Source organism: Pygocentrus nattereri, chromosome 17, assembly GCF_015220715.1.
Source record: "Pygocentrus nattereri isolate fPygNat1 chromosome 17, fPygNat1.pri, whole genome shotgun sequence".
Classification (NCBI taxonomy): Eukaryota; Metazoa; Chordata; class Actinopteri; order Characiformes; family Serrasalmidae; genus Pygocentrus; species Pygocentrus nattereri.
In genome coordinates, this window is record NC_051227.1 from 15,187,219 (window position 1) to 15,290,881 (window position 103,663).

The window sequence follows — 103,663 nt, forward strand, 5'->3', positions numbered from 1 at the left end:
TGCAAGCTGTAAGGAGCCTGAAAATCGATTACATTTATTCATTTATTCTGTTTTTTTACTCATTTGTATTTGCACAAATTCTGTTTATTCATTTCATGTTTACATCTGCAGTGGACTGTTCCAAACCCCCCCCACCCAGGATCCCTGGTGGTCAAAGACCCCTGGCAGTAGCGGCCCCTGAGCATTGGCCCCTGGCATCAAAGGCAAGCAAGCAAAGTTTATTTATATAACAGTTTTTACAACAAGTAAAAGCTACAAAGCAGCTTTCCAAGCCAGTCAGTCAGGAATCCTTCCCTGGACTTGATTTGTGAATGAAGGAGTTGAATCGAAGATTAGACTCACTGAATTGTCGAAAAGTTCAATGGTTTGAGAAGAATCGGTTCAGTAAACTGAATCGAACTTGCAGCCCGCACTTCGTTCATGACGTTTGAGGATCAGCGGCGATTCTCACCCACCAAATTTGTCCAATCGTAGGCCGAGTTTAGCTTTGTACGAGCGCTTCCTCCCAGCTGATTGGATGAGTCGAGTGAGTATGGGCGTGACTATGAGACGAGAGGTTTTAAATGCGGAGACTCGAGCGCTGAAGGACAGTTTTGATTTGGAAAGAAAACCGTTGGAGAGGAGATTCCAAACCGACTCTTGGTCGCAGCAAAGGCTCAAAAACTGGATTCTCACGGAAAATAACGATAAACGGGGTGAGATGTCTGATCTTTCCAGTGTTTAGTAATCGTTTGGGTGGCCTGACTGAGCTTTCTGACAACTTTTTTTTTCTTTTTTACTTGAACGACATCGCAGAACTGTGAATAGACGTTAACGTTAGACCTGTTTAGCTCACAGGTAGTTAGCGGAGTAAATTAGCTGTTTTTGGCTGTTTAACATTGATTCTGAGCTTAAACTTAAGACGAGTCCGAAATTTACTTCCTCTTCACCAGTATTTTTTTCGAATTTTCCCAGTCCACCTTAAAAGGTGCAGCAGTTGAGTTCTGGTACCTGAGTCTGAGAAGGTAGCTGCAGCACCATTTAAGGTGGAACGGGAAAATTTAAACACGATGCTGCCTAGTTTAACTCAACAAGTATTTTCAGTGTCTCGTTTGCTCTGAAAGAGTATTTTTGCTCTTTCCTCTTATTGTGTGCTGTTAAATGTTCTGTTTTGACATCACCCTAAAGGACTGCATTGGGTTTAAAGCTAAAGTTAAGCCCCATTGACTATCAGTTATGTGGAAATGTCTCAGTTGTTTATAGGACTGTGTGTTTTAGCTGAAGGTAGAGCTGATATAACTGTTTTGCTGTATTTAGGACAGTGTTGTTGTTTTCTTGACTGTGTTTGGTTTATAAAACTAAAATTATTTAGTTGGTTGGTAATTTTGTATTTATATTACAGCACTTTTCTGAGACACCTGGTGAAAGCTAGCCAGCTACATATATCACTCAGAAATGCATTGTAAGCTATATTTGTATTATAATAGTATATTAAGTGCACTATATGAAGCTATATTTGTGGTATATGTAGCATTTCTGCAACAAAAGTGCCCAACACTACATACCTTGCCCCCCTTTTTTTACCTGTCGTACATCCCACCTGTAATTCTTCAAGGGCTCTTGAGTAAAGGGACAGGTCCTATATAGAACCATTGCATGCTTAAATTCTCTTATGCATGATGAAATGGTTCTTCAGATTCAAGAGTCAAGTTTTTGACAATATAAGAACCCTTTTTGGTGCTACATAGAACCATAAACATGTTCCCTGTCAATCTGCAGAGCCAGCATGCAAATGGTTCTCTCTAGAACTACTACCTTTAATAAAGAACTGCTCTGCACATTTTGGCGTCAGCTCCTCAGTCCATTTTAACATCGTGAATGTCTTGAAAATGAGCGGATGAGTTAAATCAGGTGTGTCTGAGCAGTGAAAAATGCAGAGTTGGGGATTTAATCCAGGATTTAGAAACACTACTATAAGGATTTAGACTGCATAATGGCTGACGATGGGCTAACGGAGTGTAATGCACCGTGAATTATAATTTTTGTAATCCCCATAACCTCCTAAGTGAGCAAACGTCAAAGTATAGGCTCCTCTAGCATTGCTTGGGTTTACCACTTGGGTTGGGTGATATGGCAGTAATATTACTGCAATACATCGACGTTTTTATGATGCACAGCACACATCACGATATTCAGTTTCTCTGAGATTTAATGAGGTGGAACAGATGAAATGGAACCTGTAGTGTCAGATATAAAAAATATCGTAAATAATCTGCAGCTGCAATGATTTTTGCTGTGTGTTACGAACTAAGCTGCACAAATTCAGTTAAACAGGCCTAATCTTTCTCACTCTGTAATGAAACATGTAGCTGGTGTTCAAGTACTGACGATGTCCATAGTAGGCTCAGAAAAGTGTATTGTGACATAATTTATCGTGATAATGACAAAATATTATTTTGCCCACCCATAGTGACAACTCTTATACACTTTCATTGTTGACCAATGTAGTCAGTCAAGTCCGTTTACTTGCCTACATGAAACAAACTTTTATGGGGCAAGTGGAGTTTCTCTTCACTATTTTGTTGCCCCTTTTTCACAGCTCACAATCTTTATATTGGAGGCTTAAAAAGGAGAAATAAAAACTTCATTTACTGTGTGTTACAGAATCAATCAAAGCAATTCTAATGGGCCGATTAGGGGCATTTTCATTAAGACTGAACTTCTGCATCTGTGCTGTTCAGTGTAGGAGTCTTGTGCTGCCACCTTGGTGACCTTGCTGCTGAATCGGACTCCAGCTACTGCCCTGTGGTTCAGTCACCCAGCTGAACTCGGACACAGATCTCGATCCATTTTAAAATGGTGCAAAACAAGAACACGGACGTCACTGGATTCCATCGCTCTTATAAGGTTAGTGCCTCAAGGCTCCAGTTCATGTCAGAGGAACTGATTGAATAGATGAGATAAATATTGTCTAATCTTTTATCCTCCGTTACCTCTTCCAGGTTGAAAACCCTTTTGAGAAAGATGAATTTGCCAAAAGGGAATCACATGTGCGGGAAGCGCCGTTTGATTTGGATCACCCCTCGAGACCTGGTGAGGTGTGACTAGGTGATGTTGCAGGGAAAGACGATGATGCGTTATGCTTATTGTGATATGCTATATGGTGGTACTTTTTTCATGAGTATTTCATGAGTATTGTCAGCACTTGCAGAACAGTGGTTAATAGCCTGGTTTTCAGAGAGCCCCCCCCCCCCCCCCCCCCCCCCCCCCAAAAGGTTGGGAACCAGGACTGTTTTGAACCAGATTGTCAAGTTAAAACCAGGAGCTATAAATAAAATCACTGTCTAGTGTTTAGAATTTTTAGCTTGGTTAACCTAAAAAGGAATATTTTTGGTTTGTCTTGTTCTTTCTATGTGGCTTCTTATGGTTTCTCAGCACTTACACCTGCTGAGAGGGGTGTAAATATTTAGTAATGACTAAACTCAACATTAAAACTAGTTCGTGTGTTGCAAATTGTTCTGCTTTTATTACTGAATAAACCTGAACTTGGGAAACACTTGCATTACAACTAGTCTGGTTGAACTTGAGCGCAACTGGGCACGGCACAGTGAGCCGGTGTGGCTGGGCACGGCACAGTGAGCCGGTGCGGCTGGGCACGGCACAGTGAGCCGGTGCCCTAAACAACTGCATAACATCAGATTTGGGCCAATTAGTGCCCGTAAGCAACAGAAACCAGTGTATAGTAAATGCCCAAACTACAGATTAGCTGATGAGCTCCTCACTCTCACAACTACAGACTTTACATGCTACAAGGTATTTAAATAACTTATCATGAATTAATATTTTATTTATATTAAATGTCATGATATTTTTAAGATTAAAAAACACTAAGCCTAGGGTTCAGCAGGGCTATGTGGCACTGGTGTTTTGCTAGTGCATGTCCTGAAATCATGCACGTCATTTATGTTTTCAAGTATTGTGATGCTACACTGTGTTTGTGCCAAATTGTTCACCCTTATTTACTTAGTGTTCAGTTACACTGTCAGTCTTCAGCAGCTGCCCTACAGTAACCTATCCATTATCTTTATCAGTGTTGTGCAGAGTTCAGTGTTATTAAACTGGTGGACTTGGCACTTTCTGCTTTTTCTCTTTTAGATTTTCCACCGTCTTCAGTAGCTCAGACTTTTCACTCACTCCTGTTTTTCAGACATGCCGTCCAGCGAGCCCATCGACATCCCAAACGCTAAGAGGAGGAACAAGAAGAAAAAAAGATGCAGAGCTACGGACAGCTTCACTGGCCGCTTTGAAGGCAAGCTGCCTCTTCACTTCTCTGGGTTCTCAATTTAAAGGCCTTTAGTCATCACATCGTTTCATTCTGGACAGCTGTTAGACAACCAGCAGGGTCTGATTACTCCTTTTCTGCACGGTCATGCAAAAAATCTTGATTTAAAACAAAATCTCTAATTTAATGTACGTTAAAGTTAAGAGCATTTTGCCTTCTTTTGTAAAGTTACTGTTCTAGAGTTATGTTTTCTTATGAGAAACGTGTCTGTCACAAATCAGACCATGTGATGTCCATGTGTTCAGTTCCATCTTTTATCAGAGTTTGATAGTTAATGCAAATAGAATTAAATTACTTCACCCTGTTGTCAAATGTCCTTGTCACCATCAAATCATTTTAGAAGGGAGTTTTCTGATTGTACGACATGTTAATAAAACTTTTCTGTGAAATGTTTACAGATGTTTACAGACTGCAGGATGAGGTTCTTGGAGAAGGAGCCTATGCAGTTGTGCAGACGTGCATCAACCTGATCACAAATAAAGAATATGCCGTGAAGGTGAGCTCTGTTAACATTGAGGTTAAACATACTTAAAAAATGCAACTTCATGTGCTCAGCTGTATTTGTGGAGGTTTTGCAAGGACAGCTGTACAGTCATTGATACTTATCCCAGCTTGCATCAGAGTGCTACAGTTTTGTAAACGTTTCCTCAGAAACTGAAGTTAGTATAAAGCGAGAACCTTTGGTGATATTGGGTAATTGGGCCTGTGCTGTGGCGTATATGGAGTCAAACTCTTTCAAAGTTGTGCTTAAAAGAAAATAGCCATATGAGATCACTTCTGGCTGCATAAACATCCCTGAGGCCTGTTACATAACTGTGTAGGTGGAGTCGGTGAAGGGACACATCACTTGTGTTAATATGCAGCATTTAGTTGTTTTTGGTTTGTTTTTGCTATGATGGTTGCTCAGCATCTGTGAAGCGGTCAGTTCTGTGTGTTTCCCTGTTCTGAAACAGCTCCCGGCTCTGCCTCCACTGTCAAAACCCCACAGTGCCTGCTCAGCAGAGAAACTTCCTTTTTCAGTTGTTGACAATTTGTAGAGGACAGGCTGGTCAGAAAACAGGGCTTTGCTGTGTCCCTTCACTCAGTCCGTTTGCCTGTTGGTCTTCCAGTTTGGCTGACCAAGATTGTCATAGTGCCAGGACTTTGACTTTAATACAGAATACCATAGAGTTTAGTACCCTAATGATGAAAACAGTGCTGTGATGAATATTAACATACAGTACTAACAGTATTTTATTGGATTAAGCACAGAAAAAAAAATCGCTAAAGCTGATTTTTGAAGATTAGTCATTTTAATAAAGTATTAGAAGTATATTTTAGCTAATTAATTGCCCTTTATATAATTGCAATTAATAGTTTTATTTGAAAGACAATTAAGTTATATTGGAGTACATGTTGGATGTGGCAAAATTGGCTGATTAGGTAGCTTATTTAACAAGCTGTTGATTTATAGTGGCTCCCTCACACAGTTCAAGCTCAAGTAAACAAACATCACTTACCACTGCCATCTAGTGGTGTTGTAACATTATTAAGAAGCTCCATTTTTCCTGCTGTTTTTTTTTTTTTTTTTTTTTTTTTTTTTTTTTTTTTTTTTTTTTTTTTTTTTTTTTAGATGCATAAATAACTTTCACACTTGAGACGTGAACTTGTCACAATCCAAATTGAAATGTGCTGAAAATATCTTTACACCGCTGTGTGCTTCAACTTGAAACAGAGGTTGGGACAGGATGTGCTGGTTTCCAGGCTGAACACAAAGGGAAATGGTGAGAGCGGGACAGAAGCTATGTGCAGGGCGGGTAACCTGCTGTTTCATAGTGAATATTATGTAACTTCTTTCCAAATGTGGTGTGATAACTAAGTGCTCAGTGTTCCTGCAGACTGGCTACATTATAAAATATCAACTCTTTGCTGACTTTCAGTGCTTTCCTGAAATGTCAGCTGCTACAGAGACATGTGCTCAGTGTGTCAACAGTGTTTTGTTTGGTGACGTCTGTGTCAGAGGTCAGGGCCAGGTAGATGGGCAGTGAAACGAGTCGACAGAGGCAGCTGAACTGGCTTGCCAGAGCCTCTGTGAATTGATTGTTGATGTGTGCACAATTTGTTTATTGTTTTGTTGAGTTGCATCTTTTGTCATGGGAAAGTAATAAAATTCCACTGAGTACACAATGTATGAATGAGTGCTTAAAATGTCTCTGTTAAAATGTCTCTTAGCCACCCTAAGTAGGTTTAAATCCCTTGTGGGGAAATGGTAACCACCACTGGACTTTGTGATAATAAGGCATTGAAATATCCATAGTTGCGCTAGCAGACGTTTACATTATGATTTTCAGGCTATTTATGAAGTATCACTGCTATATAAAGATTTTATACATTTTAGCCATGTGAAGTCCTTTTTCTTTCATTGAGCTATTCTGGGGCTCTACATGGTGTGCTATTGTTCAGTCAAGCCCATTTTAGTGAGTAACAAGAGACTCAATAAATCAATGTAATCAATAGTGATGGTCCTACTTCACATATTATAATGTCAATATGATAAAAATGGGTGACCATTTTTCGAGGCTTCATCCCAGAATGCTTGCTCTGCATGAAGTGGCCGCCTGCTTTGAAACCGCTCCTTCTAAAGCAGAGTAAAGGGCCGTTTACGTAATTAATTATGCAAATATTCATGTTTCTGCCTCATTTTCTCTTGGCCCAGATTTTTTTGGTCCATGCTAGGTCTCTCTCTCTGTCTCTCTCTGTCTCTCTCTGTCTCTCTCTGTCTCTCTCTGTCTCTCTCTGTCTCTCTCTGTCTCTCTCTGTCTGTCACTCTCTCTCTCTCTCTGCTCATGTGCTGTCTGGACTGTCCTGCCAAGACATTCACCAGCCTAAGAAAGTAACCTGGTTAAACAAATAAGCAAAGTTCCAGTAGAGTGTAAGCAAAGGGCAGCAGACATCCGGAGGGCTTTAAACTGTTCAGAATGAAGGCAAAGAATCTGAGTGTCACTGTGGTGTCTTGTGGTGGAGGGTGCTGGCTGACAGCCCCCATGTCTTTGTGCTAACATGCTGACTCAGTGGTCTGCAGGGTTACGGGTGGCTGGTGGCACAGTGTCTGTGTACTAATCCCCTGCTTACATTGTGCACACACTGGGCCGGCCACAATACGGGGGTCTGTCTCGCCCAACACAGCATGCACACGTAGAACTATGAAGGGCAGAATGCTGGAGGGATAACCATGGCAGTGTTTTAGACAGGCTGTACTGGACACTGGGTGTAATGACCCTTTCAAATGCGGAAACAAGGTCGTGCTTGTGCTCAAAATATAGATATTTCTGACCCTGAACAGAGGCAGCGTGTTCTGGCCCTCAATGGGAGAACTAGACGTTGAGCTTTGGTTCATGTTGAGTTAATTGTGCGTATGTTTGTGTTCCAGATTATTGAGAAAAGGCTGGGGCATAGCCGGAGCCGTGTTTTTAGAGAAGTGGAGATGCTTTATCAGTGCCAGGGTCACAGGTATGACATGTGACCCACACAAGGTTTTAGATTTGAATTGTTTTTGTAAAATTCCCAAAAAACATGCATATAACAATTTTTCACCTCGGAAACCAGTGGAGAAATGTGCAGTGTAACGAGGCAGAACTTGTCCTTTTCACAGAAACATCCTGGAGCTGGTCGAGTTCTTTGAAGAAGATGAGAAGTTTTATTTGGTGTTTGAGAAACTGAGAGGAGGTTGGTAGACTGTATTTACGTATTAGTGCCTGACATTTTTCTGACTGTTTACCCCCCCCATTATGTTCAGGGGGTGTTGAACATAATGTTGGCACATTATGTTCAGGGGTCAATCCTCCAACCAATCTTCTGGCCATCTTGGCCAAAATAAATCAGGTCTGAATCTTGATGTATAAAAACATTGCAATTTAAATTGCAGTCGCAATATTACTTGAAAAAAATCAGTTAGATTTTTTTTCAGCCCTAGTGCTCCCCTAGTTTAGTATGTTTTCAGTAGTTTTCTTGTTAATGTTAAACTTTGTGTTCTGTGTGGGTAGGTTCTGTGTTGACTCACATCCACAGAAGACAGCACTTTAGCGAACAGGAGGCCAGCATTGTGGTGCAAGAAATCGCCAGTGCTCTGGACTTCCTACACAGCAAAGGTGAACCGGGCTTGTCCTTCTTTTCACAACATACAAGCCCATTCCCTCTACACTTGTGCCGCATGTGTTCGAGATCTGTGTCTGTCCGCCTCCAAATGTGGTTTGAGTGATTTGATCATAAACACAGTGCATCACAGAAAATGTTTACACCTGGCTGTTCATGCAGTCAGGTGAAAACCAAACATGATCGGATCACCAAAAAAGGCTTGTTAATGCAAGATGTAAACAGGTACTTGAGTTTTGAGACGGTTCAGAAATACAACTTCTGCTCTTTATTCAAACCTAGTCATGGGCTAAATCATTGTTAATTGCGCCATTAAAATGGAAGTTGGTTTTAGGCTTCTGTGTCTGGAAAACCAGCCATTAAAGATATGCATGTCTGTTGGACAACATTCATAAAGAAGCGTGGGGTTAATACACAAGTTTTCTAACAAATTTTCTAAATTGGAAGTGGCTAGAGGAAGGGGAGGATGGGTGGAAACCTGGGATTGAGCCAAAGTGTATCTTTTTTAACTCCTTAAAGACTCTAAAATGTAAAAAAAAAATGTGTTCCCTGTAGGAATGGCCCACCGGGATCTGAAGCCAGAGAACATTCTCTGTGAACATTCTGACAGGGTGAGTGTCTCTTGGCTCATGAGGACATTGGACCAGAGTATTGATGACAATACAAACAGTGCTTGTGCTAATCCATGCTGTAGTTATACAGACCTTTCCAAAACTAAAGGTTTCCCTGGTGGGTCTTCCTTGAAGCAGATTTGACACTAAATATTGTCTTGTCTGCAGATTTCTCCAGTGAAAATCTGTGATTTTGACCTGGGCAGTGGAATCAAGCTGAACAGTGACAGCTCCCCCATCTCCACTCCTGAACTCCTGACTCCGGTGAGTGCAACAGACTTCCAGTCTCAAAGACGGCACAACTCTGCAGAAAGGGTTTTGGCTTTTGTGTGGAGTCATTTTATTTATTTATTTTTAAAACATATTTTCAGTGACATAGCAGGGGTGTGCATATTGTAATAGCTGTTATTTAAGAAAATACTTTAAGTGCCCCACTTCAGTCTTATCTACCCTGCCCCTGAAGCTGTATCTTTATGATGGATTTACTGCACTGTTTCTATGCAGTTCAGGAACAAAACAAGGATAAGAGTTTTTATTGAGATGTAAACCCGTGGAGATGAACATTTAATAAGCTTCTTTTAACTTGAAAGAGTTTATATCAGTAGAATCTCCAAGACTGTAATTTTTACCTAAGAAATGTATTCAAAACACCTGCTATTCCTCCAAGATGCAGGGAAGTTAGTCCTTGCAACTGTTAGATGAGACTACTCTAAAGCATTACTGTCTCCCTAAATCTGCTCTGACTAGTTCAGAATGCAGCGGCTAGCATATGCGAATCACCCGTTGTGCGTCATTTTCTCCTGCTTTTAATTGTGGTGCTATTGTGTTTTATCTTTCCAATATTCTACTTGTATTCTTGTGTAAAGCACTTGTGTTGTGTAGCTAAAGTGAAAAGAGCTACAAACAGTGTTATTTATTACACTGGTGAGAAATGACTAAGGAAGTTGCAGTATAGAGCATGAAACATTGTATGAATTAAGTGAAGGAAGAGGAGTTTTTCTTTGTGCGCTGAACACAAGTTCTCAGTTAGATCCCCAAAATGTTCCTTCAATTTTCTGGACTTTCCAGAAAGGACTAAAAACAGGCTTCCTGGAGGCCTGTGGGTTTGTAAATGCAGAACCCTCCCTATATTACATCATTAAGGTTGTGCCTCATAGCAACCGCAAGCTCATTGGTCATGGCTGTGGGGATGGAGCTTGGCTGTGTTTTGCGAGTGGAAGCACATGACCTACTTTTTGAAATCTTGTGCCTCTTAAACATCTGTTGATGGAGTCTGTGCTCATTCACGCACAGTTCATGACTTGGTTAGTCATGACAAGTGTTGGCTTTCTGAAATGTAGTTTCATGTGAAAATTAGTCCCATACAGCCTCTTTCCTTAAATTCCCCCTTATCCCTTCTGTTTTCTTGCATGCCTCTGGTTTTGGTTGATTGAAGTAGGACCTCAAAGTCCCTGGTTTGTGACGAACCCTGAGCACCTCCCTTTTCAGGAACAAGCAACTGGGAAGTGGATGATATTTATGAAAGCCAATAATGTGTTTTCCTTATCTGCCACAGTATTGGATGATATTTAAGTTAGTATTAGAAAAATATGTTTCATTACCTTTACTGAGTGCTGCTAATCTATGCTGAAAGAATGTCTTACAAACCCTTATGAGCCTGATTTGTTCTGGATTGGTCTCTTAAAATTACACCAAAGGAACACAGTATTGTAAACTTTGATATAAACCGCCTTCCCAGAAAGGAAACACATTGCAGCTCCTAGCAAGTGACTTATGTTGCAGTTAACATATGTCCTGGTTCAGGTCCTGGGTGTAATCTATAAAATGCACAATGAAGAAATTCCACTGAATTTATTTATTTATTTATTTATTTATTATAAATTCTGCATGATTCAGTGTTTGAGATGATTGCTTTGTGGACACTTGGATTTCTTTACAGCGGTGGTGATGGGAACCAGGGGTCAATGTGAATACAACACAAATAGACATTTTATTTACAATCCAAAGCCACCAGTGAACCTACATGTTTTCTAAGCTTTTAGGTCATGTTGATGATGGGGAAAATAGTCAGATATCTGAAAAGAAAAAAGTTTATTTTGCCTCACAATACCCTGTGTACCTCTGACATAAATGGGTTTAAAAGCCAATGTTTTGGGCCAAAAGCTTCTCGGATCTATCATAAAACAGTGTCTCAACACATGCTAACAATTCATGTGCTAACATTGAGGCAGCTTTTAAAGGCAGATGTCTGGTTCCTATTACCACCACTGTGTACAGTTCTAAGTTTCTCCACATAGAACCATTTCACATTTCCATTTCATTAAATGACTGTTTACATCCTAAATGTTTAAATATGGAGAAATTATTACATTTTGTGAAATTAAAAAAAAGCCATCCAGTATAATGTTGTCATTGATTGTTTTTCTCGTGTACATTTCAGTAAGACTGAAAATCAGCATCAAAAGTGGGACGGCAAAACCAGCTAACAGGTGTTTATATACCACTGAGCACTAGAGCAGGGCAGGACTCACTTCTCCTGATTTAGGGTTACAGCTAAGAGGACCTGTAGCTCTTCAGAATTAAATGGTTTTATCTGCACCCTTTGCGTTCTGTACAGAGTAAAGCTCTTGCAGGTGACTGCGCTGCATATGTTGTTGTTTGTAAGCCACAGGGAGCAGAAGGAGGGAGGTGCAGACGGACGTCAGAGGCAGCGCTGTCTGAAGCGGCTAAACCCCCCCCTCCCGCTCAGATGGAGGTTATGTAAGCGCTCAGTCATGCAGAAAAGAAATCCAGCTGGCTGCTGAGCTTTCAGTTTGATCACTGCGACGTGCAGTGATTCATTCATTTCCATCCACTTCGTCTGCTTACAGGAGCATGTCAACACTGAAATGCTGGTGTTGCTGAATGAGTGCTAGTTTGAACTAGCTTAAACTGACCTAATGGCTAATCGACCGCGTGCTAGCTTTCATCCTGTTAATGTTCCCCATATCGCTGTTATTTGGACATGTTCAGTGCAGCTGGGGCTTCTATGGGGAATCTGAGTAAGAAGGTTGAACTCCAACCCAACTCCTGCCAGTGCCACAGCCATATCTGGACAGGAGCCTAAGAAGCAGAAGTGGACAATCAGACAGTCATGGTTGTCTGATAAGCCATATAAGGGGCAGGTATTATGGTAAAAATAGAAGATCAGGAGGCTTGAAGTCGTACCCCCCCCCCCGATGTGGCATTATTACTATTGTCTGTTCCAATAGGGCCTAATAAATACAGAACCAAAAAAAAGGTGAAAAATCATTTGTAAACGCACTTGTTTACATCCCACAGCAATGTTGAAGCAGTCTCTAGCTTGAGATTTCCCCAGGTTAAATTATTTTCAGATTGTGCATCTTGAAGAAGGGGGGGGGTCCTTTGTGTAGAACTACAACTGCTATGGGGTGGCTTTTTGGGGAGGAGTTGTTGTTGCGGTTGGATTTATGTATGTATTTTTTTTATTTATTTTTTTTAATTTAGTATCTACTTGTGATTTTTCTGACCCAGGATTCTGATTGTAGTTTAAATAGTTATTTTCTCTTACTTTCTATAAGTATACAGTTATTTTGTGTAGCTTTTATAAGCTCCAGTGCCTCACTGCCAGTTCACAAGTTCTTATTAGGTTGAAGTTTCCCAGTTAAGACTTGTTAGGGCAACGATAAAGTAAGACTTAAAGTTGCTGCTACTGTGATTTGAAAATTGCGTTCTTACAAAATTTTGATAGTGATTAATTGTTCAGCCCTATACAGTGTTTTTGTGCTGGTCAGGGGGAGTTTGTGTCGCAGGTGTGGTGCGATTTTGTTTCTATAATTAGCAGCTGCTTTCTTTAGCATTGTATTCCCAGACCTGACCTCTGTCTCTGTCCTTTTCGCACCTAATGCCACATTTTTGCCACAGCAACAGACCTAATGCCACATTTTACGTTTTGCCACAGCAACAAGCTGGTCAGGCAAATACCATGAAGTCACAGTCCAACTCTAATGGACTAAAGTGAGCTGTGCTCATCCCTGTTCTCCTTGAACATTGTCTGGAGGAACACTTGGACCATTCTGGAAGGTCAGTCTGTTATCTGAGACTGTTCTAATATCAGCACTTGGTGCACAGCCTGATCCAGGGAGGTGGATTCTGCTGATAAGCAATGTGTTGATCACTTTTTCTCTCTGCAGAGAGTTTCTACACAGCCCACTGCAAATAGCCTTGCTGATGCGGTTGTGTAATATACAGAAAGTCTTTTTGTCAGGCCACTGCTGAGTTACACCATCACTGAAAGTGGGTCTGCCTGTGCCCCTGGCCTGCTGAACTGCTGACCTGCTTGTTCTGTGCCTACTGGCTGTTTTTCCATTGCTTTAAAGAATTAATGCAGTGCTCTGATTTGAACGGATGAATGTGTGCATGGTTATGTAACCTTTTCTGCTAGGGTTGGGAGTTGTTTATCTCCTCAGAGGCTCAAATCCTATTCCCCTGTGCAGCAGGAGCCGCAACCTTTTAGCCTAGTTTCCACATGATACAGGCAGCAACTCATGGGTTCTGCTGGAACAGTTGGCTGCTGACATGTCTCTGTGGCTGAACCGGATCAGGCAGCCCAGCTTAGGCAGGAACAAAGAACAGAACAATGCCTCTGTGTAGACCTGACGTGAGGGATGGCAGGGTGGAGTGCAGAGTGAGGACTGGTAAAGGTGTAAACATGCATTGTAATATTTTGCAGAAGGTGCAACTACAACTGTAACGATATCTAGATGTTATTCATTTTAACAGGTTCTTATAATATTAAATCCATGCACTTATTTTATAACCAAAACACAACTGTTGGACTATTTTCAAGCCTAATCCAACAAAAGCTTGATGCATTGTATTTATTGTCTGATTTCACTACAGCATGAAGTATTATGTATACTGCCTGTATTGCACTGCACTACATCTTGGTTATTGAGTTTTTAATCAAATTGAATTGAAGCAGATTTCATGACTCATGGAATGGTTTCCTAAAGAATAGTAATCAAATCAAACCGTTCTGAGCTCGGAGATGTGTGTAGCAGTATAAACTACTGTTCAAAAGTTGGAATCGGTTTTCAATTAAATTAAACCGGTTTAATTGCAGGAAAATGCATACAATGATTCTACCCAAGTTTTAAATAAGTAGTAGGATGCAATGTGTGCTTCAGATGTGTGCAGAAATATTTAAATACATGTTTGTGCAAAAGTTTGGGTGCCTTTGGTCAAATGACATGCTTGTTTGATTTTCTTAGTGAAAATAAGTTAACACTTCCTCTAAAATATATACAGAAATTTCATGTTTGTGTTCTCTGAGGAATTTATTTATTTTTTGGTGAACGTTTTACATACTTTAAACATGTGATTTGGCCAGGGATGTTCAAACTCTTGGTAATGAATGTGTAGCTTCAAGAATGAAGTTATAACGGAAATAATTTCCAGAATGCCTCCAGAATCTTAAGGACGAAAACCTGACAAATTACTGTAAACACAGCATTACAGTATTTGATTATACATTTAATCTTTCTCACACTCTAAATGCTGAAATATTGAGTAGGGCATGTAAATTAATGATTATTGTAAAGTGTTTCCAAACGTTTGGACAAAAGTATATCATCGCTGTTGCTCAAAGCTTGTAGTTATTTATTTATTTTTTTTAACATCATTCGAAAATTCCTGTTACTCTTTGCATTGGTAAAATTTCAGAGATTATCCAAAATGACATTTTCTCCTGTAAAGTTAGTTTTGGCAATGCAAGGTTTTGTTTTGGAACAGTGACTGTATGCTTGCCAGAGACTACGGCATGAGATTATTTATATATATATATATATATATATATATATATATATATATATATATATATATATATATATATATATATATATATATATATATATATATATACTTTTTTTTTTTTTTTAAATATCTGTTCTATTTATTCATTTCATTTTAAATGGGATTCTCTGCTCAGCATGCTCTTTTATAAGGGCTTTACTTCATTAAGAACATAATGTGGTAATGTGAGCTGGCCAGTCATGGGCTGGAGGTGTGGGAAGCAGCCCTGTGACTGGAAGGTCACTGGTTTGATCCCCTTGGCTTGACCGTCCATGACTGAAGTGCCCTTGAGCAAGACACCTAATCGTCAATCCCCAGGTGCTGTGGATAGGGCTGCCCACTGCTCTGGCCAAGTGTGCTCACTGCCCCCTAGTGTGTGTGTTCACTAGTGTGCATGTATGTGGGTGTTTCACTACATGGATGGGTTAAATGCAGAGGTCTAATTTCAGTGTGCAAAAACAGTGACATGGCTGTAAATTCTTTCTATTCTATGATGAATATCCTGCTGCTGGCCTTGATGTCGATTTTGAAAATGAGTTTGAAGATACGGTGATGTATATTTTTACTTTGTGTAAACAAATGTATCCTCATGCCCCAGTCCTGTTACCTTGATGTGGCAGATAAGGCACCATTTGATAAACCTTGACACATAAAGTCTGAAGTTTCCTGCGAAGAGTTGAGCAAACATGTTTATCCTTGAGCGTGTGAAATGCTGGAGTTTTGATGAGCAGGTTCAGGGCTGGAAAAAAGGTTTTGGGGATTTGAAGAGCCACAAAGTCATCAGTCGTCAGAGGTTTGGCAGCTTTTTAAAGCTGGCAGTTGAATTGGGTTTGTTATTGTGGGCGAAACATTGCAGGTTATTTGACTGTGAACTGGTCTCAGCTGGAGTTTTAACAACCAGGAGGCTGTCGACAATGATAATAGACCATGAAATGACAGTGTGAAGATTCAGTGTGTGGCCCAACCACCTGGAGCTGCCCTCTTTACTCAGTGCCCTGGATTTGGTTTAGATTGTATTTAAGCACCACTGTGCTCTAGGGTGGGTGATAAGTGTTATCATGATAAATTACGTTAGAATATCTTATCAGTAGTGTTCTAGAAGGACTGACGATAAGATCTAAACAGCTGCGTGTACAATTTAGGGGGGAAAAAAAACAATTACAGAGCTTGTAAACAACCACTGTGAAGTAACAGGTAACTGATTGTATGTCCACCCATTAGCTCATTAATTTATTGATTTACTTTTTTTACTTTTTTTATCTTTGTTTGGTCTGTCTGTTTGTGTTGCAGCATTGTTGTTTTGCTGGTGAAGCTTTTCATTTCCAGTTTGTTCAGAAAACTCAGGGTGCTTTCACACCTATCTTGCTTGTTCTGGAACTTCAGGCTTTTCACTTTGGTCAAAGTCAAAATAGCAGGTGTGAAAGTTAAGTTAACTGCCCCCTCAGACTCAAAATTTGTCCTGACCTAAGGAGGCAGTTTCAGCCCAGCTCAAACTGAACTGTGGCTTGGTTCATTTGCACTTTTTTTGGGTGATTTGAATGTTCAGACAGATTCTAATGATGGATTATAATGGCTATAGTCAGCCATTAAACAATGAAAGAACAGCAAGAACCAAGAGAGATGTAAAAAAACTGAGAGAGGGAGAATAGAAATACTTAATTTAATGTGTAATTTGGTCCAACAACAAAATTAAGTTGATGTTAAATGCATAAACTTGTACCTTACTTTCTGAGAGGATGAAGGAGAATATTTTCTCCATTCAAACGGAAAAGGCTGCCCGCTGAACTGACATGCCAGTGTCAGGTGCTCCTCTTCAAACCAATCAGTCTTGACTGTAGGGAGACAGCCCATGTAGGAAATGACGCAGGACGTACATCATGAAAAGTTCTTTAGTGCATTTGCTAAACTGTAATGTGAAGCCAATACAAACTGGAACAAAATTGTACAGCAAAATGTGATCTGTGGCTTTCAGGTTTCAAAATGCCCTGAAAATACAATCATGACGCATTTATATCATGAAACTTTCAACTAGTATGATGTGATGCATATATATTTTTTCCTATATTGTCCATCTTTAGTGGTCCTGTGGCTTCTTGGGGTGCTAATTTTAGTTACTGGTTTTGACTGCTCTTATTTGTCATTTCTGCAGTGTGGTTCAGCGGAGTACATGGCTCCTGAGGTGGTGGAGGCCTTCAGTGAGGAAGCCAGCATCTATGACAAGCGCTGTGACCTGTGGAGCCTCGGGGTCATCCTCTACATCTTGCTCAGTGGATATCCGCCCTTTGTGGGTCGCTGCGGGACAGACTGTGGCTGGGACTGGGGAGAGCCGTGCCATGCCTGCCAGGTGTGTGCATGTTGCTGGTGGTGTTGGTGATATATACTCACTGGCCACTTTATTAGGTACAAGTAGTAAAAGGTTGGACCCCCTTTTGCCTTCAGAACTGCCTTAATTCTTGGTGTCATACAGAGATTTTGGTTGGTTATTTGAGTAACTGCTGCCTTTCTATCATCTAGAACCAGTCTGCCCATTCTTCTCTGACCTCTCACATCAACAAGGCATTTTCGTCCACACAACTGCCGCTCACTGGATATTTCCTCTTTTTCTGACCATTCTCTGTAAACCCTAGAGATGGTTGTGTGTGAAAATCCCAGTAGATCAGCAGTTTCTGAAATACTCAGACCAGCCCGTCTGGCACCAACAACCACGTCACGTTCAAAGTCACTTAAATCCCCTTTCTTCCCCGTTCTGATGCTCGGTCTGCACTTCAGCAAGTTGTCTTGACCACCTCTACGTGCCTAAATGCATTGAGTTGCGGCCATGTGATTGACTGACTAGCTATTTGTATTAACAAGCAATTGAACAAGTGTACCTAATAAAGTGGTCAGTAAGTGTATAGTACTATGCCAATGTCTATTTTTCTCTACAGCTATTTGTCTGGGCATTAAGTGTGGTTTGGCCAGTAAAACACTACATAACATTAGAATACATACAAATCACAACTACAGTAAAATGTATCAAGGTGTTTTCAGCAACGTTATTGTGTTAGAACAGCACAGGTTTGGTTCCTGTGTTCTCGCTGCTCTCCAGCAGTCACAGATTTGTTCAGTTCCGTCAGCAGTACCTGATTTCATTTAATGAAGGATTAATTAGATAAACCAGGATCAACTGGTTTTGAATGGTAGCTGAAAACACCGGACCTCCTCAAGGAGAGCTCAGGCGAAGCTAACACACTGAAATGTGTTGTCTTAATGGATAGTTTGTTTATTCTAATGCCAAACAACTAAATGTTTAATGCCTGTATAAATGCTTTTAAATATTTTCACAGACTGCCTAAAATGTTTGCATACTACTGTATAAATAAAAAAAATAAATAGAATCACTGGGGTAGGGCTGGGCAATTTCATGACAAGGTCATATTATAGATGTCTGAGTGTCATGGATGTTACTAGCACTTGTTTCATTAGAGAGAGCATAGTGCATCATGTTTATCTAGATTTAGTGCAGAAAAGTGTGAGACTTTGAGCACAAATGATTTTTTATTTATAGTGCTAGTGTTTTTGGCTGTTCTGGCAAATCGTGACATTTTTGTGTATCATAATTTCTGGAAGTATCAGTGTCGTGGTGGATGATATGACAAACAATGGCAACATTTATTTGTGTAGCACTTTTTACAACTAGTGTTGTCTCAAAGCAGCTTTATGGAAAAGCAGTTTATGAAGGATTAAAAGAATAAAAAGAAAGTAAAAGAAAATTTAAAAAGGACCCCCCACCGATACAGATGTCACCCATTCCTACTCTCTAGTTCTTGGCACAGTGTACCGATCATAAAGAGCCTACCAACACTCGGGTGCTGAATACTGGATCAGTACCTGAACCCTCAGAGAAACTTTCAAAGCCGTAATCTGAAATTAGTCTTGTGCTTGTTTGTGTACCCCTCAAAAAACCAAAAGCGCTGAATTTGAAGTACATAAATGTTTACCCATTTGAGGTTATGGACACGAGCCCAAAGACCATGTGCCAATGTCACTGTCGAACTGTGGTAATAAAACATTTAAAGTATTGTTATACAAAGTGTTTGCATTCTACAAAGAGGCTGTGTGCTGGTGGAAGTTTTCTGCAGAGCCTTAACTGTTGTATTTTCATGGTCTGCACAGAACATGCTGTTTGAGAGCATTCAGGAGGGAAAGTACGAGTTTCCAGAGAAAGACTGGGCGCACATCTCCCCGGCTGCCAAAGACCTCATCTCCAAGCTACTTGTGCGGGATGCCAAAAACCGCCTGAGTGCCGCTCAGGTGCTGCAGCACCCGTGGGTGCAGGGGGTACGTCTGCTTCAGTACCAGTTTTAAAGATACTGAATTTGCTTAATGTTCCCGTGCCCAGGACTAGACCTAATCACTGTATGGGAACCAGTTTCTAATACTAGAAGTTTATTGCGCAATGGCACTTTTTAAAAAATTGATTTTACATTATTAGTTCTTGTTAATTGCTGAAGTGGCATTTTAAACTGATTGCTTTTGGTAATTTCTGTTTTTCTCCTTCCACTAGTGTGCTCCAAACATGGTGACAACATCTATACTCAATCAGAGGTGAGTTCATGTCCTGTTATTTCATACTTTATTGTTTATTAGAGATGCACAATTACAAAGTAGTGCAAGAGTACTGCATCTTGAATTTAACATGGACGAGAACTACTAGATTATGCAAATAAGATCAGACTAGAGGTGTTCATTAACTTTTTTTTTTTTTTTTTTTGCTGCTCACTTTCACATTTGGATGAAGTTCTACTGGGAATTTTGCTAAATAATCTGTTGACTAAGCTGCTGTACTAACCCTCTTTTTTGCTTTCTTTCTCTCTCACAGAGGGGGTCGAGCTCAGGACCTGACTGTGTTCGCCAGCCGTGCGGTGGCGGTGAACAGGCAGTTGGCGGAGCAGGAAGAAAGCGCAGAGCAGCTGCAGCAGCTCCACTTGGAGAACGGCGATGGTTTTTCTCCGTCTCCACTGCTCCTCCACGGCAGCCTGAGCTCCATCATGCCGCTCTCGCCCCTCACCAGGTCACGCCTGGCCCAGCGCCGGCGCGCCAGCAGCCCAAACCACGGGGCGGTGTGCGCGGCTGAACTACGGCAACTGCTCGCCCCGCTGGTGGTGGTGGGAGACTGCGCGTGACCACCACACATACATATGTGCTGAAAGTGATGCACTGAACGTAGTTAATTCAAACGTGTGCACTATTACATCAGCACAAATTATTGCCAAAGTAAATAATATTTGTCAATTTAATTACATAAATAAGTATCTGAACTCTTTTTATTATATAGATGTTTATTCTTGTAATAATATATCTGCTGCATCAACACCTTTCTTGCCAAAAAGTAAACTAAGACACGATTTTTGATGCAATATATTTTATCAATGTTTCAATGTACATGTTTGAATTCAGTAAATTCAGCGTATCACTTTTTACAGTGTCTGCCCTTTTAGACCCTCCAGCTGGACTGTGCCATTAAAGCCCCCAGACTTTTGGGGCAATCAAAGCACTTTGGAGGAGCCCAGATACCTGTAGCACTTACACAGGGAAAAAAAAGCATTAAAACCCTCAAATCACCCCAGAGACATGTACTGTGATGAGGGGGCTACAGAAATGACTGTTCGACAATGTTAGTTTCTGCTTGGCTGTAAAAGACAAAAAAAGACTCTGGACAAAAGCTGAGAAACCAAAGGACGTCATGTAGTGCTGCCTCCTCATGGACCCTACTGTGAAGACGAGTATTTGTTCAGTGCATCAGGAGATAAAAACCTTTTGCTTTTGCCTTTCTGTACTCATAGGGATCTGCTCAGCACACCTGTGTACTTGCGCAACCTTTGAGACTCGTGTCTTTTCTTGTCCTTTCTTAGAAGGGGCTGTTGGTTAATGCAGGGTAGATTTTGGTGCTGAGGCCTGGAGGTTTTGGTTGTCCAACAGATTGCATACAACAAGAGAGCACAAGAGGCTCAGAAAAATATATATATTTATTTTTTATTCCATTTTTTCAGAGAACACGAGCCACTACTCTTAAACATCCGTGCTGGGAAATGATGCATTTTCCCTTTTTGCCTCTCTCCCTGACAGACTCAAGGGCTTTCTTTGTCTTTAAGCGGACAGAGGCACATCGGCGCCTTGTAGCCAATTACTAGAATGTTGATTGAGTCCCAGGTGTTTTTCTTTTTTGTTTTCCAGGTCATTTAGACTCTTCTTTCAGTCTCAATCACTGATTAAGGTCATTGTGATGCCTTCAGCTGTTCAAACACAGGTACATTGACCAATTGGCACAGAAGCAACCACCCACCACCCCCACCACCCCCAAAGATAGAGGAGGAAAATAATTTTCTGCTTTTTCTGGCAGCAGTATGTTGAAATGTGACATTCTCAAAATAGTGATGCATTTTCTAAAAATAGTGACGTCATAAAAATTATTTATTTTCAGATAATGATGCATTTTCTGAAAATAGTGACTTTTCTCAATTTTGACTTGTCAAAAAGTTATTTGAAGGAAGTCATTTATTATTATTATTATTATTATTATTATTATTATTATTATTATTATTATTATAAAATAATTCATTTCACAGTATTAGTATTTTGTGAATATATTTTGAGATTCTTTCCCTCCTCTTCCTCTCTGTGATGAGGTCAGTCTGTTTGCTGTTGCACAGCAGGCAGAATGAGCCCATGTCACTACTTTAAGGGAAGGTCCCCCCAAAATCAAATTTGTAGCGTTTTCTCCACCTTTACCCTTAATGCATCTCAGCCAAGACCTGTTTGGTGTCTGAAGCTTTCCTCTTTACTTTTGCACTAGAGCTGGCAGTAGGCAGTGCTAACATAGCTGCAAGTTCTGCAAAACTGCCATTTGAAATCTTGTGTTGGCCTCAGTTCAAAACTGAAGAAGCAGACTTCAGACACTAAATGAGTCGTGGCTGATGGACCACGTTTTGGGTTTTGGGGCAGAGGATTTGATGTTTGATTGCATTTATTCCCTTAATAAAGGGCACTAGTACAGTGCTAACAGTGCGACATGTCTAACCCCTGACATACGAGTCTAATTCAAAAGCCAAAGCCTGTTTATATAGAAGCCCATGCTTCTGTTATAAAACTGAAAAAAGGCGAACGGGCATCCTCTTTATTTTCTGTTTTTAAATGGTTCGGTTTATTGAGCCTGTGGATGTGGACGAACGTAGGAGTGGGAGTTTTTATCACTTCTGTTTTTATCAGAAAGACTTTTCAGCTGCTCCTGTTACTCTGCACGGTTGAGACGTCTGGATGTTTTAACGTTTGAAGCATTTTTTTTTTATTTTATATATTTCCTCATCTTGTTCGATGATTTGTGAAAGGCATTGTGAACGGAAGTGTGCGTGAGTGACCCCCAGCTGACCGGTGTAGCATTTTAGAGCCGAACGGTCCGAACTCACTGCAGCTCCTGCTAAGCCGTGATCTCTCAGCAGACGTTTCCTTTGTCGTTGTCTTATAGTAAGACTCTCTTAATTATGCGTCAGTGGATCTCCTCGCAGTGTCCTTGAGGAGCTTCCTGTTTTGTTTTTCTTTTCTTTTTTTTTGTTTTTAATGATAGAATTGTTCCTCTCATTTTGAAGAATTGAACTTGTTCATGCTCTGTCAAACACCTTGGTAGCCACACTTGTTTTAGGGACCATTTTTTTCCTTTATTTTGTCTTTCCATGTTGATTTTTGGTTTATTTTTTTAGGCTGTACCATCATTTTTGGAGTTGTGAAGCCCCAAAATAAAGAGCATGAAAACTTACAAAGATGAACTGTTTGGAATTTTTTTTAAGTACCTTTTTTGTTCCTCAAATTGCGGACAGTCTGTTTGAAATGTAGTGCATCACTAACAGAACAGCCTCAGTAGATTCTGCTTCAGCTTTTACCCAAAACTTACTCATCAGCTTCTGTACTAGTTCTGCTCTTTTGGAGGAATTGGAATAAATCATTTCAAATGCTGCGCATGTGTTGGTTCACCTGATCTATTTGTACCAACCTTACACTGTAGTTGGTTACACACACCTCTAAGCAAAACTATTAGGATATTAATGCATTAAGTTAAATAATGTAGTGGATTATATTTTCTTTTATTGGAAAATCTATGTTCAAAATTCAGTCTAGTCTGGGACTGGGCTTAATTCCTGTCTAGGAATCTGGCCCATAGATATAAAACACACGTGTGTGTGTGTGTGACCGAAAAGCACTCATACAGAACTGCACCTGTCAGTCAGAGCCAATGTTCCCTCTGCTGGTGAAACATCAGCACTGCAGGTTCTGAGTATGTGCTGTGTAAATCAGATCAGTGTTTTTCAGGGTTCCAGCACCAACACATCTGACAAGCCTCTGCAGTTCATTCCCGAGAGCTTCATGAGGTTAAAATGGAGACGAAGCTGACTGGCATGGCTTTTTAATCTGATGCTGTGCTGAGGCCTCTGAGCAGAACGTCCTGCTCTATCGGTGTAAACCAGCTGTGATTCATGTAAAAATAAATTAACAGCACTTTTACTTACTGTATATATGTGAATTTCGACTTATCTCACAAAAGTGAGTACACCCCTCGCATTTCTGCAAATATTTTATTCTATCTTTTGATGGGACGACACTATAGAAATTAAACTTGGATATAACTTAAAGTAGACAGTGTGCAGCTTGTGTAGCAGTGCAGATTTACTGTCCTCTGAAAAGAACTTAATACACAGATATTAATGTCTAAAAGCTGGCAGCACAAGTGAGTCCACCTCACAGTGAACATGTCCACACTGTGCCTAATTGTGTCGTTGTCCCTCCCTGGTGTCATGTGACTCGTTAGAGTTACAAGGTTCCAGGTGTGAATGGGGAGCAGGGCTGTTAAATTTTGTATTTTGGGTACAATTCGCTCATATTCAACACGGCACCTCATGGTAAAGAACTCTCTGAGGATGTGAAAAATAGAATTGTTGCTCGCCACAAAATTGGCATAGGCTATAAGAAGACCGCTAACACCCTGAAACTGAGCTATAGCACAGCAGCCAAGGTCATACAGCAGTTTTCCAGGACAGGTTCCCCTCGGAACAGGCCTCACCAGGGTCGACCAGAGAAGTTGAGTCCACGTGTTCAGTGTCATATCCAGAGGTTGGCTTCAAAAAACAGATACATGAGTGCTGCCAGCATTGCTGCAGAGGTTGAAGAAGTGGGAGGTCAGCCTGTCAGTGCTCAGACCATACGCCGCACAATGCATCAACGTGGTCTGCATGGCCATCATCACAGAAGGAAGCCTCTTCTGAAGAAAGCCCACAAACAGTTTGCTGAAGACAAGCAGTCCAAGAACATGGATTACTGGAACCATGTCCTGTGGTCTGATGAGACCAAGATGAACTTGTTTGTCTCAGATGGTGTCCAGGATGTGTGGTGGTGCCCTGGTGAGGAGTACCAAGACAACAAGTCTCTTGCCTGCAGTCAAGCATGGTGGTGGTAGCATAATGGTCTGTCTGGGGCTGCATGAGTGCTGCCGGCACTGGGGAGCTGCGGTTCATTGAGGGACACATGAATTCCAACATGCACTGTGACATTCTGAAGCAGAGCATGATCCCTTCCCTTTAAAAACTGCGCCACATGGCAGTTTTCCAACACTATACAAGCTGTACACTGACTACTTTAAATTATAGTGCAGTATAGTAAAATAATTTTGCTTAATAAAATTACTAAAATGGCTAGAACTAAGAGAAATAATTTTAAATTGAACCTAAAGCAATCTCTACAGGAGAAACATTAGATTTATTGACTAGATTTAAGATAATTCTACTTGAGAAGATGGCATTTTTTGCAGCGCACCACTTTAATATGAGCACAAAACCCCTGATTGTGTCTGATTTGATGTGAAAATGACATTTACAAGTTCTTGTTAAAGGTGAGGGCCGCCTCTTTAATACAAAAGCAAAACCAAGGAATAGAAATCCGCACAAAGCGATCAGTCCAGGACTGAAGGGGAAGAAGGCTTTGTAACTGTAATGTTGAGTGAAGTAAATAAGAATTCTTAAAGAACAAATATATGAAAGATCTTTAACTAATTGACTACACAACAAAGTAATATAATCAAACCTACATCAAAAATGATCTTTTCTCACTCCTGAGAAGACGGAGAACAAACTACAACCAGATATATTTTTAAAAATGTCAAAAAAAAAGAGGACGTCGCTCTGTTTACTACACCTGAGTTGATTTGCCTTCTTTAAGCTTAATACATCAGTTAAGTTCCACATTATGCACATTTTAGACAGTCCCTTAAAGGGGAGCTCCACCAATTTGTTCAAATGTCTCCATAATTAAGTGGTTAAGATGTAAACAGAGTCATTCAGAGTGGTTTGGTGTGAAATGCTCTGTTCTAGATAAACTTACAGAGCCAGAACTGTTCACAGTGGTGGTGATAGGAACCAGACGTCCGCATGGTTATGAATTCACTCAGATGTTGTTTTATGATCTTTATGATTTTGGCCTAAAAGGCATGTTTAAACCCATTTACTGTGGAGGGATACATGCAGGGCGTTTTGAGGCAAAATAGTCCCCAAAGGAATTGTGTTATTTCAGATTTATTACAATTTTCCCATCATCAACATTCCATATAAACTCAGAAGACTCGTGTAGGTTCTCTGGTGGTTCTGGATGGTAAATAAAATGGCTATATTTGTGTTGTAGTCATGGTGACACCTGGTTCCTATCACCACCACTGTAAAGAGATCTGAACCATTTCACACCAAACCCCTCTGGATGATCCTGTTTCACTTACTATTATAACACTTATTTTTTAATTAGTGGAATTCCTCTTTAACCCCTCACAAAAAGATCTTCAGCAATACAATAAGACAGTAGATGAATTCTATAGAGCTGTTTAATGCTTCTATAATCATTTAGACTAATTTAACAACCACATAGGAGCAGCAGATTTCTCTAAACTTTCTCAGTTAACCAGGTTTATCAGCTGAATCTCATCATCAGAAACAGGAAGACACAGAAATGTTGAAGTTAATTACTATGACAAGCATTTTACAATTAAAAAAAACATCAGCCACTTGTTTTTCTGAACAGAGTCGTGCCTGTTCAGAGCGGGTCAGCTGGTGGTCCAGGCGACGGTCAGCTCAGTGTATTCTGCAGGTGAATTTCAGTGCTGCGACCATCAAGAACATGAGAAAAACTCCAGTCTTGCACAGCAGATACCACATCAGCGAGTTCTGCAGGTTCCCTGAACGAAACGAAACAAAAGCCAAATCAGGTCACTTGAAACAATACAGTGAGCTCAAAGAAGAGCTGGACGATCCTCTGACCTACATACATAGTATACATATTTAATTTAATATTTAAATATATGATATTATATCACTGCTGTAGGAAGAAAACCTCATATCTCCAAAATGGTAACTTTACAAGAAAAGGAAAAAACTTACTTTACTTTTAATGTAAGTCAATGGAACCAGAATTTTTCACAAGTCATTTTGGGCTGTTTCTTTTACACTCTCAGAAATAAAGGAAGTAAACTCTGGGTCAGTGCCCCTCTTGTCACTGAGGTGGGACCGTCAAGGGTACATCTCAGAACCTTTAGTCAGGGAACATAACTGAGCCATAATCCACTGAAATTATATGTTCTAAGTTGTATTGACTCCACACACCCCGTCTCGTCAACCAGAATCTCCGAGTGAGGACTTCAGTCTCTGATGTGTCTTTGAAGTGCAAATCCAAGACAAGTCTCAGGTTTCTGAGATGTGAGTCTGAGTCAAGTCTTGAGGTTCTGAGTCGACTCTCAAGTCTGTGAGGTGTGAGTCTCAGTCTAATCTTGAGTCTCTGACCTGTGAGTCCTAGTCGATTCTCAAGTCTCTGAGGTGCGAGTCTGAGTTGATTCTCAAGTCTCTAAGGTGTGAGTCTGAGTTGATTCTCAAGTCTCTGAGGTGTGAGTCTGAGTTGATTCTCAAGTCTCTGAGGTGTGAGTCTGAGTTGATTCTCAAGTCTCTGAGGTGTGAGTCTGAGTTGATTCTCAAGTCTCTGAGGTGTGAGTCTCAGTCTAGTCTTGAGTCTTTGAGCTGTTTATAATTTACTCTGTAGTTCATGTAAACCCAGTGTGGTTCATTTGCTCATATGCTTTTCTGAACAACTCATTATTACAAGCCACCCATCCTGCTAACTACTTTTCGTCTCCTCAGTTTCTGTGAACATCTGTTCTATTATGACGCAAATGCTCATGTGCAGAACATCCTTAAACTTTCTAATTGGGAATGTAGCTCATGATGGATTTTGAGGCATGTTTTGCATCATGGTCCTGTTGTACCAGCCAGTCTCATTTCAGTGTCAGTTTATTGACTGTAACATTTCCTTTGAGAATTTGCTGATAATTAGTGAAATCCGTTTTTCCACCGTCCTGTACAATGTTTCCTGTGTCACTGGCCGGGACAGAACCTCAAAGCATAACAGATCCACTGCCATGCTTTACGGTTGCCAAGGTGTTCCTTTCATCAAATGCTGCTCCTTTTTCTCCAAATGTACCTCTGGTGACTGTGGCCTGAAGAGGTCCTTGACTGTTATAGGTTTTGCTTTGCCTTTCTGGGCAGTGTACAAGCAGTTTTACCTGAGAGTTTTCTTGCCTTGACTTCCACGGTTCTCCTTAACTGCCATTTCTTAAAGATAGTGGAAATGGAACCACTTTGAATCCTGTTTATGTTCTTCCTCTGATTTGTAGGTATCAATTAGATCCATTTTCAGATCCTCAGCCAGCTGTTTTACTCTGCTGTGGAACTGTCACACGCCAAATCAGCTCAAATGCCTTTTTTTTCTTTTAAAATTGCATGAGATTTTTATTTTGGCCACAAAATGAGTTAATTGTTCTTAAATGTTATTCTAATTGACAATATTCAGTACAGGGGAGCCAATCAGAACAGAGCTCATTTACATATATTAGTCATAAAGGCACAGTAACAAAAACAGCCTGTTCAGTTCTGTGGGATTAAGAGAGGTTTGAAAATCATTGTTTAAAACTAATTATCACTGCTTTTGGTTCATAAAATAACACAAGGGTAATAAATGGACCAGAGTGGGAAAAATAAAAGTTCAAAGGTAAATAAACTGCTACATTGCTGGCTTTTTGGTTTCAAAATTGCCTGAGATTTTTTATTCTGGCCACAAACTGAGTTAATCTTACTTAAATGTTATTCTAATTGACAACAATATTCCAAAATCTGTGCAGTTTTTTCTTGCACTTTTTTTTCCTGCAAGTGCAAATTTCCAAATCAGTGCAACTGAATAACCACTTTCAAATCAATGCACCAATCCGCTAGAATGAATGCTGTGAATGAAAGTGAGGTGAATCATGCTCACATGGAGAGGGGGGATCGTGGGTCGGCTGCATGGCTATGGTGTCGACCTCTGAGGGGATGGGACAGGCTGTAGAGACAGAGAGCAGACTGTGAGTGAAGACGAAGCTGAGGGTCAGAGAACCTGGACTACAACTTAAGGTCTTTTCTACTTTTCCATCATGACTGAAAAATCAGTCCCAACATTCAGTGCTTCAGTGTGGTGAAGGTGCTGTTTCAATAGAGGAATCTGATGTAAAGTTTTTTAGTCCATACACTTCATATGTGGACACTAAGCTGCAAAAACAGCTTGATTTGAATTCATTCTATTCATGATGTCACTAAAACCATCACATTTACATACATCTACCCCTTCAGCTTATAGCAGTTCAGCCCCACCCACTCACACTGAAGTTATAAGCGTGTTTCAGTCTTGGAAGTCACAGGACAGGGCAGCCAATCAGAAAAGAACTCATTCACATATTTCAGTCTTAAAGGCACAGTAACAAAAATAGCCTGTTTCATTCTAAGGGATTAAGAGTGGGTTTGAAAATAATCATTTAAAACTAGTTATGACTGTTTTTGGTACATAAAATCACACAAGGGTAATAAATGAATCTCAGTGGGAAAAATAAAAATGCAAAGGAAAATGTAAGATATGAGCCCTTTAATACCTGTAGGGCTACTGAACTGACCACAAGTGGGAGCCAAATAATTCCTGAACACTACTGTTTAAACATTTGGAACCACCACTTATAAATAAATGCTGTTAATTCATTTGACAATTAGTTAAACAGAGTGAAATACCCTAAACTGAACAATATGGTGTTTCAATCAATAATTTCAATATACACCAATCAGACCACCACAACGTCAGTGTTACTGCAGTACTGAGAATGACCCACCACCCAAACAGTACCTGCTCTGTGAGGGTCCATGGGGGTCCTGACCACTGAAGAACAGGGTAAAAGGGGGTAACAAAGTATCAGAGAAACAGATGGACTACAGTCTGTAACTGTAGAACTACAAAGTGCAGCTATACAGTAAGTGGAGCTGATAAAATGGACCATGAGTGTAGAAACAAGGAGGTGGTCATAATGTTATGCCTGATTGGTGTATTCTATTATTATTACTGAATAATAATCTTTAGTATGTAACAAGCCTCAGATTTTAAGGGGATAAGTGATGTTATACTGTAACTATATATTTAAAATATTTTTTGACAAATTATTTGCCTGAGATTTGATCGCTGGTTTTAAAATGTGAGTCATTCTGAATGTGTTTGTTAATTTTACTAGAACTTCATTTTCAGTGTTTTATAGTTTAGTTTTCTCAGTCATTTCAGAATATTCAGCCGTTTCTGTTCATAATTTCATTTAATTTTTTTTGTAGATTCCTGCTAACAGCTAGGCTGTTGCTACATGCTTGTTATGGTGTTCCAGGTGGTTACTAGGCTGTTGCTAGATGTTTGTTATTGTATCTTTGTTAGTTGTATTTGGGTGTTGCTCTGTTTTTGCTATGATATAGCTGGTGTTAGTTTGGATGATACTACATGCTTGCTATGGTGTTCCAGGTGGTTGCCAGGGGATTTCCATGCATTTGTAATGCTACTACAGGTTGTTGCAAAGCTTTTGCTAATTGTTATTCTGAGTGGTTTCCATGTGGTAACTAAGTTGCAGATATTTTCTATAGTGTTGGTAGGTAACTGTTGTGAGGAGGTTGTTATATGGTTGCTATGGTGTGCCAGGTGTTTGCTAGAGTGTTCTTAAGATGTTGATATAGTGCTCCAGGTGGTTGCTAGGATGTTGCTAGAAGATTGGTATTGTATCTCTGCTAGTTGTCTTTGGGTGTTGCTATGTGTTTGCTATGGTACAGCAGGTGTTATCTTGGGTGTTGCTACATGGTTGCTATGGTGTTGCAGGTGGTTAGTGGGGTGTTGCTAGATGGTTGTTATTGTATCTCTGCTAGTTGTCTTTGGGTGTTGCTATGTATTTGCCATGTTATAGAAGGTGTCATCTTGGGTTCCACATGGTTGCCATGGTGTTCAATAGTGTTGCTAGGTGATGTGTATACAGTGTTCTGGATAGAGATAGGGTGTTGCTAAGTAGTTTCTATGGTATCCCAAGTGATTTCTAGGGTGTTGCTAGTGTACTGCTAGCATGGGATTTATAAACCTTTGGCCACAAAGTTCCATTGTTCATTCACATGGGAATAAAAATCTGACTTTAAATGGTTGTTAGGTGGAAACTGTGTACGTCAAATCAAAAAGCTGTATTGGAGCTTTAAGTGCAGATGGTCTGGTGTTGATATCTTAAAAACTGCAGAACGAGTTATCAAACAAGAGTCTGGCAGAAAAATAAAAACAAGACGTTAAACTGGACACCAACAGTGTTCAGTAACTAATCATTATCAGTTCTATTGTTTCAAAGCTTCAGTTAAATCTTAATCTTTTAAACCTCTAAGTATTCACCTGTGATGGTTAAGGAGTAAATACCAGTGGAGTTTGGTGGGAAAGTCCGGCACGTGTACTGGCCAGAGTCTGTTTCCATGGTTTTATCAATATGCAGCTGAAGGGGGATGTTGGTAGAGTTTCTAGTCATATTTCCATCTTTCAGAATCTGCAAGTTGTACTTCATAGACGGGCAACCAAAACTGCAGATCAGCGTGAAGCTCTTCCCCAAACACACGATTCCATCTGGACTGTGCGTAATTGAGACTGTCGGACTGCAGTCATCTACAAAAAGAAAAAATAAACAGCCATGAGAGAAAGGTGTGCAGACTAATTGAACAATTCATAGGAGATACTGAATTATTCATAGTAGATACTGAATAATTCATAGAGGCTATTGAATAATTCATAGTAGGCAATAATTTATAGTAGTTACTGAATAATTAATAGAAACTATTAAATAATTCATAGGAACAAGTTATTGAACAATTAATATAAAGTACTGAATAATTTATTGTAGTTACTGAGGAATTCATAGAAGTTATTGAATAATTCATAGTAGATACTGAATAATTCATAGAGGCTATTGAATTCATAGTAGACACTAATTTATAGAAGTTACTGATAAATTAATAGAAGGTATTGAATAATTCATATGAACAAGATACTGAACAATTAATATAAAGTACTGAATAATTTATAGTAGTTACTGAATAATTCATAGAAGTTATTGAATAATTAATTGTAGATACTGAATAATTCATAGTAGGCACTAATGTATAGTAGTTGCTGAATAATAAATAAAAGGTATTGAATAATTCATAGGAACAAGTTACTGAACAATTCATATAAAGTACTGAATAATTTATAGTAGTTACTGAATAATTCATAGTTGATACTGAATAATTCATAGAAGCTATTGAATAATTCATAGTAGGCACTAATTTATAGTAGTTACTGAATAATTAATAGGTTTTGAATAATTCATGAAAACAAGTTACTGAACATTTAATATAAAGTATTGAATAATGCATAGAAGTTACTGAATAATTCATAGTAGTTCCTAAATAAGTTATAGAAGTTACTGAATAATCCACAGTAGATACTTTATAACACACAGTAGATAGTAGTAGGTAGCAGCTGAATAAAAATTCCTAATAAGAATATCTAAGTAATATGTGTACAGTTTACAGAGTTAGCTGCTCACTTCACACTCACCTGTCGCGTCGCTAACAGACTGGAGAAGCAGGAGAAACATCAAAAAGAACATGTTTACGCTTAATTCTTCTTCTGGAGAACAAGCTTCGGAAGCACACCTGAAACCTCAGAGCAAACACAGGATGTGACCAGCCGCCACTTTGTGTATTCTATCTGGTGATGGCCAATGAGATAACTCTGACCAATAAAAAAATCCTTGCTTCCTCAAGTAGCATAAAAAAGCATCATCTGCAAAACTGCATCCCAGTGTCTTTCACCGCCTGTTTCTGTTCTGGGTCGTTTCTCCATTAACAGCACATGGAGGATTTACTCTCTTATCCTCTCATTTACAGCATTTAGCAGATGCTCTTATCCAGAGCGACTTACAAGAAGTGCTTTGTCTATCTAGAGCACCTACTACCTACTACCAGTAGGTTAGAGAGAAAGACAGTCCTGAGCTCAGATACTGCTAGAAACAAAAGTCACTGTAGATACCGAGAGACAAGGAACAGAGTTGAACACAGAACTCTGTGCAATACAATACACTACAATACAATACAATATAATACAATACAATACACTACAATACAGTAAACTACAATACACAGTGCAATACAATAAAATATAAGTGGAGCACAATGTCTTGCAAACAATACTTCATTCAATGCTCATTTAAGTGCTGTGTAAAGAGATGTGTCTTCAGTTTGTGTTTGAAGGCTATGAGAGACTCTGCTGTTTGGACAGCCAGTGGGAGTTCATTCCACCACTTGGGTGCCAGTACAGAGAACATCCTTGACGCTTGTCTTCCACGCCCCTTGAAGGATGGCAGGTCAATCCAAGCTGTACTCGAAGCTCGAAGGGCTCGTGGTACAGTTCAAGATTTCACCATTGCCATCAAGTAGGGGCTGGTGCATTTTTGGCTTTGTAGGCAAGCATTAGGGTTTTAAATCTGATGCATGCAGCTACAGGAAGCCAGTGAAGGGAGCGCAGCAGTGGGGTGACATGGCTGAACTTGGGCAGGTTGAAGATGAGCCGTGCTGCCGCATTCTGGATGAGTTGCAGAGGCTTGATGGCCTGCATGGGAAGACCAGCCAAGAGCGAGTTGCAGTAGTCAAGCCTTGAGATGACAAGAGACTGCACTAGCACCTGGGCAGCCTCTCGGGTGAGGAAGGGTCGGATCCTTCGGATGTTGTATAGGAGATACCTGCATGACCAAGTTAGGTTCATGATGTGAGTCGAGAATGATAACTGGCCATCCAGACTCACACCAAGACTTCTTGCCTCTACAGATGGAACAATCAGAGAGCTCTCGAATGAGATGGCAAGATCATGATGAGGACCTGTAGTTGCAGGGATGAATATCAGCTCAGTCTTGCTAGGACTGAGCTTCAGGTGGTGAGCTGCCATCCATGAAGAGATGTCAGACAGCCATGCCAAGATGTGACTGGAAACCTGTGTGTCAGAGGGTGAGAAAGAAAGCATTAGGTAAGTGTCATCAGCATAACAGTGAAAAGAGAAGCCATGAGAAGATATTACATCACCAAGTGAGCTAGTGTAAAGAGAAAAGAGAAGAGGACCCAGCACCGAGCCTTGTGGTACACCAGTAGAGAGCGTGCACGGAGAGGATGTGAACCCTCTCCATGTTACCTGATAAAAGCGATCCTCCAGATAGGACTTGAACCACTTCCACGCATAGCCAGTGATCTCCAAAACTTCACTTCCATTATTTCTGAACACAGCATCAATGTGAAATGTTTCCATAATACACTGCAGGTCCTCAATGGAAACTGCTCCTCACTTGTTAAAAAGATCTTAGTATTGATGAGTTACACACAGATCAGGCATAACATTGTGACCACCTCCTCGTTTCTACGCTCACTGTCCATTTTATCAGCTCCACTTACTGTATAGCTGCACTTTGTAGTTCTACAGTTACAGACTGTAGTCCATCTGTTTCTCTGATACTTTGTTACCCCCTTTTACCCTGTTCTTCAGTGGTCAGGACCCCCATGGACCCTCACAGAGCAGGTACTATTTGGGTGGTGGATCATTCTCAGCACTGCAGTAACACTGACATGGTGTGTTAGTGTGTGTTGTGCTGGTCTGAGTAGATCAGACACAGCAGTGCTGCTGAGTTTTTAAACACTGTGTCCACTCACTATCCACTCTATTAGACACTACTACTTTGTCGGTCCACCTTGTAGATGTAAAGTCAGAGACAACAGCTCATCTCCTGCTCGTGTTGGTCATCTTCTAGTCCGTCATCAGTGGTCACAGGACGCTGCCCACAGGACATTTCTCAAAATAAGAAAGCATCTTAAAATATTAAGACAGTATATCACAATAATGGCTTCTCAAAAATGGCATAACAAAGCCCTTCCGGATGAGCAAATAATTATTCAGTATTTTTAACATGGAATAGTTTATTTTTATACGGTATATAATTCAAGAGGAATCCAGCCTTTATGATGGTCTGAGAGCTGAACTGGAAGTCCCGCTTTTCCCTGTTTACTCTGTTTACGCCGCGATTGAATCCAGGAGCGCATTTGGCGTAGCAGCTCGCGCAGAACAGAACTGAATTTTATGACCCGTCGCGATTCTCTAAAGCGAACTACGCACACTTTCCAACTTAAACACGCGAAATGAAGGCGGCCGTGCGGCGGCGGCGCAGGGGGAACTGGACCCGAGCGAGGAGGCTTAAAGAGACATCAGCGAGAAGGAAAAGGAGAGGAAAAAAATGAAAACGGCTTCCAGAAATTGGCGCTGAAGAATGATAAAACGACCAAAATGGGACTGGCAGCTCACACAATCTAGGTAAAAAGGGTCTAATCTTTATCGAACCGCCGCCGTCCCGCCGGTTTGTGGAGCATTTTGTGGAGATAATTTGCATCGATCTCGACTTGCTCGGATTAAGGAGTTGCCCGGGCGACGGCTAGGCTAACGGCAGCATTAGCCTTCAGCTAACTCGTAAACGAGCTGTTTATTTGTTTGTTTTGTCCGTTTCCTTGTGTGTTTTCGAGCGAAAACTAACCTTACAATTCGTCCTCTTTTCTCTTCAGTCTGAACACAAGCGCAGACAGGCCAAATCTGAACACCCTCAACTAGTTTAGCCGAGATAGCTAAGCTACGATTAGCCGCCGATTAATTTAGTTATTGGCGTTATTTCAGACTCAAGGGAGCCTCGTCTGCATAAACACGTTAAAGCTGTTAGAAACAGTGACGGTCTGTGTTAGGAATCCGTTAGTAAGTCAATGAAATTGGCTCCGTTTAAGACTCGTTACGCTAAGCTAAGCGTTCATTTTACCCCGAGTTTAGTAGCATAGCTTAGCTAAGCCAGCGGTTAGCTCGCAAAATCACCCTTTAAATCGCCGTTTATGCTTCACCTTGGAGCCTTAGTAGCACGAATTAGTCTAAAAAGGACGATGGCGGATCAACACAGTCGCTTTTGTTAACAGCCGTGGACCGAAATCAGCGCAGTTTAGTTGCTAGTATAATTTGTGTTCGCCAGCTTCTTGTTCGAATTTCACCGTTCCACCTTAAATGGCGCGGCAGTTACATTGAATCGCCTGAACAATTCAATGTAACTGCCGCGCCATTTAAGGTGGAACGGTGAAATTCGAACAAGAAGCTGGCGAATAGGAAGCCAACTTCAGCCTCGTCATTTTCTCCTCGTCAAGTTTTCCCTTGTGCCGCTCAACGTGACGTTTTTATTAGAAACTCTTCCAACCTTTGCCTACTTTTAGAGCATTATCGCTGAAGGATAACCCGAGTGTGGACTGGCAGAGCTGAATATGGCTGTTATGAAAAATTAGGTTCTTAAAAATACCGCAACAAGGCCTTAAACCAGCTTAGCTGTAGCCGAGCTTCGTTGCGTGAGCTTGTACGTTTAAGAAAATGTTTAATGACCATTTAGACGTAAATAAACTAATATTCAGAGGAGGTGGTCTGCTGTTGATCAGATCCAGGGGAGAGAACAACAGCTCCTGAGCTCCTTATTTGTCCAACATTAAATATATAATCTTATTTTAAGATAGAATGACTGAGATTAGCAAAGCCAGGACTGGGCTGCTGTCTTTTTATACTTTGTTCTAAGACAAAGTTTGAATCATGTTCACATGTACAGTTTCATAAGTGTTTTATAAGTGTGTTCGTGCCTGTCTGCTTTTGAAAGGCCTTCATATGTTATTGTGGTTTGCTGTGGTAATATTTATAGAGTCTCTTACCGTTTTTAGGCTTTTGGGCACCAGCAGTGGTTCAGGATAACTAGAATAGTTGCATTTTAAAATGTTATGTTTTGAACATGAAGGCAAGGATAAGTTGGTTGCCGTTCATCTGCATATAAGTTTTTTGTTGTTGTTTTTGTGTATGGCACAGCATGGCTTCGCTTGCTTTTTATAAGCATTAATATCCAGACAGCCCTTTAAATTGGTGAATTCAGCTCATTTAAAGGGCCGCTCTGGCCAAAATGACATACCATTGCTGCATATGCTGTAAACATGCCCAATCGCCTTCTGGTGCCACAATAGTCCGAAGGGATGCCCAGTCTAAATCGCTGGTCTTCTTCACAGACTGTCAAATTCAGCCATTGATCTAGAACAGGTTCTTTTAAGTAAAGTTCAGTGAGGTCCAGTTAAAGAAAATATTCTCAAGCAAAGATCAGAACATCATATTGTCTATCTTGCATTATGATTGTGACATGTACTGTTTACTGAAGTAGCTGAGTAGGAATATCAACATCTTATACAGTCAACAACTGGATATAAAATCAAATAAAGTACAATGTTTCATATTTCAACAACATTTAGTGTCGGTTTTCTCTTTTTAGAGCAAGACATGTGAAATAATCTGGCTCACTTTCTTTTCTGACTGCTGTTTCTCGCCTTGTCCCTCCACTGTGTGGCGTCACTCACTCAAGTCTCAGTGCGCATCATGATGCACAGATCTGATTGGCTGAGTAGCGTCACATGATATGATATTTACAACGCATGTGATTGGTCTGTGAGATTCCCAGGCTGCTGAAATGACTAGAAATGAAACAGCGATTAAATAGGACCACCACTCAAACTGAAATTATTCTATATTGTTTATCGGTTATGGCTTCAGGTCCGTATAGGACAGTATCTGGGATCAGACTTGGATTGCAGTCTGCCTATTAGTGACCTCTGATATAGACTGTCAGGGATATAATGTGGACTTTCTAAGAACCTCCAATGAGGCCAGCTTTGGCAGACTTTGCTCATGGGCTTACCCCTAAATTCATAGAGAAATACATGTGATGACAAAAATGAAACGAGGAGTTTGAAAAAATATATAAATAAAATTGCAGTATTTTTAGATAAACGAATAATGTCATACAAAGTAAGTAATGCACGATTCTTGTGCAGATGTGCATGCATTGATACCATTTTTTTTACAGACCGTAGTGTGAGTGATTGTGTTTTTTTTTTTTTTTTTTTTTTTTTTTTTTAAGTACTGATTGCAAGTCTGATACCATGATGAATAATTTCCTTAGAATTAAGTAGTTATTAGTGTAAATGAGTGGAAAGGAACCTTAACAGTTAAATCATTCAGATCCAGCTGATTTTAAAGGAAGTGCATTAGCTAGCTCAGCAACATTAGTTGACTTGGATCGAGTAGCGCAGCTGTGGAGAAGAGCGGGCAGAAAATTGCTTCTATAAAGCTGTAAGGAAAGTACATTTCATGGTTTTGATCCTTTGGTCTTTTCAGCAGCAGCCTTTGTAGCACAGCGCCAGCAGGAATCCCATCCAAGAAGCTCACGTTGCATCTTCTTGGTGGCTGGTTGAGCTGTAGTTGAATGTCCTCTGAAATCAGACATACACTGTGTGGTTTTAGAAATCTTGTTATTTGGTCAACTGTGCTGTACAAAAACACTGTCCATGCTGAGTGAAATGCAGGCTGTACAGACGGCTCTATCTATGGGCAATTTGAAATAAAGGTGTTTCATTCAAAAGCTGTGCACCCGAGTACTGAGCAACCATGCTGAGAAACAAAGCTATAGCAGTGCTGCTAATATTGTACACTGAAATATACACAGTAGGACTGCATGGTCTCTCTACAGCCTTGTTGACTAAGACGATTTGGGAAAAAAAATCAACATTTTATTGTTCATTCCTCACTATTATATTCAGTGAAACAGAGTATAGTCGACATAATACTGGCTTTCTTGCCTCCATTTCGCTAGCCTACGCATCGCCCATATTAGGGAAGTGGATGTGATTTGTGTTTGAGTGATTAAAATGGGCCAAGTGTATGTCTGGTGGGACTTTGCCAGGGTGGAATGTTTAAAGTGAGTGGCGGCTTTGCGTTCGACCTACACAGAGTCACTAACACTGTGAGCAGAGCCTCTTTCATTACTAGCTCGAGTCGTTTGTTCACTGGTATCGGATGATGATATCGATGCCTTTTAATGATGGGGCTGATCGATTTGTGGAAAATATCTAGTTGCAAAATTTGACCCCTGAACATAGTATATCAAACTGGCAATAAGTTGTGCTTGTGATGTCACAACACATGGAGGTTTGGTTGCCTTTGATTGGTCTAACTCATCTACAGGCAGTCCACTGAACACTTATTAGGTTCAATTTCCCTTCGTAAAACTTGAAACAATGTTTTTGCCAATGTAAACACTTAAAGTTGATTCTTCAAGGGTTCTTTAGAAAGGAAAATGGTTCTATGTAGAACCATAAAGACTCAGCAACCGTTTGCATGTATAAAAAGTTGGTGAAATGGGTTCTCAGATTGATGGAGAAAGTGTTGTGTGTGTGGTTCTATGTAGGACCTTTTTGAAGTGAGTTCTCTACAGGGCCAAAATATCCTTCTGTTTTTATAGGCTTGACCTCAACAAACAACAAAGTAACAAGATCACAACCCTTTTTGTTGCTATCCAGAACCATATACAGCACATTCTCCAATCTGAAGAACCATTTTGCCATGCAAAGAATTTATTATGCATGCAAAATTGTTCTGAGTGTTCATGTTTGTATATAGAATGACTCTTTACTAAAGAACCGTCTTTTTAAGAACGTTGAACTATATTTTTTCAGAGTGTGGGCTGTAATTAAGGAAAAAAATGCAGCTCTTTTGATTTGAAAATTGTCTTAAATTGCGATTTTAATATAAAAACGTTTAATCTTTCAGATTTCATGAGGCTGCATACGAGTAAATAAACACGTTATCGGGCCAATACTGGTACTGATATTGGGTATCAATGCATCCCTAATGAAGACTCCTTGTTTGTCTTCACTCTATCAAGACTGCTTTGTCACCTCATTATAAAGAGTTGACCACAAAATTTAACCGAGAAGGCACTGTTGTTGTGAACGATACGCTGACAAGCAAAAACATTAATGTAAACGATGTATGGCAGGCAGCGCACTTTTGTAATTAAACACAGTCCTAGATCTTAAAGATTTTAAACTCCCTGGAAGTAGGTGGCCCTGCGATGAACTGGTAACCTGTCCAGGGTGTTTCCTGCCTTCCGTCCATTGACCGCTGGGATAGGCTCCAGCTCCCTCAGGTGACCCAGAAGGATTAGTGGCTTAGAAAATGTGTGTTTATGTGCAAGCCGGTGAATTTCACACCCTTCATTCAATTTACATGACCTTAAACACTCTGTACTCTGTACATCAGTCAGGCATAACATTATGACCACGTCCTTGTTTCTGTGCTCATTGTCCATCTTATCAGCTCCACTTACTGTATAGCTGCACTTTGTAGTTCTACAGTTGCAGACTGTAGTCCATCTGTTTCTCTGATATTTTGTTACCCTGTTCTTCAGTGGTCAGGACCCCCATGGACCCTCACAGAGCAGGTGCTATTAGGGTGGTGGATCATTCTCACTGCAGTAACACTGACGTGGTGTGTTAGTGTGTGTTGTGCTGGTACGAGTGGATCAGACACAGCAGTGCTGCTGGAGTTTTGAAACACTGGATAAAAAAATGGGCAAGGAGCGTAGAAACAAGGACGTGCTCATAACGTTTTCTGGCGTTTTTGGATGACGTATAGTAGTTTCATCTGCTGCCATTTCTGCTGAACAGAGGGGCGTGAAGGATACTCCAGTAGCGTCTTCAAAAATGGTCAGAATGTCTGAATATCTCGACAGTATTCGAAAAATACTTCTGAAATAGGCTTGGATGACATAGCGGTCCAGAATTGCAGCCCAAGTGGGCCGCAGCCTAGCCTAGCTTTTGGAATGCAGCTTTAAACTAGGCAAGTGAGATTTTCCAGTATAAAGACTAAGAATAGCCATTTATGATGTATCTTAAAGGTGGGAAGAACATCTGAGAAAACTAGAAGAACCCTGGGGCAGATGCGTACATGATGTAGTTGTTTGATGTATTTGCATAATGCTTGCTGGGTATTGTAGTGAGAGAACAATGACGGGTAAAAATTGCACGTAACCGTGAACTGTGTCAAATCGATGAGGCTGAGGGATGCAGTGCTCCAGAATGATAACACAAGTAACGTTAAACGCTAAATGAATGGGGCGCCCTGGAACAGCCACATATGAGCGCAAGCTGTCCATGCCCAATGCTGAGCATGGGGCTCCATCCAGTACCTTTGGAACAAGTTGGAGTGTCCAGAACTGACCATCCAACGTCAGTACATGAAATCATTTCTGCTCAATCAGATCCTCACAGCAGTGTTCCAATATCTAGTGTAAAGCATTCCCAGAAGAGTAGAGGCTGTACCGAAACAAGCTCCCTATTAATAGCCTTGATTTCAGAAGAAATGCTGGATAAGCAGGAATTTACAAACTTCTGGACATGTAGTTTATGACCTCTTGATCCTTTGTCCTCTGGCTGTTAAGCACTCAAGTGCCTTTGTTATTTCCTCACAAGCACCACTGTAATAAAAATAGCCTGCATTTTGATGGGCCCTAATACCGTGAAGCTGACAGCAGAGTTCATTTTCTGCTAGTGAGGAGTGATTTGGCCTCGATGGGAGATTATCACTGGCTAATATTGAAGATGGTGCCGACCATTGATTTGTCATCATAATTGTGTCAGCAGTGCCCAAGATCTATAGCCCAGTTGGTCCCAGTTGAGGTTGGTCCTGTTCCAAATCCTTATTGGGCCAGTTTTAAAAGTGGGCAAGGTATTTGTAATTGATTTAATAAGAAGACTTACACTGCCTGTAATTGTCCTTATTCAGGAGAAGTAAGGCAGACAGTTTTGGTTCTAGCGTTCTGTTCTTGCATGTAGGAGCAGCTTGTTGGCTTCTCAAGAGGTTGAGTACGGAGGCTGTTATAGTCTTGCAGCTGTTAGACCTCAATTCTATGCAATTCTACACGATTTCACCCAGTTATATCACTGAACACACTGACTGCAGTTCAGCTTCAGGTCAAGCACTATATACACTGAACGTCAGCTCAGCAGCTCAGAAACGGAGGTGCCAGGTGTCGAGTTCAAGCTAATAGTTAGGTTTAACAGACTGAGCTCTCAATTAAATTTTGAGTATTATATTTCAGGAATTCATTTAATATTTTACATGTATTTTGATCGTTGAAGTTTTTGCGTGTTTTGAGTGAACAATAGCCCGTTTGGGTTATAGCACATTTTTAATTTTTACAATTTTTAAAAAGATGGTTGGAAGGCAGGATGGACCCTGGACAAACACACACACACTCACTCACACCTAGGGGCAATTTAGCATGTCCATTTGATCTGACTGCATGTCTTTAGACTGTGGGAGGAAACCGGAGAACCCAGAGGAAACCCACACAGAAAGGACTCTGGTCACCCGGTCGTGGGAATTGAACCCAGGCCCTTCTTGCTGTGAGGCGACAGCGCTGCCCACTTCACCACCACCGAATTGGTCCAAATTCAAGAAAGAATTGTGTGCAGATACTGATATGATGCTGATATCACTGTGCACCCCTAACAAAAACGAACAGTAAGGGAATGAAACAGAACAAGACTGTCTGATTTAATTAAAATAAGCAATAGTAACTCTGTAAGACATGGTATGGCAGCCTTTTTAAGCACAGTGTGTCAGCATTTGGAGAGAATGGATTTATTAATTGATTTGATTAAGACTTTTACCAAGTCTGTAATTGTCCTTATTCAGGAGAAGTAAGGCAGACCGTTTTGGTTCTAGTGTTCTGTTCTTGCATGTAGGAGCATCTTGTTGGCTTCTCAAGAGGTTCAGTAAGGAGGCTGATATAATCTTGCAGATGATTTCGAACAGCAGGATTAAAAGTGGAGCTGGAAAAGTGAATCGGTCTGGGTCAGTGTTATGTATCAGTGTTACACAATATTGGTTTTCAGTTTTTGTCGTGTTGAAGTAATTCTGTCCTGATTTGCTGAGTATTTTAGCTTTTGGATGCAAAGCTTGTAGTACACGCTAACTAGGGATGCGTCGATATCAGGGCCAGTGCTAATGTTCGATGCTTTCTGTGTACATTTCTATTGATGCCCGATACAGATCTGTTAGTAAAATGTAGAAACTGACTTGAATCACCCGAATTAGCATTACGGAGAAATAAAAATGTACTTGTAGAGTGATAGAAGTGCAGTGAAGCGGAGTATCCAGGCTATAAAGCCAGTCAATTAAACTGGCTGTTGTGATTAAAATGCCCAGCATCACCTAAGACCCAAGTGTCAGACACAAGGGCTGACACAGTCTTATCCGGCCCGCAGAAGTATTTTAATTTTCTATTAATTTACATTGCGCTGCACTACAGTTCCCAGCATGCACTGCAATGAAATGTGCCCTCTGACTCTCCAGCCCCAGCAGCAGTCTATGGGACAGCAGTTCCACCTCAGTTCTATGCATTTCCACATCAGTCATATCACCCAACACACTAGCTTAATTTCAGCTGCAGTTCAACCAGTACAAACACCAAATGTCAGCTAAGCAGCTCAGAAACTGAGCCCAATTGAGCTTGCAGCAAAGAAAAGATGCCAGGTGTTTAGTTCAAGCCAATAGGTTTAAAAAGCTGAACACCTGCTTGCTTATTTTGAATAAACAATGGCCAGTTTGGGTTAAAGCACAACATTAATTGAAATTGAAATAAAAACATTTTCTTTGGCCCAAAGATTTGTTGAGATTTTTTAATATGGCCCATTGAGTGGTTGAGTTGATCACCCCTGACTAGGGCCAAAAGTAAGCTTTTTTTTTTTTTTTTTTAATTATTCTTTTTATTTATTTATTTGTGTTTATTTATCAAAATCACAGAGTGCAATTTTCAAATCGGAAGAGCTACATTTTTTTTAATCATAGTCTTACAGTCTATTTTCAACTAAGCTCATAAAAAGGATGATTCTTTAAGGGTTCTTTAGTAAATATAGAACCATTAACACCTCAAAGAACGCTTTGCACAATTAAATGATTCCTCGCATCATCAAAGCGTTCTTCAGACTGATGGAGAATGTCTGAATGACTGAAGTCTCTGTGCAGTACCTGAAGTCTGTGGTGTACAGTCATGGCCAAAGGTTTTGAGACTGATACAAATATTAATTTTTACAAAGTCTACTGCTTCAGTTTTTATAATGGCAATTTGCATATACTCCAGAATGTTATAAAGAGTGATCAGCTTAACAGCAATTAATTGCAAAGTCAATATTTGCCTAGAAAATGAACTTTATCCCCCAAAACACATTTCAACTTCATTGCAGCCCTGCCTTAAAAGGACCAGCTAACATCGTTTCAGTGATTGCTCCATTAACACAGGTGTGGGTGTTGATGAGGACAGGGCTGGAGATCAGTCTGTTATGATTAAGTAAGAATGACACCACTGGACACTTTAAAAGGAGGCTGGTGCTTGGCATCATTGCTTCTCTTCTGTTAACCATGGTTATCTCTAAAGAAACACGTGCAGTCATCATTGCACTGCACAAAAATGGCCTAACAGGGAAGAGTATCGCAGCTAGAAAGATTGCACCTCAGTCAACAATCTATCGCATCATCAAGAACTTCAAGGAGAGAGGTTCCTTTGTTGCCCAAAAGGCTCCAGGGCGCCCAAGAAAGACCAGCAAGTGCCAGGACCGTCTCTTAAAAGTGTTTCAGCTATGGGATCGGGCTACCAGCAGTGCAGAGCTTGCTCAAGAATGGCAGCAGGCAGGTGTGAGTGCATCTGCACGCACTGTGAGGCGGAGACTCTTGGAGCAAGGCCTGGTCTCAAGGAGCCACATTTACATGCAGCTTAATAACCCGTTAATAATAATCCGACTAATAGCTCACTCAGAACAGAATACATCTAAGTACACATTTCACTCGGAATAGTCTGTGAGGCCATTCGGAATACAGTTTTATCCGATTGAACGAAGTGGGCAATCCTGTTGTCGCCTGTATCTGATTACATTCCCTATCGGAAAGTTTAAGTCTGTTCTGCTTGTGCGTCACTTCATAGGGAGAGTTTATATCGTTCAGCATGGTGGAGCAGAAACTGGTCTGCAGAGGAGACAAAGTTTATGCTCTGATCTTTAAAAGATGGCGGTGGGATGGACGTCCAGCTTATGTCTCAGAACACGATGTCTTCCTCTCGGCCTTCGTTAATAAGGACGTGTGAAGGACGTTTTCCTGAGTCTGACATTATTTTAAAGTAATTAAAAACACAAGCACTGCTCACTGCTGCTCATCTCACTCTGACTGGACTTGCATGATGCTGGTTGTCATCGTAATGTCTACACTAAGTTGTTCTCCACATGTGCGTCATTTTGGCTTTGGCATGTGGTGAGCATTTTCCATCAGATTGTTGAGTAGAGTGAGAATAAACACACAATGTTGATCTATAATTGTGCTGTGTTCAATTGGATTGGCAAAAATCTTTGAATGTAAACACAGACCGTGATAAATAATATGGTTCTGCTCGCTTGGATTCCCATCGTCATCTAGATTCAGACTTGTGATGACAATTCTGCTGAGACCAGATGACTTCAGACAGCCTACTCAACCTCTGTTGTTAACATGATAAGCAGTTGTTCAGTGTTTGTGCTGCTGGATTCTGTAATTTGCTCATAAAAGCTTATTGTGATCTAATTGTGTTGTGTTGGTGAGATCACATTGCCATAATCTCTCACCCCTAATATTCTCAAGTCATCCAGAATACCGACACACACAGAAATGTCCCTAATTATGTGCTGCTGTTCAGTTATTGGACTTGAAAATCTCCTGTAGAAGAGAACAACGAGGAGGCAAACAAGTCGAGGCACAACTTGCAGGGCACAATGCTATAATTAATGACTCCTGAGGTTTTTCTGTTGAAGCTGCTGTTACTGTGAGTCGTGCTTGTTTTGGGCTTGTTTATATTTCAGAACTCAAAATACACTACATCATTTGTGGTGGGGAAGAGCAAATCGAACCACATTCTGTTAGAAATTGAGCCTAAAATAATGCACAATTGCTTGTATTGCAACATAATGTAAATTTAATGATTTCAGCATCATATCAGTGAGTACGTTTACATGCACTTATTAATCTGATAACTGCAGAAAATCAGATTTTGTCAGTAATGTGATCAATGTGTTTACATGCACTTAAGTAATCAGAAACTCCAGGTCTATGTGAGTTGGAGTGTAATTAGATTTCTGCTTTACAACCAGCCAATAAACGCACGGAAGACGCGACGTAAATGTAACATAAAACTCAAACTTCATGCCACAGCTTTTTTTTTATATAACATTGTCACTTTATTAACACGCATCGTCTGGAAGATGAAAAATATTTAAATCCTTCATTTTATCGAGCATGTATTTGGTTTCAGTGTCACTCCAAAAGTTTTTTGCTGCGTCACGCGATTTCCAGTACCACAGTGTTTTCGCACAATGCACAGTGTTTTCGGTTTTATGGAGACGTGGATGACGAGCTCCACTCCAGACTCAGCCATTCAGCTTGATGGCCTGTTGTGCTTCCGTGCGCACAGAGACGCTGAGCTATGTGGTAAGGCTCGGGATGGAGGCCTGTGTGTTTACATCAACACTGAATACTGTAAAAATGCGGTGCTGGTCTCCAGTCACTGCTCACCGCTGGTGGAGTTTGCGATTGTCAGAGCCAGGCCATTTTATTTGCCTAGAGAGCTGAGTTCGCTGTATATAATAGCGGTGTATATAGCTCCCAGTGCTAATGCTAATACCGCACTGAACTAGCTGTACAGCGCCATCAACGACCTCCAGAACACACCCCAGACTGACTGTTTATTGTTGCCAGTGATTTCAACCATGTCAATCAGAAGTCAGTACTCCCCAAATTTCAACAGTATGTGGACTTTGCAATCCGTGGGGCTAACGAGCTGGATCTTGTTTACACAAACATCCCCGGCGCGTATGGTATGGAGATGTTCAGAGTAGCAGCAACTACTGGTGACTCCATCAACCTGGAAGAGTACACAGAATCAGTGACTGGCTACATCAGATGATGTTACGGTCTCCAAACCCGTCACAATTCACCCCAACCAGAAATCATGGATGACTGCAGAGGTGCGCATGCTGCTGAGAACCCATGACCAGGCTTTCAAGTCGAGGGACAAAGCAAGCCTCAGGATGGCAAGAGCCAAGCTCTCCCGGTCCATCAAAGAGGCTAAGCATGCCTACTCAAAGAAAATCCATGATCATTTTCAAAACTGACTGACACACGGCACCTCCAAGGCACCTCCACCTGCTTGTGACAGTGATGCCTCCCTTCCAGATATGCTTAACAACTTCTATGCTCGGTTTGAGGCACAGAACGGCACGACGGTGAGGAAAACCACACCTCCTCCAAGTGAAGAGGTACTGTGTCTGTCCACTGCTGATGTGCGGAGAACTCTACACGGAGTCAACCCACGAAAATGTTCTCATGGACATATTAAACATCTATCTGAGCACTGCAGTCGTTCCAATGTGCTTCAAGTCCACCATCATCATCCTTGTGCCGAAGAAGCCTCCAGTGTCCTGGCTCGTTGACTACCGTCCCGTTGCACTCACTTCCATCATCATGAAGTGCTCCAAGAGGCTTGTCATGAGGCACATTAAAGGCCAGCTTCCTCCTTCACTGGACCCACTGCAATTTGCATATCACCCCAACCGCTCAACAGAGGACGCCATCTCCACCACACTCCACCTGGCTCTCACCCACCTAGACAATAAAGACACCTACATCAGAATGCTGTTCATAGACTTCAGTTCAACATTCAACACAATCAATCCTCAGCAGCTTACTGGTAAACTGAGCCTGCTCGGCCTGAACACTTCCCTCTGTAACTGGATCCTGGATTTCCTATCTGAGAGACCTCATTTATTCAGGATGGGAAATAACATCTCCAGCATCACCACACTGAGCACCGGTGCCCCTCAGGGCTGTGTGCGCTGTCCACTGCTGTTCACTCTACTGACTCACGACTGTACTGCAAATTACAGCTCAAATCACATCAAGCTTGCTGAAGTCACGACTGTGGTGGTTCTGATCAGCAAGAAAGACGTGTCAGCATATAGAGAGGAGGTGCAGCGGCTAACGGACTGTTGCGGAGCCAACAACCTGTCTCTGAATGTACGTAAAACTAAGGAGATAGTTGTTGACTTCCGAAGAGTGTGAGGTGACCACCCCTCCACTGAACATCACTGACTCTGCTATGGAAATCGTCAGGAGTTCCTCGGTGTCCATCACGGAGAACCTCACCTGGTCCCTCAACACCAACTCCATAGCCAACAGAGCCCAGCAATGCCTCTAATTCCTACAGAGGCTGAAGAAGGCTCATCTCCCCCCTCCCATCCTCACCATGTTCTACTGTGGAGAGCATCCTGAGCAGCTGCATCATCGCCTGGTTTGGGAATTGCACCGCCTCAGACCGCAAGATCCTACAGCATATAGTGAGGACAGCTGAGTAGATCATCGGGGTCTCTCTCTCCTCCATCATGGACATCTACACCACACGTTGTATCTGGAAAGCCACTAGCATTGTGGACGACCCCACCCATCCCTCACATGGACTTTTTTCACTGCTGCCGTCTGGCAGAAGGTACCGGAGCATCTGTGCCACCACTGCCAGACTCTGCAACAGCTTTATTCCCCTAGCAATCAGGTTTTTAAACTCACAAGGACTGAGCTACACCCCCCCCCCACACACACACAGACACACACACACACAGACACAAACCCACACACACAACTCTTTTGATGCTGTACTTGCACTATCTGGAACATTGCTGCTACACTGTGTTTACACTGTTCTACTCAGGTTTTTGTACCTCAGTAACTGCTGTTTATGTCTGTCATCTGACTGCGTGACTCACAGATCACAGCACGTTAATATCTCTGCACCTTATTCCACTACCTCACGTCTAGAATGAGTGCTGTGTCGGTGCAGCACTGTCCTGTCTGTTTACTGTGTCTAATGTCTGTTTAATTTATTATATTTATTGTTTCTAGTTTAATTTTTTGTTTGCACACCATGTCTGCACGTACACACTTTGTACTGTTTGTTCCTTGTTGCACCGTGTTGCTCCTGGAGGAACGTAACTTCACTCCACTGTGTACTTGTACATAGATGGAATGACAATAAAAGCCACTTGACTAATTTAATGTACAGTAATGTGCATAAGTCTGATTAAAATGAATGCAAATGCTAATACTGAAACAATACTATTGCATTAATATTACTTTAATTTATTCTGATTTTGGTGTTTTTCAGAGCAAATAAACATTCACTGCCCAGAAAAACAGATCTTTGTATTCTCAGGTGGCTCAAACTTTTGCACAAATAAATATGTTAAACAAAATGTCTTTCTTTATAAATCTGACTGTGGCCTTTGACCTCAACGCTGGTGAACGAGCCTCCAGCGGCCCCAGAGCGCTCCTTTTTTCTACAGCCAGGCTGTAGCGGCTCTCAGCCAGCACAGGCAGCCGTCCCTCTTCACACGACCTCCAGCCTCATCCAGAGCTGCAGAGAGGTGTATTTTTAGAGCTGAAACTCAAACACTAGATAACACTTCCTGTGCGGAGAAAATCTCTGGTTTCATGTCCCTCAAATCCCACCCTCTCCAGTAAATTGTCTCCATTGGAGGACCCAGTTAGCTGTGCATACAGTATGCAAACTCTCCTGGTCAGATTATACATTTTGTTGATTTGTTGAACGTTTTTTTCCCCAGCAGTGGTTGTTGTTGCTCTCTGTAGAGGATGCTAACGTTGTATTTACAGTGTTGAGACCGTTAATGTGTGAGAGTCACTCAAAGAAAAGTTTAGAGCAGCTTCATTGTGCTAATTTATTAAAGGGAAGACTAATAATAAACAGAGCAAAAGTAAAAAAATTTTTATATATATATATATATATATATATATATATGTGTGTGTGTGTGTGTGTGTGTGTGTGTGTGTGTGTGTGTGTGTGTGTGTAACTTTTTGGCCATTTCATTTTTTCACTTTGTCAGATATGTCGAAATATTTTATTTATGCATTTCATCACAAGTGCATATGGTTGAGTTGAGCTCCAGTACGGTTTTCACTCAAAGCTTGGTACTGGGATCAGATTGGGCTTGAACAGAAAGTTCTTGTCCTGCGTTTGGACCAAAATTACAGGTCTGATTAAAGCTGTACTACATGTTGCTGGGCTGCTTATACAGTTTCTATTGCTACGTTCACATTACCAGGCTGTAGTGGCACAAATCTGAATTTCTGGCCTAATGTGACTCAGATCTGATGTTTTTAGGGCTGTGTGGACACAGATCTGATCTTTTCAAATCTGACCTCAGTCACTTTCATATGTGGTCCTAGATCAGATACATATCTGATTCGTGGCCATGTGACCTTAATGTGACCCTCAGATCTAAATTCTTCTACTTCGCTTGCCATCATTCAGTGTTACCATGGCAGCAACGCCAAACAGTTGCTAAAGCCTGTAAACGGTGGAAAAGCAGCTTGTCTCACCTTTTTCTCCTTCATTTGGCTTTAATAATGAAGCTGAGAGCTGATCAGAGTTAATGATCTTCTCAGCGAAGCTCCTTCTGCTTGTTAGTTTGTGTTGATGATGCAGTGATTGTCACGTGACGATACCGAGTAGGATGAGCTCATGAGTCATTTCAGGACACCGGTTCATCACGTTAATGCCCGATTTGAATCACTGACCTAAACGAGTGTGAACTGTCATGTCAGAGAGATCTCTGATTTGAGTATTGAGACTTGTAATGTTGAGTGTATCTTAAGTTGCTGCTGTTGATGTCATCATTGTCAGGTTCACTTTATTTGATAATGTTTGATTCAGGCAGTTTTTCAGTATTTTAGAAGTGCTAATACATATTATTCAAATCATGACGGTTTATAATAAGTGGCATAAGCCACGTTTACGTGCAGTCTAAAAATCTGTTAATAATCCAATTAATAGCTCAATCGGAATAGTCTAGTCTGATTGAGGCCATTCCAAATACAGTTTGTATCCGATTGAACGAGGTGGCTAATCCTGTAAATAATCAGTTACATAGAAGAATAATATCTGTGTAAACGTCTGTATCTGAGTACATTCCCTATTGGAAAGTTTAAGTCCGTCCTGCATGTGTGTCACTTCATTGTGAAGGTTTATAACGTCTAGCTTGGGTGTCTCATGACGTCTTCCTCTCAGCCTTCTTTTAATAAATACATGTGAAGGATGTTTTCCTGAGTCTGACATCATTTTAAAGCAGTTAGAAAAATAAGCACTGCTCACTGCTGCTCATCTCACTCTGACTGGACCTCACATGATGCTGGTTGTCATGGTGATGTCTACTCTAAGTGGTTCTCTACGCATGTGCGTAACTTGTAGTGAGCATGTAAACAGATTTCCATTAGATTGTTGAGCAGAGTGAGAATAAACACCTCAGTCTTAATCTATAATCAGAATGTCTTAAATCACATTGGCAGAAATCTTTGCATGTAAACACAGCCATTGTCATGTTGCTTCTAATGGCCACACAGCATAACATTGGCCAATTGTTCAGTCACCGATGGCTTAAGACACAGCTGGCAGTAGAGCTCATCTCTGAACCCAAACAGCGCCTGGAGTAACAACTCTGAAATGCATGATTTTTAGTGAAGTACTTTAATATACAGTCACTCTAGATGATTGGCTGGGGTTTTGATTTACAGCTGGCACTTAAAGCCTGCAGGAGCTTTTTGTGAATAAATAGCAATTACTGTGTCTTGCTGCTGTGTCACCTTTGCTGATGAAATAATTCCTCACTGTCATGTTTGAATAAAAATTTGTGTTGAGCTTGTAGCTCTAACTGTGTCATTTCAGAGAGTGATTTGTTTCTCCTCCTTGCAGACGTTCTCCAGAGTGCTGAATGTTTCTCGTGAGCACAGACTGGCGGCGTACGACTCGAGGTTCAAGGAATGTCTGACGCAGTTCTGCAGAATCACCTGGAGGGAGCGATGAGGATGCAGCCCGTCGCCAGGTCGCGTCTCGGATCCCATAGCTAGGATCGTAACGTGGAGAAGGGGTGACATGTTTGGAAACATGCTGCGTTGAATTCAGATCAAGAAGAATGCGAAACCTGCGAAAGCCGCCACTTTAAACTGGATGTTTGTTTTTCGGAAGACTGCAGTTACCGATGCGTTGGTGATTAAAAGCCATTGTAGATACCTCCACACACATTTGGCCATAATCTGAGGAAACCGCACCTCTTCTAACTCCCTGCTTTCCTCTCCTCCATCCCACTTCCCCCCCTCCCCCCGTACCCCTGTTGCACTTTGTTTTGGTGGCTCTGTGTTTTTTATGGCAGCGGAGTAACCGTGGAGAGGCCGGGGTATCACAAGCTTATGGATTTTGATAAGAGAGGTGGAGGAGGGGGGAAAGGGGAGGTGGAGGAAGGGAAGAGAATGTCCAAGACTGCAAGTAGGGCAGGTCATGGGGGCCGCAGCTCCGCCACCAATTCGGGGGTTCTCATGGTCGGCCCCAACTTCCGAGTGGGGAAGAAGATCGGCTGTGGGAATTTCGGCGAACTTCGGCTCGGCAAGAACCTTTATACCAACGAATACGTGGCCATAAAACTGGTGAGTGTTCAAGACGCACTGTTTTGTGTTGTAATTGCATGCTGATGTTTTACCCGTTCTCTGCCTCAGCACATCTGATCCCATGATGATCAACTAAAGCCTTGGGTTCACTACACGACTTTTAAAGTGTGAACAGGTTATGAAAACACTGGGAGACTCACGCTCTCAGGCTGTTATTGGCAGATATTTTTGAACGACTGAAATATTGGGGATCACACACTACTTGACTTTTAATCTGTTGCTGGACCACATGGAGCTCACTGAACTTGCGCAAACTCACATGAACTCACACAAATTCTTGTGTTCTCCTGTTACTAGGAGATGCAAATAAAATATATCCTTTTTTTTTTCTTTTCTTCCTTATTGAATTTCTGTTTCTAAGTACTGACAAAGTATGATGCGTTTGAATGTGTGTCTAAACCAATATACATTGATCACCAACACCATGTCAGTGTTACTGCAATGCTGAGAATGATCCACCACCCAAATAGTACCTGCTCTGTGGTACCTCCATGGGGGTCCTGACCACTGAAGAACAGGGTAAAAGGGGGTAACAGAGTATCAGAGAAACAGATGGACTACAGTCTGTAACTGTAGAACTACAAAGTGCAGCTATACAGTAAGTGGAGCTGATAAAATGGACCATGAGTGTAGAAACAAGGAGGTGGTCATAATGTTATGCTTGGTGTGTATGTTTTTAAATGTACATAAACTCGATTGTGCCTTAAACTCAGCTTATTAAAGTTTTGTGCTCTGTTTTCATTGGTTGTTACAGGAATCTGTTTAGATCGAGTCGTGGATCATTTTGTGCTAGATTACACTGTCGGGTTGAAAAAAATCAGACGGTTGATAAACTCTGATTGGTCTGAAAACGGCAAAAATCTGAGTATACGTTCCTCACAGATCGACTCCACTCTCTCTCCAGCTGTCGACTCTGACTGACCCAAAAATCCGCAGACTAGAGCCAGACTCGTCCAGACTGAGAATTGGGGCTAAAATCAGGATGAAATCGGTTACATATCTGATTCGTGGTCATGTGACCTTGATGTGATGTTCAGATCGGAATTCATGTGTACTGCGCGTGCCCATCATTCAGCGTTACAGTGGCAGCAGCACTGAACAGAAGTTAAAGCCTGTAAACAGTGGCAAAGCAGCTCATCTCACTTTTCGTCTGGCTCTAATAATGAAGCTGAGAGCTGATCAGAGTTAATGATCTTAGCAAAGCTTGTTCTGCTCGTTAGTTTGTGCTGATGTAATGATTCAGTCACGTGACGTTACTGAGTAGGATGAGCTCATGAGGGTCATTTCAGGACACCGATTCATCACATTAATGACAAATTTGAATCACTGACCTAAACGAGTGTGAACCATCATGTCAGAGAGATCGGATTTGAGCAAAAAATCTGATTTGAGCAGCAAGATTTGTGATGTGAAGGTAGTCCTAGATAAACCAATCCATATTTTTCTAGGCAAGTCAATATGCAAACTAGACATGACGTTTTTTGAGAAAATCTTCTGCATTGCTGTTTGGAAAATTTGATGGTTTAAATAAAGGAATTGTAGTTCTACATTAACACTCATACATGCCAAATAAAAATCAGTGCTGAATTGGTTACAGAATGAAATCCACCGGATTCGCCCCGATACTGACACCAATTATCAGATAGATGCTGCCTTTGGTTCATGCAGACCTTATGGTAATGTTTTACTAGAGATCCTTTTAGTGGAGATGCACTCTTCAGAGCTCATGCCTGAGATGGGCTTGAAGCTTAAGAGTGTCAAGTTGCTTTGCTTCTCACTTGGAACGTCCTGTGATCTTTGTGGTTGGTTTTATTTATTTATCTCTCTTTGTTGGAGCGTGTGTGTGTTTGTTTTTTTTCCGTTCTGCTCTTCCACTTGGCAGGATCATAGATCTGCTGCTGGTGTCACTGATGACTCAGCCCATGAGGATCCGTACAGTGTGGTAGTGTAGAGATTCACAGAATTCGTAATTTGGTTATACTATACGGTGATTTATCGATTCTGTCCAGCAAAAATGAGGCGTGTCTGAAAATCAGCTTTATGTTAATATACCAGGGCATATTTTGGTTTGTCCATCTGAATTTTCATGACCAAATCATGAGGCAAATTATTCAGTAACTGCATTAAATAAATGCAACTTACTATTTTATTTATATGCGTTTTTTCTTTTTTTTTAAAGTTCCCCTCAAATTAACAGAACATGTTTTATGATCTCACACGTTGCTATACGCTTACAATTTACTGCTGAAAGCCAAAAATCTCAGACGCTCTTTGTGTTTTTTTATATTAGTAATGTTTACAGAGCAGATCACTGAAGAGACGCCGTCTGTTTATAGTTTATAGCCCAGGTTTGGGGAAAAACGGCTCGACTTTCATAGAAAAACAAACTGAGTTCAGCTTCTTTTATTATAAGGGTTTAAAATGACATCACCATCTATTTGACTGGGGAGAAGAGTTACAGCCTCACACGACGCCCAGCTTCTGAATGTAGCTCATAAAAGATGAAAGTTATGAAGAACATTACGAAGTGTGTTTTGGAACCACCGGTGGCTCCAAGGAGTTTTAAGAGGTTAATGTTTACGTTTTCAATTGATTCAGCATTATAGAAATAGAATATTTTACAATAATGTTCTTGCTAGGAGCAGAGATTTGACTCTTAGACTGTAAAACAGTCTTATCATTTATTTTATAAGTCTTTTACATTAACTTGTAGCCTGCGCCCAGTTTTAAAGTGAGTTCCGTGATTTTCAAGTGTTTTGGGCCTAATTCAGTCTTTAAGATGTAGTCAGAATCATTTACAGTGGCTTGATGTGAAATGGTGCATTGTAGTTCCTTTTTAGAAGCTCTTAACGCTCTGAATCACCACCACTGTGAACAGGTCTGACTCTGTAAGTTTCTCTAGAACAGTGTTTCACACCAAACACCTCTGAACGACTCTGTTTACATCTTAACCATTTAATCATGCAGAAATCTTGGAAAAACTGTGGATGTTTTCTTTTTTTTATTTCGTCTTTATTGAATTCCTGTTTCCAAATACTGGCAAAGTATGACACATTTGAATGTCTGTCTGGACCGATATACACTGGTCAGGCATAACGTTATGACCACCTCCTTGTTTCTACGCTCCTTGTCCATTTTATCAGCTCCACTTACTGTATAGCTGCACTTTGTAGTTCTACAGTTACAGACTGTAGTCCATCTGTTTCTCTGATACTTTGTTACCCTCTTTTACCCTGTTCTTCAGTGGTCAGTACACCCATGGACCCTCACAGAGCAAGTACTGTTTGGGTGGTGGATCATTCTCAGCACTGCAGTAACACTGATGTGGTGGTGGTGTGTTAGTGTGTGTTGTGCTGGTATGAGTGGATTAGACAAAGCAGTGCTGCTGGAGTTTTTAAACACTGTGTCCACTCACTGTCCACTCTATTAGACACTCCCACCTTGTCTGTCTACCTTGTAGATGTAAAGCCAGAGACGGTAGCTCATCTGCTGCTGCACAGTTTGTGTTGGTCATCCTCTAGTCCTTCATCAGTGGTCACAGGACGCTGCCCACAGGACGCTGTTGGCTGGATATTTTTGTTTGGTGGACTATTCTCAGTCTAGCACCGACGCTGAGGTTTAAAAACTCCAGCAGCACTGCTGTGTCTGTAACTGTAGAACTACAAAGTGCACCTATACAGTAAGTGGAGCTGATCAAATGGACAATGAGCGTGGAAATGAAGAGGTGGTCATAATGTTATGCCTGACCGGTGTTTATGCATGCTCCTTGGTCACTATCAGAAACCCTTGGCTCCACCTTGCTGGTGTACAATTACAGATGGTATCTATTGAAGCACAGTTTGTTAGCCATCTTCTAGCCCAGGGGTTGGCAACCCGTATGTTAAGAAGAGCCATTTTGTCAAGTTTCAACAAAAATCTGGCCACCTTGGGAGCCACAACATGTAATGCCCATTTTATTGAAGTAACGTTTTGCCCTCTTGGCTTTAAAAATGTCTCAATATGTGCTGATCTGCTAGTATAGACTAAAAATATAATATAAACGAAAATACAGACTTAGTTTGCTCTGCATTAATTTTCAGCTCGGCTATAGCCGCATTTCTCGCATCTCCGGCAGGAAACTTTTCCACAAAAGTAGAACAGTTTCTTGCAAAATGTTTCTTGTTTGAAATTCTTCTGTTCCACCTTAAATGGTGCCTGTGGTGCCAGAATGGAACTAAGTTTGTGTCTAACTGTTGCACCATTTAAGGTGGAATGGGACAATTCGAATGTGAAGCTGGCAAAAGAAAAGTGTCTTCAGCTTCACGACATTTTAGTGTTTGTCAGTTTCTCATTGCAGATCAAACGTATCAGGAAACCAGCTGGAGTGACTATAAACACAAATACGTCCATTTGCCTCCAAATTATCCATGTTCGTCTTAAATCTCTCTTTGCCTTTTTGTAGCCACTAGCTGGGTGAGATTGTTGTCTGTGTTGCTATGACCAGCAGTCTGCGCTGATCTTCAGGGTTAAAGGGGGAATCAGCAGTTCTACATTAAATGGTCTTAAATGCTGGAGTTACTGTTAAACTGTGTTGAATGATCAGCAGAGCTTTATTTTACTGTAAAGGAGGATTATTTTATTATTACCTGCTGATCTGATTCTGCTGCGGAGCCACAACAAGCCAGTAAAAGAGCCGCATGTTGCCGACCCCTGGGCTGGCCCTTTATCAGTGGTAAGTGGTTTTGAACGCAGAGCCGTTGTTCTCATTGCTAAAATTACCAACACCTGGTCCACTGTGAGCTTCCAGTGACACATACTGCAAAAAAAAAATGTCACCGCTGCATATTTTCATTTTTTTTAAGGACTGTAGTGAATATTCAGATCTCCAGTATTTTACAATCACATTGTTAAATAATCAAGTAATTCAACTTAATTGCCACTTAATTGCACTTAATTAATTGCCACTTAATTGGGTGGAAAATTTGAAGCAGCTGAGGCTTTAGAGCTGTGATTTGGGAGCGTTTTTATACGTTATGTTTTTCCCTCCAATCCCATCCACCACAGGAGCCGATCAAATCCAGAGCACCACAGCTGCATCTCGAGTACAGGTTCTACAAGCAATTGGGGAATTCAGGTTAGTTGTTGTTTGTTGTTGTTGTTATTATTGTTGTACTTATGTAATATTGCTCTTTATTGCTCTTCTTTGATTCTTTCTTGTGATAAAGCTACACATGATGCCCTTTGCCTGGGGAATTGCCCAAGTTCATGTAGCACAAATACTTCTGACCCTTTTCCTGCTGTACTGATACACATCCTCTCAGCAGCGTTCAGTCAGAGTGTAGCATGACGACTCTTCCCACACACGTTTTGATAAGATACTTGAGAGATTAGCCTGCTCTCATCTAGCTGAGGCTGACAGAAATGTGCGGTGGTGTTTCCTTGAGCAGCCAAAAATGAAAGTCAGCTGTCAGATTAACTGACTTGTCCAACTAATGAAGGACAAGTATAGCCAAAAACCTGCAAACATTAGTGACTTTCATGTTTTTTAGGGCTCGTTGTTGGCTTATCTAAGTGGTTCCCAGACTTGGCAGCCAAGCGTCAGGTTTTGCTTGCCGAAAATGAGAGTATAATTAAGGTAATTAAGATTTTGTGTAGGTGTATATGCCACTGATTATTATTAATCTAGGATTAGGGTGTTGCATGTAAATGCAATGTTATAAGGCAATATAATTTTTCAACAAATTTTAGTGTCAGTTTGTTTTAAAAGGGGGATTCCATAGATTGCTCTGCATATTAAAATTTTCTTTTGTAAACATAGTTACTAAGGTTTACAGGTTTTGCAGTTAACCAATTACAATTATGGCCAATAAACACTGAAGTATTAAGCAAACCCACATAAAACAAGTAACTGAAAAACTAACTAAATAAATAAGTAGGTAAAAATAAATCATTTTTAAAAGCAAACAAAATAAATAATTAAAAGCAAAAACCAACGGTAACACTTTACTGTAGCGTGCTGTTCATAAGGCTACATGATGCCTACATAAGGTTATTACAACTGACATAACTCTGCATAATTGTTTTATAATTGCATGTTCCAATGGGCGTCATTCACTATAAAGGTTACGTTTACCTATTTTGATCATAGTCAGCTAAAGTAGCCTTTATTACAGATGACACCTGTTGTAATAAGCATTTATAAGCAGTTATGTAGGGTTATGTCAGTTATGACAACCTTATATGGGTGTCATGTAGCCTTATGACCAGCACCCTACAGTAAAGTTTTGCCAAAACAGCAATATAAAAATAACAGTAGGTAGACTAGATACAGTACAGCTAGACTGGGCATTTTAAAATAGTTAAGATGTAAAGTCAGAGTGATTTTGGGCTGAAACATATTTTTAAAGGCCCTTATATGGGGAGAGGTACTTGCTTGGCATTTTAAAGCAAAAATAATTAATTTTCATTTTATTAAAAGAATTTACTGCTATTTTACCACCATCAACACACAAAACTGTTTAGATAGTAAGTAAAATGTCTATATTAGTGTTGTAGCCATGGTGAGCCCTGGTTGCTATCACCACCACTGTAAAGACATCTGAGTCTCTACAATCAACCATTTCACACCAAACCACGCTGAAAGACTGTTTCAACCACTGAATTATGTAGAAATTTTCAGAATTAACAGAAGAAAAAGAGGATGCCACGACGCCAACCAAACACCACAAAATGGTTGTTGACAGCCTTAAACTTGGGTTGCTAAGGGCAATGGTTAATTTTGGGCTCTAGTTTTGTGGCGGGGGTTTGGAGCTGATCATCTCCAGTCACACTCCAAAGCAGCACCTCACCTACTCAGCTTTCTAGAGATGTCATATCAAAACTAGATCATTTATAGAAATAGGCATGATGCCCCCTTTGTGTCTGCTGCTGCTGTGAATAATACATATGATTATTTTGTGTGTGTATATATGTATGTATGTATATTGGGGGTTAGGTGTCTTGTTCAAGGACACCTCAGTCATGTGCTTTCGGCACTGGGTATCGAACCGGCAACCTTCCGGTCACAGGGCCAGTTCCCTAACCTCCAGCCCACGACTACCCACCATTCAAATTTTAATTAGTATTTCAGATTGTTTGGGGATATTTTTGATATTCATACAGTCAGCGCTCCAAATGTGGATGCTTTCTAGCACAGTTAGCTGCTCTTTGATGTGTATATGGTAGAGAAGTAAGCTGCTAGTTTAGCTGCTTGGCTACCGTAGACATTTTTTGCTTCCAAGTGGGTGTGCAAATGCTTTCATTGCATATTGATGATGTTATTATATAACTGATTAGGGAGATTTTATAGTTCTGTGTGTTCTTTTGATTTCCAAGTTGAAAATCAATGGTTTCATAACAGCGTTGCCTGATATTTACTTGATGCAGTGCTCACTGCAGTCATTTTCTATGTATTTAGTAAATGTGTTTAAAATTATAATATTTTTGAATATTTGATAATGTTTTGTTATAATTTTGCTGTGAAAAAATAGGCAGAACAAATATCAGAATTTGTTTGTTCATGAAGTGGACAGACACTGGCATGGTGCAGGATGTTTTCCGCTTTGGAAAGGTGAGAGGAGAACAGCGTGTTTCTCCACCTCTTTTCGGGAGCTGAAACAGTACAAGTGCTTTCACTCACAGATGGGATCTACGAGGAGTTTGAGCTGATTTGGAGAAACAGCTCCACACAAGACAAAGCACAAACGGGATAAACGTCTAAGCACAAATAGGATCCAGTTATTTGCTCCCAGCAGAATGAACGAGTGGTGACGCTGGACTAGTGTTCATTTTGTTAAAGTGAAACTGGTGTGAAGAGCTTCATCTCTTAATTCAGAAGCTGAAACTTTGAGTGCTTCCAAATACGACTCGTCTGTGGCCGTTTTAGCTGCTCCCGGAGATTCTGATCCTTTTGTGTGTCAGTTGCTGGCACAGGGCCAATTCATCGGCTTGGTTAGATGTAGATTGAACTTCGTTATTGCGTAATATAAGTACAGGACAACGAAATGCAGTTAGGATCTGCCAGACATGCAAGTAGTAGCATTGTGCAAAAAAAAGAACAAAGTGTAAGTGTAATATTATCTATATGTAATAATTACAGGAAATATAAACAAGTTAAAGAACAATCTGTTTTAATATGATATTGTCATGTTGACAGCAGAGACGGTTGCGATTGGTCAGGGTTCAAGTCAGCAGTGAAAGTTCACAAAAACATTGTCACATTTTGCCATCTGAAAAATCACGTTTTTGTGCGAGAAGGGATTAGTTGTACACATGCTTGAATTAATATGTCGTCTGAATAAATCGCATGGACAAGTCGTGCCCGGCACGTAAAGACCGTTACCCAGCACCATAGCCATCTTTATGACCTTCCCTCTTATTCTCTTTTAAAGAAAGAAAACCAATATTGCTTACAGTCCATGATATTTAAGTGGTACGTGTTAAATTTGCAGCGACCATTAGGCCCGTTATTTATTACCCACCCCTAATTCTGTAACTGCTGCACCATTTAAGGTGGAATGGGAAACGTAGCTGGCTAGCTACTGAGATATCAGCAAACTACTAGTGGCTTTCGTGACCGTTATGAAGAAAAGGACCATAATACATTGAAACAGCATTAAACTAAGATAATACAATGGTTATTGTAATTATTAGTTAGTTTTTTTTTTTTTCCTGTAACCCTCCGTTTGGAGGCTCATGTAGCCCTAACACTTCGCCCTACCCCTCTATCTCAACAAGAATCAGGACACCCCACCCCTAGACGTGAACATGCAAAACGGAGGGGTATGGCTAAGTGATGGGAACAAGGTGTGAAATGGGATGGGGCCTTGGATTTGTGCAGTAGATTATTTCCACACTGCTGATATAATATCAACTCTCATAACAAGATAGCTAGAACATATGAGTGTTTCATTTAGTTTTTCATTGCAAGCAGTTCTTTGATATTTCAAAGGAGATTCATTACAGAATTTGGTAGGATTCATCAACTCCAGTATCCAGTCTAGCGTTTTCTGACCCGATGCTGATCCTGGTTATCGTCTGTAGTTGATGTTCGTTAATATGCCAGTAGCTTTTCATTCATATCAGACGGGAGCAGTTCTCTCCTTTCAGACTCTGCTGTGAGGTGTAACTGTGTGAGGCAGTCTGCAGATTTTTGTCCTCCTTCTTTTTTCTGTTGCGTGACTTGCTGTGTGAGTGAGAGCGCCAAAGAGGAGGAGAGTGAGAGGTGGCTTAGGAACGAAGGCGTTCAGTCCGAGACCAGATGTCTGCAGATTGTCTCTTAGCCAATGCGCTGAGTCTCTGTCACACTGCCTCTTCTTTTTATAAATACCTCAGCAGAGCAGGGACTGCAGGGTTCAATCGCCACACACCCTGCCGTTTTAACCTTTTTTTGTTTGAATATCTGCATTTGAAAAAATATATATTTCAAAATCCCAGATAGGAGGGGAAAAAAAAAAAATAAATAAATATATATAAATATATATATATATATATATATATATATATATATATATATATATATATATATATATATATATATATATATATATATATATATATATATATATATAAAAAATCAGTCACTGTTTTTGAAGATTGAACATTTCTGTTGTTTTTCAGTTTTTGACAGTTTGAAAAGGTCCTGTTGCCCTTTACATTGTCTGACCCAAAGAAATGGCCCAGAATGACTTCTGGATCCATTGACTTACATCCTTCTGTAAAGTTCTCTTTTTGGAGATACAAGGTTTTGTTCTGACAACAGCGATATATAAATGACATTTTATGGTGATTTTCTGGTTAATGGATCAGAGAACACACTATGGCATTTTTCTGCAAAAGTGAGAAGTATTTTGCATATTTACTGAGTGTAACATATTGGAAAACATAAAACAATACCTTTGCACGGGTCACATTTTGTGTATTTTTTTCAATGTGTTAAATTGAGTTAATAAACTTTTGTGTTAGAGGATTTGTTCACTTGGAAAATTAACAAAACGTCTAATTTGACCAATAGCGCACAAACTTTTGCTGTGAGCGTATATACAGTACTGTGCAAAAGCCACAGAGAGCGCTTCATTTATTTGATTTCTAGTTAAGTTATTTAATTTTCAGCATCTGGAACAAAACAAAGAAGAAAACACATGGAAAATGACACAGGAGCCACAATAACCAGATTTTTCAGTATTTAGTTTGTCCACTCTTTTTTTTTTTTTTTTTTTTTTAACAACCTCCATTCTTCTCAGGAGCCTCACTTTCAGCTCCTCAATGAATCTGCAGACACAGCTCCAATGCTCAGTCTTAGAAGCTGGTTGATCATTTTCTGAAGGAATTGAACACATTCAGTGGTGTTGAGGTCTGGACTTTGGGGTGGTCAGTCCATCGTCCAGCTTCTTTGTTTGTTGTGTCCGTCTCCTTTTCTCAGTGAGGTTCTTCTTGATCAGCTGCACGTCCTTTGAGACCCACAGCGCTGAGTGCTCTTCTCACAGTGGAAGGATGGTCAGAAACACCTGTGGATGTTTTCAGATCTGAAGCAGCTTGATTTTTTTTTTTTTTTCTTTTTTTCTTTATCTTTTAATCATTTTGAGCTGTTTTCCTTTACCTTTCCTCTTCTTTGTGCAAGTCTAAACTGTAATATCTGAAAAATGAATAACTTGTACTAAATTACCATAATGGCTAGAAGTGAATTGGACCGTGTTCTCTGACACACCACTAACCATTAATGACACACCATTAACCAAGAAACTTAATGCCCATGTATAATAATAAACCCAATCTCTGTGTTCTCAGAGGGCGTTCCTCAGGTCTACTATTTTGGCCCGTGTGGTAAATATAATGCCATGGTGCTGGAACTGTTAGGGCCCAGTTTGGAGGACCTGTTTGACCTGTGTGACAGAACCTTCTCCCTCAAGACCGTCCTCATGATCGCCATCCAGCTGGTGAGACTGAACTCCATCATAGGAGGGAAGACCAAAGGAAATATATGGCTGTGAAATATTATAGTGTGATGCTGTTTCATATTACTGTGAGTTTCCATGAATCTCGTGTTCAGACGGGGGCTCAAAAGTTAGACAGTTTCAGTGAGCTTGTTGCTACGTCAGAGTAACAAGCTCCGGCCCACTTGCTGCACAGCCGGCAGTTCGTTCTCCAGCCCCTTACACTAAATTCGCAAACTGTCGCCACCACTAACTTGCTTTTTTTGGTCGGCTGCTGTGACAGAAGAACAGCTAGACAACCTGGAATCGTCCAGAAATGAACCCAATGCCATTCACCAAACGTGTCGTCTGATCTTCAGAGTCTGACCAAATCAGACTGAGCCATAAAACCACTGCTGTATCAAGTTCAGCTCAGTTCGGTCAGTTTTTTTTTGGCGAATGGTACTGGGTTCATTTCTGGCTGATTCCAGGTTGTTTAGCTGTTCTTCTGTCACAGCTGCCGACTGAAAAGCTGCTCAGTGGTGACGACAGTTTGGGAATTTAGTGTCGTCTCATCTTCATCTGACCAAATCGGCTGTCGGTCAGATGTGATCTTAAAAGCATCCGATTTCTGTTCGTGGCAAAGTAAGAAGTAAAAACGTTCAAATGGCTTGAGCGTCTCCTACAGCTGTCAAAGTCGTTGCTTAGCAACGGCGTCTCAGCAGAGTGATGCGCTGTTTGTAGAAAAGAAACGTGATGTTATGGCAAAATATCAGCACGGTTAGAGCTTGCATGGCTGGAACTGACTGTTATATAAGTTATAATATATGATATGAAGTGTTATAAAATGTGTAATTTTATGTTTAACCTTTTAAGAGGCAGTTTTAGTTAGTGTTTTTCCTACCTGATGATGTTATTAATAATCATCCTATTTAATGGGGTAAATGGTACATCAGTTTAAAGTATTACGTTTTTTCTTTTCCATTCACAGATTACGCGGATGGAATACGTACACACCAGAAGTTTGATCTACAGGGACGTCAAGCCCGAGAACTTTCTGGTGGGCCGGCCAGGCAGCAAGAGGCAGCACACCATCCACATCATCGACTTTGGGCTGGCCAAAGAGTACATTGACCCCGAGACCAAAAAACACATCCCGTACCGGGAACACAAGAGCCTGACTGGAACAGCACGCTACATGAGCATCAACACTCACCTAGGGAAAGGTATGATGCAGCACCGCATTTAGCTTGTGGTGTCCATTCTTATAGGATTCGTGTTTTGGCTTATGGTTAGCCAAATTATTAAAAAGAGCATTAAGGGCAAATTATTGGCTAACAAGTCAAAAATGAGAAACGTTTCAAATTGCCTTGGCACAGGAAACCACATCCTGACAAATATTCTTAAACAGGAATTCCAGATTTTTTTTTTACTTTGTGTGTAATTCAGTGGATGGCATGTAAACAAAAACTTTCGAAGTGATTTGATGTGAAATGGAAAACTTGGGAAACTTGGGCTTCGTTTTCACAGCAGGTAAAAACAGCAAAGCCTTACTCAGTTTTCTTGTTGGCTCACAACAACCTGCATGTACCTCTTCACCATGAATGGATTAGAAAAATACATTTTAGGTCCAAATCTTCTCAAAGTTATCAAACAATTTTTCAGACATCAGGCAGTGAATTCATAACTGTGTCATGTCAACTTTCTGTGAACCAGCTTTTAGAGACATTAAACCCATCAGACATCTGTTTCCTGTCACCATCACTCTGAACGACTGTGATTTGGTAAGCTTGTCTAGAGTGGGGCAGTTCACATCAAACCACTGAATGACTTTGTTTACATCCTACTGATTCAGTTAAGCAAAAAAAAAAAATCAGTGGAATTTGCATACATTCCTGTATGTTAGAGCTGCAGGGTGATATTTGTTTTGGTGCAGAGGAAGTGAAGTCATTATGGTTTTTTACATTGCTAAACATTGTATCAATGGTTATGTCTTTATTGTCCTTACTGAAAAATCTCATGTCTTAAATTTCGCCCACACGTTTAGCGAATTCTGTGGTTTGACACAACTTTCATGGGAGCCCTCAGTATGCAGCCTACACGTCTTCACTGAAATGCATTTTTATATGTTTCTTTTCTCTCTTCTTGTATAGAGCAGAGCAGGCGGGATGATTTGGAGGCTCTGGGTCACATGTTCATGTATTTCCTACGAGGCAGCCTGCCCTGGCAGGGCCTGAAGGTACAGTATGGAAAAGAGAAAACTTCACTGCTGTTGCTGAAAACTAATACAAATCACAGTCTAATACACAGGATGTAAGGCTGCCGTCACATGGTGCAACTAGTTGCGTGTAGTTAGTTTTAATTAAAAAACAAAGTTGTGTGCAATACATTTTGATTACTCCACTGCAAATTAGCGCTTTTAGTTTTCCAGTACGTTGTATCGGAAAACTAAATATATGTATTATTTAGATCCCAAATGAATCTGAGCTCTCTGTAAAAATAGAGGGTAAGAGCAAGAAAGGGGAAACTAAATCTAAGGGAATCACATTAACTGCTGGATAACAGAAGAATACATGGTGGCACAAGCAGACGTTTAAACAGCTGTTAGCGTTAGCTGGCTTGGTACTGCTGCTTGTTACAGAAGCAGCTCGTTTTATGAACCCAGGGTTTTTTGTTACTATGGTTCCAGAAGCTGACAAAATGGAAAATGACCAGCCTTGTGTGAAGTCAGTCAGGATCTTTTTTTTTAAATGTCCAATCAGATTTTTGGGTGATTTGAGGTCTCAGTTTCATTTTCTTGTCCATTTACTTTGGGCAAAATATCCTTCCAGTGTAAATAGCTTTTTGTTTATTTATAATTCTTTTTAATAATAAGTTAATTTTCTGTGAAGGGTAGAGGATTTTTTTTTATCTTATTTTTTAGGTTTAGTGTTACATATTGTCTATATAGTAACAAGTAACAAACTGTAGAAACCTTGTGTAGCACGGCATGTGCTATCCCGGGCTCAAGGAGGACGCTGGAGGCAGGGTTCAGGGTTAAGCAGCCGTGTTTCTTTATTTCACACAAAATAAACAAAGTAAACACAACTAAACCTAAGCTGGCCACTTTTCAGTGGCTTACGCTAGACTTTTCAGTCCTTCCTTCACAGGAGCTTTTCTGCTCTTGTGTCTTTGTGGCCGCCGGGTGTTCGGGCCCCGCCTTCCTGCCGGCTCTTGCAGCCGTCATCGTCAGGGACCGAGGGGTGGGTGCATACCACACCTTGTTAAAGACTTAGTTAATTGTTTAAGTATTGCTAGTTCTCTTCTTATTACTACTTCTCTTGAGAATTTGAGACTGAGAATTTCCCCGTCATGTCATGGGACTAATAAAGGATTATCTTGTCTTGTCTTCTCTTATCTTACTGGATAAAATCCGATGTATGACCTGATCTTGTGCATTTGAAACTTATTCAACAAAATGGTTGCAGTTGTTGCAGCTGAGTTTCAAGTGAGTTGTAGAGCGCTTTACATTATGCAACTCAAGTGTAATTTAGTTTCATGTCTGATTCAATTAACTAGAGTTGCACGCACGTTTCACCGTGTTGTTTCACCAGCTTAACAGGCATCATCTCATGCAGTGCGCTACGTAAATATTCAACCCTAGATTAATATTTCTTTATAAACCTGCTGAGACTAAGAAGACTTAAGAAAACCCGATTTGCTGTTGTGTGTTGACTTGTGGTAGAGCTTACATTTAACACTTTCACACTAAAGTGTTTTGCAGCAGCACAATATCTGATCGGTGTTTAAGCACGCTGGGAAAACCCTCAAGGTCAATGTGGACCAAGACGTTTTCTGATGCCTTTCACCGATAAGAGCTTCTGCTATCTTAACCTTCCCCCAGCAATGTTTTCTTCAGTGTGTGGCTTTGAGATTCCTCTTATCTCACTGAGCTAACGTCACGGTGATGGCGTACCTCTGTCTGTAGACGCGGACAGCAGGCTAACCACTGGCTGCACTCTGAGGAAAGGCTGACCTAGTTAAAAGAGCTGAAAAAGATTGTCATTTTTGCAACCTTTAGGACCTTTTTTCAAAGTTTCAGTTTTAGTTGCGCATCAAGAAAGCTGTGTACACGACACACGTTTAACCACAGTTGAAAATATAACTTTTTTTTGTTCCCCTCTCTGTCATCTTCTCCTTTCCTCTCTCCCTCTTATTCATCTAGGCTGACACACTGAAAGAGCGCTATCAAAAAATAGGAGACACCAAAAGAGCGACCCCCATTGAAGTGCTCTGTGAAAGCTTCCCAGGTTCGTTTACAGTTTTCTCTCAAGCAGTAGAATCAAGTATAGACGCTAATGCAGCTATCAGTGAATGTTATTTGGGGACAAGTTAATAAGGGCCCCTAATAGGATTTAATAACTATCCTTATTAACGATTCTAGGACTTTTATTTTTGCACGTTCTCCTTTAAAGGGTACATATCTTATATTTTTTCTTGCCTTTATATAGTTTGTGGGCTCATGTAGCAAAAACAGTTGTAAATTATTTGGGCTGGCCTGAATAATTTACTACACAAGCAACATCATTTGTTCATTATGTTGGTATTTGTGTCCTATTTAGTTTTCAGAAGCTTTGTATTTTGTTATTGCTTTAGACCCCAGCAAAAGTCTGTATAGTACTTGTTTTTGAAGTTAAATTTTTTGTTTAAAACCAGGAGAAAAACAGCAATTATTTCACAATGGACATATTAGGCAATAAAACCATGTTATAGCCAGTAGTGTCAGCTAAAATATGAATACAGCCACACTCTCGATGCTATTTATTTATTTATTTATTGTGACTGTATTGCAGCTTAGGTGTTATAAATGGCTGTGTGTGTTTTGTTGGGTGTTTCGTTTGAAACCAACAGTTATTACTTAGTACACTTTTTTTTTTTTTTTTTTTTTTTTTTAATTAAACGAGAGAACAATACATTTTTCCATGTTATGGACCCTTTAAGCAGAGGGTGCTCAGTTCTGGATTGGTTTTCAATGAGCAACTCTGACGTTGGCTCTGTCCTACAGAAGAAATGGCCACCTACTTGCGCTACGTGAGGAGACTGGACTTCTTTGAGAAACCGGATTACGACTACTTACGCAAACTCTTCACAGACCTTTTCGACAGGAATGGCTACGTGTTCGACTATGAATATGACTGGGTCGGCAAACCTCTGGTATGTCCCGGAAGGGTGGTGGGGGGGCAATACTCTTGTCTGAGTATGTGATGAGTATGGTCAGTATTACTGCATCCCTAAACACCTGCATGGATCATAAAGACAGATTTAGACCAATTATACAGAGCTTTGAAAGAATAACAATTATTAGTGTGTTTTAACTAAAAAGTAGTTGACACCCCGATTACTTATCGCACTTTGTTCTCACAGCACTTTGTTTTTAGCATTGCATCTTATAATAAGTACACTTTAATGAAACTGAAGCCCTCTGTCTTTCCTTTTTATGTTTTTGTATTGTATTTTGATGTGCTTCCTTTTAATTTGCAGTTTTGTTTTTAAACGAGTGCTCTTTGTATCTTTTTAGGCCTTTATTCTTTTACTTATGTAAAGAGCATTGAATGAAATGTGCTATGTAAGTAACTTGTCTTGCCTATGTTGTAAACCAGGTGCTTTTTTTTTTTCCTGTTGTTTTCTGTTCAGCCAACTCCAATAGGACCTATCCCCAGCGATACTCCACTTCAGCCCAGCAGCAGAGATAAAGCACAGCAGCATACCAAAAACCAGGTAAAAACACTGACATTTACACATCAGTAAATCCCACTTGGAGCTCTCTTTGTACCTGAGGTCATCAGTACATACAGTACTGCACAGAGGTTTTTGGGGCCAGAGAAAGTTTTAATACAAAAAACCGATAATGTGGTCAGTATGCATTTGTTTCCTGAAAAAGAAAAACACAAATATGTGAATACATACAAATCACTTTAATACAGTAAGCAGTGATTTTATGTACATCCATGATTTTCCCATAACCATTTCCAAACTTTCCCACATATCAGCCCATTTTTATTTGTAGATACATGATGTAAGATACATGTGATAGCTGCAGGCATCCAGGAGAAACTTGGAAGCTTACTTTTTCACAATTGTTCACAGTGGTGGTGATGGGAACCAGACATCCACCTCCAAAAGCTTCCTCACAGAATGTTACTGCATGAAATGGTCATGGATACTGATGCAATGACAATGTTTTACAGTAGTTTTAGGTGTGGTTTAAAAAGAGGCAAAATAGTCTCCAAAGAAAACTTTTCTCAGATTTTCAGAATTTCCCATCAGCCCCATTCCATATAATTTTTATAAGTTATTTATTTATATATATTTATATTTTTATATATAAAATATAAAAAATACACACACACAGTAAGCCCTGCACATAAAGGGGCGAAAGATTCTGTGAACTGATAATATAGGCTGATATTATACATGGTCAAATGATAAACACACCCTAATCATCAGTGAGTTATTAGTGCACCGTAGTGCTCAACATTGACTGCTGTTCAATATAACATCATCCTTATGAACCTTGTTTTCTTATGTAATATGTAAGGGGATGTTTCTATGGAGCGCTGCTGGTGACCTCCTGTGGCCACAACTTAAGGTGTGGGAACGAGATCATTAAGTCGTGGCCACGACTTATTAAGCTGTGATGTCATTCCCACACCTTACTAAGTCATGGCCACGCATTAGGATCTCATTCCCACGCGTTAATAAGGTGTGGCCACACAATATTTTCATTTACACAGGATGTCATCAGCAGGCCTCCATACGTTTCCATGCATTATTGGTGGGATTTCCGCTGATGCTGAAAAGTCAGAGAACTTTAATACTGCCCTGTTTTGTTGGACGGCTGATATATCAGTCAGGCTCAGCACTTACTACCCATTTATGGCAGCTCCTCACATTTTCCTGTGCCTCAGCGTGCTGAGAGAACGCCTGATGAAAGTAGGAGCAGGATCATTCACACATGATTGATGTTCCAGATAATGGTATGGGACATGGAGACCGTGTTCACATGCATTGGTACAGTGGGTGTCACATGGTACTAGTTCATTAGTTCATTTGTGACCTTCCAGTTTGTAATGTAGCCTGTATTGTAGGAAGTTATCCCATATTTATGAAGGCCCAGATGCTGACGGTACACATTCAGACTTGTAGAATGACACTATAAGCGTTCTTCTATGAAGCCAAGTGCATATTTTCCATGCTGAACTGTAGCCTTTGCTAATAATGCCATGATTGTTGGGTACAGGTCCATCATCTGGAGTATTTGTCCAAAGGTGTTTGCCTTTTCTTTCTTTCTTTCTTTTTTTTCTACTTTTTTGTTCATTCCATTTTCACATGTTAGGTGGCAGTATTGTGCAGCGTGTAGGGGTGATGATGCAGATTGAAACTAGGTCTGTTTGGTAGGGCTGTCAGAATGACTTGATTACTTGAGTTCAAATAATCAGTCAAAACTTACCTATTTAATTCTACCTCTGTTGTCTCCCACAGTAGGAAACAGCCTGATGGACTCTGTCCTTTATATGCTTTTTGATTGCCACATAAATTTTGAAAAAACACTTTAATGGTGTTTTTTTTAAAGGCGTTTTAGTAGGGGTGGGAAATTTAACAATATTATTGTTGTTGTGATGAATGAAAATGCATTTCTGGATAACAAAGAGAGCAAAATTAGTCCTGTTTTAATTAGATTTACTGCAGCACAGTATGTTATTGGTGAAGGCAAATCCCAAGATTCATAGTGTTTTGGCATTTTTTCACAAAGCACTGCTATTTCTCTTCCAACTTATCAGATATTATCATGAAATCATCTTAAAGAATTGCGATATCACGTTTTTGTCATATTGCCTGGCCCTATTTGGTTTGGTTGCATTTTTAAAAACTCTTATTTACTTGACTGTCAGAATAATAAGTTACTCATTGCTAATATGTAATGACACCCCTACTGTCTGGTAGCTCTGTTTATGTTTACTGTGTGAGTGACAGTGTGAAGTAGAGCACTGACATCCACAGCCAGTCTAGTCTTGGGTTAAAATTGGTGTAGAGCTGAAGGGAAATTCCACCATTCCTTTCCCAGATTTCTGCATAATTAAATAATTATGGTTTTGATGTGAAATACTTTGTTCTCGAGAAACTTGGAACTGTTCACAGTGGTGGTGATAGGAACCAGACGTCCACCTCTAAAAGCTCCCTCAAGAGAGTTATTGCAGGTTAATGAAATGAAATGAAATGGTTATGGATGCTGATGCAGTGACAGGTGTTTGTGTTTTTAGGTGTGGTTTAAAAAGAGCTAAAATAGTCCCAGAAGAAAACAACATATTTTTTTCCTAATTTTCAGATTTTACCATCAGCACCATTGCATATAAAGCTCGGAAGACACGTTGGTTCTGGATAGTAAATAAAATATATTTGTGTTTTAGTCATTTTGACTCCTGGTTCCCATCACCACCACTGTAATGAAATGAACTTTCTCTTTTCAAATCAACCATTTCACATCAAACCTTTCTGAATGTTTGTTAACATCTCAACATTTGCATTAATTTTGAAAAAAAAATTTTAAATAGATGGACTTCCACTTGAAGATTTTGTTGGAATGTGATAGGCAGTTTTGTTTCTGTGTAATGTGGATCAGTGGAGGGTTTCCATCTAAACTAAGAGCTTAGCGGGCCTCCTCATCTCTGCATGTTATACACTCTCTCTGTCTCTCTGTCTCTCTTTTTCACTTGCACTTCTTTCTCTCGTCTCCTCTGTTAGCTAGAGCAGTCTGCTTCTGCATGGACAGTATTCCTCTTTAAAACTTTGTTTTTCTTTTTTCCTTTACACCTTCACCCCCCTTCAACTGCACCTCTTTTGACCTTTTACAACCCCCACCTTACCCCCCCATCGCTGTCGCGCCAGTCGCCAGAACCCAAAGGAAGTGAATCCCAGCCGACTCCTGTCACCAACAGAGAGCTCCTGGGGTCGCACCTCACAGCTGATAGGCTGGGGGGCTCTGTCCAGGTACTGGGTGTGTGCGCTGTGCTGCTTGGACTTGGCATCTCTCTCTTTGTATAACTTGCATGCTTTTTCCCCTCTTTCTCTCTATCTCCATCTCTCACTCTCACTAATACAAACACATGAGGGTTGCAACGGTCAGCCAACAAAGTTGCTTAGTGGTCAGCAATGTCAATTTCAAGGGACGTACAGTTAAAATGAACCCTCTACAGTGCTGCACAACATGCCTGACCAAAGTTGGGCCCACAGGGATGTTGATTTGGCTCTTTAGAAAGCAGCTTTCATCCAGTGAAGCAGATATGAATGTTTTGTCACTGAGTGTGTTTGCATGAACTTCGTAATCTGGTGACTGCAGAAAGTCAGATTTCGTCAGTAATCCGAATGTGTTTACATGCTCTTGAGTGATCAGGTAATGGGGAAACTCCAGGTCTACATGAATCAGATTTCTGCTTTACAACCAGCCAATAAACTCACAGAAGACGACGTGATGTAAATGTAATGTAAAACTCAAACTTCATGATGCGTGAAAAACATCGTACCACTTTAGCTGAAAATATGAACATACATCATCGTGAAGATGAATATCTTTATTTTCGTCAAGCATACTGTATATTCGATTTCGGTATTGCTCCAAAAGTGTGTTGCTGCTCGCTTATTTCCGGTATCGGAACCAATGTTTTTCGCACATGCGCCGACTGAGAAATCCGAAAGAAATCAGAGTAAGAGTTCACATGCACTGAGAAATCTGATTACTGAGCTAAAATCCAGCCTCTTTATCAGATTTCTCAATCAGATTTTTAAGACCTTACTCTGATCTAGGAAATCAGAGTCTACTGTTTACATGACCCTTTGAATAATCAGATTATGATCAGAGTATTGACTGCATGTAAACGCTTTTACTGGTGATAATTTTAGAGCACTTAGGGTTCCCAGGAGTTCTTAGTGTTTTTTGGTTTCTAAAAGGCTCTTACTTTACTCCCCCTCCCGTTACTTCTCTTTAAATGACTTATTTACTACATGTGACCATTAGTGAGGTACTTGACAGGTTTTATTAAAAATATTCATGAATCTGTAGAACTGTAATATTACCAGTATTCATTTCATGGTGCTCATGGTCATGTTGGACGGTTGTTGAGATGAGTGACAGACGAAATAACAGTCCAGTTCATTGGTAATTGAATTATAGTTGATATAATCAATTATAGTGATAATTGTTGGTTGCAGCCCTGAAATACTCACTATACAGTCTCTCTCCCTCTGTATCAGCCTCACACACATGCACTCACTCACTCTCTTCTTCCTCTCCAAGTTTGCTGTTTATTTTTCCTACTGTGTGCAGTCTTTCCTCTCTGCTCCTCTCTACCTCACATGCTGCATGTTTTCCAACGCCAGGCCAGCATGAAGCTCTGCCTCCTGTAGGGAGCTGATGACTTCATTCTAAATCCAACTAGTTTACTTAAGAACAAAAATAATAAATTAAAATTTTAGCTTTGTGTGCTCAGAGTTGAACGTATTTTTCCACAAGGTTTGACTTTATGATTATTTATGCAACCAGAAATGTGAATTATGCATAGAGGTTTTCACTAATGACTCTGATTAATGAAGTAAGATGTCATGATATTTTTGCAGCATGTTAAAATCTCCAGGATACCCAAGCATGTTCTGCCATAACACCACATTGGCTCCTCTGCTGGTTTTCAGGTAATGAGTTCGACCAACGGTGAGGTGAACACAGATGACCCCACAGCGGGACACTCAAATGCCCCCATTACTGCCCCTGCTGAGGTGGAGGTCGCCGATGATACGAAGTAAGTCAAGTTCACCAACCTTTATTGCACTTTGCACCCTGTAGACACCAGAATAAAACTGCTGCACCGTTTAAGGTGGAATGGAAAAATTCCCATCCTTCTTTTTGCTAAATTACCTACTATTTTTGTTTATTTTTCAGTTAAAAAAAAAAGGTACATGACTTCAACCACATACGATGTGGCTTTACTTACAAATCACAAGTTAAAATACATATAGACCCCGTTTACACCTGGACACTTCATGTGACTAGTATAGGACCTCAATATCACATTTAATTAAGAATTAAAATATAAGTCATGTTGAAGAGCGCAGCTGCTTTTCTAGCTCTGAATCATACAAATGTGAACTTATCCAGCCAGTAATTGCAGTTCGTTCAAGCTTAGGCTACTGCAGGTAAAAGTGGCTCAAATTCTGTCTTCATATGTGACTCAGATTTGTTTCTGTGTGACTGTGAACAGCAACAAAAACCTCAGTCTTTTTTTTGAGCCACTTTTGTGTGCGGTACTCAAATCTGTTACACATGCGGTATGCAGCAATGTGAACTCTGTCTGAACAGCCAGATTGGAATTTGTGCAGCTTTTACGTCATTTCAACTCTGTCTTTATCATAATTTTATACACGATAACAGACCCTCTTTATGGCAACATCATCAATGGGTCACTTTTACCTGTAGTTTTAGGCCCAGTCCCATTTCACCCTTTCCCCTACCACTTAGCCTGTACACCTCTGTTTTGCGTGTTCACGTCTAGGGGTAGGGTGTCCCGATTCTTGTTGAGGTAGAGAGGTTGCCCAAACGGGGGGTTTTCAGAGGCTCACTCCAAAAAGAGTTTTATGAGGGGGAAAAAAAGAAAAACAGGTAAGATGGCTAGCTAGCTAAATAGAGAATATCTGACTTCAGCTTCATATCACTAAAGAATTAGGGGTGGGTGGTAATAAATAATTGCCCCCTCTTTGAAGGCGTATAATGTTGTAAATGTAACTAAGGCCCAGCAGTGAGGAGCTGAAGTTCACCCTCCTCTGCAGCCATATTGGATAACACCTCACATCCTCTGTATGCCACGGGGTTTGTCAAAAGTCACAGGACACCGTTTTAGTTTATTTATTATGCTGTCATAAGCCTCCACGATGCGGTACTGAAGGTGGTGTTCGTTGCGAATTTTCTCAGCATACACGATTTGTTTGAGATGACCCCAGAGAAGTTGATAATAAAATAAAAAATAAAATAAAACAGAGTCCTGTGACTTTTGACTCACCCTGTACACTGGATAAAAAGAGAAGCACGTTCAGTACAGACTTTTACAGCTGCGCTGCGTTAAAGAGCCGTGTGAGATCTTTCTTACCCATTCCTATACAGCTGTACAACGACACTCCTTACTGCAGAGACGGTACTGATCTCCTGCTGTCTGAACTGAGCTGAACCTCATCACTGTATCTCCTCTCTGATTAATACACACTGTGCAATACATCATAACTATTACTGTAATGACACTGTCTGTGCATTTTACACTGTAAACACTGCTGCAACTCAGTTAGTTGTCTATAATCACTGTGCTTTTAGTTGACCTCATACCACTAAGTGCCTGCTGTCATGTACTTATACTTTTATTTGTATTTTTCTTTAACTTATGTCGGTTTATTTTAATTTTTTATTTTCTGCATAGTATCTGTAAGTTCGAGTGTGTGTGTGTGTGTGTGTGTGTATGTATGTATGTATGTATGTATGTGTGTGTGTATATATATATATATATATATATATATATATATATATATATATATATATATATATATATATATATATATATATATATATAGCTACTGAAACACTGCAATTTCCCTTTGGGATCAGTAAAGTATCTATCTAGACTAGCAGTGTCGCCTACAGAGCAGCGCTAGTGGCTGTTAATAAAGTAGCGCTCTTTATTTGAGGGTCCCATTTCATACAGGAAGATTTCAACCACTACCCACTGTATCTCAGTTCAAAGGGGCAACTAGACACTCAAAAACAAGGGTTAGGGGTAAAAATAAGAAATGGGACTGGGCCTAATGTGATTCATACACACTTGAGTAAAATATTATAATTGTGTAAAAATCTGGATTTCTAGACTGTTTAGGTCAGACAGAGTTAGTACCGTGTCGGTTCTCGGTATGTATGTTCGGTACTGGAAGGGAAGAAGTGGTGTCAGTACATCGCTAGTTTCAGGGAAGGAACAGATGGTGGAGAAAGTGCTTCATCTCTCAAATTCTCTGTCTGTTTTCAGGTGCTGTTGCTTCTTCAAGAGGAGGAAGAGGAAAGCGCTCCAGCGACACAAGTGAGGACAGCCAGAGAGACAGTGACGTGTTCACGGACACTGACGTGATCCGAAACGGAAACGAAAAACAAACTAAAGAAAGTAAAAGTCAAAGAAAAGAGGACTGGAGCGAGTGCAGCACTTTCTTTGTGTGTGTGCTCTCTGAAGAATCTGAACTGCAGAACACACACACACACGCACACTGCCTCCGCTGCAGCATCAGAGAGGAGACCACCGCCTCCACCCACCCCACCCCACCCCACCCGCCTCTGAACTCCCATCGACAAGGAACAGTTTAGAGGAAGTGTGTTTGTATAACGTGTCGGTCACAGGAGATCAGAAAGTGCTAACGTGTTTTGTGACCTGAATGGAGATGAACACCTGTATTTTAGATCACCATGAAAGGAAAAAACATTTATTGAACTAAAAAGAAGTTTAAACACAGACACACACAGAAATTGTGGCTGAGTGAGAGATGTACTCCACTGTGTTTGATTTTTATGGGATCAAAGTGAGAAAACACAAGGAAAAGACTGCTGACTGTGACGCGCCGAGTCGGGAATCGATAAAAACAGGAAGAAAAACGTTGTGAACACCAGAATCGCTCGGCGTATGTAAATTGGCTGTCCTTTTTTTCCCCTTTTTTGGTAATTTAAGATTTTTTTTTTTTTTAAGCTCAGCCTGCTCTGAGTCAGTTTTATTCATGTTGTAGTGTGAATTCTTTTCTTTTTTTTAATTGCTCCTTCCCCCCCTCCCCCTCTGTCTGTGGATGTTGTATCACAGTGGCTGGTCTCAGGTACTGTGGAAGACGGAGAGAAAGACATGGCATCTCTCTTCTTTTGAATTGCACTTTTAAGGGGGGAAGAAAACATTCATATTTCTGCAGTTAAAGGGGAACTCCACCGATTTTTCACAATGTCTGCATAATTCAGTAGCTGTAAACAGAGGGGTCTGGTGTGAAATGGTTCAGATGTCTTTACAGTGGTGATGATAGGAACCAGGGGTCGCCATGACTACAACACAAATATAGACATTTTATTTACCATCCAGAACGAGCAGAGAACCTACACGAGTCTTCTGAGTGTCTATATGAAATGCTGATAATGATGAGAGAGTGCTAAAGTTTTATTTAGGTACTATTTTGCATTAGAATGCTCTGCATGCACTTGGATTGGGATTAGAAATACATATTTAATGCCTAAAACGTCTCAAAAACAGCGTCTCAGACATCAGACAATGAATTCATAACCATTTCATGTAGGAACTTTCTGTGAGGAGCTTTTAGAGGGGACGTCTGGTTCCTATCACCACCACTGTAAACAGTTCTGACTCAGAGTTTCTCTAGAGCAGAGAGTTTCACACCAAGCCGCTCTGAACAAACGATTAAATTGTGTACAGAAAAATCAGAAATTCCCCTTTAATGAACGGAAAATAAATAAGTAAAAGCAGATGTGGGATCATTTCTCCAAAGGAACAAAGTGATGCTCTCTGGGTTTGGAGGAGTTAAGAGGTGGACAACGTGGCTTTGTGCCCTTTTTTCTTTTTTTCCACAATATATTTTTCACAATAGTTTAAGTTACCTGGGAAACATAGTTTGTGCCTTTCCAAGTAAAACCATTTAACACTAATGTCCCTCTCTGAGATTTTTACCCAGTTCAGGTGTCCTTGGCCCTCCCTCTCTCTCTCTCTCTCTCTCTCTCTCTCTCTCTCTCTCTCTCTCTCTCTCTCTCTCTCTCTCTCTCTCTCTCTCTCTCTCTCTCTCTCTCTCTCTCTCTCTCTCTCTCTCTCTCTCTCTTTCTCTTTCTCTCTCTCTCTCTCTCTCTCTCTCTTTTTCTCTCTCTCTCTCTCTCTCTCTCTCTCTCTTTTTCTCTCTCTCTCTCTCTCTCTCTATCTCTACCTCTCTCTCTCTCTATCTCTACCTCTTTTTCTCTCTCTCTGCCTCTCTCTCCCCGTTCGGTCTCCACTGTGCGGTCCAGGGCCATTAAATGGAGTCAGTCGGCATTGACTTTCTTTCACTGTTGTAAATTGCATCATAGTTAGCTTCACAGGAAATGAATATATGGTTTATAAACATTTAACAGAGGTTGCCTATCAGAGTGAGGATGTATGATGATTTACATACCTATTAAATGTTGTTTTTTTTTCTTCTACACATCATTGAGATTTTTTTTATTACATGTACGCTGTAATAAAATGTGGCTGCTTTCAAATTTGACCTTTAAAATAATAAGTTTAATAACAGTGTAATAGATTATTGTTCTGCTAACTTACTATTTGAAATCAAATTTTAAGGCAGCCTGATTACTTTTGAGGGAAAGCCCACTCATTTTCAGGATGTCTACATAGTTCGGTGTGTGAGATGTAAACCGAGTCATTCAGAGCAGTTTGGTGTGAAATGGTTCAGATGTCTTTACAGTGGTGCTGATGGGAACCAGGGGTCACCATGACTACAACACAGATATAGACATTTACTATCCAGAACCACCAGAGAACCTACACATGTCGTCTGAGTGTTTATATGGAATGTTGATGATGGTGAAATAGTGGAAAATCTAGAAAAATCAGGTTTCTTTGGGGACTATTTTGCCACACAGCATCCTGCATGTCTCCCTCCACCATGAATTTAGTTTAAGTTCTCTAAACTATCATAAAACAGCGTCTCAGTCCTCAGGCAGTGAATTCAGAACCATTTCATGTAGGAACTTTTTGTGAGGAGCTTTTAGAGGTGGACGTCTGGTTCCTATCACCACCACTGTGTACAGTTCTCAGTAAGTTTCTCTAGAACGGAGCGTTTCACACCAAACCGCTCTGAACGACTTCTTGAAGTGTTAAAAAAAATCTGTTGAATTCCCCTTAAAATGGCAACAGGTCTTTGTTCAGTGCAGATGCTGAATTGTGATTAAACTTTATGGAATTTCAAGGTTAAATAAAGCAGATATATATTTATCTTCCCAAATTACATTCTGAATATTTAGAAAATACATCATATTCTACATCACATAAATATCCATAAGAATCCCAACATGCCAACAGTTTCAGCGGTCAGTTTCTCCTCAGCGGGACACCTGATGCTGCAAATGAAGGTGATTCCAAAAGGAATTCCTGCATAATTAACTGGATAAGACGTAATCTGAGGCGTTCAGGGTGGTTTGGTGTGAAACGCTGTGCTCTAGAGAAACTTACTGAGTCAGAACTGTTCACAGTGGTGGTGATAGGAACCAGACGTCCACCTTTTAAAAGGTCCCTCACAGAGAGTCATTACATGGTTATGATCACACAGACATTGTTTAATGATGGCTGTGAGGAGGTTTTAGGACTAATACCCATGTTTTGATCCATCCATGGTGGACAATTCTCAGTGAAAAACCCTTATTTAATCACTATTTCACCAACATTTCATTTAAAACCTCAGAAGATACTGTAGGTTCACAAAACTGGAGTTTTCTGAGTTTGTAAGTTTCTCAGTATGAACTCTTCAGCACACTATTTACATGATTGTATGTTTTAACTTAAAGTACCCTGGTTTTCTTAAATTGGAGCTGATTTAACATTTACTAGTGATCCAACCGAACAGCAGTGTTTAACATTTAAGTTACTTACTTGGAGTCAAGTCATTTTACAGTGTAGAAAATGGTGACATTCCTATTTAAAGTCAAAGCCAGTCAGAAATTAGAACATATTGTTATCGTCAGAAGGAAAACCTCGTATCTCCAAAATAGTAGCTTTACAGGAGAAGGAAAAAAAACCTACTTTATTTTTAATGTAAGTCATTGGAACCAGAATTTTCTCCATTCATCACGAGATCTATAAACAATGTAAAGGACAACAGACAATTTTAAATCATGTCAAAAACTGAAAACCGTGAACAATTTAGATACAGGGTTTTGTTCCATCAACAGAGATATTGTTCTGTCGTCACATTGCAGGTGTTTCGAAACAAGCCAACCAACACAGAGTCAGACTGATGGTCAGTTTGTGGAGCATTATGCATTATTTGTTGAAACTGGGAGGGAAAACATGCTGAGATATTATTGGTCAGTAGATTTTATTTCCGAAGGCCGGAACCAACCTACCGGTAACACAAACAAATGCCAGGCGCTGTTTAGAATCAGACCACAGAGAAACGGAGGTACAGTAATTCTGACTTTTACATTAAATGACACGATGGATTGTGTTTAATGGGACCGAGAACTAGCAAGATAAACAAGGTCCGTTTTTATATCAAGGTTGACTTTAGAACATTGTGATGCTTGAAACACTGCCCTCTACAGGTCTTAATATTAAAACACCCCCTATCATTTGTTTCCAGCGTGAAAACTAGAGCGTTAATACGATGGCGTGTAGGGCCACTGTTAATAAATATAGAAAGAGTGGAATCAACATTAAAGTGGCTTTAATACCAGGAAAGGTCTCAATATTATAGCCAGGCCTTTGCAAAGGGACACGGCACCTCCTCGTGTTAAATGAGGGGTGTTGAGTTGGTGGAGCTGCACTTTCATATCGATTCACCCATAAAGAAACACTCAGCCTCCCCGTCTCTCCTGCACATCAGCACCAGTCTGTTATTAGTGTAAGAACCGGCTGAAACGGCTGAGCAGGAAACTGTTTATCTAGAATAAAGAGCCAGACGGACTCGGAGGAAACCGTCTGTCTGTGTTGTTGAAGTAGAATCTCAGGCAGGGTCGTCTACACGGCTATTGGGGGCTTCATCTCCCCCCATTCAAAGAGGGCATGAAGTTTCACAGACAGTGAGAATGAAGATCAAAATGATCCACAGAGAGACGGGAATGAGTGGAGCTCCAGCGCCCGGACAGCAACTGAGACCCCAACACGTTATGGCAGCCCCCCTACAGTTAGCCCCCCTACAGTTAGCCCACTTTATCCTCTGAATATTTATTCTCAAAATATTATGTATATTACCAAAATATTAAATTTTTTCTCTAAATATTAAGATTTTTTTAAATATTATGACTTTTTTTTAAATATTGTGACTTTTTTCTGATAATATCACAGCTTTTTTCTCGGAAGTCTACCAGTTTTAGTTTTATTAACAGTGGCCCTGAAATGAAATAAATGAGTGAAATGACTTGTTTTACTCTCTGTTTCCACCAAGCCGCCCCAGCACACCTGCTGCACTTAGTGAAGGGGATTGTGGGTGATTACACCGTGTGATCATTCAATCATTAATGTTTTTCTCAGTACCGAGCAGCAATTCATGAACCGCTCATTCATCTTCACATGATGTGCAGCTCAGCTCAGCACTGTGGGCCATGTTCTGAGCTCTCAGAGTGACTCAGCATTCTCGACCATAAACCTCTGATGCTCTTCATGGTCGTTCTCCATCTGCAGTGGGAATCCAGGTGGATACATTTTCAAATAAAACCGTTTCTTTCCAATACTAAATGATCTTAATGTGTCCATTAACATCTGTTTTCATGCATGCAGACAGGAGCTCAATTCAAACCGATTCTACAGTCACTGGTGTATGAATGTGGCGTAACTCCAGTGACATCCTGGTTAAAACTGAGGATACTGTAAACTGGCTGACTGGTTGGCTGGTCAGGTTATCTTGTGCAACTGTTTAAAATCAGCAATAAAAATGATATTTATAGCATTATTTTGACAAAATATTAATTACCCAGCCGATAAAGCACAAAACACCAGTGACACCAGTGACACAGACGTTATGAGCTAATTATTAATAAATTAATGAAATATTTTGAGCAAGCGTGACACCACCTCAGGCTTCGAGGTGCTTCCTCTGTGATGAGCCTTGACCCAAAGAGGCAGTTTAATAGAGCTGAACATACTGTGTTACAATGTAATATAAGAGTCCTGATGACATGATTTTTTAAAAATGAAATACAGATTTTGTAGTTTAACGTTAATGATATAAAATGTCAACATGAATCTGTTTCATACAATTTTCCAAGTTAAACCTCTTAAAAACATTGTTTTATATAAAAAAAATGCTTTTTAAATGTTGAAAACCGGTTTTGTGAAGAGCAACAATGAAACAGGAAAAACAGAAAAATCAGAGAATCATGAGGGAAATTGTTATTTAATCTAATGTTAATGTACACATTGACTTTTGGAGCTATGCTATATTTCCAAAAGTATTCAGTCACCCATCCAAATCATTGAATTCAGGTGTTCCAATCACTTCCATGGCCACAGGTGTATAAAACCAAGCCCCTAGGCCTGCAGACTGCTTCTACAGACATTAGTGAAAGAATGGGTCGCTCTCAGGAGCTCAGTGAACTCCAGTGTGGTACCGTGATCGGACGCCACTTGTGGAACAAGTCCAGTCGCGAAATTTCCTCACTACTAAATATTCCTCAGTCGACTGTCGGTGGGATTATAACAAAGTGGAAGTGATTGGGAACGACAGCAACTCAGCCACGAAGCGATCGGCTGCGTAAAATGACTGTGCATAAGTCATAGCTTTGAGAATATACACTATATTTCACTATAAATATGAACTTGAGTGACATCCCATTCTTAATCCATAGGGTTTAACATGTTGTCTGCCCACCCTTTGCAGCTGTAACAGCTTCAACTGCTCTGGGAAGGCTTTCCACAAGGATTAGGAATGTGTTTATGGGAGTTTTTGACCGTTCTTCCAGAAGCACATTTGTGAGGTCAAACACTGATGTTGGACAAGAAGGCCTGGCTCACAGTCTCCACTCTAATTCATCCCAAAGGTGCTCTATCGGGTTGAGGTCAGGACGGTCAAGTTCCTCCACACCAAACTGGCTCATCCATGTCTTTATGGACCTGCTTTGTGCACTGGTGAGCAGACCTGTTGGAACAGGAAGGGGCCGTCCCCAAACTGTTCCCACAAAGTTGGGAGCATGAAATTGTCCAGAATCTCTTGGTGCTGAAGCATTAAGAGTTCCTTTCACTGGAACTAAGGGGCCGAGCCCAACTCCTGAAAAACAACCCCACACCATAATCCCCCCTCCACCAAGCTTTACACTTGGCACAATGCAGTCAGACAAGTACCGTCTCCTGGCAACCACCAAACCCAGACTTGTCCATCGGATTTCCACCGCTTTACACCACTGCATTCAACGATTTGCATTGCGCTTGGTGATGTAAGGCTCGGATGCAGCTGCTCGGCCATGGAAACCCATTCCATGAAGCTCTCTATGCTGTTCTTGAGCTGATCTGAAGGCCACATGAAGTTTGGAGGTCTGTAGTGATTGACTCTGCAGAAAGTTGGTGACCTCTGCTCACTATGCCCCTCAGCATCCGCTGACCCCACTCTGTCACTTTACGTGGTCGACCACTTCGTGGCTGAGTTGCTGTCGTTACCAATCACTTCCACTTTGTTATAATACCACTGACAGTCGACTGTGAAATATTTAGTAGTGAGGAAATTTCACGACTGGACTTGTTCCACAGGCGGCGTCCGATCACGGTACCATGCTGGAATTCACTGAGCTCCTGAGAGCGACCCATTCTTTCACTAATGTCTGTAGAAGCAGTCTGCAGGCCTAGGGGCTTGGTTTTATACTCCTGTGGCCATGGAAGTGATTGGAATACCTGAATTCAATTATTTGGATTGGTGAGTGAATACTTTTGGAAATACAGTGTAAGCCAGAATTATGACACAGGATCTCATTATGAGATAGAAAGTCATAAATATGAGATAAGATCTCATTATGACAAAATAAGTAAATTGACATAATTGACAGTGTTCATCACCTTTCAGTCATAGATATGAGTTATTAACTCATTATTATGAGAAACTAAGTCATAATTATGAGATGGGCTCTCATTGTGACAACATAAGTCATAATTATGCGACAGGAAGTCATAACTCGTTATTCCGAGATGCTATGTCATAATAATGGGGAACTTTCTCGTTATTATAACTTAATAAAAAGCTAATAACCTGCAAGGCTGTTGTAAACCAGCCGTATTGCATCAGAAACTCAAACTCAGACCAGCCCCGCCTACCTGCGCTGGGATTGGCTCCGATTGGCGTTCTCGAATGGCGTAGTTTCTCTGAGTGTGAGCGACTAGCCAATCGCAGTGCAGCAACTGCGCCACGACTAGCCAATCCCAGGCACGGGAGCGCGGGGCTTGCCGGAACTCGGGTGCGCCGTTTCGTGCCAGAATTCGGGTGGGAAGTAAAGATAGAAAAGGAAAACAGCGGGCAGTCATGTGGTGAAACGGATGCTGCGTCAAAAGCAGCGAGAGGAAGCGCTGCGGTGCCGGTCCGGAGGGGTTTATCAGACCCAAACGACACGATTATTAATCTTACTGATTATATTTATGGCGAGTTCGTGTTCGCGGCTGTGTGTGTTTATGTGGGGGGCAGGAAGGCGGTGACGTGTGTGTTTTCAGGCTGTGACTCGCTCCACCCACTCAGTGCTGCGGTCAGCTGACTCAGAGCCGCTTTTACTTTCAGACTCCAAAGCGAAGAAACAAAGAATCCGGGGGGACAGAGGGTCCAGAGAGGGGTCTGAAGGACTTCAACATGAGGGTCTGCTTTAACCATGGAGCAGCAGAGGAGGGGACCCAGTGCTGAGGAGCACTCAGACGGCTTAGCGTGGCGTTTTTAAAGGTGTTAAAGTGAGGAGGTCTGTGCTGGTCAGTCATGTCCGAGTCCGAGTCTGCCCTGCCGCTCTGTAAGCGCCTGAGCTATGCGGTGGGACACTTTCTGAACGACCTGTGCGCCTCTATGTGGTTCACCTACCTGCTGGTGTTCTACCACTCAGTGCTGGGCTTTCAGAACTCCTATGCAGGCGTGCTGCTGTTAGTGGGGCAGGTAGCTGATGGAGTCTGCACGCCTCTGATTGGGTACGAGTCTGATAGGACTGATGGATGTGGGACGTATGGGAAGAGGAAAACCTGGCATCTAGTAGGTGAGTGTGTTTTGGCTCTTTAGTTGCCTCTTACTGTAAAGCAGTACAGCCACACTACAGGTCCTCAGTGTTAAATATTGCTATGGGGGGATACCTTCACTAAGCCCACCAGAATAGTGGTTTTGGCAGGTATTTTCCATAAATATTGTCCTGATTTTTAACGGATATCTGGGAAAATGGAAGACTTAGCTCTGATTATACATAATGTAAGTGTACTTACCAAAGAATTGGCTGAAAAAAGCAGAAAAGTGATGATATCTGATTGGGTGGGAATCACCAATGGCCCCACGATACGATATTATCACAATACTTAAGTCACAATATGATATAATTGCAATTTTAAACATTCTGGTACGTTTTTGCGATAATATATATTGTGATTTATTACCTTTTTCCAGCTTCAAATTATGCACCCCAAGGGAAACTATGTCCAATAACGGTTTTATGTAATGATATAAAGGTTTCAGTCTGTTAATCTCACTTAAGTGATGTGTGCAATAACTCAGAGGTACAATAATTTGAAGTGCTTTATACTAGATGTTTAATATTTATTATCACAGCCACTTTACTGTATTCATAAGAACTTAAATCTTGTGTACATGTTGCAAATTTCTCTTCATCTTTGTTTTAAATTATTAAAGTGTTTATTCTTTTACATAAATGGTTGCAACTGTAACAACTGCAATTTCCCTCTGGGATCAATGAAGGATTCTGAGTCTGATTTTATCACAGTAAATCTGGATTGCCAAGCAGACAGTTTTTGCCCATAATATTCTGCTGACGGTGTAAAGTAAGACACAGAGGAGGCCGTGATTTCCACCGGAAGTGGTGCTCTTTATTTCACACCATGACAGAAACTTACAGAAACAACAAACCCACGGGGGAGGTCAGCATAACCAACACCTAAAACCACATATAGCACAAATATACAAATATAAAATAACACAAATAACACAGACCCACAACTTGAACCACAGCAAGCTAAACATTAACATCAGTCAATAGTCCTTTTTAGGAGGGTGCGCACCTACCATGAGCCTCTGTGCATGTCCACGCCCCCCGAGCTTCTTGAAGGCAGTGCGCGCCAGTAAAGGGGTGATACAGTATGTATAAAAAGAGAGTGTCTGGAAGAAATTCTCAGACTAAAACTCCCACCTTGCTTTATGGGTTTTGAAAAGCTGAGCAAGTTGGGGCAGTCATGGGCGGGAACCAGCATTGCGACTGGAAGGTCGCTGGTTTGCCTTGAGCAAGACACCTAACCCCCAGCTGCTCCCTGGGTGCTGCGGATAGGGCTGCCCACCGCTCCGGGCAAGTGTGCTCACTGCCCCCTAGTGTGTATGTGATGTTTCACTTCACGGATGGGTCAAACGCTGACGTAAAATTTCCCCATCGTGGGGCTAATTAGGATCACTTAATCTTAATCTTAATCTAATCTAAATTCAATGTTTTAGATAAATTACAAACAAACATCTGGATCCCCTCCCAGTGGGGTGGAAAACCTACCTGCTGTAGGTACTGTACTGTAATCACTATCGTTGACATGTGAGTAAATAATGAATACAATATTACAGTTTCTAAAATTATTATTATTATTAGTAGTAGTAGTATTCTTCTTCTTACTATTATTATGTACGCATGCAGTGTACTGTGCTTGAGTTTCACTGTTGATCTGCTGCTCACTGTTAAATTCAAACATCCCACAAGAGCTCAGTAACACTGAGATGAATAACTGATCATCACATTGATTTATCAGTCTAGTCAGGCTTTAGCAGAGCTCAGTAACACTGAGATTAATAACTGATCATCACATTGATTTATCAGTCTACTCAGGCTTTAGCAGAGCTCAGTAACACTGAGATTAATAACTGATCATCACATTGATTTATCACTCTACTCAGGCTTTAGCAGAGCTCAGTAACACTGAGATTAATAACTGATCATCACATTGATTTATCACTCTACTCAGGCTTTAGCAGAGCTCAGTAACACTGAGATTAATAACTGATCATCACATTGATTTATCAGTCCACTCAGGCTTTAGCAGAACTCAGTAACACAGAGATTAATAACTGACCATCACGTTGATTTATCAGTCCACTCAGGCTTTAGCAGAGCTCAGTAACACTGAGATTAATAACTGATCATCACATTGATTTATCAGTCTACTCAGGCTTTAGCAGAGCTCAGTCACACAGATTAATAACTGATCATCACATTGATTTATCACTCTACTCAGGCTTTAGCAGAGCTCAGTAACACTGAGATTAATAACTGATCATCACATTGATTTATCAGTCCACTCAGGCTTTAGCAGAACTCAGTAACACAGAGATTAATAACTGACCATCACGTTGATTTATCAGTCCACTCAGGCTTTAGCAGAGCTCAGTAACACTGAGATTAATAACTGATCATCACATTGATTTATCAGTCTACTCAGGCTTTAGCAGAGCTCAGTCACACAGATTAATAACTGACCATCACGTTGATTTATCAGTCTAGTCAGGCTTTAGCAGAGCTCAGTAACACTGAGATTAATAACCGATCACCACATTGATTTATCAGTCTACTCAGGCTTTAGCAGAGCTCAGTAACACTGAGATTAATAACTGATCATCACATTGATTTATCAGTCTACTCAGGCTTTAGCAGAGCTCAGTAACACTGAGATTAATAACTGATCATCACATTGATTTATCAGTCCACTCAGGCTTTAGCAGAGCTCAGTAACACTCAGATTAGGTGGAAAGGTGGTATATACACTTAGATTTAGCCAGTAAGTATTGTAAATGTATTTTCCCCAAATGTAAAAAGTGAATTCTGAATACTACCTTCACAAACTGTACCTCTGAATACAGATATTTATTTTCTGTATTTTTATTTCCCAGTACTTTGTATTCAGTTCCGCCATGACCAGAAGGATAAGCAGTTTCAGAAAGTGTGTGTGTGTGTGTGTGTGTGTGTGTGTTCAGTTCCCTCCCAACCATCTTTGTCAGTGTTTGATTTTGACACTTCACTATACTTTTATATTTCTGGTGGCTGCCTTTTAGTCAAACAAGTTACAGTTTCACAAGATACATTTACATGTGCAGACTTGCTCAGCTTCCTCTGCACTAACAGCTTTCCACTGATTAAAGACGACTGCTGTGCAGTTACACCAAAATGTACCACTTGTGGATTACTGATGTCAACAAATGACTCTCAGAACACTTCATGTCCATGTACAGTACCCTGGTCAGATGACGTTTGGTTGATTTTCTAAGTGAAAATAAATGAACACATTCTCTTTTACAGAGAACAGACGTGGGCACATGTTAATAGACAATTACTGTTTATCTGCTGACTTTAATATACTGGGGAAAATACAGTGAAACATGGCCTGTGAATAAGTTCTGACACATTTTATGTTTCCAATAAGTTCACCTCAGCAAATAAATAGAAATTGTGCACAAAAAGATGCTGAAAAATGTCACATTTAAGTGTGTTCTGTGGAAAAGATTCTTTTATTTGCTTATTTTCAATTAGGAAATCAACAAAATTACAAACTGTGAGAAAAGTTGAGGAAATTATCAAAATGCTAATTTTGTATATGGACACTTGTCTAAAGATATCCTTGCTGTCCAAAGAAAAACATGTATCTCCATTTTTTTCCCTCCTTCAGTTTTCTACATTGTTTGAACACAGTGACTGCCTTTTACATTGTTTGAATTTCTTGATGAATTAACAGACAGTAATGCTTCAGATTGGCTTGGAGGAAAAATCTTCACATGAACTTACATTAGAATAAAGAAAGCTTTTGCCTTCTCCTAAAAACCTTGTTTTTCTTTGGACAGCGACAATGTGCTTTACTGTTCCATCCCTTGTATCTCCAGATATGATCTGATTGGGCATAAATTAAGATCTTGGGTCCCTTTAGTGCGAGGTATTGTCGTGACTCAACACTTGTTTGACCACCAAGCCTAAGTACTATTTATGGTTTGTAAAATAAAACAAATTCAGTTGTTTGTTGAAAGAAAATAAAAAGAATCGAACGAACTAAAAAATGCGAGAAGACTCTTCAGAATTCAGAAGTGCAGGTCCTTTATTCCTTTTGAGCATGGAGAGTGTATTCCCAATGGGCCCTTGGGCGACACTCACACATATACAGAGTTTGTACACATGTTTTATATATATACTCGGTGAAGGTGGGGTGACATCGCCCCACCTCTTTTTGTCATCTCCTGATTTCATAAAACCACCATTATATCCAAATTTACCTTCATACGTCTATCATATATGGTCTTGTGTGAATTATCTCCAAGTCTAGTCTGAATCCTTTTTTTAAAAAAAAACATTGTGCCAGGTGCATTCTGGTACTTTTCCATCTTGGCTTTTGGCCTTGAAAAGTTCACAAGTTCACTCGCTTCCTATAAAGTGTCTGTCTTCTCTCTTACGCCCTACTGAGGAAGCTTGTTTTAGGGCACTTGCTCCAATGTGCTAGGCCTTTATTTATGATTTATCCTGCATAATTCATGGCATTTTAATTTTGAGAATCTTTAATTTACATCAGTATTTTGAGTTCTCTTTATAGGTTCTCTCTGTATGTGCTGTTTTGCAGGAACTGTCAGTGTCTTGCTGTCCTTCTCCTTCATCTTTAACCAGTGTATTGGCTGTGACCTGAGCACTCCACAGTGGGCCAGTCTCATCTACTTCATTCCCTTCATCGTCATCTTCCAGTTTGGCTGGGCCGCCACCCAGATCTCCCACCTGTCCCTCATTCCAGAGCTGGTGTCATCTGAGCACGCCAAAGTGGAGCTCACAGCGTACAGGTGAGCACATCTGACCTGCTTCACCTGGTCAGACCTTTACTTCACAGCACAGAGGAAATGGCTGAAAGCCCATATTGTACTTTTTTATATACGTTTTTATATTTCTGAGGTCCACTATAATGTTTATGTACCAAATAGCATTATAATTATTTTCACATGACCATTTTCCATCCTCTCCTTATCCCTTGGAATTGAACAGGCTGTTTTTTTACTGTGCCTTTAAGACTGATTTATGTAAATGAACTTTGTTCTGATTGGCTGCCCTGTATTGTGTCTTGTTCATAAAGCAGTAGAACACTCTTTATAACTTCAGTGTGAGTGGACAGGGTTGATGAGCTGTGGGCTGAATAGGCAAGTGTATGTAAATATGACATCACAAAAATAATAAATGCAAAATGGCAAATATTTGCTGTAATAGCCGAAGAGGGAATGGTACATTTTGAAAGCATATAAAGTGTTATAGGTGATATAGCAAAGATATATGAGGTATGACATTATATCATTGCATATGTGTATATATAATATACGTTTGTGTGTATATGCATATATGTATGTATGTGTAGAGCAAATATTGTCAGTACATATATTTATATAAGAAATATAAATATAAATTAATTTATTTGTATAAATATAATATAAATAAATATAGTCACTTTGCACAGCCCTATTTTTTATCTCAGTGTTTTTTTCCATGATATTAGCCCTTTAATTGTTCAGACTGTCTCATGAGCTCGACTCTTTGGTAATCAACCGCGTGTGTTTTCGTGCAGGTATGCTTTCACAGTGGTAGCCAACATCACGGTGTACGCGGTGGCCTGGATTCTCTTCCATTTCCAATCCGGAGAGGATCCCTCTGTCGCGGATAATCTCGGCCCTGTAGACATTCCTGTGTTCAGAGTGAGTGAAGGAATGCGTGTTGAAGACACTCAGTAGCTGATATTTAATCTTTCATGTTTCATGCTGACTCTAGGCATCATGTTCAGCAAGTCACAACAAAATGTCATTGTGAGTGACGACACAGGCGCTTCATTCAGTAGCTTGTGTTTTTAGTGTTTGGAGTTTGGCTGTACGCAGCAGCCTATTTTTAAATAGCTCTGTGAACTTCCTCATTCTGTTCTGGATTAAATGCGTCAGTTTCACTTCTGCTTTTACCGTTTTTGTATTTCTACATGTTAACCTAAAGGCATTTCATGTTCAGTTATTTTTACAGGTCTAAAAATGTGTTTTTAAAAATGTTTGAAAAATATTGGTATGTGCTTCTGGTCAAATGACATGTTTTGTTGATTTGCTAAGTCAAAATAAGTAGAAGATCGTTCTTCTACAGAGAGCACACTTAAACTTTTAGTTTTAATAGAGTTTTAGTGCAAGTTTTTTTTTGTTATTGGCTGAGTTTCGACAGAGAAGACAAGACAGAGAAGACAAGACAGAGAAGACACGCAGAGAGACAGACACGCAGAGAGACAGACACGCAGAGAGACAGATATGTGCATATATTGGTACTTAAATAAAGTGTCTAGGTGTGGAATGTCCAAATGTGCGATAACGTGTGGAGCAGTATGTAAAATATTGTAGGAAACAATATAAAAATCTTGCAGTAACTTTCTCATTTTATGTTTATTTCCCTTCAATAGCACCTCAATACCATAGCAACCACCTGGCATAGCACAGCAATATCCTAGCAATACCATAGCAACCACCTGGGATACCACAGCACTGTCCTAGCAATACCTAGTAGCCTAGCAACACCCTAACAACAAAATGGAATACCACAGCAACCTCATAGCAGCACCATAGCAACCATCTGGAATTACTATAAACCTGATTAAGTTAGCAAACCATCAGTGTTGCTACATTAACATTTCAAGCTTTATTAGCTGACGTTTTCATGTCAGCTTAGTTTGCTCCCTTTGTTCCCCTTGTAGTCTAATATTTGTGTTTTCTGAGGAAACAAACACACACTGCCCAGTTAAATAACCTTTTAGCTATGAAGTTTTCACAGTATTGCATATCATTCATATAGTGTCCTTGCTGTGTTGAATACAGCACAAACTCAAGGTCGCTAAATAAAAATAATCAGTACATAAATGACAAACAGTCTCCTCCTCTCAGCTCACTCTCTCTACAGTCATGTAAATAGTCTCTAACATGCTGGCTGTGTGCTTTCAGAATCTGAGTCTGATCGTGTTGGCCATTGGGGCGCTCTTCTCCCTGCTCTTCCACCTCGGGACGCGTGAGACCAAAGCCGAGCAGAGTGATGATGAGGACTATGGCTCCAGTGAAGGAGAACGGCAGCCTCTTCTAAGCCGAAACTCTCCCTCCACCCCTATGCAGTGGCAGCACTGGCTCAGAGAGCCGTCCTTCTACCAGGTGACCGCTGCTGAGTTTATTATCTCACACGAGAGATGAAAGTTAGATATTTTACAGCAGTGTTGCCCCAAAGTGTGTTTTATTGTCGTCACACTTGCAATCACGGCCCTGAGTGACTCTGGTGATGTTCCCCCTGTTTAAAGCTGTCAGATGTTCAAAGGTCAGATGCTGGAGTCAGTGCTGACGGTCACTTTGTTATCTGAATCCAATGACTGTGGCGTAGAATTTCTGCTGAATGTTCCTTTTTTAAAACCCATATTAAAACCCTCACTGATACAGTTTTTAAAGAGCTACAAATAACAGAAAACCCAGTGACAGTCGGTATAGTTTAATATGATTTAAAGAGCCCATATCCTACATTTTTCTTGAATTGTATTTTTCCATTGATGTCCACTCTTAACTTTTGTGTGGTTTTATGTACCAAAAAGAGTCATCAGGACCACTTTACAGCCTTTCTTTATCACTTAGAATTAAACAGGCTGTTTTTGTCACTGTGCCTTTAAGACTGATATATGTAAATGAGCTCTGTTGTGATTGGCTGTCCTGTATTATTCCTCATTCAAAAAGCACTCAGAGCTGAAACACTTCTTATAACTTCAGTGTAACTGGGTGGAGCTAAACTGCTGCATTCTGATTATGCAGATGTATGTAAATATAGGTTTTGTGACATCATAAAAACAATCAATTCAAAACGGGCTGTTTTTGCAGTTTAGTGTCCATGTATGGACTAGAGAGTGAACACAGTTTTAAAACTTTAATAATGTGTACATATTAATCCAGACTCCTTTATTTCAAAGAAACATGGGTAGCACTTTATTTGGAGCGGTCCTTTGTAGATGATCAGTAAACTCTTAGCAGATTATCAGTAACACATCAACAATATCAGTGAAGTATCAGTAGTGAAGCATCTGAATACACTGAAGTAAATATCTTGTCTTATCTCCATGACAGGCTGCATTTAGGACAGTAGCTATTCCAGATTAACGGTTCTTAAGTTCATAATCTCACCAGATAAGAAAACAGCATCACACAAACATCCTAACTAGACTAAATCTACTAAACACTGTCCTAGCTTCAGTCAGTGTCCTGACTTCTGATTAATCGTCTGTTTCTCTTGTTTTTATGCAGCTGTGTCAGGCAGCATAGTTCACTATAAGTGCCATAATGGCGCTATGTTTATCTACATTGAAAACTGTGTTTTGACGTGTTTTTTCTAACAGTGTTTTAAAAGCCCACCGTCCCCTCTTATTACCTTTGTGTGTTAATGTTGATGAAGAAATATTACAGTGATGGTGGTGAATAATGAGAAGACGGAGCTGAACGTGTGTCTATTTATTAGGAGGAATAATGTTGGCGTGCTCAGCTAAAGTGTTTAGGAAATGGAGACTGAAACTGCGGAGCAGCAACTCTGATAAACAGCAGGGGGGCGCTCTCACAGGATTCACAACCTACAATTTATCATCCTTTAGTTTTGTTTGATCTTTTTTATACTTCAGTAATGGCAGCTGTAACTTAAATCTTTAACACTGTTTTGATTACGTGTTTGCATTTAAGCTGTGTGCGGGTTGTTAGTTGCTAGGCAACAGACATGACAGTTGAATGTCGACTTCGATCGAATAAGTTAAGATTTCCCAAATTGAGATAAGACATAAGCTGCATTCCATTCCTCAGGGTCCCTAAGCAGTACCGCTATGTTCCCTACACACTTGAGCGCTGGATGTCAGATGAGGGAACTGCAGCTGATAAATTCCTTCATTCGGAAAGTCCTGCAGTAGAGAGGCCTGATGAGTGAATGACTCATGAGTAAACTTTCCTGCGACTTCCTTTGAAGTGATGCATCATTGGTCACTACTCCACTGCAGTTTGAAGTTCACTTCCAACTGAACTGTCACTTCTTGTGGTTTGTAATTACCCTTAAAATGTCTGAATATCCTGTGCGCTTCGCAGGAAACTACAAGGGCGACTGGAATGCACCTAAAGTAGGAAAGTCTGTTCAATTGGTGGTAGTTGTTGTGATCCTGCTGGGCAGTTATTTTCAGCCATACATGACCAAACTCTTGTCTTGTTGAACGGGGAGAGATCTAAACATTCAGAAGGTTTAATTACCATTTCAAAAACACTTGAAATCACTGATCAAATCTGAGCTTGTGAGTGTTTTGTAGGGTTTGGCTCAATTATGCACAAAGCACATCTTTTTTTCAGGTTGTTCTTCATTGCAGCTACAGCAAATGCTCAGATGCCCACAACAAAGGGGGGGCTTTTCACACTCGTGGCGTAATGAGCAACGTGATTGGCTCTTTTTCTTGAAAGGTGGCTCTTTATACAGACGACCTGTGGAGCGTTACAAGTTTTCCCATTTACACTCACCGGCCACTTTATTAGGTTTATTAGGATTTTCACACACAACCATCTCTAGGGTTTACAGAGAACGGTCCAAAAAAGAGGAAATATCCAGTGAGCGGCAGTTGTGTGGATGAAAATGCCTTGTTGATGTGAGAGGTCAGAGGAGAATGGGCAGACTGGTTCCAGATGATAGAAAGGCAACAGGAACTCAAATAACCAACCAAAATCTCTGAGGAATGTTTCCAACACCTTGTTGAAAGTATGATGCGAAGAATTAAGACAGTTCTGAAGGCAAAAGGGGGTCCACCTAATAAAGTGGTTGGTAGGTGTGTATTTCAACAGGTGGCCATTCTCCTCCTTTATAATTTTTCCTGAGAAGATAAGATGCTGTAAGATGAGATTCCTAAATTAAGATCAGATTTGCTTCTGTAATACGAATTTGTGAAAGTTCTTGACCTTAACATAAGACAAAAAGACGTTTAGTCACTGTAATGTGACCTCAGGTCTTTTTTTGGCTGAGAAGGCCAGAATACACCCTTTTTTTCTGTCTAGAGTTTTGAATGCTGAGTGTAGTGCACCAGACTGACAGTTAGTTGTGGTTGTGATCTCACAACACCTGGGTCTTTGCTTGTTTCTCATTGGTCGAAGTCATCTAGATGTAGTTCATGAGCTCTGTGTTATTGGGTTTAATGATTTATTAGTGAATTTACTTAAAACCTGCTTACATTGTTGATGATGTAACTGCACTCTTTCAAGCCGCGATTTTGGCAGTTTATGTTTAGATGCTAAACATAAATGTTTTGTTATTGTAAGCATGGTGGTGGTTTGTGTTTGAGATTACCGACTCAGCCTGTATTGGTGTAAGATGAGCAGCTGGTAACTGCCAGCTCAGACACATCTGTAAAGAGTGGAGTAAGAAAATTAGACCAAATTAATCGCATTTCTAGTACAAGCTGAAGTTTTCTTCTTGTTTTCTGCTTTTGCTCTTCAGGTCGCTGTCCTTTACATGTGCACCAGACTTATAGTGAATCTGTCACAGACGTATATATCCATGTACCTCACTAACACGCTCCTGCTGCCAAAGGTAAGACCACCATTCACAGGACTATCTGACCTATCCATGCTCCTCCCACAAAGGTGCGCTTTCATAGCTGCTATTGCTGGTTGAATGAGCTTTACTTTAGAGAAACCCAGTAGTCTGCTAGCTGGTGTCTGAATACTGTGATATGCTCTGACATGGATGTGGTGGCAGTAAGGTGGTGTGATCCATCACTGATGAACCGAGCCTCCAACCATAAAGGATAGTTTAAACCAGCGATTAACCACCCAGGAGAAAAAAATCAGCCTTCAAGCTTGAAAGAAATAATGATTTGACATTTATCATGATATGTATCGATATCAAACGATATGAATTTTGTTTATCGTGATAACATTTCTGGCTATTTGTAAGCGATCACACTGGATCAGCTGTAGTACTTTGTTGTGTAATCAAGTCAACAGGCAGCACATTGAAGCCAGTGAAGTGAAGGCTGTAGCCTATTCAACAGTAGTTCTAAAGAGAGCACATTTGTGGCCAGAAGGCTGGACAGATCAGTTCAGATCCTTTGCCACATGGTCTTGTTTATATGGAGCAGTGTTGACGTTGTGATTTATGGTTTAACTCTGCCAGTCTGTCATGTAACTGTTCCTCTCTCTCTCATGCAGAAATACATCGCTACCATACCGCTGGTGATGTACGTCAGTGGCTTTGTTTCCTCATTCATCATGAAACCCTTCAGCAAGCTAATAGGGAAATGTGTAAGTGTTGAAACCAGTTTCTCTCATCTTACCTTGTGCAGACGGGTAACCAGCGACTCAGCAGCTTCACTTCACTCCTGCAGCTGAAGAGCTGAGTTGGAGCTGTGTTGATTCCTATTGCGCTCTCCAGAGCTCTTAAAGTCATTGTCTTCAAGAGTAACTACTTCTGTGCAATGAATGGAAACAGAAGCACTTAAAAAATCTCTCTGTTTGGGTTTAAGAATATGTTTTACCATTAAACCTTTAGACACCTCAATTCGCATCTCTGATACACGCTATATGGACAAAAGTATTGGGACACCTACATGAGCTTTGATGAATCCTATTCTAAATCCATAAACGTTAACATGGATTTGCAGCTCTAACAGCTTCCACTCTTCCAGGAAGCTTTCTACAAGATTTTGGAGAGTGTCTGTTGGAATTGGTGCCCATTCAATCAGAAGAGCATTTGGCGGGTCAGACATTGATGTTGGACGAGAAGAGCTGGATCACAATCCCTATCCCAAATGGGGCTGCAACAAACGACTAATGTGATAGTCAAATAATCGATCAATCGCTGAAACGAATAATCGATTATTCGGATTAGGTGTCACTGCATTACCAAATAACTTTTATGCAGCTATTGGCTTTTAAGTTTAGCTTGAGGTTGTTTTATGCATTTGGTAACTAACAATGACGATGAATAATATTCAAGAATTCACTATTTTATTGAAGTTTCCTGCTAGTACAAAAGATGAAAAAATAAAACTCCAATTTATTTTCCTGTCAAAATTTATAACCAAGGAAGTGCAAAGTAGCAGAAATAAAATAAAACTAGGTCAGTTTTTCTTTAATCAAGTGAACATAAATTTTACAATCACTGGTCTTCATTGAAATGGAGGAAAGTCCCTCTGGGCTCCTGTGAGAGTCTGGCACTCCTCACACAGCAGATACTTCCTACTGCAGCGAAGACATGCTCTGACAAAGTGGACGATAACATGGCGAATGTTTGTGGCAAACTTGTGGTTGAGATAGTGCAGTGGTTAACACCTCTGCCTCTAGGCTGGGGTTCAGTCCTCCAGGGCAAGCCCCCTACACTATAGCAATAACCAAGTCCACACTAAACTTGCCCAGTCATGACTTTATGGAGCTGCTTTGTGCACTTGGGCTCGGCCAAGGTAACCCTGCCGTGAAGCTCCTAGTGCAGTTTTTGTGCTGATGTTGATGCCAGAGGAGGTTTTAACTCTGTTACTGATCAGCAGAGCGTTGGAGACTTTTATGCTCTTTGCTCCTCAGCACTTGACGACCTGCCCTGTAACTTCACATGGACTGTTGCTTTGTGGCTGAGCTGCTGTGGTTCCTAAACGCTTCCGTAATACACAGTTACCACTTCATACAGAGTCAGGAATGTATTTTTAATTTATGTGAAATTTAAACAGCTAAACAGCCTCTTATTCACAGATATATACACACATACAAACATAACATCAGAGGCAGACAGAGATCGAGTCAGGTTGTGCTTAATGGTGAGTCTCTTGTCGTTTGCTGATGCATTTCCGTTTCATCACTCCACCGAACCTGATAATTACTTCTCAACAAATTGTTCGGTCCTGGCAAGTGACGCTCTGATGGCTGGTTTCTCCTGCATTTCTCCAGTGTTTAAGGGGAAACTGTATTGCACTAGACTCTCCGTATCCCAGCATTAAATGACCCTATAGCTCCAAAACCGGGGGAAATGTGTTGATGCAGTTCATCAGTGTGGGCTGAGACCTGTGAGCATGTTTCATTATTATCATTGTCCGGTATTGTAATACCATTCTTATCCATATTGTTTAATATGTGCTTTTCTGGTTGGTCCAGATGACCTATTTCATGGGTCTGGTGCTGATCATGGTGTTCTCCTACTGGGTTCTTCTGGACACTCAAATGGGCAACGGTGTGTACGGAGCAGCAGTGCTGCTGGGGGCGGGGTCAGCCACTATCCTGGTCATGTCACTCGCCATGACAGCAGATCTGATAGCAGATCAGACAGTAAGTGACTTTAATCCTTAACAGACTGATGTTGCAGAAAAATTGCATTTTTTGTAAATAAGAATTTTAAAATATAACATTCACTGCCGGGTCCATATAGACAATACACAGATAGAACAATTAACAAGTTTACATATGTTTTTGCCCCGCCCATTCTCACTGTAGTGATGGGAAGTGTTGTTCCTGCAGTCTGTAGATATTGGGAGGTAAAATGATTAAACGTTGTGCTGTTCCTGACCGTCAGAAAGCAAACTGAAAGCAAAGGGTGAATCAGCAGTTCTACATTAACTCCAGCGTTTAAGACCATTTACTGTTAAACTGTGTTAATGATCAGCAGAGCTTTATTTTACTGTAAAGGAGGATTATTTTATTATTACCTACTGATCTGATTCTGCTGTGGAGCCGCAACAAGCCATTAAAAGAGCCGCATGTTGCCGACTCCAGGTTTAGTGGAAAAAATAAAATGCAAGAAAACTGTAAAATATAACATCATTTTTGAATGAATGGAGAACTAAAAGCACAAAAGTGCAAATCTAGTATTTAATTTTACATTGTGCCTTTTGCTACATAGGACGTTGTGTGCTTCAGCTGTCTCTTGCCCTTTATTATATTTGGGTGTTGCTATCTTAAGCCCTTTTCTTAATTAGTAAATGACCTTGTCATGCGACCAATCTGTACACACAATTGAGCACACCTGGTCAAATGACATGTTTTGTTGATTTTCTTAGTGTAAATAAATTAATACAGCCATTACAGAGAACACACTTAAATATGGCATTTTTTCTGCAACGTTTAGTGAAAGATGTGTTTGTTTATGAATGTGTTATGAATTTAGATTTTATGCAAATAATGTGCAGAAGTGTGTCTCTGTAGAGGAACTCACACTTCAACAGAACAACAAAAGCAACAAAACGTGATCTGATCAGAGATCTCAGATCTGTCATATGACTGAACTGTGTTTTTGGAGCAGTCCAGCACCTGTAATAACAGAAGTGAAAACTGTGCTTTTGCTGAAACAATATTTAGAAAATCATGTGGTGACCTGACTGTCGGGTGTTTGTCTTCCTCAAAAGTATTCTCTGTTCTCTGACAGCAAAGCGGAGCGTTTGTGTACGGAGCTATGAGTTTCACTGACAAGGTAGCCAATGGACTCGGGGTCATAATCATTCAGGGCCTGCATCCATGCCAGTAAGTGTAACTGATAATATTTCAATCCAGTGTGAATCTGCCGTGTGTGTAGTTTTACAGTCTGACAGTAATAATTGTGGAGTGATTTTAATCCAGTGTGAATCTGCAGTGTGTGTAGTTTTACAGTCTGACAGTAATAATTGTGGAGTGATTTTAATCCAGTGTGAATCTGCAGTGTGTGTAGTTTTACAGTCTGACAGTAATAATTGTGGAGTGATTTTAATCCAGAATGAATCTGCAGTGTGTGTAGTTTTACAGTCTGACAGTAATAATTGTGGAGCGATTTGAATCCAGTATGAATCTGCAGTGTGTGTAGTTTTACAGTCTGACAGTAATAATTGTGGAGTGATTTTAATCCAGTATGAATCTGCAGTGTGTGTAGTTTTACAGTCTGACAGTAATAATTGTGGAGTGATTTTAATCCAGTGTGAATCTGCAGTGTGTGTAGTTTTACAGTCTGACAGTAATAATTGTGGAGTGATTTTAATCCAGTGTGAATCTGCAGTGTGTGTAGTTTTACAGTCTGACAGTAATAATTGTGGAGTGATTTTAATCCAGTGTGAATCTGCAGTGTGTGTAGTTTTACAGTCTGACAGTAATAATTGTGGAGTGATTTTAATCCAGTGTAAATCTGCAGTGTGTGTAGTTTTACAGTCTGACAGTAATAATTGTGGAGTGATTTTAATCCAGTGTAAATCTGCAGTGTGTGTAGTTTTACAGTCTGACAGTAATAATTGTGGAGTGATTTTAATCCAGTGTGAATCTGCAGTGTGTGTAGTTTTACAGTCTGACAGTAATAATTGTGGAGTGATTTTAATCCAGTATGAATCTGCAGTGTGTGTAGTTTTACAGTCTGACAGTAATAATTGTGGAGTGATTTCAATCCAGTGTGAATCTGCAGTGTGTGTAGTTTTACAGTCTGACTATAATAATTGTGGAGTGATTTTAATCCAGTGTGAATCTGCCGCGTGTGCACTGGCTGTAGTAACTATGTAGTAACAGTGGTTATTGTTATTCTCTACACTCAGTTGACTTTGTGTTTCTCTGCAGTACTCAGGCCTGCTGTCCCGCGTGCGTGTGGTATTATCACTACGTGATGGTGATTGTAACTGGTGGAGTGGCTGTTGTAGCAGCACTCTGCCTTTGCTCTATTCTCATCTGGCCTATCAAGATCGTCCGCCGTGAGTAAACCCTTTGTTATCTTTATGTACACGGTTAGAAACAAAGATTTTGTGTAGGTGCATTTCCCATCCATCATGGTACAAACAATGAAAATGTTCCCTCAGTGGTCCAGCAGTGGTTATAAGGTCTGATTGTGGACCTTAAATCAGGTGAAAAGTTTGTATTTGTATTTTTTTGTTCCCTGACTGAAGGTACTGAGATGGAGCCTTGAGGGTTCCACCCTGATGACAAGAGGGGCACTGCCCCAGAGACTGTTTAGCACCTTTTTGCCCATATGATAAACTTTTTCACCCCTTAAAACATGAGTACAAGGCCAACAAATTTCCCCAAATATTACATGTATACATTTTAAAACACTACAGCTGACATCATTTCATTTAAGGTGGTCTCATTAAGATATTTTGTGTACTTTGCCAAATACCACAATGTGTGTAAAATGCCTATTAATCTGATTCTACACCATCACAGTCATTGTCATTATGAACATTTTATAGCTTGATGTATTATAGTTATATTAAGCTTATATTCAGACACATCCAGCTGTAAAAGATGAACTAACTCTTGCTGTAACAGTTTCTGACAAGCAGGCTGTTCTGTGTTGCAGTGTCTGTGGAGAGGCAGGCAGGTAAACGGGTCTGTTAGTAATCACACTGATGGTGAGCTTTATCAGCCTGACGGGTTTCACTTTGATCAGTCCGTAATCACAGTTCACTGAGGTCAACCAAAACTCCACATCCAAGAAAATTAACTTACCCCCCCCCCCAATCACTGATCGTCGGCCTGTTGCTATCGTCGGCCCGTCTGATATCAGGGGCTCCTAATCAGCTAAGAGTAGTGGTTTGTGGGTTTGTATTGACATCCTCTGTTCTCTGTGTGTGTGAACAGGCCTGGCTGTGATGAACGGTCTGATGTCGTCAGATGGAGAGGATTCAGAAAACAGCAGTGATTCGGGGGTCATCAACTGATCCTCTCTGAGCAGGGTCCACTGCACGGGCGGCAAATTAAGTTGTAGAAATTTGCACGTACTGAACGAGAAGCATCATTTCTTGCAGTACAAACTGCAGGTGTTCTTTGAAAAAAGAAATGAACATGTCCAAGCTCCGCCCACAAATGGGTAGCAACTGTTGCTAGGTTGGACAAGCTTTACAGTTTTATAGAGCTTTACAGAGTTATTCATTCAGCCTAATGAGAAACTGTAGAACAGACTCAGTTTATATCACAATACCTAAATTTAGAGCCGGTTATTCATTCAGCCTAATGAGAAACTGTAGAACAGACTCAGTTTATATCACAATACCTAAATTTAGAGCCGGTTATTCATTCAGCCTAATGAGAAACTGTAGAACAGACTCAGTTTATATCACAATACCTACATTTAGAGTCGGTTATTCATTCAGCCCAATAAGAAACTGTAGAACAGACTCAGTTTATATCACAATACCTACATTTAGAGTCGGTTATTCATTCAGTCTAATGAGAAACTGTAGAACAGACTCAGTTTATATCACAATACCTAAATTTAGAGCCGGTTATTCATTCAGCCTAATGAGAAACTGTAGAACAGACTCAGTTTATATCACAATACCTACATTTAGAGTCGGTTATTCATTCAGCCCAATAAGAAACTGTAGAACAGACTCAGTTTATATCACAATACCTACATTTAGAGTCGGTTATTCATTCAGCCTAATGAGAAACTGTAGAACAGACTCAGTTTATATCACAATACCTACATTTAGAGTCGGTTATTCATTCAGCCCAATAAGAAACTGTAGAACAGACTCAGTTTATATCACAATACCTACATTTAGAGTCGGTTATTCATTCAGCCTAATGAGAAACTGTAGAACAGACTCAGTTTATATCACAATACCTAAATTTAGAGTCGGTTATTCATTCAGCCTAATGAGAAACTGTAGAACAGACCTACCTGTGATATATTGTTTTGTATGCATGTAAAGGTCACAACAAACAAAAATCACTCCAGGTCGTCAGTCTCATCAGGCTAAAGGAGATTTTTGCCAACTTTCTGTAAAACTTCTGTAAAAATCTGGCGGCAGTTGCTATGAAAGAATGTGTTTGTGGGCGGAGCATAGACTAATCAGTTGAGCCTCTGGTAGGCGGAGGTTACTGACCGTATCAGCGCACATTCATAGTTGGTCATCTCTTTTCATGTTTGTAAATAAAGCAGGAAAATTTCACAAAGCAGGATTTCTCAGCCAGATAACCTAAGCCTGGATAGCAACTGGATGGCAAAATTGAGAAATCCTCCATCCATCCATCCATTATCTTCCATTTCTCCGGGGTTCGGGTCGCGGGGCAGCATCCTAAGCAATGAGGCCCAGACCTCCCTTTCCCCAGCCACTTCCACTAGCTCCCTGGGAGGGATTCCGAGGAGCTCCCAGGCCAGCTGAGCGATATAGTCACGCGTGTCCTGGGTCTTCCCTGGGGTCTCCTCCCAGGTGGACTTGCCTGTGACACCTCCCGAGGGAGGCGTCCAGGAGGCATCCTAACCAGATGCCTGAACCACCTCGGCTGACTCCTCTCAACGTGAAGAAGCAGCGGCTCTACTCCGAGTCCCTCCCGGATGACCGAACTTCTCACCCTATTGAGAAATCCTGCTTTGTGAAAATCCTCCCAGTTTTCATGTCTGCTGAGTTTTATGTTATTACAGCCTCAGCCTTTTGTACAGTGCACAGATACCTTGTTGTTTGTAAGACCTTTTTATTGTTGATGAGTAGTTCAGGTTTGAATTACAGCGGGACCTGTGTTCCCGACATTTTTCATGTTTGTATATTCATAAAGAAATGGTTTATCTGATTTACACAGTTTTACGCTTTACTGATGTAGACGTGTTCAGCCTCCAAATTTTACATCTTTAGTTCATCACCGGAGCTATCAGGCTAACACTGCTAACACTAGAAGTCAGTAGTCCACCAAATCTTTTCTGTAAATACGTCCCCTAAAACTTCTGTCAACCCATTCAAACCGCATCCAGGTCTTCATTAAGGCCCCACAGACAAAATGACTTGCTGTGAAGTATATAAATGAGCAAAACCTCATTGTGTAGTTGAACGCTGCACTTTAGACCATAGGTGTTGCCGGTCATGCACACATATGAATGCCACATTCAGGATTTCTGTTCTATTTCTAAACATATAGCTTTG

The 103,663-nt window shown here is 40.5% G+C and overlaps 3 protein-coding genes across 7 annotated transcripts; all 3 read left to right on the plus strand.

Annotated features, from left to right (window-relative positions):
* The first annotated feature begins 603 nt into the window (after positions 1-603).
* On the plus strand, positions 604-22,714 carry mknk2a (MAPK interacting serine/threonine kinase 2a). 2 transcript variants are annotated; one of them, XM_017706374.2, is made up of 14 exons: positions 604-695; positions 2,721-2,886; positions 2,982-3,072; positions 4,187-4,288; positions 4,720-4,817; positions 7,731-7,810; positions 7,953-8,026; positions 8,344-8,448; positions 9,008-9,063; positions 9,232-9,327; positions 17,066-17,260; positions 19,072-19,236; positions 19,463-19,503; positions 19,778-22,714. In XM_017706374.2, the coding sequence occupies exons 2-14, from the start codon at positions 2,836-2,838 to the stop codon at positions 20,079-20,081; spliced, it is 1,458 nt and encodes a 485-aa protein (XP_017561863.1). In that variant the 5' UTR covers positions 604-695; positions 2,721-2,835; the 3' UTR covers positions 20,082-22,714. The 2 variants fall into 2 exon arrangements, with proteins under 2 accessions (XP_017561863.1, XP_017561865.1); XM_017706376.2 differs by having other exon boundaries at positions 2,726-2,886.
* Positions 22,715-34,552: 11,838 nt separating this feature from the next.
* Positions 34,553-77,680, plus strand: csnk1g2a (casein kinase 1, gamma 2a). Of its 4 annotated transcripts, none has more exons than XM_017706378.2 (12): positions 34,553-34,716; positions 51,131-51,858; positions 56,923-56,992; positions 62,683-62,831; positions 63,799-64,033; positions 64,961-65,046; positions 67,012-67,096; positions 67,855-68,000; positions 68,481-68,564; positions 71,733-71,834; positions 73,530-73,636; positions 75,896-77,680. In XM_017706378.2, the coding sequence occupies exons 2-12, from the start codon at positions 51,625-51,627 to the stop codon at positions 75,948-75,950; spliced, it is 1,353 nt and encodes a 450-aa protein (XP_017561867.1). In that variant the 5' UTR covers positions 34,553-34,716; positions 51,131-51,624; the 3' UTR covers positions 75,951-77,680. The 4 variants fall into 4 exon arrangements, with proteins under 4 accessions (XP_017561867.1, XP_017561866.1, XP_017561869.1 ...); XM_017706377.2 differs by having other exon boundaries at positions 34,554-34,716; positions 67,852-68,000; XM_017706380.2 differs by lacking the exon at positions 71,733-71,834 and having other exon boundaries at positions 34,556-34,716.
* A 6,411-nt stretch (positions 77,681-84,091) lies between these two features.
* mfsd12a (major facilitator superfamily domain containing 12a) lies at positions 84,092-101,661 on the plus strand. Its single transcript, XM_017706382.2, has 10 exons — positions 84,092-84,801; positions 89,399-89,609; positions 90,380-90,506; positions 91,776-91,976; positions 95,311-95,403; positions 96,024-96,116; positions 97,956-98,126; positions 99,220-99,314; positions 100,365-100,495; positions 101,382-101,661. Exons 1-10 carry the CDS (start codon positions 84,534-84,536, stop codon positions 101,459-101,461), a joined length of 1,470 nt encoding a protein of 489 aa, XP_017561871.1. The 5' UTR covers positions 84,092-84,533; the 3' UTR covers positions 101,462-101,661.
* The last annotated feature ends 2,002 nt before the right edge of the window (positions 101,662-103,663 follow it).

Excerpts from the sequence above, each read along its gene's own strand:
- csnk1g2a (XM_017706377.2), top strand. The coding sequence starts at position 51,625 with ATGGATTTTGATAAGAGAGGTGGAGGAGGGGGGAAAGGGGAGGTGGAG. Across the intron at positions 68,565-71,732 it reads AGCAGCATACCAAAAACCAG|TCGCCAGAACCCAAAGGAAG; the intron begins GTAAAAACACTG and ends CTGTCGCGCCAG. Across the intron at positions 73,637-75,895 it reads GAGGTCGCCGATGATACGAA|GTGCTGTTGCTTCTTCAAGA; the intron begins GTAAGTCAAGTT and ends GTCTGTTTTCAG.
- mfsd12a (XM_017706382.2), top strand. The coding sequence starts at position 84,534 with ATGTCCGAGTCCGAGTCTGCCCTGCCGCTCTGTAAGCGCCTGAGCTAT. Across the intron at positions 98,127-99,219 it reads ATCTGATAGCAGATCAGACA|CAAAGCGGAGCGTTTGTGTA; the intron begins GTAAGTGACTTT and ends GTTCTCTGACAG. Across the intron at positions 100,496-101,381 it reads GCCTATCAAGATCGTCCGCC|GCCTGGCTGTGATGAACGGT; the intron begins GTGAGTAAACCC and ends GTGTGTGAACAG.
- mknk2a (XM_017706374.2), top strand. The coding sequence starts at position 2,836 with ATGGTGCAAAACAAGAACACGGACGTCACTGGATTCCATCGCTCTTAT. Across the intron at positions 8,027-8,343 it reads GTTTGAGAAACTGAGAGGAG|GTTCTGTGTTGACTCACATC; the intron begins GTTGGTAGACTG and ends CTGTGTGGGTAG. Across the intron at positions 19,237-19,462 it reads AGCACCCGTGGGTGCAGGGG|TGTGCTCCAAACATGGTGAC; the intron begins GTACGTCTGCTT and ends TCCTTCCACTAG.